This window comes from Spermophilus citellus (assembly GCF_964194105.1).
Source record: "Spermophilus citellus genome assembly, chromosome: 1".
Classification (NCBI taxonomy): domain Eukaryota; kingdom Metazoa; phylum Chordata; class Mammalia; order Rodentia; family Sciuridae; genus Spermophilus; species Spermophilus citellus.
Genome location: NC_138182.1, coordinates 271,723,045 through 271,867,223, shown reverse-complemented (window position 1 = coordinate 271,867,223; position 144,179 = coordinate 271,723,045). Strand labels below are relative to the sequence as shown.

Sequence of the window (144,179 nt, the reverse complement as noted above, 5' to 3'; positions counted from 1 at the left end):
ATGCACTTTCAGATGTAGATTGCTGGATTATTTTGTAAGGGAAACAGAATCCTTAAGCTGAGGAATGAGAACACTTGAAATAGAGACACATAGTATTTTACAACATATAGGTACAGATGGAGAGATTCCCCCCCCCCCCCAGTTACCCATGAATTATTTCCTTTTGAAGAACAAGATGGTGAATAGTCCAGTGTCTTATGAAAATCTCTTTATAAAGGAGTGACTAGGGCAGCTCATCTTTTACCCCCGAGTTTCCATGAGTTTAGCCTTCCTGTCTTATCTGAAATTCAAGTGCTAATACAAACTTGTAAACATGCAGAGTACTCAAGAGTGAAAACAAATCCTTGAGTAGCACTTCAAATAAACCCATTCAGCTCCTGTTCTCATCTGCACTAATGGGCAGACTGAAGAACTAAACCTGTGGGTTGATCAAGAAGAGAGAAGCATTTCACACTATGGAAACGTCTACCCCATGATTACCCCCTGAAGCAGTCTGCTTAGAAATATCAGCTAAACTGTTTAACACATCGACAGGTTACTCCATGCATAGAGTTAGGTTTCTGATTCTGGCACCAAATTCCTTGGGTTTAAAATCTAAGTTTTAGACTTTCTACCTGTGCTTCCTTGGCAAGTTACATAACATTTTATGCCTCAGTTTCTTGGCAAAATGGGAATATTGATATTACATGTCTCAGGATTTTTTGGGGCCTAGATGGAATAATGCATGTAATATGCATAGAAATTATTAATAAATGTTAGTTGTTTTTATAATGAAATTGAAGTAAAAGTTTTGGGGAACTTTGCAATACTATAGTAGTACACGCTTTCTCTGTCATCTAAAAGCCACCTCACTCAGGTAGGAACATAGATATTTATTATGTCCTAAGCCTGGTTTCTTTATTAATAAAAGAGAAATTAGATTTGTAGAAAATAAAAACAGTGTTTATACCTAGGTAAACTTAAATAGTCAAACTAAGCCAGAGTTTATCTTTTGGGGAACAGACTTTTCTTTTTATTTTATCTTCCCCTTGAAAGAATATTAGCACATATTAAAATTTCAGAGGGGTTCTTTTGTATCCCATTTCTATTTACTTATGAATGAAAAAAATCTTTTGTTCTATGTAAATGAGCCTGGGTTAGATATTCAGGTATAAAGACAATTTCTATGTGCTAAACCTCAATGACCTTGGAATTATTAGAAACAAGAACATCATAGAGTAGATAGTTTTCGGGGATCTCCTTAATCAATATATGGAACTAGTGCTTTTGGTGAAGAAGTACACAAGGAAATGATAGTGTGTGGTTTTTGCTTGTGGCACTAGAAGTGTTACTCTATGCTGTAGTTTGGATAATTGTCCCCCAAAGATCTATATGTTAAAGGTTGAGTCTCCAAGATGGCACTCTTGGGAGGTAGTGGAAACTTCAGGAGGTAGAGCCTAGCAGAAGAGCCTTAGGTCATTGTAGGGGTGGGTGGTGGTGGTCCCTTTAAGGGGACTGTGAGTCTCCAGTCTTCTCTGATTCTGATTTAAAAATGCGAGTGCTTGCCCTGACATGTGCTTCTGCCACTGCCATGCACTGTCCACATCAGAGGCCTAATCAGTGGGGCCACCTGATCTTGGGCTTGGAGCTCCAGAACCGTTGGCCCAAGTAAATCTCTTTTTACTTCACAAGTAGCCTGTGTCATTTGTGACAGAAAGTGGACTAATATACTCTAATTGTGTCCTTCAAGTCTATGCATAGTGTAAATGCAGGAACATCCAATTTAGCTGATGAAGTTTTCATAGAAAAAACATTGTTTAGTGTTTTCTTTTTTTTCTTTTTTTTTACAAAAGAAAGCATGGTTCATACTGAATTTAATCAAAATAAGTTTAATTCTAGTATTTCCAAATAAAAATTAGAAACAGTATTGTTTCTTTAGAAATATGTTAAGGGTAAACATTTCTTTATTTCTACCTTTCAGAGCAAGATAAAATATGAGTAGTATATGTATGAAATATACAAAATAGGAGTAAAACTAATACTGTTAAGTGAAACTGGGTTGAAAGTTGGGTTAGGTCATTGGGTGGGGTTGGTGTCAAGAGATTAGGTAAAGATTACTTCAATTTAGGCCTTGGATTCTGTGAGATTCCCTTACATTAGCTAGAATGCTTTCAGCAATAAGAAAAAGAAAACACTTAAAATTTTGAAAGCTTAGTCAAATAAGTATGAGTTTTGCTTTCAAAATGGTAGTTTGGAGGTAATTAATTGGCTGCTGGTATAGATTTAGGTGCTCAGAGATGTCAACATGGTACCTCTACCATTCTATTTTTCTTTAATTTGTGCCCCCATCATCAAAGGATGGGTGTTGTATCTTTTTTCTTAATTAACTTTTTAGTTGTACACAATACCTTTATTTTGGATATTAATTTTTATGTGGTGCTGAGGATCCAACCCAGGGCTTCACAGGTGCTAGGCGAGCGCTTTACTGCTAAACCACAACCCCAACCCAAGGGGTGTTGTTATCTTCAAACATCTTATCCTTTGCTATGGTTTAAATGTTTGTCCCCTCTAGAACCTGTGTGGAAATTTGATTGCCGTTGTGATGGTATTGGGAGGTGGGGCCTTTAAGAAATGAGAAATGATGAGGCCTTTGCTGGGATGAATGGATCAGTGCTATTACTGCAGGAGTGGCTCCATTATCAGGCCAGAGTGTTCACCCTCTCTTGCTTTCTTTCTCTTGCCCTTTTGACTTCTGCAATGAGCTAATGCAGCAAAAAAAGTCCTTTGAAGATGTTGGTCTCTCAGTCTTGAACTTCTTGGTGTCCAGAACTATGAAAAATAAATTTCTGTTTATCATAACTTACCAGTTTGTGGTATTCTGTAAGAACACAATAGTGGGCTAAGATATCCTAGTTCAGGGAAAAGAGATTGCACCAGCTTTATCTGCCCGTTTTTTTTTTTTTTTTTTTTTTTGGAAAGGAAAACATTCCATGAAGCTTCTTGAGTGTACTTTTCTTTATCTTTTATTGGGTAGAATTGAATCCCAGCACTAATTTGGACAGAAGCGGGAGGGATGTGCCTTGGCTATAACCAGTTAGGACCCATTTCCCAATTCTAGAAGAGCTGGGGGAATGACTGGGTGGGAAAGCACCAGAGTCTGTCCATGTGTTATAGCCATCCTGCCATTTTCTTTTGCATTGCCAAGCTCCAAGGAGTTTCCTGAAGTCATAAGTGTACATGGGTGAAAAACATTGACTCAGGGGTTGTGCTGCACGACCACTTAAACGAAAACTGAATATTACTGTCAACAATCTACGAAGTGCTTTCTGTTAGTTTGTTGTCTAAAGAAGGACTACATCAGAGTGGTGGAGTTTCCCCACCACCACTATACTATATAGTAGTACAATTTTGTGGTCCTCAAAGTCATGTGTGAAACTGTTCAGATGCTATGATATTATTAGTTTCTGGGACTGTGGAACTCTTTTTTGATCCATGGATTGGGCTAGGTAAAGTGCATTTCTTTTCTTGCTTTTTGGGAATGATGGGACTGAATGGCCTTCAGGCAGTGCTAAGTCTCCTTGCTTGCCAACTTTTCATACCAGAGACCTTGCAGAGTGGCAGAGATGGTGCCCAAAGGCCAAAGAGGGGATGCCTTGTGGCAAAGGGCTGGTGGCTATTTCATGGCCAGTGTATGTGTGGCACATCCCACACTCTGCTCCTGATTCTATTGTTTACCACATTGCATGGTAGTCTCACTACCCCTGGAGCACTCTTGTGACACAGGATTCATGTAACCCACAGCAAAGACTTGTTCCATATTCTCTAATGTTCTGAGTTATCTAGTTTTCATAACTGGATCATTACTCTAAGTTTCCATTAGATGCTAAGAAGAAATATTTTGTTTATTTTATTTTATTTTTTTAATATATTTTTTTTTTTTTTAGTTTTTGGTGGATACAACATCTTTGTATGTGGTGCTGAGGATCGAACCCGGGCTGCACACATGCCAGGCAAGTGCGCTACCACTTAAGCCACATCCCCAGCCCAAGAAGAAATATTTTAAATGTTTGTTTACATTGATTCATATCATGTCGGCAGGATTGAACAGTTTTAAACTCCTTATCAGTGCTTACATTTGCAAGCTTCACTTGAGCTTACATATTTTAGGTAAAATGGTGGAAGAGATAAGAGAGTAGGTCAGAGGGAGCCAAAGCCAAAGTATCTTGGCTCATAATGAAGGTGGAGACTATAAATTTGAAAGACATCCTGTTTCCTCTCTTGCTGTTTGCTATATTGTGCAAATCCTGGACTCCTTCTACAGCCTTCCAATTTCTCTCTACATCATTCCTTGGAAATATGGAATAGGATTTAGTCCTGGAAGGGCAACTAGAAATCATGTGATCCAAGTCCTTCATTTTCTAGATGAGAAACCCAAGGCTCAGATAGGTTTATTAACACTCCGAGGACACATAACAAAGTAGCAGAAGAAAGAGATTGGAATCTTTTGAACCTAGTTGCACTATATGTGACCTGAATTTTTTAAGAGCACTGAATCACTGTCCATGTGACCACACATTCAATTAGAGTCATACAAATCTTTGTGTAATTATAGGCAGGTAAAAATAGCAGTGTGGTTTGACTACTTCTCTCTTTCCCTGGAGATCCTCTCTTGATAGCAATGTTGTAGCTTTGTATTAACTATTTCATTAGACTTCAGTTTTTAAAGTGATTATGGCTTGGGTCTACTTAAGAGAAAGTTATAATGAAAGTCTATATAAATAAAATATGGGTGAGTTCAAGGAAGGATGAGGAGAGAACAGGGAGATGTAGGAAATCCCCGGTAACTTTGCAGACGTGTCAGGGCAGAAGCGAGAGCTGTGTGGGTATCATGAGCTTGGTGATGCCATGTCAAGGCTTAGAATGAGAAGTCAGGAGCTCTGGATTCACTGTTGGTGGGTTCACTTCTTTAAAACTTGGCAAGTCTTTCCATGTGGTTGGACTACGTGATTTTTAGCTGTTATCAGTGCCACTTATGACTTGAAGGGGCTAGGAAAGAAGGCACACTTGACCTGACCTTTTTCACCTGGAGCTATGGCAAAGATATAGATCATAAATCTCAGTTCCAGTTACACTGATCATTCACCCCATCAGCTGAGAGGCCACACAATGATTTCTGAACCTGCCCTGTAGCTCTCAGCAGAAAGTAGCAATGTCAGAGTCTGAGGGCAGGAGCTGTCCATCTGTATGTAAAGGAGAAGATGATGGTTTTCCCCCATAGACAGAGCAGAAAAGTTATTTATTGAATCCAACCTATATTAACTACAACAGTTTAAAAAATAGCACCTTTAGACAATTTGAAAATAATGCTATCCTCAGGTCAATGGCAAGTGCTCCATAAAGAGCATGAATATCCTAGTTTTTCCATCAGTTGTCTATCAGAATGACATCATTGACCACTCAATTGTAATTTGGTGATTGTGCAAAAATGACAGTCACTCCAGGGGATCTAAAGAAGACAGAGCTCTAAATTAGCTAATGCAAAAGGAATAAAATCAGTGACTGAATCAGTAATATATCTCAGTTGGGAGTCAAAAAAAAGTTGAACCATGGAATTGTTAAGTGAAATAGTATGACCTGAAATTTGAAGGATAGTATGAATTTAAAATATTTCATCTCATCGACAGCACATTTCCAGATATTTTTTTTTTTATAGAAAAGATGGGGTTATTTGTCCATGAAATTGAGCCTGTACCTAATAAATAGGTTTGAAAGGTATCAGGACAGGTCTGTGAGTTTGCCTCTTTGTTTTCTTTTGCTTGGCATCCTGGTGAACTCTGTCCAGGGCAGCCAAATATGCTTCCCCCCAGGTGGGTTTCCCCTTGGCCCAGGCTCCTCTCATTCTCCTTCCATTACCTGAGGGGAGATCAGGGAAAAGTCTTCTAATTTTAATTTTAATAACCTCATACGTTATTTGTTGGGAAGAGAAAGAAAACACGTGAGCTACAATATAGAGGAATTATTTGTTTCTACCAGAGACTGAGTTTCAGATTTGAGTTTCTTCTACTATGTGACTTTGGACAAGTCCCTAAATCTCTTTGGGATCAGATCCTCCCAATGTAAGCTGGAAGGGGTGAACTTTAACTCTGTGGAAACTCCAACGTCTTATATATGTCGGTGTATTCCAAAGTCCAATGTTTGTTAGATGTAAGTTAACCATTGGTAACATGGGCTGGCATGGTGAGGTTGGACCTCAGATACCTGTCTCTATTGATACAAAGACTTTAGAAAGCATGACCAGCAGCTTGGTCTTACACATTATGCTTGTCCAGGATATTATCATTTACTTTATTTTTCCTATTCTCCCCCATTACAATAATTTTTTTATACAGTGAGTTTTCAAATTTTGTCGCATACTTTCCGTTTTCTTTGCTCACCAGTCTGCCTTATATATTAGCTTTTCCTTTCAGAACATTTTCTCTCCTTTTCCTAAAACCTGCTCTTAATCAGTGACTATTAGGGAAAAATATTCAGTTTTATGTTTGCTTGAAAGTAACTCCTGTTTTTGAAGCATGCTTTGTCTGTTTATGAAATTCTAGGTTGTTATTTTCTTTCAGAAATTTGAAAATATAATTCCACAGTCTTTGGACTCATTTCTACTATTGAAAAACCAACTGTTAAATTTATTATTGTTTTCTTGTAGGTAACTTGTCTTTGCTTCCTGGCTGCTTTGAAATCTGTTTGTCTTTCCTGTTCTGTAGCATGTAGATGTAAATATCTTTGTATCTATCCTTTTTGTCATTGTAGTGTTATTCTTATTCTCTTGTTGTGTGCCAAATTGCCACAAATTTAGTAAGCTTAAAACAGTGTTCACTTATTGACTAGAAGTTCTGTCAGTCATAAATCTGGCATGGTATGGCTGGGTTCTTTGCTCAAGAGTCTGTTATAAGACTGAAACCTAGATGTCAAACAGACTTGAGTTCCCTTAAAGGTTCTTGGGGTAGGGGTTTACTTTTAAGCTCATTCAGTTTGTCAACAGAATTAAGTTCCTTGTGGTTGTAGGAATAAAGTCTTTATTTATTTGCTGGCTGGTGGCCAGTGATGTATATAGTCCCTAGAAGCCACCACAGGTCATGTCCTGCAGCTTCCTGTATCTTCAAACCAGGAACTCTGTGCCAAATGGCCTTCTTGCTCATATCTCTGACTTCCTCTATCTCTGACATTTGTACCCATATTTAAAGGACTCATGTGATTATGTCACATTAACTACCTGGGAAAATCTTACTTTTAAAAAGTCATTTGTGTCACATAATCTAACCTAATCCTGGGAGTAAAAATGATGATATTCATAGTCCCAGGGTAGGCAGTGTACATATACCAGAGGACAGGGAATCGCAGAGGACCCCTTGGAATTCTGCCTTTGAGAGCATTTTTTGAGATTCTTTAATCTGAGGACTTTTTTTCATGCTCAACTATTTAGAATGGCTGCATTCCTTTTTAAACTTCACAGTATCATAGTGTATGAATATTTATATAAATATAGATTTTAATATGACATAATCTATACATAATTTTAAAAACTAATTCACTAGAAATGAAAAATCTGAAATGTTTTGTTTCTTTTTTCTGTTATAAAATGGGACAATAAACATCCTTGTCTAGCACTTGAGTACTGTCTCATAATTTCTTATGAAAAATTTGTAGAACGGTTCTATGTATAAGTATTTATTCTAAGGCATACTTTTTGCCTTCAAAAACATGCTTTTATATAGCCACTGGCTGCATATTTACACTTTCATGTGCTTTCTGTTTTCATATGACATCACTATTAAATTGGTAAGAAATATATCAATGATGTTTAAATTTACATTTCAGTTAGTGATATTTCACATTTTCATATTATATTGGCCATTGGCATTTCTTCATTTGGAATTCTCTCTTTGTGGTTCTTTGTGTACATATATATATATATATATATATATATATATATATATATTATATTGTATTATATGATATATGGTATATGATTCTTTGATTTGTAGGATTTCTTTATCTATCACACACATTGATCCTTTTGTTGCCCTGATCATGTCTGAATATTTGTTGCTTATTTTGCTGTGTGTACACTTTGTATCTAGCAATTTTTCTGATAGAAATTTTATATTTTTATGTACGGTTGGAGAGCAGTCTCTAGGATCTGGAGTGAAATCCTGAATTTGACACATAACTAGCTTTGGGACACTGGGCAAGTAACAAGTTCTTCCCATCTGTGTTGTCTTGTCTGTAAAATGAGTGTGAAAATGTCTCACTTGTGAGGTGCTCATTGGAAGAGATAAGGCACCGCTCTGGCCCACAGTAAGCCCCTAGCTGAAGGGAGTCATTCATTCTGAGCTTGATCAAACTGAAACCTAATGAAAGTGGGCTCTTGTCTGTTAGGCAGAAACAATAGAATTTAGTGATACCATTTTTTCCAACATCTTCTTCCATCAATTTCCCTTAAACAATTTTACAGCTGATCCATTTATCCATACAGTAAATGCTGAGAATTTTAGAGTGGAGAGACATTCACAGCAGCTTACCAGTTCTTTCCAGGACCTCTGAGTCCAGTGCAGGGGGAAGACATGGGTGTGATGTGATGAAACCTCTTCCTCGGGCGATGGCACTGTTTTGATGTTGCAGTGTGTTTCTCTTTCAGTCTGTCCTTGAGGCTGGAATCGCCTCATCTACTAATCAGTATCAGAACAAGAGAAGTGCGTGGTATCGGCAACACTGGCTTCCGTGCCAAGGTGCCCATTAGCCTTACACCTCTGGTGACCTGTGGGTGGTGCTCGGATGGCCAAACTGAGTCATTCATGGAGTCACACTGAAAACCGTCACGACATCTATTTGGCAGCTCATCTTTTGCTGCTGCCCCAATGTGGCAGAGTTTCCTTATCATTTCTTTGCGATTTTCATCATGCTCTGGGAACTTCAAGGGAAGGGAGATCCCCGGGAAATTTCTCGTGGGTTCTGGTCTGCACTCACATGGACAATTCTCTTTTCAATAGCATGGTATGATAATTGTACTCGCAGGACTCGTCATAAAACCAAGCTGCGAATGTGACCTCCCTATTAAAAAGATTGAAAACCTTCCCAGTGCTGGCCACATCGACACTTGTGATCGCAGGATAACCTCCTGTTAGTGGCTTGTTGAACTGCGAGTGTGATTATCCAGGTAGTGAGAGGCATAGCTGTGTTCATGTGCATGCCCTCCAACTCCAATTCTAGCTATCTTTCCACTTCAGCCCCTGTTGGCTGAGAGCTCTCCCTGAATTTTGGTGATGTAATTGCTGTTAGATGAGAATGTTGTGGATCTTTGATTCCCAAACAATGTTATGTGAGACCCAGTCATTGATTTGGCTCATTTTCTCTTTCACTTGGTGTCACCTTTCATATGCTGCTGCCCCAATTTTTTCCATGGATATTTTGCAACTCTATATTAATTGTAATGGGTTTTTATCAAGTCTGTCTGGTTGAAAAGCTCATTTTGGCTCTGTAGAAGGGAGTCTGGAAACATGGAACTTTAGGAGTAACTTACAGGTGTGTGTGTGTGTGTGTGAGAGAGAAAGAGAGAGAGAGAGAGAGATTATGTAGAGCTCCTCAATCCTTTGGTATCAGTTTTCTCATTTGATCAATGATTTTTAGCATCTCATTTTTAATCATAAGATCTTTTCTTCCCCTCTCAAATGAAATCTGACATCAAAAAGACATATTCTGATTGAAGGAGGTGGAGCCTAGGGCCTTTCCTTTCTTTATTGTCTACTGAGCACCTAATGCTGAGTTTCTGAGCTGTTTAACATCTGCATGAGGATTGCAGCTCGGTAGGACCAAATGGTTGGGTGGCAAGGCTTCCCAGCTGGGATGCCTGAGATTGAATCCCCATCCTTCCTCCTATTGGCCAAGCCACCTCTGGAAAATCACTCAATCTCTGTATATTTGTTTCTGCATCTTCAAATAGGATTAATAATAGTACTTGCCTCAGAGGGCTGTTGTGAAGATTCAAATAGTTCATATATGCAAAGCATTTAAAATAGTGGCTAACACTATAAATGTTAGCTATTATTGTTATCATCTTAAGAATCTACTAGGGCTTAGTAGGGAGTGGAAGCTTAATGGTGACCATTAATTAACTGGCTTCTGCAAAACTGCAGATCTGGAATAGCATTCAGATGTCATGTGGCCCTATTCATGCCTATATGGAGATTTTTCTGGGTCACATGTTAAAATGTAGTTTCCTTGACCTCATTGATCCACTTAATGAACCAGCATCTCCAGGGGAGCTCTCTGGAAAACTGTGTTCATAGCAAATGTCCTACTTAAGATCAGGCAAGTTCAGGTTGGAAACTGTGGTATCAAACTATTGATTTCACAGATGAGAAAACTGGGCACCTGGGAGAAGTGGCTGCTCAAGGTTAGCTGTTAGTGGTGACAGGGACAAGAGCTGTGGTGCCTGTCTTTGGTCCCCTGTTATTCTCATTATGCTACTTTTTTTTTCTGTGATGCTTCTACTACTTTATTGCCAGTGCCTTAGGTTTGCTGAGGTAGAAGGAACAATTTCTGGACAACTTTACCAAAGTTGGGTTTGGCTATGGGCAGTACTTATCTGCCAGAGGGGAGCAAGAAGTCTCTTCTTTAGATGTACCTTGAGCTCCCATGTTTATTCTTGACTGTGTGTTTCTAGAAAAATGATCTCTGGGAATCTACATGTCCTGAAAGTTCTCAAAGTCTTGTAACTGTTGTTGCTGTCCAATTTGCATAGGAGCAGCAATACATTTCAAAATGCAGGCCGCTGCCAAGCTGGGGGAGCGGGCAGAGAGATTAAGTGAAAATGCCAAAACACTGAGTACATTTGGCCCGTTTGCATCATGTGAACCACTTTGGAGCCCGAGGACAGAAACCAAAAATATGCATCTGCTCAGAGGCGGCCAACAGCATCAATTACTAGTGCTATTATTGTTATTATCATCATCACCACCATCATTCTTCTCATAAATTTAAAGTCAGGTAGCTGGATTGTTTCTTGAAGCAATTTGAAGGAAGTTAAGAGCTATGATAATTTTAGACAAAAAAGTGTGGAGGCATGCACGGCCCCATAACTCAGCCTTGTCTGCTAGAACCACAGCTCTCAGCTCTGGTGTGCAGCCTTATCACTGGGAGGCAGATTTTCTACTCCCAGGGCTGATTGTCCTAACAGTAGAGAATAGAGAAAAGATATAAATGTGTGTATATGTAAGCATGTATATGTGAAGTATAAATATATATCCTCAAAGTAAATTGATGTTTAAGAACTATCCTACTGGGGAATTCAGAATTATTTTGAAGAGAGGAGAAAGGTGGCAGTCTCCAGAATTGAGGGGGTGGGGTGGAGGCAGGGGCTCTTTATTCCTGGAGAGTAGGTGGAGTCCTTGAACTTGAAGAGATTTCAAGATCAACAGATAAGATGTTAATTAGAGTCCAGGTCCTCAGGGGAAGTGCCCATTTAAACTCTGCAGATGGGATCCCTTATTTACTTACAGGTAGAAGAAGAAATTCAATCCAGGGCCTTAACACAACAACCACAACAAATCACCTTTTACATGTTTACTCCTTTATTCACTCTGCCTGGTTCTGCTGCTTTAGATGACAAATTCAACTCCTCTCTTCACAGGGGAAGATGTAGAAGTCTGGGTGGGAATTCATATCTTTCTTTTGAAGGCAAAGTCCTTGAGTCTAATTTCATTCTTCTTTATTTCCTTTTAAACATTGCTTCTTCTTTTTCTTTTCTTTTTTTTTTCAAATGATTCTTTTTAGTTATACATAACATTAGGATTTCTTTTGACGAAATTTTTAAAAAATGAAATATACTTTGTTTTATTGTGAGTCTTTTTTTTTATTGGTTGTTCACAACATTACAAAGCTCTTGACATATCATATTTCATACATTAGATTGAAGTGGGTTATGAACCCCCAATTTTACCCAAATGTAGATTGCAGAATCATGTCGGTTACACATCCACAATTTTACATAATGCCCTATTAGTAATTGTTGTATTCTGCTACCTTTCCTATCCCCTACTATCCCCCCTCCCCTCCCCTCCCATCTTCTCTCTCTACCCCATCTACTGTAATTCATTTCTCTCCTTATTTATTTTCCCATTCCCCTCACAACCTCTTATATGTAATTTTGTATAGCAATGAGGGTCTCCCTTCATTTCCATGCAATTTCCCTTTTCTCTCCCTTTCCCTCCCATCTCATGTCTCTGTTTAATGTTAATCTTTTCTTCCTGCTCTTCCTCCCTGCTCTGTTCATAGTTGCTCTCATTATATCAAAGAAGACATTTGGTATTTGTTTTTTAGGGATTGGCTAGCTTCACTAAGCATAATCTGCTCTAGTGCCATCCATTTCCATGCAAATTCCATGATTTTGTCATTTTTTAATGCAGAGTACTCCATTGTGTATAAATGCCACATTTTTTTATCCATTCATTTATTGAAGGGCATCTGGGTTGGTTCCACAGTCTAGCTATTGTGAATTGTGCTGCTATGAACATCGATGTGGCAGTATCCCTGTAGCATGCTCTTTTAAGGTCTTCAGGGAATAGTCCGAGAAGGGCAATAGCAGGGTCAAATGGTGGTTCCATTCCCATCTTTCCCAGGAATCTCCAAACTGCTTTCCAAATTGGCCGCACCAATCTGCAGTCCCACCAGCAATGTACAAGTGTACCCTTTTCTCCACATCCTCGCCAGCACTTGTTGTTGTTTGACTTCATAGTGGCTGCCAATCTTACTGGAGTGAGATGGTATCTTAGGGTGGTTTTGATTTGCATTTCTCTGACTGCTAGAGATGGTGAGCATTTTTTCATGTACTTGTTGATTGATTGTATATCCTCCTCTGAGAAGTGTCTGTTCAGGTCCTTGGCCCATTTGTCGATTGGGTTATTTGTTATCTTATTGTCTAATTTTTTGAGTTCTTTGTATACTCTGGATATTAGGGCTCTATCTGAAGTGTGAGGAGTAAAAAATTTGTTCCCAGGATGTAGGCTCCCTATTTACCTCTCTTATTGTTTCTCTTGCTGAGAAAAAACTTTTTAGTTTAAGTAAGTCCCATTTGTTGATTCTTGTCATTAACTCTTGTGCTATGGGTGTCCTATTAAGGAATTTGGAGCCCGACCCCACAATATGTAGATCGGAGCCAACTTTTTCTTCTATCAGACGCAGAGTCTCTGATTTGATATCAAGCTCCTTGATCCATTTTGACTTAACTTTTGTGCATGGCGAGAGAAAGAGATTCAGTTTCATTTTGTTGCATATGGATTTCCAGTTTTCCCAACACCATTTGCTGAAGATGCTATCCTTCCTCCATTGCATGCTTTTAGCCCCTTTATGAAATATAAGATAGTTGTAACTTTGTGGATTAGTCTCTGTGTCCTGTATTCTATACCATTGGTCCACCCGCCTGTTTTGGTACAAGTACCATGCTGTTTTTGTCACTATTGCTCTGTAATATAGTTTGAAATCTGGTATCGCTATACCGCCTGATTCACACTTCCTGTTTAGAATTGCTTTTGCTATTCTGGGTCTTTTATTTTTCCATATGAATTTCATGATTGCTTTATCTATTTCTACAAGAAATGCCGTTGGGATTTTGATTGGCATTGCATTAAACCTATAGAGAACTTTTGGTAATGTCGCCATTTTGATGATGTTAGTTCTGCCTATCCATGAACAGGGTATATTTTTCCATCTTCTAAGATCTTCTTCTACTTCTCTCTTTAGGGTTCTGTAGTTTTCATTGTATAAATCTTTCACCTCTTTTGTTAGGTTGATTCCCAAGTGTTTTATTTTTTTTGAGGATATTGTGAATGGAGTGTTTTTCCTCATTTCCGTTTCAGAAGTTTTGTCGCTGATATACAGAAATGCCTTTGATTTATACGTGTTGATTTTATATCCTGCCACTTTGCTGAATTCATTTATTAGTTCTAGTAGTTTCTTTGTAGACCCTTTTGGGTCTTCTAAGTATAGAATCATGTCATCTGCAAATAGTGATAATTTAAGTTCTTCTTTTCCAATTTTTATGCCTTTAATTTCTTTCATCTGTCTAATTGCTCTGGCCAGTGTTTCGAGAACTATATTGAATAGTAGTGGTGATAGAGGGCATCCTTGTCTTGTTCCGGATTTTAGAGGAATGCCTTCAACTTTTGTCCATTCAGAATGATGCTAGCCTGAGGCTTAGCATAGATAGCTTTTACAATGTCAAGGTAAGTTCCTGTTATCCCTAGTTTTTCTAATGTTTTGAACATAAAGGGATGCTGTACTTTGTCGAATGCTTTCTCTGCATCTATCGAGATGATCATATGGTTCTTATCTTTAAGTCTATTGATGTGGTGAATAACATTTATTGATTTCTGTATGTTGAACCATCCTTGCATCCCAGGGATGAATCCTACTTGATCATGGTGCACTATTTTTTTGATGTGTTTTTGTATTCGATTCGCCAGAATTTTATTGAGGATTTTTGCATCTACGTTCATTAGAGATATTGGTCTGTAGTTTTCTTTCTTTGAGGTGTCTTTGTCTGGTTTCGGAATCAGGGTGATGTTGGCCTCATAGAATGAATTTGGAAGAGCTCCCTCTTTTTCTATTTCCTGAAATAACTTGAAAAGTACTGGTATCAATTCTTCTTTAAAGGTTTTGTAAAACTCCGCTGTATACCCATCCGGTCCTGGGCTTTTCTTGGTTGGTAGTCTTTTGATGGCTTCTTCAATTTCATCCATTGATATTGGTCTGTTCAGATTGTGTGTATCCTCCTGACTCAGTCTGGGCAAATCATATGACTTAAGAAATTTATCGATGTCTTCACTATCTTCTATTTTATTGGAATATAGGTTTTCAAAATAATTTCTAATTGTCTTCTGTATTTCTGTAGCATCTGTTGTGATATTGCCTTTTTCATCCCGTATGCTAGTAATTTGAGTTCTCTCTCTTCTTCTCTTCGTTAGCATGGCTAAAGGTCTGTCGATCTTATTTATTTTTTCGAAGAACCAACTTTTAGTTTTGTTAATTTTTTCAATAGTTTCTTTTGTTTCAATTTCATTGATTTCCTCTCTGATTTTAATTATTTCTTGCCTTCTGCTACATTTGCTGTTGTTTTGCTCTTCCTTTTCCAAGGCTTTGAGATGAAGTGTGAGCTCATTTATTTGTTCGTTTTTTCTTTTTTTGAGGAAAGACCACCAGATGATGAATTTTCCTCTTAAAACTGCTTTCATTGTGTCCCATAGATTCCAATATGTTGTGTCTGTATTTTCATTTATCTCTAAGAATTTTTTGATTTCCTCCTTTATGTCTTCTGTAACCCATTGATCATTCAGTAACATATTGTTCATTTTCCATGTGATGTAGGATTTTTCCTTCCTTCTTTTATCATTGATTTCCAGTTTCTTTCCATTATGATCAGATAAAATGCAAGGTATTATCTCCACCCCTTTATATTTACTGAGGGTTGCCCTATGGCATAATATATGGTCTATTTTTGAGAAGGATCCATGTGCTGCTGAGAAAAAAGTATATCCATTTGATGATGGTTGATATATTCTATATATGTCAGTTAAGTCTAGGTTATTGATTGTGGTATTGAGTTCTATAGTTTCTTTATTCAACTTTTGTTTGGAGGATCTGTCCAATGGTGAGAGAGGTGTGTTGAAGTCACCCATAATTATTGTGTTGTGGTCTATTTGATTCTTGAACTTGAGGAGAATTTGTTTTATGAATGTCGCAGCACCATTATTTGGTGCATAAATACTGATAATTGTTATGTCTTGTTGGTGAATGGTTCCTTTTAACAGTATATAATGTCCTTCTTTATCGCTTTTGATTAACTTAGTCTTGAAGTCGATTTTATTCGATATGAGGATGGCCACCCCTGCTTGCTTATGAGGACCGTGTGCATGGTATATTTTTTCCCATCCTTTCACCTTCAGCCTGTGTATGTATTTTCCAATCAGATGTGTCTCCTGGAGGCAGCATATTGTTGGATTTGTTTTTTTAATCCATGATACCAGCCTATGTCGCTTTATTGGAGAGTTTAAGCCATTAACATTCAGAGTTACTATTGATATATGGTTTGTACTTCCATCCATGTTTGATTACTTATCCTTTTTTTAAAAATTTTAGTTTGTTTCTCCATGATTATCTTTCCCCTTGCCCTCTGTCTTTACCGAGGCACTTCCTACTGATGGTTTTGGTTATTGTTTTTCATTTCTTCCTCGTGTAGTGTTTTGCTCAAAATGCTTTGCAATGCTGGTTTTCTGGCTGCAAATTCTTTTAACTTTTGTTTATCATGAAAGATTTTTATTTCGTTGTCATACCTGAAGTTTAATTTTGCTGGATACAGAATTCTTGGTTGGCATCCACTGTCTTTCAGTGTTTGAAATACATTGTTCCATGACCTTCTTGCTTTCAGTGTCTGTGATAAAAAATCCGTTGTTAAACTTATTGGTTTACCCCTGAATGTAATCTGTCTCCTTTCTCTTGTAGCTTTTAATATTTTCTCTTTGTTCTATATATTGGATATCTTCATAACAATGTGTCTTGGTGTTGGTCTACTGTGATTTTGTGTGCTCGGTGTCCTGTATGCATCTTCAATTTGTATACCTGTTTCCTTTTTTATTTCTGGAACATTTTCTGTAATTATTTCATTCAGCAGGTTACTCATTCCCTTGGTTTGAATCTCTGTACCTTCTTCTATCCCGATGACTCGTAAGTTTGGTTTTTTTATGTTATCCCATAACTCTTGGATGTTTTTCTCGTGATTTTTTTACCAGCCTTTCTGAGTTGGCTAGACTCTTTTCAAGATGATATATTTTGTCTTCATTATCTGACGTTTTGGCTTCTACTTGCTCCACTCGGTTAGTGATACTCTCAATTGAGGTTTTAATTTGGTTTATCGTTTCCTTCATTTCTAGAAATATTGTTTGATTATTTTTTATAATCTCTATCTCCTGATAAAGATGCTTAACTTCTTCTTTTATCTGTTTATGAAATTCATTCTCAATGTGTTCTTTCGCTGCTTGAATTTTCTGTCTTGTATCCTCTTTAAGGTTCCATTCCATCTGTCTAAGGTGTTCCTTGAGTTCTTTATATGACCATTTTTCTGATGACTCTAGGTCCTCCTGAATATTAAGGCTGTCCTGCATTGTTTGTACTCCTTTTCTTCCTTGCTTTTTGAAGCTGCTCATGTTACTTCTTGTTCTGTTTGACTGCTGAGTTACTGTTTACTCCTATAAATTTATTAGATGCTTGGGAGGAAAGGTATTAGAAGGGAAGGGAAGAAGTCACTAAAGAGAATGAGGGTTAGCAGGTAGAATTCAAGGAAGGGGGGATAAGATAATTGAAAAGAAATGAAAAGACAAAAGAAGAAAAAAATAGAAAATAAAAAAAGAAAAAAATTAAAAAAATTAATAAAAAAATTAAAATTAAAATTAGAAGAAAAAAAATTTTAAAAAAATTGTAAAAAACAATTAGAAAAACAACAGGAAAGAAATATGAAAATGAAAGAAAAACCCAAATCAAAAAAAAAAGAGAAAAGAAAAAAAGAAAAAAAAACTAATAAATGCAGTCTTAGAGTTTGATTAACTTCTCTTCCAGTAGGTTGCGCTGTGCCCACCAGGCCAAGTTTCTCCTGTCAATACGCAGGAACCAATCACTGTGCAGCAGCTCCTCCAAGACTGGGCGAGTCTCCAATCCTGAGTGCCTAGGGCCTCCTCTTGTGTCTAGTCACTTCCCACTTTTCCTCTAGCCAGGCCCCTCTCACAGGTGCCGTTCACCACAATACTGGCTACACGCCAGGTCTGCTGTTCCTGGGAGCCCTGTTTTCATGAACGACTGGGCACACTCTTCCAGTTTGCCATTCCCTCAGACCCTAAGTTTGTAGAGCTTGGGGCTGAGAATCCTCAGCGAATTTTACTTGCCCTCCGGTAGCCACGCCCCCGGTAGCTGGTCCAAGAGACCTCAGCTGTCAGCACTGGTGGGAGCGGTAGTTCCGCACTGCGTGTCCCGCGCCACCTCTGATTCCCTCCATCTGGCTATCGCACTCACGGGAGAACTGGGATGGGCCCTTAAGGTTTTCCCGATGTGTGGAGAGGGAAGGCTAGGGAATTGGACACCTGTAGCCGCAGGTTTCAATGAAGTTATCTCCTCCGCCGCAGTCTGATGATGTCAGTTCTCTGCCATGGTGGTATCTCTTGCAAATGGCGACAGTTTGTTTCCCTTTGCCGGGCGACCAATGCAACGGGTGGGTCCTTACTGTCTCTCCCAAGCCCCGTTTCAAACCTGTGGCCACTACCTATGAAGGCTCGGTAGGCATTTACCTCTGTAGGATGAGAAGGGCTGACCAGTTTTTTCAGCCGGATGGATTAGTGCTGAGTCACAGCTGTTTGTCTGCCGGAAGCCGGCGAACGGGAGCTTGAATTCAGCGGATCCAGGCTCAGTGTGTGTTCTCTTATTGTGAGTCTTGTAGAACCTGAAACTCCTTTTCCAAGGCAGAGCTAAAGAGTGTAGGGTTGCTTCCCAGAGAGTAAAAAGGGGGAGATTTTGCATTTTCTAGTCAGCCTCTCTTCTTGCTCTCCAGCCAAAATTGGTTTTAAGCTTCTTTAAACACTTGCTTTATCCCTTCAATTGGGAAAACATTTGGCATCGCCTAAATTATAAAGAAAATTATCCATGGGGTATACAGTTAATAATACCTTTACAATGTTGTTCACATTGATGACACTGAGACGCTATAAGATTTCAAAATGTTTTCTTATTTATTAATCAATATTACATTATGTTCATTCTTACTTTATTATGAATTATAGATATTCAGAAATGAAATGGGATGTAAGAGATTCCATGGTAATTGCTGTATTTTTCAGATAAAGAAATGAGATACAAAGTAATTAAATGACTTACCCAAAGTCTTACCAACAGCTCTGTAGTAGAGATGGAATATGATTCATCTATATATTCTACTTACTAAATTCATTCCATTCATAGTGGTGTTTCTTCTCCAACAGCTTTGCTTACATTCCACTGTGTGCTCAGTTAGTACTGTATTTGGTATGATGTGTGTATTTGTGTTTGCATGTGTATTAGTCAGTTATTACTATAAGAAATACTTGAAATTTAAGAAAAATTTAAGGGTTTATTTTAGATCAGGGTTGTAGAGATTTCAGTCTCCATGATCAGTTGGCTGTGTTGCTTTTTGGGCCTGTGGTGAGGCAGCACATATTAGGGATTACATGTGGGAACAAAGCTACTCACCTAGTGGTTTACTTGTAAGAAAGAAAGAGAAAGAGACTGGGGTCCCACAATACCCTGGTAGGAAGTACTCCTGAAGATCCAAAACTTCCCACTTTTCCCCAACTCTTAAAGTGTCCACCACCTCTCAGGACTGCCAGGCTGGGTAATCCCATATCCTCCCAAGCCTTTAACACATGAGGACATTTAATATACAAACTATAGCAGTGTATTGGAGCAGAAGAAATTTTTAAAAATGGTACTAAATCTTTAAATACTTACAATCTAATCAGGGACATGCAATATACACAGGTGAATTGATAGAGTGAATAGTACAATTCAGTGGTACTATTCAAGTTTTATGTGCATAAGAATCACCTCCTATATTGTTAAGATGTAGACACTCATTCAGTAAGTCTGGAAGGTTCCTTGAGATTCTGCATTTCTTACAAATTCTCAGGTGAGGCACATGCTACTAGAAGAGACTTTTACTTTTAACTTCATTTCTTTTATTTTGATTTTTTTTCTACTGAACAGGTATCCTGATTTAATTACATATTCACTAAAGATATTTATTTATGTATTAATTTATCAAACTTTTATCTGTAAAGAAGGCATCAAATGCAGGTAAAATAAATTCCAATCACATGAACAATGAAGATCTAAAGAGAGTATGTGAGCTTCTTTTCAAACATGTTACAACCTTTGCAGATACCGGTAACTCAAACTACTAAAAAGTTGTGGGGAAAGAGAGAAATAGAGATAGAGATAGAAATAGAGATAGGTAGATAGATTGGGAGAGAAAGGGTAAAATGTGATGTTTTTCTTAAATTGTCTTATAGTGTGAACTATATACCATTTTACTTTTGACATTATTGTAATAAATAAGGACTTTAAAAAATTTGGTCAATTTTATCTCTGGGCTAATTTTCTTATTATTAACAAGTAAAACCTAAATGCTGTGTTCATTCTGAAGTGTACAATACTCTTCCACAGGAGGTTGACCAATATTATCCCAACTATATAAAGTATGCCATATTATTATCTAATTAAAAAAAAAGCTAAAGTGAGTAATGGGAACACTAATGAGAAGAGACATTTTTAATAATAAGGCAGGGCAGGAGATAATTAAGGGGTGAATTATGAGCATAATTACAAAACATGAAGGAGTTCAGAGGAATAAGGCATAGTCAGGGAAAGTTTCTTGGAAAACCTGAAATTTGAGCTCATCTCAAACCGTGGTCTGACTTTAGGTTGGTAAAAGAATAAGGGAAAGGAGCAAAGAATTATGAGTGAAATGTGTTTGTGAGGTGTTAGAGAAACCAGACCACCTGGGTCAAAAGGAGTCAGGTTCACTGGTAGGCAGCCTTTGTATGGTCCTCTTTGGTCCCTTTTGCAATGTCCTGCCTTTATGTGGGGCCTGAATCTAGTGACTTGCGTCCAAGGAATGGAATAAGCAAAAGTGATGGGATGCCATTTCCAGGATGAGCTTACAGAAAGTCTGGAATTCCCATCTTGCTCACTCGGTCCTACCTCACTTTGAGAAAAGCCGGTCCTACCTCACTTTTTTTTTTTTTAATTTTTATTGTTGGTTGTTCAAAACATTACATAGTTCTTGACATATCATATTTCACACATTTGATTCAAGTGGGTTATGAACTCCCATTTTTACCCCGTATACAGATTGCAGAATCACATCCGTTACACATCCACTATTTTACATATTGCCATACTAGTGTCTGTTGTATTCTGCTGCCCTTTCTATCTTCTACTATCCCCCCTCCCCTCCCTCCCCTCGCATCTTCTCTCTCTACCCCATCTCCTGTAATTCATTTCTCCCCCTTGTTTTTTTCCCTTTCCCCTCACTTCCTCTTGTATGTAATTTTGTATAACAATGAGGGTCTCCTTCCATTTCCATGCAATTACCCTTCTCTCTCCCTTTCCCTCCCACCTCTCGTTCCTGTTTAATGTTAATCTTCTTCTCATGCTCTTCCTCCCTACTCTGTTCTTAGTTGCTCTCCTTATATCAAAGAAGACATTTGGCATTTGTTTTTAGGGATTGGTTAGCTTCACTTAGCATAATCTGCTCTAGTGCCATCCATTTCCATGCAAATTCCATGATTTTGTCATTTTTTAATGCAGAGTACTCCATTGTGTATAAATGCCACATTTTTTTATCCATTCATTTATTGAAGGGCATCTGGGTTGGTTCCACAGTCTAGCTATTGTGAATTGTGCTGCTATGAACATCGATGTGGCAGTATCCCTGTAGCATGCTCTTTTAAGGTCTTCAGGGAATAGTCCGAGAAGGGCAATAGCAGGGTCAAATGGTGGTTCCATTCCCATCTTTCCCAGGAATCTCCAAACTGCTTTCCAAATTGGCCGCACCAATCTGCAGTCCCACCAGCAATGTACAAGTGTACCCTTTTCTCCACATCCTCGCCAGCACTTGTTGTTGTTTGACTTCATAGTGGCTGCCAATCTTACTGGAGTGAGATGGTATCTTAGGGTGGTTTTGATTTGCATTTCTCTGACTGCTAGAGATGGTGAGCATTTTTTCATGTACTTGTTGATTGATTGTATGTTCTCCTCTGAGAAGTGTCTGTTCAAGTCCTTGGCCCATTTGTTGATTGGGTTATTTGTTTTCTTATTGTTTATTTTTTTGAGTTCTTTGTATATTTTGGATATTAGGGCTCTATCTGAAGTGTGAGGAGTAAAAATTTGTTCCCAGGATGTAGGCTCCCTATTTACCTCTCTTATTATTTCTCTTGCTGAGAAAAAACTTTTTAGTTTGAGTAATTCCCATTTGTTGATTCTAGTTATTAATTCTTGTGCTATGGGTGTCCTATTGAGGAATTTGGAGCCCAACCCCACAATATGTAGATGGGAGCCAACTTTTTCTTCTATCAGACGCAGAGTCTCTGATTTGATATCAAGCTCCTTGATCCATTTTGAGTTAACTTTTGTGCATGGCGAGAGAAAGGGATTCAGTTTCATTTTGTTGCATATGGATTTCCAGTTTTCCCAGCACCGTTTGTTGAAGATGCTATCCTTCCTCCATTGCATGCTTCTAGCCCCTTTATCAAATATAAGATAGTTGTAATTTTGTGGATTGGTCTCTGTGTCCTCTATTCTATACCATTGGTCCACCCGCCTGTATTGGTACCAGTACCTTTGAGAAAAGCCGTCTGGCATGTTGTGAGCTGCTCTGCAGATAGAGCACAGTGAGAAATGGATGAGGTCACTAATGAACAGCCAATGAGGGTCTGAGGTGTCCAACAGTCATGTGAGTGAGCTCAGAAGTAGGTCTGATCTGAGTCAAACCTTGAGATGGTTACAGTCTTGGTAGAGGCTGACCCTGAGCTGTAAGACCCAGCTAAGTTACTTTGATTCCTGACCTGTAGAAACTGTGGTAGTATGCATTTGTTGTTTTAGGCTGATGAATTTGGGGGTGGTTTGTCACACAGCCATAGATAACGGATACAGTTGGAAACAATTCTGAAAGGAGAAAGAAGTAGTGTGAGATTCTGATTCTGGAGAAGGGAGGGGGCTGGCCAACAGGAAAAATAATCTGGATATGATTCAGAAGCCACTGAAAATTCTCTTTCACTTCTCTCAGACTTTATGGAGATATAACTCACACAAAATATAGGTTCAGTCATTTAAAGTGTAGAACTCATTGGTTTTTAGTTTGTTCAAAAGGTTGTGAAACGTTCACTTCAGTCTGTTCTCACATACTGTAATTTGCCACCAGACAAGTTTCATACCCAGTTGCAGTTACACTCCCTTCCCCATCTCCAAAGCATTCCAACCCAAGGCAGCCTCCATTAAACTTTCTCTGTCTGAACCTTCCTATTCTGCTCCTTTTAGGTAGCTAGAAAAATAAAACATGAGGTTTTTGTTTGTCTGTTTGTTTTTTTGCATGTGTCTGACTTATTTTACTTAGAATAATATTTTTAATATTTACTAGTATTGTGGCATATTTTTTTCCTTTCACTGCCAAATAATATCCTATTGCATGGATATATCATCTTTTGCTTATCCACTGTTAAAATTATGGATATTTGTATTATTTCCATCTTTTGGCTATTATAAACCATGTTGCTGGGTACACTCATCCACTATACTTTTTATATCTTTTGCGCATGTACCTAGGATTAGAATTGCAGAGTCACATTGTGACAGTATTGCTGGAATTTTGAGGAATTGTTTCTCACAGAGGCTGTATCATTTTGCATCACCATCAACAATATATGATGCTTCTAATTTCTCCACATTTTCACAAGCACTTATTAGTAGTATCTGTCTTTTTAATTATAGCCATCTTGTTATGAGATGATATTTTTTGTGATTTTTAATTTACATTTTCCCAATGACTAATGATGTTGAGTATCTTTACATGTACTTATTTACCATTTATATATTTTCTTTGAAGTAATGTTTATCCAAATTCTTTGTCAATTTTTAATTAGATTATTTTTTCTTTTTATTGTGTAGTAAGAAATACTATACATATTCTACATATAAGGTCTTACTGGATACATGTTTGGTAGATTTTTTTCTCACATTCTGTGGATCATCTTTACTTTTTTGAAGATGTCCTTCAAAACAAAAGTACTTTTAGTATTTTTAGGTGACAGAATGAATATTATTGAGAATAAAAAACTGAATAACAGCAGAGTGACAGGCATCATAAAATCCAGCATATTTTATTTTTGGTTAGCTTCTAGAAAGCCTTCTACAATATATTTCCCTTCATAGTTTTGTTGGAAAATTTGGAAAGCACCAAGTCTGCTTATCTATTTTTTTCCTTTAGTCACTTGCTTATGATATTAAATCTAAGAAAGCTTTACTTAACCCAAGGTCAATAAGATTTATTCCTATATGTTTTCTATGATTTTTATATTTTCAGCTCTTACATTTACATTTAGGTCTAATATTGATTTGGAGTTACATTTTTATGTATGAGATTAGACTTTTTTTCTTTTACTTGTAGATGTATGGTTGTTCCAATACCATTTATTGAAAAGACTATTTCTTTCCTTTAAATTATCTTGGCAACTTGTTGAAAATCAATGGGTCATAAATGGAACAATTTATTTTTAATAATTCCAATAAGACTAATTTAATACTTTATTTTTATTTTATTTTATATTTTCCCCTTTGATCTATATGTCTATGCCTATATCAGTATCATGCCATCTTGATTGCTATATCTTTGTAGTAAGTTTTGAGATCAGGAAATATGAATCCTCCTATTTAGCTATACTGGTTCCTTTGCATTTCCATATGAATTTGATTGTATGCTTGCTAATTTCTGCAAAAAGCCAGCTTGGAGGACTGGGATATAGCTCAATGGCACAGTGCTTGCCTAGTATGTGCAAGAAACTGAGTTAAGTCCCTAGCATTGAAGAAAAAGAAAAAAGAAAAAAAAAAAGCCAGCTGGGATTTTGACAAAAATTGGATTGATTCTTTAGATCAATTTGGGAAGTATTGCTATCTCAAAGATTTTTAAGTCTTTCCATTCATAAACACAGATATCTTTGCAGATTAAAAAAAATTTAACAGTGTTTTATAATTTTCAGAGTATAAGTTTTTCACTTTTTGTTATATTTTTTCTTAAGCATTTAAATCATTTTATTATTATGAGTTAAATTGTTTTTAATCTCCTTTTTAGATCATTCCTAGTATATAGAAAAACATTGATTTAAAAAATTTTAATCTTGTACCCTACAACATCATGGGCTCATTTATTAGCTATAATAGTTCTTAGGATTGTCTCTAGGTAAGGTCATTTCATTTGCAAATAGAGATTGTTTTACTTTTCCCTTTCCAATTTTGATGCCTTTTTTCCCCCTTTTCTTGCCTAATTGTCTTAATTAGAACCTCCAGTACTGCATGAACCACAAACATCAAGAGTAGACATTCTTCTCTTTTTTCTAATCTTAGGGGGAAACATTCAGTTTTTACATTAAAATATGTGTTAACTGTGTTTTTTTTTAAAATCAGGGTCACTGTGTTAAATTTTGTCAAATGATTTTTCTGCACCTTTTGAGATAGTGATATGGTTTTGTTCTTTATTTCATTGATATGAAGGATTACATAAATTGACATTTGAATGTTAACTCAATCCTGTATTCTTTGGGATACATTCTTTATAATACTTTTTATAATTTGCTAGATTTAGAATGATAGCACTCCATAATTTCTGAACCTATATAAATTGTATATATTAATCTGTGGTTTTCTTGTGAAATTTTCATGGTTTTGTTATCAGGAAAATACTGGCCTCATAGAAGTAATTGGGAATGTTTACTTTTCCAGTTTTGGAAGACTTTAAAAAGAATTGATATAATTCTTTAAAGTCTTGTTTTGAGTGATATTAGTATAACTCCTCCAATTTTCTTAAGTTTGTTGTTTGCAAATCTTTTTCCGTCCATTTACTTTCCACTCTTTGGCCTTTGAATCTGCAGATCTACAGTGTGTCTCCTGGAGAAGCTTACAATTAAGTCTTGTTTTTTTTTCCAGGCTGAGAGGCTGATAATTTCTGTTTTTGACTGAGTTATTTAATTTACATTTTGAACTATTAATACACTATGCTACTTTTTGTTTTCTTTTTTCTTTTTTTTTTTTTTTGGTTCTTCTGTTCTTGCTTTTCTGCTTCTCTCTCTTTTGCATTAAGTGAATTGTTTCTAGCATACCATCTTAATTATTTGAATGAGCTTTTCACTATTTTTTGAGTAATTTTCTAATAAAATAGGGAAAGAATTTACTTTTCCCTTTAGCATCAAGTGAGAAAAGGCATGAGTAAGTGTGTGTATGAGAGACAGAGATAGAGGGAGAGAGAGAGATGAGAGTTGGGAGGCAGATATATTTGACTTACAGAAACATTGAGAGAAGAATTAAAAGATTTGAGAGGAAAGTGTTGTTGGGCCGAAGGTGCTTCAAGTAATGAACTGTAATTTTATATCACAGCAGGTAGGGATCCTTCCAGCAAGCTCACATCTATACAACAGGGTTGCTTATTGATACCAGTAAGTAAAGCTAACCAGACTAAGTGTGCCCCTGAAACACTGATGATTAAGAAGAAAGAGCCCCCCCCCCAAAAAAAAAAGTAAAAAAAGTAAAAAAAGAAGAAAGAGCCTTCATGTGTGCCTTGAACTTTCAAACTTTCCTCTTCATCTCAAGTAAGGTTCATTTTGTCAGGGTTACTGCCATTTCAATATGTACATGTTTCCATGATTGACTCTGACATAGATCTACTGATAACTACTTCATTTACAAAGTTGGGTGTTTTTCCTCTGGGGAGACTGCCCAATCATGATTGTTCTCCATGTTTTTCTCCAGGGAAGGAAACTATATTTATATTAATGGCTTAAAGTGGTCATAAGTTAACCATCTGTTATTTGTAGCTATTTGCCCTTAGCTTTAAGTTTGTCACAAACATTCCTTGGCACATGGATGAGAACCTGTTTTCCAGATCCAGGGAGCTACTAGGTTTTTTCTTTCTTTTTTTTCTCTTTTTTTTTTTGCAGTGCTAGAGATCAAACCCAGGGCCTCATGCATGCTAAGTAAGTGCTCTACCACTGAGCCACAACTCAATGCCCAGCTACTGAGGTTTGGAGGTAGGAACTCTATCATCACTCATTTTCAGTGTGGATTATGTCTGGGGTGTGGGGAGTGTGTGTGGGGTGTAGTAAAGAAGATTTACACTTGAATGGAAGCTTATTGCTTGAAATAGCTCATTATTTACATCATCATTCATTTGTGCTTTCAAAGTTGGCTTCTGAAGCTCCTTATATCATATGCTCTGTTTTTCTTTCCCCATCATCTTAAATTCAGCTTTGGTTTCTGATAAGGTTCCACATTAAACACAAGGGCAGTATGCAAGACCTTCTAGAAAATTCAGCTGTTTTGATTTTGAAATCTCAAACTTTCATAATGGTAGTGAAAAGTCTTTGAATACATTACTCATTTCTTGTTAAAACATATCTGGGAAGTGAGTCAGTATTTTATTATTCTCTGTTGGATGTTATTAGCTAGAAACAATCAAAAGAAGTTGGGGAAAGGTTAAGTCACTTTTATAAACCCAGGTGACAAATCCAGGGTAAATCCAGGTCCTTGGATCCCTCTTGCTTTCTGCATCATGCTTCTTCTCTCAAATGGCGTTTTACTTCCCAATGCAAATGTTCAACATTGACCAGATTTTTGCTTCCATGAATTTTCTTCATGGCTGAAATAAAAGGGGAAATGGTTTGTCATAAAGTGGACTGATAATTTATTACATAAATGGGAGGAGGGGAAGATAAAGATTCTTAACCCCACATTATGAATCTGGCTTTGCCATGCTGGGCAGGGATGTAGCCCTCTTTGATTTTTTGCACCACCCTCCACTTGGGACATGAGACTCATCGTAAGCACATGGCTTTAAGGAGGTGTTGTCAGGAGTGTTCTTTGGTTGGCTGTGCTGGTGGCTCCCAAATCAAGACAAGGTGCTTTCCAAATATCCACAGAGTTTGCCATATTGTGATTATGCATGTCCTTACATTAGTAAATGCACTTAACCCAGACAATTCTTTGAACACTGTGAAATAAAAGATAAAGCCAAAGGCTCTCAATACTTCACTAAGCCTTACTTTTAATGAAATATCTATTATTAGAAAAATAAAGATAAGAATTTATCTATTTTGTGTATTTTTATTTGATGGCCTTTCCATTGAAAGATAAAGATTTCCATTAACTTTAAATAAAGAGATATTTTACCATCAATAATCGAAATAAGTCAATCCCAAAAAACCAAAGACTGAGTGTTTTCTCTCATATGCAAATACTAATTCACAATAAGTGGGGGGCACTAGGGAAGAATAGAGTTATCCTAGATGAGGTAGAGGGGAGTGAAGGGAAAGGATGGGAAATGGGGATAGGAAGGATAGTAGAATGAGACAGACATTTATTACTATATATATATATATATATATATATATATATATATATATATATATATATGTGACTGCATGACCAATGTGATTCTACAACATGTACTCTCAGAAAAATGAGAAATTATAGCCTATCTAGGTATGATATATCAAAGGCATTCTACTGTCATATATAACTAATTAAAACAAATAAAAAAATAAAAGAAATATTGTAACATCAAGAGATGATGCAAGAATCTATGGCATAGAAGGTCAAAGGTCAACATAGGCTAGAAACCTATAGTTTTTTTTTTTTTTTAACTGACTACTGATTATATTCTGTTCCCATGTGCTACATTGCTTAACTTGGATCACTTGCTTCTGGTTGAGATTTTTTTTTTCCACCAGTAACTTAAAATAAAACCCAAGCCATGTGTTTGGTGAGAACAGCAGGATGTGGGGAGGAGAGCTACTCTGTGCCTTGAAATGTCAAGCACAGTAGGTTAAAAAAATACATGGGTCCTGCAGTGTATTGTTGATTACAGAGGTCATTATGTGGTCTTCCAAAGCTGGTTTTCTGATTCTCATCTGAACTAAGGTGTGTATGGAGCTTTTTCCAACTGGACATACTATCTTCCCCCTCCATGGGTTCTGGTACATGATTGCAGAGAGATGTTTTAGGCAGCGAAGTCAGGCACAGGTTATAAGAAAAAGCTCAGTGAGTAATTTTGGTTCCCCTTCCTGTCTTGCCTTATTCTTGATTGAAAACAAATGATCTTGTGTTAGATGTAATTTCCCTAGTGAGGATTCTTGGTAAGAAACAAATGGGTATTTCACGACACCTCACATGCTGAGAACTGGAGTCCTATTCAGTTGTATGTATTTGGTTTTACCTGGTATTCCTAGCAGTCATTCCTGTAACAGCTCTCTTACCGACCTTACAACTTGATACTTTCTTTTGCTAGAATGAAGCCTATTTATTTCCCCCTAAATCAATTTTGCCATTCTCCCCTATACACTGGCTCCATGCCTGGTTTTACTAATCCCATTTTCTAGTCTGGATTATAAAATTTCTAAATTGTATCATAGTGAAAGGCCAGCTCTGGTCTGACTGCTTCCTTAAAACTTCCCTCACTTTTACTCATGGAGGTTTCTCACTGCTCTGAATCCTCTAGCGTGTTTTGTTTTCATCTCACACTTGACATTTAATCATTTACTGGCTTATATTGTTTTCCATCTGCTTGCTGTGTTTGTTCTGCATTTTCAATGCTCTTTCAAGCTCCTGGAGAGCAGATAAAATATGGCATATTGCTTTTATAAAATCTAAGGTACTTAGCATACTATTCAACAAATATAAATGGCCTCGTAATGGTGAGTTAAGTTGAACTGAGCCTTTCCCCCAAGATTTTGATTTTATGATGATGTTCTCACTGAAGTTGTACAACTAGGATAGAAAAGCATTAGCCTATAAAAATGTTCAAATACCACAAGCCAGCATCATTATAGTGTCATGTCTTATTGAATAATGTTAAGTACTTTGATATGCATGGAATTACACTTGGCATAAATTACTCAAAAGACAGAATTTCTGTTCCATAGAGATTATATTTACATCTGCATTGTATCTAATGAACATAACCACCTTTTAGAAAGGCCAAGGTTTATAATAAATTGTGATGTTTTCCTATAAAAGTTGTGTAGAAAGCCATAAAATGATCTTATCGGGCAGGCATAGTAAATGCATTCATGAAATCATTGGTGATATACTGTCTGTGGATACATACAATTTAGGAAATTCATGCTGAAAATGAGTTGAAACCACTGATTTATGAAAGTAAGCAAAATGTAAATAGAGAAGAGAAACCTTAAAATAAAAATTGGCTTTTGTAAAATATTCAGAAATTTGTAAATATTCAGAAATTCGTCATTACAAAATTATATTTATTAATTGAAAAGCCAATGTTTTTCTTTCTCTGATTGTAAGAATGACAAACTTTTGTATTGAATTTATTGCAATGTGAATTCATTTCAATAGTGACTCTATAGGATTAGTATTTGTCACTGCATTTATTGTGTTGCAATGCACACGCTCAATCTGTATTTAGTATTTGAGAACACACATGGGAATGTGATGAGAATATGGTTGGCATATTCTTTATGATACCAGTCACTTGGAAAATTAAAGTGTAAAAAACAACTCAATCACTTTCCATTTCCACCCTTGCCTCTGGGCACAGTCAAACAAAGATTGGTTTTGGAAGAAAAGGTTATCGCCTATTTTTAAATGTTTATGGGATTGAAAACATTCTAACTTGCTTTCTCAGTACTGTTGGAAAGGGAGGCTGTTTAATCTCAATATCATGATGTATTTTTTTTCAAGAGCGAGTGGTAAGGAAGGTGGAAGTAGTGAAGAGAAGTAATCTATCATAGTTTCCTCTAGAAAGCCTGTCAAGTGTTGGCAGTTTCTCACCCTGCTTCGGGGACATTAATGTTTTACTAATCAGATTTCATGATGGTCCCAACTGTTTTAGTCACTTAAGGGAGATACATTTCTGAGCAGTAACTCACCTGACCTTTTCTTGCTAATTTTCCCCGCTGTGTGTTAGAAATGATTTTAGGCTTCAGAGTTGTGCCTGTTCTCTCTCTTAGTGATTTTATTTCCAATTCATTTTCTTCAGTGTACTCATGTCTCTATAGTCTTTGGAGAGCTAATGGAAGATTAATCAATCTTTCCCACTAAGTCAGACTTAGTTACTTCACTCTCCTTTTCTATATAGTATAAAAAGGATAAAGAATAGTGTTCTAGGAAAGACTCAAGGATGAGCTTCTTTAACCATTTTTTTTATTCAGAGACCCTGAGGATATAACAAATGCTGTAAAGTGCCTCTCTATTTTCAGGACTCACAGAAAAAAAAAATTGACATATAACTTCATGTGCTGCCTAGACTCCTCATACTTCCCAACTCTGTCATTGTCCCCAGATTAAGAAACCCACATCATATGATCCTATAATTCCACTGCAGTTCATATATCTGAAGGAACTGAAGTTAGGATGTTGAAGAGATAACTGAACTTCCATGATCATGTCAGCCTCGTTCATGAAAACCAAGATAAAGAATCACCTAAACGTTCACCAGTAGATAAATGGATTAAGGAAATGTGTATACACAGCAGTCCCCCTTATCCATAGGGGCACAAGAGCTTTGTGGATACCTGAACTGCAGATAGTACTGAATCCTGTACGTGCTATGTGTTTTTCCTAGACACACTTCGGTGTTCCCATGTAGTATCACAGCTGATGTGTCTTCCCATGTTTTATACTTTGGTGTCTCCTTTGGATGATTACTCTTGTTCCATGAACAAGTAAAATAAAGGTTACCTGAACCTAGCACTGTAATACCACCACTGATCTGTGTTATAGTTAGCTTTTTTGCTGCTGTGATTAAAAGACCTGAGAAGAACAATTAGAGAAGGAAAAGTTTATTTTGGGGCTCAGCCTCAGTTCATAGGTGGTGGGCTCTATTCTTCTGCACTCTAGGTGAGGCAGAATATTATTGCAGAAGGGTGTGGAGGACGAAACAGCTAAGAATATGGCATCTAGAAGGTGAGAGAGGGGAGAGAGAGAGAGAGCGAGGGAGAGCGCAAAAGCTAGAGTTTCATTGTTGCAGACAAAATGCAAACTCCAAACTGGGGACCCACCTCATCCAGCCATACCCTAGCTGCCTAAGAGTAATCCCAATCAGTGGATTAATGCACTGATTAGGTTGAGGTTCTCATAGCCCAATCATTTCAAATCTAAATTTTCTTGTGTTGTCTCATGCATGAACTTTTGGGACACACCTAATATCTAAATCATAACAATTTGATAACCAAAAAGCTACGAAGTGGCTAATGGGTGGATAGCATATACAGTGTGTTCTAATTGGATGGCCAAAGATTTCATCTTGCTACTCAGAATGGCATTCAATTTAAAACTTATTAATGGCTTATCTCTGGAACTTTTCTTTTACTATTTTCAAACCACAGTTGACCATGTGTAATTGAAACCATGGAAAGTAAAACCACACATAAGTATATATACCATGGAATAATACTCAGCTTTAAAAAAGAAGAAACTCATATTCTTTGTGATAGCATGGATGAAGTTGAAGGACATTATAAAAAGTGAAATAAACCAGTGACAGAGAGGCATATACTAATCATCTCACTTATATGTGTAATCTAATAAATAATAATCTAATAAATAGATTAAATGAGCAGTAACTTACCTGACCTCTTCATGCTCTCATGCCCTCTCAGCCCTAAGTAACCATTAATTTGCTTTTATTTTCTACAGGCTGGCTTATTCTAGACATTTCTGGAAAATGATATAATATGTGGTCTTCTGTGACTATCTTTCTTTACTTAGCAGAATGTTTTGAAGGTTAATCCAAGTTGCAGCATGTATTAGTACTTCATTGATTTTTATGACTGAATAATATTCCATTTTATGGATATATCATATTTACTCATGCATTAATCTGTTAATTGCCTTTTTGATTGTTTCTATTTTGGCTATTAAGAATATATTAAGAGCCAGGCATGGTGGCACGTGCCTGTAATCCCAGCAGCTTGGGAGGCTGAGGGGGAGGATTGAGAGTTCAAAGCTAGTATCAGCAAAAGCAAGGCACTAAGCAACTCAGTGAGATCCTGTCTCTGAATAAAATACAAAATAGGCCGCAACTTCCTTAATAAGACTCCTATTGCGCAAGAATTAAAACCAAGAATCAATAAATGGGATGGAATCAAACTAAAAAATTTCTTCTCAGTAAAAGAAACAATCTGTGAGGTGAACAGAGAGCCCACATCCTGGGAGCAAATTTTTACCCATCACACATCAGATAGAGCACTAATCTCTAAGGTAGATAAAGAACTCAAAAAGTTAAACACCAAAATAAACAAATAACCCAATCAACAAGTGGGCCAAGGACCTGAACAGACACTTCTCAGAAGAAGATATACAATCAATTAACAAATATATGAAAAAATGTTCATCATCTCTAGCAATTAGAGAAATGCAAATCAAAACTACTCTAAGATATCATCTCACTCCAGTCAGAATGGCAGCTATTATGAAGACAAACAACAATAAGTGTTGGTGGGACTGCAAATTGGTGCAGCCAATATGGAAAGCAGTATGGAGTTTCCTTGGAAATATGGGAATGGAACCAGCATTTGACCCAGCTATTCCTCTCCTTGGACTATACCCAAAGGACTTAAAAACAGCATACTACAGGGAGACAGCCACATCAATGTTTATAGCAGTACAATTCACAATAGCTAAATTGTGGAGCCAAACTAGATGCCCTTCAATAGATGAATGGATAAAAAATGTGGCATATATATACAGTGGAATATTACTCAGCATTAAAAGAGAATAAAATCATGGCATTTGCAGGTAAATGGATGGAGTTGGAGAAGATAATGCTAATTGAAGTTAGCCAATCCCCCCAAAAACAAATGCCAAATGCTTTCTCTGATATAAGGAGGCTGACTCATAATGGGGTAGGAAGGGAGAGCATGGGAGGAATAGATGAATTATAGATAGAGAAGAGGGGTGGGAAGGAAAGGGAGGAGGCAGGGGATTAGCAATGATGGTGGAATTTGATGGACATCATTATCCAAAGTACATGTATGAAGACACGAATTGGGTGTCAACCTACTTTATATACAAACAGAGATATGAAAAATTGTGGTATATATGTGTAATAAGAATTGTAATGCAAAAAAGTACATGTATAAAGATAAAAAAGTGCATATATATTATATTATGACAATTTGAGAGAAATAATCATTATTTTCACAATGGTATGTTTTACAATTAACAGCATGATTAACAATACTATACAACATAAACCTTATTATTATTTTGAGAAAAAAAAATACAAAATAGGGCTAGGGATGTGGGTCAGTGGCCCAGTGCCTCTGAGTTAAATTCCTGGTACCCCCCTTGCCCCTGCCAAAAAAAGAATATTGAGAATAATGCTTCCATTTATCTATAAATTTTAGCATGTACATATGCTTTCATTTCTCTTGACTTTAGTTAGAATTCAGGTTGATATGGTAACTGTTTAACCATTTAAGGAACTCCCCAACTATATTTCAACATGGCTGCATAAACTTATATTTCCATATTAATATATATATGTATGAAGGTTCTGATTTTTTAAATATTTTTGTCAACATTTGATTTTGTCAACAAACTTTTAAATTATAGCCATCCTAGTAAGTGCAAAGTAGTATCTCATAATTTTTATGTGCACTTACTTTCCTGATAAGTAGTTTGTGGATAATTTTTCATGTTGTTATTGGACATTCACATATCTTCTTCAAGGAAATACCTATTTATGTTCCATGCCCATTTTTAAATTGAGTTGTTTGTATTAAGTTGTAGGAGTTCTTTATATCTTATAAACACAAATTGATTCTTCTATTTGTCTCCTGCCTCTTACCAATAGGAGGAAAGCATACAAAAGCCAATACCTACATTTGGTGTTTTGAGCTAGATGATTTTCTTTTTGTAATCATAAACTACAGGAAGGTATACTTGTTTTTTTTTTTTTTTGGAGAAAGGTCAGAGTTTTTAGTCACTCTTCTTTATATTTTATTTGTATGATGAGTTTTTACCTAAGTGTATATGGTTGAGCATGCTTGCATTTCTGAGCAACGTATTATCTTTGTAGACATTTTTCTTACTTCCTTTCTCTCTTAAGAGAGGGAAATATGGAATTAGGGGCTGGGAGTTTAAAAATGAGATAGTTCTGAAATCTTTTGACTGACTGAGTGTGAGGGAACTGGTTGGTAAATGTAGTGGATTTAACAGAATTGACTATCTGATCGAGTCTTTAAAGTGTCTATTTTTTTGGGGGGAGGGGAGGGTCCCAGGGTTGAACTCAGGGGCCCCTGACCACAGAATCATATCCCCAACTCTATTTTGTATTTTATTTAGAAACAGGGTTTCACTGAGTTGCTTAGCGCCTCGCTTTTGCTGAGGCTGGCTTTGAACTCGTGATCTTCCTGCCTCAGCCTCCCAAGCTGCTGGATTACAGGCATGCACCATCACACCTGGCTAAAATATAGATGTTTGAAAGAATTTCTTAGATATTTTTATAGTAGACAAGATGAGAGCATAAAAAATAATACATAAACCATAGGCAGATTTCTGGGTTCAAATGAATGGGTTGTTTTCTTAACAGTAACCGCAGTACACAGTGCTCTATTACAATTGCTAAGTTCTGGAATTCCTGCTTTGATAATGTCTTCTGAACTAAATTTCCAGGAAAATAACTCAAATTACTTATGGTTACACCTTGTGCTTGAACCTAAAACAAATCACTCAGAATAATTAATTTATTAGACCTAAAGAATTTTAGATATTTCCAAAATAAAACACATTCATGTTTCTCATATCAGATTAAAAAAAAAAGTAATAGTTTTCACTGAAAAACATTCTGAGCCTGAATGGCTGAAGTTTTACTTCAATATTCCAATGAGTAACTGCAAGCAGGGGCTGATGTAGAGCTGAATCATTATGCTGAAATTTTACAGCATTCTTCTTTCCAAGCATGATTATAATAAACACACTGTGTGCCAATGACGTTGGGCATCATTGGCTGGCTAAGGAATCTAACCACCATTCACAACACTGTTTCTATTGGAATTTGTATCTAGGTTCAAAATACCAATCTATGCACTTTTGAAACACACTTACCTCAAAAAAAACTTGAGGCTGCCTGGACTTTGAGTTCCTGCCAGATTAAATGTTATACTTTTGTGACTGGAGAGCTCATTAAATAACCAGGCTTTCTTGAAGCCCTTTCACAACCTCTACTACTGTACCTACTATGTATTGCAAAACAGTAGATGTTAGAGATGAAGTCAGAAACCCCACAGGGAAGGAGGATTCATGTCCTGATAGCAAACAAATAACAGTACATTTTAATCATATGAGGTTTTTTGACTCTCAGACTATAGATATTATTTGGTGTTTTATTGCTCTCTGTAATTACCTAAACAACACTTTCAAATGTCTATATTTTAAAGACTCAGCCAAGGGTTAAGGCTGAGGTCTTTCTCCATGGGCCAGAGTTGGGTAAACTTATTAGTAACTAATGCTAATTACCAAAAAATAGATGCCCACCTAACAGTCACTGGTTATTGCATTGGGTATTTGCTGAGGGCCATTACCAAGTAGGAATGACGCATCGAAATTCCCTTGCCAGAGTACCCCATGTTAATTTCGCTGTTGACCTTGCATGTGTGTTTGAGAAAGGTGACCCTACTCAAGGACGAGGGTGGATCCAGGATTAGGGTGTATCCTGCAGTTTGAGGAAGTATCCCGCTCCTTGGGTTTAGGGCGTTCCCAGTTTAAGACCTTGGGTTTTAGGGAAGTTCCATGTTGAGGATTATTGCTGCTGGAAATAGGGCGTTCCTGCTACCTGAGCTCCCTTTGAGTTCTCGTGAGATTCAGAGAGCATTTTGGGAAAAAAAAGCCTCGTGGAGTAGGTGAATTGGGTGGCAGCAGAACTGGGATTGCCCCAGAATGTGTGTGGAGGCCGGTGTGAGTTCGGGAATAAAGAATTGCTGTTTGAATCTACAAAGCTGTGTGGTGGCTCGTGATTCTGTGCCCAGCCAAGACTGTGGCAGGTATTGAATATGGATTTAAAGATTATGACAGATGAAAATTTTAATCAATAATAAAATTCATTTATATGTCATATTCAACTTGTCATGTTCTCTTAATCACAGCAGACCCATACATAGAAGGACTAGGTGTGAAGTACCTGACAAAGGGTGCCAGGAGGCAGGGGTCACATGGATATTGTTACTGTGCCAGCATGGACCTCTGTCTAACCTGCCTCCCAGGCCATCCTTATTATGTTACTTTTATGTTTTCTGGGTCTCCTTGGTAACAGCCAGCAAGGTTGGATGTGAACTGAGCGGGCAGGGTAATGTTTTGCTCTAAATTCTGTCAAGATCTAACTGGGTGCTGGAGGCAGAAGAAATTTGCTCTCTAGAAGGAGGTGGTGTGGTTGGAAATACGTAGGAGGGTATTAACATCTAGTTTATTTCCTGCCAGTTTCCCTGTGTCTTTCTTATAAGCCTTTCTTTTCCCAAGACAGCTCTGTGCCTCTATTAATACATTTTCCATTAGTAAGCCTTAAAGCAATTTAAAAATAATTTATACTTTCAATGAAGAACAGCTATAAGACCTAAATCATATTGCCCTCTAAGAACAATGAGGAGAAATCAGGTGCCTTCCATCTGACATACCTTTCTAGTAGTCCATAGTGGCCTGATTCATGCCTCTTTTCTGGAATCTACATCCTGTTTTGTAAAAGCTAGGAGGCCCCAGAATGATTTAAAAAATGTTCCAGTACATTCTCTTCCTTTTCCAAACACACACGCACACACACACACACACACACACACACACACACACACACACACATATGCATACTTTTTCTGGCCACTAAAATGTTATCATCTATGAGACCCACATTGTTCTGCCTCCTCCTTATTTTTGAAAAGTCTTCCCCCAAATAATCCTTTTCTTGTTGCCATGGACTTGTTGACTTGCAGATGCATCCCAGTGTCTCACCTGTGATACAGATCAAAGAGTGTTCTCCAAGTGGGACAATGAATTCTGGTGGCATGGAATCCAAATTTCTTGGCACTGATTTCACAATTTCACGTAGGGGTTTCCTTAGTTACATTCTATGGTTTGTTGTCTACAGCAAGATATATCTGAAGTACAGAGCTGTTGCATACTGAATACTTCCTGGGGCCATTGCAGTCCTGTCTACAGTAAATCTAGCAGTCTGAGCAACATAGTTTCTCTTTGAGAGCCAGAGATCTTTCTAGATCTGCACTTCACATCTTGTCTAGTCACCACTTACTGTTTAAAAATCGAGATATAATTTGTATAACATTATGGGTTAGTTTAATGGTAAATCAAATGCATTTACATAATATGTAATAATCAAATCAAGGAGATAAGCATTTCTGTTTCTTCAGTCATTAATTATTTTTATGTATTGGGATCTTTGTACTCTTCTATTAATTTTGAAATATATTATGGATTGTTTATTTATTTTAATTGATTTAAAAAAAATAAATCACAGTGGAATGCATTACAATTCTTATTACACATATACAGCATGATTTTTCATATCTCTGGTTGTATATAAAGTATGTTCACACCAATTTGTGTCTTCGTACATGTACTTTGGATAATGATATCCATCACATTTCAACATCCTTGCTAACCCCCTGCCTCTTCCCTTTCTCTCCCACCTCTCTGCCCTATCTAGAGTTCATCTATTCCTCCCAGGCTCCCCCTCCCTACCCCACTATGAGTCAGCCTCCTTATATGGAGAAAACATTTGGCATTTGTTTTTTGGTGACTGGCTAACTTCACTTAGCATTATCTTCTCCAACTCCATCCATTTACCTGCAAATGCCATGATTTTATTCTCTTTCGTTGCTGAGTAATATTCCATTGTGTATATATGCCACATTTTTTTATCCATTCATCTACTGAAAGGTGTCTAGGTTGGTTTATGGATTGTTTTAACTAATAGTTACCCTACTTTGCTAAAAAAAAAAAAGCTAGAAATAATTCCTTCACTCTGTGTTCTGGGACCTAATCTTGAGCTTCTTTCCATCACCTCTCCGTGCCCTTCCCAGGCTCTAATGAACACTGTTTCTGTGCTTCAACATGTTGAGTTATTTGCTTCCTCAAAAGGAGCAACTGCATATCACCAGTTGCTTTCTGTGGACATCTAGGTTCACCACAGCCCCACTCAGTTAAAATATGCATCACTGGAAATTCTCAATTCGGTCATGTTTTACCATGGTTAAGTGTGCAAGGAGACATTATTTTAAGGCATGCTATTATTGAGGGTGAATCCTCTCAGGTGAGGCTTGAAAATCATGACAATTCTTTTGATTCTTCCTCTGAGGTCACCAGGTGACAAGGGAACAAGCTCAAGCCAGTTGTGGGACTAGTTTCTGTTGGGAGTGCTTTCAGACAAGGCAGGGGAAAAGAAAACTTTGGGGATTACAAATAATTTACAAGTAATAAGAGAATCTCTACTGATAATTCCCCTAGACCTACTTAGCTGAAGCAAGCAGAAAAGGAATTTTAGTCAGAAAACAGAACAAAGCCAGATGGGATAGAAAGGCAGAGAGATGTTATATAGAAGACTACAATTTATATAAAAAAAGGGATCATAGAGAATAAAAGGATCATCTTTTATCTTTAGTTAACTTTAGTTTTGGAATTTTAGTTTATGCTGATCTCCACCAGGAGACTGAAATGATAAGAGTCAATATAGACCTACATTGTCCAAAAAAATAGCTACTACTTGTCACATGAAACACTTCATGTGTGGCTAGTCTAAATCGAGGCATGCAGTATGTATAAGATATTCACTGTAATTTGAAGATTTAGAATGAAAAATAGAACATAAACTAAGTCAATATTTTTTTGGGGTGTGTGTGTATGCCAGGGATTGAACTCAGGGGCACTTGACCACTGAGTCACATCCCCAGCTCTATTTTGTATTTTATTTAGAGACAGGGTCTCACTGAGTTGCTTAGCACCTCATTTTTGCTGAGGCTGACTTTGAACTCAACATCCTCCTGCCTCAGCCTCCGGAGCTGCTGGGATTATAGGTGTTCGTCATCATGCCCAGCTCAATAATTAAAAAAAAATGGACTGCACACTAAAATGACATTTTGAATATATTAGGCTAAATAAAGCATGTTACTGAAGCTGATTTTATTTTTTAAAGATTTTTTTTTTTTTTTTTTAACTAGGAAACGGAAAATTGTACCTGTGATTCCCAGTTGTGGTCTGCATTGCATTTCTATTGGACAGTACTGACTTGGGCATTTCAGAGCTGGGCCTCCTGGAACAGGGGTTTAACTGGGCTTCAGAATACACACTGTGTAAGGCAGGAGAAAAAGGTGACATGGCTGGACCTGCTCCTCTAGGCTTTGATTGTGCTTGCTTAATTTCTGAATTTCAATCCTTTCTCCAAAGGATGTTTAGCACTCAAAAAATACTATTTATTATGAACATCTATTTATGCTACTAAATCTGTGACACTTTGCCTCTAATGCTTCAGGTCTCACCAGTTTGCAAATAATCTCTACTCTTTTTCTATGACTGATAAAGAGAGGAGTGTACCCCAATATCTCGGGAAATCCATGGGTGGAGAGCGTAGGGCAAAGGTCACAGAATGAGTCAGGACCTGTGCTAGGATTAGCATCTCTGTGACTGACGGTTGATTCTAACCACTAGACGATTTTCCTCTTGAGAAATACTGAGGACGATGGCCCTTCCTCACCAGTGTGCTGAGGTTTGCTGAATCAGTGTCTGTTAAGTAGTGGAAGTGAGGTGGGCACTGTGCAGCTGGTGGGTTCTGGCCTGTGGCGCTGTGCTCTGTGTGAGCTACCATACGTAACAGACTTATCACTGGTTTGATCCAAGAAAGACTGTAAGGGGAACCCACTGATGTTATCTCTTAGGGGGACACAGAAGAAATCCCACTGCAGAAGTGAAAAATGTTACTTCCTGCTTTTAAAAGTTATTTCAAAATGGAAACATTATATTTAGAGAAATACTAAGAATAAGCTTACTCTCCTTTTACAAGGCTGAAACTTAGCCCATCTGGGTGGGAGTTATAAGAGTTTGCATAGATGCATTTGTGTGCCAAAAGGCATTTGTGTAGGTGTGTGGTCACCTGATTGAGACACTTACATCAATGTGGTAGATATATCTAAGTTTTCGAAGATCATATTTGACAGCACTTAGCTTTGTTTCCATAATACTTTATACACAGCTTTCGTGTGGCCATGACCACAGTGTTGACATTCATGTCTGCTGCTGCTCTTTACGTTTCTCAAGGGAAGTGCCTGTGTTTCTCCAACACCTCTGTTTTCCCAGTACTGAGCAATGAATGCCAAGTAGACAACGGTTAATAGCTTTGATGAATTGAAAAGGTCTTATTTATTTAGGCATATGTGACAGAAAGGGGAAAAGAGAACTCATAATTCAAAAATGTCAGTTTTCTCTGTCCAACAATTGAATAAAGTTTTGGGGATTTCCTAAGGAATCATTCAGTATTTTTTTTTTTTTTAAAGAGAGAGTGAGAGAGGAGGGAGGGAGGGAGAGAGAGAGAGAGAGAGAGAGAGAGAGAGAGAGAGAGAGAGAGAGAGAGAGAGAATTTTTAATATTTATTTATTTTAGTTCTCGGCGGACACAACATCTTTGTTGGTATGTGGTGCTGAGGATCGAACCCGGGCCGCACGCATGCCAGGCGAGCGCGCTACCGCTTGAGCCACATCCCCAGCCCCATCATTCAGTATTTTAAAAAAGAAGTCAGCTTCTCATTTTCACTATTTTCCTGGCTTTTTTTGAGGGAGGTGATAACAATACAATTCACAATTTAAGGCCTTGGTATTTGCAAAGGGTGCCATGTATCTCCAGGTTTAAGCTCATGGTCATGCTGTGTTCCTCCTGAGCTTGATCTCCACATGAGGCCTCCACCCTGCTGAACCATCTCAGTGGGCAAAGGTTCTGCTGGTATCTGGGGCTCTTATCTCCAGGTAATGACTTGGAGATTGTGGCTGTTGACATAATTGAAATGAAGGAAAATCATTTATCATTGAAATGAAGGGTGGTGCTAGACAATACAAAATTATTCCCCAGGTTTTGAAAATGAAGGTGCTTGACAAATGCTTCATTTTGTTTAGCTGTGGACACAGTGGGATATACCTGCCACAGTGTTTTCTTATCTAGTCTCTTCCCAAAGGCAACTAAGTTACTTTGGACAAAGACAACTATGTTTTGTTTTAAATATTATATAATGATAACAATGTAACTGGTGCAATTCTACCTTACTTTTTGTTCTCTCTCTCTCTCTCTCTCTCTCTCTCTCTCTCTCTCTCTCTCGATACTGAGACTTGAACCCAGGAGCACTTTACCACTGTGCTACAAGCCCAACCCTTTTTATGTTTTATGACACAGGGTATCACTAAGTTGTTTCCGGTCTCCCTAAATTGCTGAGGCTGGCCTTGAACTTGTGATCCTTCTACCTTGGCCTCCCGAGTGACTGGGATTGCAGGTGTGAACCATTGTGCTGTCTCCTTTGCTCTCTTTCTGTATCATTTAGGACTGGGTTTATATTAGAAGTTACATAAAACTCAACCAGGAGTGACTTACATATTACACACGTATATACATACACATGAACACATGTATACACAAGGAAAACTGGGGTAGATAATCCAGGGATGCTGCAGAACCCCAGGCTGATTCCATGATTCTAGTGCTTTCTCTCAATTTGTGAGATTTTGGCCCTTTGTTTGCCACCTTATGGTCACAAGTTGGCTGCTGTATCTTCAGGTTCATATACATGTTTCAGACATATAAAAATTGATAAATGGTGACAGCCACAAGGGAATGCCAGCCAAGTCTCTCTATCTTAAAAGACATTCCCCAAAGCTCCACTGAACAATTTCTATTTATATCTTATCATTTAGATCTCACATGGTGACTTCTAGAACATGCATATTACAACTTCCCCCAAAAGGAAGGAAGGAGATTCTGTATTGGGCAGGAAATTAGCCGTGTTTGCTACTCCTTCATCCTTCCTCCTCAAACATAAATGCACTTAGAATTGTAGAATATTTATAGTTTTAAACACTCTAGAGATGATACAGACTAATATTGCCTTCTTATTTTATAAATAAGGGTATTGAAAACAAGAAATATTTGTTGATTTATTATTATTATTTTTTTTTAATCTGGAGTCAGGGAAGAGACAAAGAGAAAGCTTGATCTTTACATCACTCAGAAGGAATTATACTTGGTGCTATACTATATAGGTTAGAGTGTAAATTACTTGAATTATTTGAGTATTTGTCTATTGTGTTTATTTCTTGAATTTATTACATTTTGTAATTTGTGTATTGCATTTCTTTCTTGAATTTATTGTGTGTTTATTTGTACATATATACATTTTCTTATTATGTGTACAGTTTTGTATTTCTTTATTGTTTAGTAGTACTCCCTTATCTGAAGTTTTGCTTTGAATGGTTTCAGTTACCAGTGGTTAATTAAGATCTGAAAAAATTAAATTAAAATTTCCAAAATTAAACAATTTGTAAATTTTAGAACCTGTGCCATTCTGAGTAGTATGATGAAATCTATGCCATTTCACTACATTCTACCCAGAAAATGAATTATTCTTTTATCCAGTGTATCCACATTGTATACACTACCTGCCCATTAGCCACTGAGTAGCCATCTTGGTTATCAGATTAACTGTCTTGAAATACATAGTATATGTCGGATTTGGTACTATCTATGATTTTAGGTGTTCACTCTGGTCCTAGAACATAGAAAGGAGATAATACTACCTGTTGTATTTTTTATTATATACTGAATTTATTACGTGAATCAATTGCATTTTGTAAAAAATATCTGTGTTTTATGTTTCTTGCATTTTTTACTTGGATTTATTGTGTAAGGCTTTATTTGTATGTTAGCGTGTAAACAACTTAAAGAACTGCCAAATTGATCTTTGTATCTCCTTCAGTACATGCCAAAAAATCCACTGGAGTGAACTTTTAAAATATCATTTGTGATTCTTATGTAATGAGCATCATCAACAAAATGACAGAACAGAGACAACTTATAGTTAAAAGGAATCAGTTTGAAAAGTAGAAAAAAATAACATCGTGCTCAAAATATTAATCAAACAGAAAACACACTTCAATATGCAGGATTATATTGATCATGGAACATAAATTCACCTTGTACCACAAACTGCTTCCTGAAAACCCTGATGAGAAGAAGGCAGCATGAGGAGGACAGATACGTGCAACACAGATTCTCTTGCTGCTTGCAGCTGCTGTTTGAGTGTCATTTTGGTAGATGGGTATGTCAATCAACTTCTTCCTAGTCTTTATATTTTGTTTTCTAAAACTTTAAAGTTCTATTAGTAGACTACTGCTGTAGGGAGGCCCAGAGCTTTCTTATAACATTCAGCAGAGGGGAGGATGAGAATTTCTCTTACAGCAATAATTTTTCTAACTTATCTTTTTCAAAATGAATTTAGTTTGTCAAGATCCCGTTACGCTAATGTCGTTTCTGATCTTCACCTTCTCATGGTTTTTTCTCCTCAGGTAACTTTCTAATGTGCATCACCGGGGCTCAGGTTTATAAATCAAACCCTCTCAGAAGGGCATCTTTGATTCTTCCTTTGTTGCTCAGGAGTCAAATGTTGTAAAGCTTTCTCAGAATGTCACTGTCCTTGAACATACATGTTGCATTATTGTGTTGATTTTATGCTACTTGAACTTAAAGCTTCTTAGCTAGACAAAGGTTATACATTTTTTATTCTAAAAAGTCATTTATATTATGTTGAAAGTTGTCAATAAAAATTAAAAAAGTCAAAAGTCAATAAAAATGATGACATTTCCTTCCTTCCTTTAGGGGAAAAAGTATGTCTTTCTTTTAATGTATAATCAAATATTTTATCATTTGAACACCATAGAAAAGGGAGTTTGGTAAACTGCTTTCCTGATAATTGCCCCAGGTGAGTCACTCAAAGGAGCTGAGGAAATTGACAGTCACCATACTGGGACAGGCGGAGCTTAATTAACTGGGTTCAAGATATGTCAATCATCTCCAATTTTGAGTGAAGGTAAGAGTTGAAGGTAAGTGAACAGCAGAAAAGGGAAAGTAGATTTCCAAATAGGGAAAGATTTGGCGAGTAGGCAGACTTTGGACAGGATAGGCTACCTAGCACCAGCTTGGAGCAGTAGATGAAGTAACCTACCTTTCCTAAGAGGTATAATCAGTCAGCACCTACCCTGGTACTCTACGCGTGAGAAGGTACTCCAGGGGTCCAGTAATAGTGATCTTCAAAGGAGATGAAAGCAGTCATTAGAGGGTATTCACAATTTAAAGTGAGAATCTTCCAGGGATAGAAGAACAGGATTTGCAGAGAGGAAAGTAAAACAGAGTCAGAAAGGATTAGTTTGGAAATGTTAAGAAGTAGAATTTAAGAGACATTGAGGCTTCAGCTGGACCTGTATATGTCATTTTTTTTAAAAGAATTAGACCAATTGCATTATACAAACATATCTCTTCTTATATTTCTGAGCTTTATTTCTCCTTCTCTTTTTCTGCTACACAATTTGCCAGAAAAGGTTCCTTTTGAAACTTATGTCAGAAGAAATCAAGCCATATGTATATTCAGAATGGTATGTGGACAGGAGTATATGGGCTCGTGTTTGTGGATTAGTATTTGAAATGGGAAGTAGGGAAATGTCAGTGGACAGGGAGAAATGGGATATGGAAGAAGAAAGCATCTGGGAACAGAAGGAAAAGAGGTAGAATCAAAACCAGCTTCCCTCTAGGGACCAGGAAATCACTTTGTTTCCAAAAATTGCATTCTACCTTTGGACAGCTCTGATAATTAGAAGATTTTCTTAGATTGAGTTGTTTAATCTCCAGGAACACTACAAACAAACAAAGAAGCTGACTTCTCAAACTTAAAGCTAAAATTATATTGTTCAAAAATTTGAGAAACCAAATACTTTATTCAAAATCCAAAATATGTGTATTGATATTATTGAGGATAATGGTAGGCATACAGTTAATAGTTAACACCAATCAAATGACGTAATGCAAACATTTCCGACGATGCCATTTAAGGGATTCTAATATCAAGCATTCAGTTTAATAGTGCATTCGTGACAGTTGTTAGTTTTGCTGAATTTCTCTTTTCTGGCTTTGAAACTCAAAGGATGAAACAGCTTTGCGTGGAAATTCTATAATTCTATACAGTGAAGTTCCTTGGTTTGTAACTTCAAGACTTCAGCTTTATTTCAGGCTTCCCCTCCTAAGAAGGACTCTTCCACTAGGAAATGGAGCAGAGATTGTAAATTAAATTCAACTCAGATGGGGAACAAACCATAATAAAAAATAGAAGGAAATATTTACCTCCCTGGGTGTGGACCCATGCAGAGCACTCACACATGCAAGCATGCACATCCATGCACATGCACACTCTGCTCATTGCTCTGTCCTGATGCACACTGGCAAGAAGGCTTTCACATATACTCTTGGAGGCTTTGCTCTTTAGTCCAGAGGTAGAAGCATCTGAACTTCCACATTACCTTTTTGATGTCTGCTAACTGAATAGGGATGAGTTGAATTGTTTTGAAAATAATTCATGTTCACTAATAATTATTAAAACTCCATTCATCTCCATCTAGTTGTGATGCAGCTAATTTAATTTCAAATATTTTGGCTTAGAACATATTATGCAATTCCTAGTTAGCTAGTGCTTTGACTCTAGGAGTAGTCACATGCCCTAATAGAGAATCTACACCTTATAGGTGGACATCAAGCATTACGTTTGAAAATCCACCTTCCAAAATGGTTTATTAGTTAGCATAGGGAAATTCCAGGTATATTTCTTTAATTGATGCATTTTTTTGGCTTGCTAGTTTGATGGACAGGAGCAACAGTTTCATATTGGTAAATGTAAAGGTTTTGAAGAAATGTAGATCCTAAAGTAATTTAAAGACACTTTTTATGGTTGCATCAGTAAATTCTAAGAGATCATGAATTCTATAGCCTATTCTTATGGTGTTCAGGCTTAATCCCTAAATAATCCTGGGTAGAGTCTTTAGCATTGGGAAAGAGGGGTGGTTGTTATTTTGGGGGATTTCTGGTAGCTTATCACTGAAGGCAGAGTACCAGAGTCCTGCCTTGAGAGTATTGCGCCTGTTTCCCAAAAAGCTTTCATCGAAAAGTTTAAGTGTGACACTAAGAATTGTAGAGAGGCTAGAACTTCTTCCAGCTAGCAGTAAAAGCTCACACTACTGTTGTTCTTAATTGCTAACACAATCAATCAGACAACATGTGTGGCAGAATTGGATATGGGGCTCATTTTCATTTTAATCTGGCAGAGGGGCTGTGGATGAGTAGCTGGTACATATGCTCACCAAAACTTTTTAGCAATTAATAGTATCCAGTAAAAAGAACCTGAGTTGCGCATGATTAAAATGGCTTACATTTGCTGCCAAATTATCAGTTTGCCATATATGCTAAGGACTTTTGTTTTTAACTCCCTATCCATGGTAGCATCTTATTTTATACATCTGCAGCTGATGGAGACAGTATGAATAGCTTCTCATCATTACTTTGGAATTCCCTGAAAACTCAGGTTGCTGTGCAACATCAAAGGAGGAAAGGTTGAGACCAGTTAGAGAAAGCATGGTTGGTCAGCTGTGGCTGTCCCTTGGCATTAGTGAAGGGCAAGAGTGAAACCTATTATTTACCTTCCCATTTCCCTTGGCTCAGCAGTATGTGTGGTCCTCTGGGCAGAGCCTTTAGCAGGAGCAGGGATGGTACAATGAGTTGTTCCAGCTAGATGGAGATGTGCAAGCAAGGAAATGCTCTTGGATAAATCAGTGACTGTGTAACCATAGTTTCTGTTTCTCCTTTGTGGAAAGTTGTCTCTCAGAGGAACTTTGAGATTGTCATATCACTGAGACAATCTGAGTAAATGCTTTTTCCTCATCAAGTTTTCTTTATGTTTCTTTGGTGATGTTATCTGATAGGTCACTTCCCATGTGCCTTTTGGGCTTTACCAAGGGTATGGTGACTTTTTTTTTTTTTTTTTTTTTTTTTTTTTTTTTTTTTTTTTTTTTAGTGAGAATCCTAGTGAAAGGAACTGGTTAAAATCTTTGAAGCTCTGCATGCATCCTGGTTTTGTCTCTCATTCTCTGTTGGCATTTTTGTGGCAGCCTCAGTGGAACCATTAGGTAGCAGTTGGAAGAGGGTCAGGACCAATCCCCCAGGAGGCAGACATATTGTCCTGGGCAGGTGAAGTGATGTCCATTTACTCTGTCTGCTCTAAGAGCCCTGCAAAGAGATGGGGACACCAAGTGTTCAGGACAAAGTCATGATGCCTGGGAAATGAAAACTAAGACACTTAAAAACTTTAATCTTTATAGCTATCCACAATTTATGATCCAGGTCAATTTATGTGGTTGATACAAGTTTCTTTGAAGATAAAAACAGGGTTTGGTATGTGCAGTTATCAGTAACTGTTAAAACATGTTCACAGGGCTGGGTTCTGTAGGTTCTTGAAACTACATTTTCTCTACCTGCCAGTCAGGTCATGAGTGGTTCTATTGATTGCATCTGTGTCTATTTCTGGAGTTATTCTAGATCTGAAGAAATGTGGGTGACTTGATAGAGTTATTTTTCTAACAGCAATGGATTTTTATCTTTTCTGTTGCAGAGTCAATATAGTCCTTAATTTTCAGTTGTAAAATCATGTATGAGATTATAGCATATTCTTTGATGTCTCCTTCTACTTAATGCTAGTATGCCTGAAAAGGCATTTTCAGCAGATTTCCATTATGTGTGTAAGTATGTGTGTGTGTGTGTGTGTGTGTGTGTGTGCGTGCGTGTGTTTGGCAAGCACTGCAACTGCAACATAGCTCTTTAGCATTTCAACTAAGTCATACTTTTGATATTGATTGATTTGCTGGCTATGTACCTGTTCTCTGTGATCACTGTTCACAATAGTGTCTGGAATTTGTTGGCTATTCAGCTGCTTATCAGTTATCTAAGGTAGGACCGTGTGGTGAGTCAGAGAAAGGGCCCCAGAGGGTGGCTGACTGCCTTTGAGATTCATCTTTGTCATAGGTAATAAGCTACTTAACTCTGCTGGGCCTCTGAATATGGGGCATAATATGAGAACTTCCTTATAAGGCTGTGTGAGGATAAAATGAGACAATGCATAGGAATCATTCCTGATGTAACTTAAATCTTCACTGGAAGTTAGCTCGTTATTTTTGTTTTGTCTACTTTCAACTATGGAATTTTGAATTTTACATATGATAAATTAGACACTTAGCTTCTTTCACAGAATTGGGAAGCCTGAATGAACAAACATATGAGTTTAGAATTTAGTGTCTGGGGAGGTAGCACCCAGTGTTGAGGTGACATGTGAACGTTGGATGACAGGTTGGAGCCAGGGGCTGGCATTGTTGAAGAAGGAGAGTCTCATCCTTGAGCAGGTTCTGTGGTCTGTTGGATATTGGAAGGATTTATAGTGATGGGTGAGGATTAGAGGTGTGAGGCAAAGGAAAATGAGCTGAATTAGAGAAAATATTGAAATAAATAGGCTGGAAATAGGTTGGGGGAACTCATGGCTACCAGCGGCTACATTTTTGTTTTGGAATTTGATTTTGACTTGCTGTTCCCTCAGTCTCTCTTTAACATAATTTTCAACTGAGATGTTGAAATATTTTCTTAAAGTAGGAAATTTCAAATGTGAGATTTTAAATAGAATTGGCCTGGGATATTTTTGTTTTTGATCAAATTTGTTTTATAAACATATAATATGTCTTTCAGGGTATTGCTTACCTTTGAAAATGCCTGTGATTTAAATAGTGACTTTAAGATAGAGTTTAGCTTAAATTCATCATTGAGCTGGGCCAAATGCACAATACTGTTACTTTTCTTAAGAGGCTATAATTTCTCTTCTTTATCCAAATTATATAAAAACATTTTGAATAATACAATTTATGAATAGAAGTAATAATTCTAAAAACATCCCTCACTGAAAGGGATAAGTCCTTTTTTTCTTAATGGATTTCTGATGGATTCTTCCAGCCAAGTGCTGCCACTCTGAAGTCATGGTTAGATTTAAAATCAGAATACTACAGGGACACAGTGACATCAATGTTTATAGCAGCACAATTCATAATAGCTAAACTGTGGATCCAACCTAGATGCCCTTCAGTAGATGAATGGATAAAAAAAGTGGCATATATACATAATGGAATTTTACTCAGCAATAAAGAGAATAAAATCATGGCATTTGCAGGTAAATGGATGGCTTTGGAGAAGATAATGTTAAATGAAGTTAGCTAATCCCCCCAAAACAAATGTCGAATGTTTTCTCTGATATAAGGAGGCTGATTCATAGTGGGGTATGGAGGGGGAGCATGGGAGGAATAGATGAATTCTAGATAGGGCAGAGGGGTGGGAGGGAAAGGGAAGAGGCAGGGGGTTAGCAAGGATGGTGGAATGTGATGGATATCATTATCCAAAGTACATATGTGAAGACATGAAGTGGTGTCAACATACTTTACATACAACTAGAGATATGAAAATTTGTGCTCTATATGTGTAATAAGAATTGTAATGCATTCCACTGTCATTTATTTTTTTAAAAAAATCAATAAAAAAGTGAATCTCTTTAATGATTTATAAATTTCTTAATCCTTTTGTGTGTGTGTTAGGGAAAACTTCCTCTTTGGGAATGAATTTAAGGCTCATTTCTTTCTTATATTTCCTTTTTCCCTTCCTCCCTCCTTTTTTTTTTTCTTCTTTGGTGACTTTCAAAGGAGGAACTCATGCTGAGGCCTGCTGCTGTGAGCTCAAGTCACCAAGTGACACTTGTTCGAAATCACCCACTCTCTTACCAGACTCTTGCATTGCTTCTTATTTTTGAGTACAGTGACCTTAACTGACACAGACTTTCAATGCATGTGATAGTTTGTACAGTGATAAATAAAATTTGCAGGAGGTCGTTGGTTTGGTCTGAACTCCTGTATTAGGCCCAAGAGACTGGATCAAAATGGAGTCACCCCACTAAATTCCATGCCCTAAATTGAAACAAAGCCATTTATCTGACTTCTTGACAAATCAGGAGAAGGAGAGATGACAGCCAATTTCCCAGAGGTATTCAGTACAGGCCAGTTTCAGCTGGCTTGATTGAAGTTCTAAAACCAATGTATTTTTTTTCCCCACCATTTTGTTTCTGTTTCAACCTTACAAAGAAAGTAACTTCAAAATGACCAATCTGCTTTTTCTCCTTATTTTTGCTTTCTTAATCCTTTGCTGTCTATAAAAACCAAACTTCTGTGTTCAGTTCACTGCAGCTTTCATTCAAGTTTATAGAATGAAGTGTGACCTAATTCTAGAACAGCAAATAAAGCTAATTAAAATCTTTAAGCTAAATTTCTTGTACTTCTGTTTTTTTGATAACAGAAACTAAGCTGAACAAATAAAGGTTAGAGAAGGAGGGATTAAAAAAATAGTTCAAAATGAACTTGGCACCAGGTATATGTTTCAAAAAATTTAAAAAAACCTAGCAGTAAGAATTTCATTCTGGATCTGATATAGTAGGCAGAAAAAATATATCAGAAAGCTAAAATGAATTAGGGAGTTTTGTTGAATAACTATTAGATTAAGAATTAACTAGCACATGGCTTATAAAAGGAAAGAAATGATTATATGTTATTTTTGAGATTTAGGAAAAGATCCCCTGAGCCTAATCACAACAAAGTTATCTGTGAGTGTTTATTCATTACTCATTCTGTGCTCAGTAGATCAACAAGGACTGTCAAGAATATAGCCATATTGTTCATGATCTCTGGGTTAATTGTAAGAAAGGAGATTCAACAAATTAACAAAGTTAGAAAAATCAAGATAATTCCCATAATTCCCATGAGACGATTGCTAAAGGATTGGAAAGATAATCCCACATAGACATATAGCAAAACTTATATTCTGTGACTTAGTGGGTATTTGAGGGGAGATTTTGAAATACTAAGCTTTCATTAAATAAATTTATTGGGCAAATGAGTAAATGAGGTAAAGAGAAAGTTTGGAACTTTCTTTTGGACATTCTTTTGCAAACTCTTAGGATGGTGACATTTTCATTATGAAATATGTAAAATATTTCAGATATAAGAGATCAGAAAGGTAAAATAATTTGCATGATGAATATTTTAGACAGTCTTAAGTGCATCTGAAGCACATCTGTAGGGGGCCAGCATATCAGTTCAAGTACTCATAGGTACCACCTTCACATTTCCTTTGGTACAAAGATCTGTGGGTGGAGAAAGTAAGAAGGCTACCAGCAATCTTGAGTGAGGCCACGAAAGACAAATCTTTAAGAGTGCTTCACTGGCACTTTCCTCTAAAGTCTATAACTTAATTTCAATAAAGAAAAATGAATCTAAACTCAACTCTAGGCCAATGAATGTATTACCAAAGACAGTATCAGGATAGAGAAGATAAAATGGGATTTAGAATTCTGATAGCCTTCAATTTGAACCTGCTCTATCACTAATAAGTTATGTGTGACCAAGCATGTTGTAAATATTGATAAGTCTGCCACATACACTGTATTAAGTCCCTTGAGGATAAAGATTTTGTCTTTTAAAAACGATTTTCTTTTATGATTGCAAAGATAATCAATATTCCTGGCAGAAAAATGGAAAAACTAGGTAGAAAATAGAAGTTATTCTTAATCCAAATATAGCTCTTAACATTTTTAAATGCAACTTTCCAAACTTTTCCTTCTCTGTGTATATATTTAATTAAAATTGATTTTACTTAGTGATGATGTCTTATTGATTCTTTTTATCCTTAGTGCTTTGTATATTTAGAGGTATTTAATATATGTATATTAAATGAATAAATGATACTAAACTTCTTGGTTCTTGTATTCTTCCTAAAACACAATATTAACTATGATGTCCAGAGTATTAAGGGATGAATGAGATACTGCATGTGTAGTGCTCATTGTGTTACACAACAGGCATCTTGTAATAGGAAACTATTACTATTATTTTCTTTCTTATTGAACAATTAGTTCAGACCATTCATAACAGCCTTGACTTCAAGGTGTTTGTAATGCTAAAACGAGGGCATATGTCATGATGTAGGAGTGGCATTATAGAGCACACAAGTCATCAAAGTCAAGGAAGGAGGGGAAAGTGGGTTGCAAAAGTTCTACTCTGACCATGATAACTTTCTTTCAAGATATTTCTTTAATAAGATACGACTTAGGGGGCTGTGGTTGTGGTTCAGTGGTAGAGCGCTTGCCTAGCATGTGTGAGACCCTGGGTTTGATCCTCAGCACCCCATATAAATAAATAAAATAAAGGTATTGTGTTCACCTAAATTAAAAAAAAAATTAAAAAAAGCATATGCCTTAAAAAAAGAAAGAAAGAAACTAAGGCCAACAGAGTTTACATGAACTTTTTAAAGTCACCCAGATAATTGGTGACAAAGTTAGACTTACAATCAAAGACTCCTGTGAAGCAAGAAAATGTGGTAAAAATAGCACAGTTTGTAGTCAGGCTGCTTTGGTTTGAATTCTGGTTAGATCACTTAGAGGATCTTAGAACATATTGAATTCATCTGTAAGATGAGAATAAATACTTAGTGTGTTGTTTCCTAAGGCTGCTAGAACAAATTAACACAAGCTCGGCGGCTTAAAATAACAAAAATGGAGTCTTTCACAGTTCTGGATGCTTGAAGTTTGAAATCAAGGTGTGTTGGCAGGTCCTTGAGCTCCCTTAATCTCTGAGGAAGAGTCTTTTTGTGCTTCTTTCTAGTTTCTGGTGATTGTCAGCAGCCTGGCTTATCCCCACTCCAGCCTCTGCCTCCACAGTTACAAGGTTATCTTTCCTATGAAATGACTGTGTTCATGTCTTCACATGACCTTTGAAGAAGGACATTAGTCAGTGGATTGGATTTAAGGACCATCGTAATCCAGCATGGCCTCAAGTTAACTAATTACCTTCTGTGAAGATCTTATTTCCAAGCAAGGTCACATTTGAAAGTTCTAAGTGGACATGAAATTTTGGGAGGGTTACTAGTTAGCCCAATAGACTAGTGTACAGGATTATTGCAAGGTTTAAATGACATAATGCATGTTGATTACCTAGTGTGGTTATTAGTGCATAGCAAATGATTGTTTTCCTCCTTCCCCTCCAATCCCAGCCTGTGTCCTTCTCACTTGGAGATTGTAAAACTCCTCCAGAGCCTTGTGCCTACTCTGTTTTCACTGAGTCGAATCTTCCTCCTTCTGCTTTCTTCTGGCATGTCCCAGGCTTTCTTCAATGGTGGTTGCAATTGTTTTGTGCATCCTTCGTTCATTTGGATTCTGCTTGTTTCCACTTCCCTGGTTCCAGCTTTCCAGAAGCTTTATTGGGATGTAGTTAGGGAATGAGGAAGGACAGCCTATCCCAGAAACAGAGAAAGCACTTCTTTTTACTTACCTAAGTGACAAAAGTGAAGCAGTGCATCTAATTTTGACAGGAATGCCCTGAAAAAGTAAATTATGATTACCTTTGTTAGGGCTCTACAAACTGGTATGATCTTTACCAAAAATTTAAAAAGTTATACATTTGTTTCACTAATCTCGGCACAAGCAATCTGTTCTAACACAATCATCCAACTAGAAAAATTCCCACAAATACTCATCAAAAAATGATTTTTAATAGTAAAAGTCAAAATCCACAGAAATGCCTAACAGTAGGAGTCGTTTTGGTAAACTATAATTGGTCTGTTTTAAGGAACACAATATGGTTGTTAAAATAAATATAGATATCGGGAAAGCTGGGAATGGAACCACCATTTGACCCAGCTATTGCCCTTCTCGGACTATTCCCTGAAGACCTTAAAAGAGCATACTACAGGGATATTGCCACATCGATGTTCATAGCAGCACAATTCACAATAGCTAGACTGTGGAACCAACCCAGATGCCCTTCAATAGATGAATAGATAAAAAAAGTGGCATTTATACACCATGGAATATTACGCAGCACTAAAAAATGACAAAATCATGGAATTTGCATGGAAATGGATGGCACTAGAGCAGATTATGCTTAGTGAAGCTAGCCAATCCCTAAAAAACAAATACCAAATGTCTTCTTTGATATAATGAGAGCAACTATGAATAGAGCAGGGAGGAAGAGCAGGAAGAAAAGATTAACATTAAACAGAGACATGAGATGGGAGGGAAAGGGAGAGAAAAGGGAAATTGCATGGAAATGAAGGGAGACCCTCATTGCTAAAATTACATATAAGAGGTTGTGAGGGGAATGGGAAAATAAACAAGGAGAGAAATGAATTACAGTAGATGGGGTAGAGAGAGAAGATGGGAGGGAAGGGGAGGGGGGATAGTAGAGGATAGGAAAGGTAGCAGAATACAACAGTTCCTAATAGGGCATTATGTAAAATTGTGGATGTGTAACCGACGTGATTCTGCAATCTGCATTTGGGGTAAAAATTGGGAGTTCATAACCCATTTGAATCTAATATATGAAATATGATATGTCAAGAGCTTTGTAATGTTGTGAACAACCAATAAATAAATAAATAAATAAATATAGATATCAAAAACAATTAGCATATTTTTGTATGAAAAAGGAGATCACTAATTACAAATTAACTCATACACAGTTGGAAAAAGTGCATTGGATAATGCCAAATGATTTTAAAAGTTTTTAACATTGTAAATTCTTTTCATAATTTTATTTTATTTATTTATTTTTTTTCAGAGAGAGAGAGAGAGAGAGAGAAATAATTTTTTAATATTTTATTTTTTAGTTTTCGGCAGACACAACACCTTTGTTTGTATGTGGTGCTGAGGATTGAACCTGGGCTGCACGCATGCCAGGTGAGCGCGCTACCGCCTGAGCCACATCCCCAGCCCCTCTTTTCATAATTTTAATTAGGGAACTGATAATGACGGGAGATAATCCATAGATTCAGTTGAATTAATATAAGTGAGAGGTACTGTAGATAGCCCAGCTTTCCTGTTGGGTGCTGGGTAGAGCCTGTGATACTTGTACCATTGTTTTTGGTTCTAGATAGAGGCAAATTGTATTTCTCAAAAGTACTAGGATGAATCTGGGTCATGAGAAGAGTAGCCAGTGAGAGGATCACTACCTGCATTGTCAGTGAACTAAATTCATAACGTGTGGGCTAGCAGAACCCCTGACCCACATAGACCATCCTCTTCATGAAGACCTCACACAGAAGGATGCTAATACTTGGGTGGTATTACTTGTTTGGTGAAAAGTCTTTGGAGTCAAAACAAACATAGCACAACAACAGCAACAAATTAAAACACTTTTTAGTTTGTTTAACATTTTATTCATGTTTCTGGTGAGTAAATAATAGGCTGTTTCCCATCCACCCCTTTGGTCCACTGACAAGTAAGAAAAGAATAAAGGAGTATCCACAGGAAATATAGGTTTAAAAATTACTCTAGGCTCTTTTAGCCTGCAAGTACAGCTTTAGTAAAGATGATATAGCCTTAGTGATTTATCATTCTGATATTCATAAAGTCAAATAATTCATAGCTTATTGCCTTAGTTTTATTTCCTTCTATATTAACTAATTTATTTAGTAATTTTCCTTCTGTGTTAACTAATTAATTGACTTCTTAATACACTCATAGATTTGATTCCTTATAAAGTGAAATACCTAATGAAATATTTTTTTGGATTTTTGTTTATTGAATTCACCATTAAATACTTCAAAAACAACAATAGCAACAAAACCACAAAACCCATCAAGTTTAGATTTCATTGTATGTTCTCAAAGAAGCAGCTCTCAAAATTATATCTGTGTAGAAATCACTGGGGAGACTTGAGAAAAACATGGGTTTCTTGGCATTGACCTCAAAAGTTTCGGGTATGGTCTGGATTTATTTGGTGGGCCACTGCTCATGCTTTGAAAAAGAGAACACCCACTTGAATAGATATGTGCCAATAGTATTTTTCTTAAATTTTGTAGGTAGTTTAGCACAATAAAAAACCCAAACAAACAAAAACAACCAATAAAAGTGAAAAAGTATTAAGAAATATTTGGCATTGCATGTTAAAACGTGGTTTTACTTTTCCTTTTTTGGAGGTATGTAAGGAAAACTCATCACCACACCATAGATGATGTCACCTCTTCTATTCCTGGCACATTTTTTGACACGTAATCCCTTCGTTTCACAACATACATGGTGAGGCAATGCTCTTTTCATTTTATGAGCTGATGATTGTCCGTTAATTATATCAGTTAAAGTTAAAAGACAATTAATAAGGAATGCATTCAGCTATAACTGCAGTATTTTAACGTTATTATCACATGTGGTTGCTTTTCAAACACTTTAGTACTAGAATCAAGGTTATGATAATAGTGTCCACTGTGAAAAGCATGTGCACGTGTGTTGCTAAGACTGCATTATAAAATTCACTTATCTTACACTGATATGAACGCACACAGTGGTGTCTGTGTTATAAAGAACTAATACATGCTTTGCTCTTTGAAGGAATCACTTTTTTTTTCAGTTTTCCCAGCCTTTCTATTTCTCTTTCTTGAGAAAACATGTGGGTGTTTTGTTTTAGAAATCTTAGGAGGAAAATCTTCTGTACAAAGAAGGAAATGATTAAGAGCATGGGGAAAGAACCTCAGAATGGGAGAAAACCTCTGCTCGTTACTCCTCTGAAAGGGGATTGATATTCAGAATATATAAAGAATTCCAGAACTTAACACTCCCAAACAAATAACCCAGTCGATAAATGGGCAGAACATTTCTCAAAAGAATAAACATAAATGACCAACAAATACATGAAAAATTGTTCAACATCCATATCAATCAGTGAAATGCAAATCAAAACTACACTAAGGCTTCATCTCACTTCAGTCAGAATGGCAATTTTCAAGAATCCAAATAACAATAAATGCTGGGGAGAATGTTGGGGAAAAGGTATACACTGCTGATTGGACTTAGATTAGTGCAACCACTATGGAAAGCAGTACGGAGAATCCTCAAAAAACTAGGAATGGAACCACCATATGACTCAGCTATCCCACTCTCTGTATTTATCCAAATAGAATTAAAATCAACACACCAGGGATACAGCAGCATTGATGTTTCTAGCAGCACAATTCACAATAGCCAAATAAATTATGGAGCCAGCCCAGATGCCCATCAATAGATGAATGGCTTAATAAATGTGGTATATATACACAATGGAGTTTTACTCTACCCTAAAAAAGAATGAAATTACGGGACTTGCCAGTAAAAAGACAGAACTGGAGACTATCATGCTAAATGAAGCCAGACTCAGAAAACCAAGGGTTGGATGATGATGTTTTTTCTCATTTGTGCAAGGTAGAGAAAAATAAGAAGAAAAAAAAGGTGTGTATGTGTGGGGGATGGATATCACTAAGATATAAGCAAGATCAGTGGAGTAGGAGATCTAGAGAGACAAAGGAGGGACAGGAAAGTGGAAGAAATGTGGAATGAATCTGAAAATAAAATTACGTTATGTGTAAAAATGTTTAAATCTAACACAGTGAATTCCACCTTTATGTATATCTACAAAGCTCCAATCAAAAATAAATGAATAGGGTTCTGGGTGAATTTGGGCATCTGCCGTGGTAGCTTAGGTACAGAGGCTGCTTGGTCTTGGGCCTTGTTGATTTGTTCTGATCTCTTTTTGGGCCAGAGGCCTCTGTTGCAAACATGCTCCTCCAGATCATCCGTCAGGCCAAGAGGCATCCAAGCTCGTTCCCCAGCTTCATATTTATTGGAGCAGGAAGTACTGGAGCAGCGCTGTATGTGACGTGTCTGGCATTGTTCAACATGGATATCAGGTGGGACAGGAAGAATAACCTAGAACCCTGAAACAAACTGGGTCCCAATCATCCATACAAGTTCTACTCAATGAATGTGGGTTACAGCAAACTAAAGAAAGAAGGTCCAGACTTCTAAATGAAACGTGTCACTATAAGGCTGCTTAGAAGGAAGGTCCTTGAGAAGTCATCTGCACCGTTTTCCACTTAATAAAATGCAAGAAATCATGTTGATTTGTTGGAGTTTATTATATTGGTTAATAAATCTCTTAAACTTGAATAGACAAATAAACAAGTGAGTTAGTGAAAGGAAGACCAGTAGAGTAGAGGAAGAAGAATAGGGGAAGGGAAGAGGACAGGGAAAGTGGGGGCAGCAGGGAATGAAATGAAGTAAATTAAATTCCATGCACGTGTGATTTTGTCAAAATGAACCCAGCTGTACTGTGGATAACGATAGTGCAATAATAAAAGAAAAACGTAGAAGAAAATTACAGCTCAGTCTGATTAACGAGAAGCTACTGTTTAGCGCTGAAGTTCAGTGGGCTTCCCCCCCCCCCATCAGCGTTATGTAATCACAGTGGAAAATGTTGATCTCATGTATTTTTCTATATTGTTTATTTTCCCAAGGGAAAGGCAAGGTGAAAATAAATTGTGAGCTACCAAAAAATTTTAAAAAGTCTGAGGAGAGAATGATCTACAAGTCAGCGAACATTGTCCTTTCCTCCTGCTTGTTTTTACCTGCTGAATTTTATAGCATCAAAAACTGAGGGTAGGTTCTAAACTAAAGTAGTTTTGTTAAGACAATGGATCTTAAGTTTTACATGCATGTGAATCACATGCAAGTTTGCTAATACTAAGATTCATGGGTCTCCATTCTGATTCACTATATCCTAAGAAAGGCCTACATTTTAATTTACATTTAAACAAATACCCCAGGTATTTTTTTTTTACATTTTAACAAATACCCCAGGTATTTTTGATGCTGATGATCTTCTTTTCATGCTTTGAGGAATTATTTCCTCTACAGAAAATAGCTTAGTAGCATCAATTTTGAGTCACCTATGCTTTAACTTGTTTTGAATCTTAAGTCAGAGGCAATATAAAAAGAATCATCGCAAAGTTTTCCAAATATGGATTTCATATTTGGATGGCCATGTGGAACAAGTACATCATCTAATTTCCTTTTGGACTGTCATGTGTTTAAAAGTCTGGTGTTTGGCAAGACCATATGTTTTAAGGATATCTAAGACCGTGATGATGGGAGAATCAAAGACACAGTTACAATAATAATTGGCTTAAGTTTAACAGTTATCAATGATACTTGCTCTATGCCTGGTAGTATTCGAGGGTTTATATGTAGACTAGCTGCTTATTTACTTTACAATCATCCTATGAAGTAGATATTATTATTTTTCTCATTTTAGACCCAAGAAAACAGAAACAGTGACGTTAAGTAACTTTTTTCCTTCTACAGCTTGTGAGAAAGAGAGTTGGGATTGTTCTGTATCTGAGCAGTGTGACTTGGGGCCTGGGCCATCACCATTGCACCATACCACCAACGAAGGGCTAATCCTCTACAAAACTCATTTGTATTTTAGTTAAACAAAGGCTTTGAATGTTAAGACAAGTTTCTATAGAAAGAAAGCCACGACATGCATGCTAGAAAAAGCCTTTTGATCTATAATTTTTTTAGATTTCTCAACACCAACACGAGAGAAAAATGATAGTAAAGGCAAAAACCTTTCCTTAAGTAGGTATTTTCTTCAATATTAGCTCTCAAGAAGTAATAACTATAATCTTTTCACTTGTATGGAAATTTACTTTGGAGTCTTAGAGTTTACAAGGGACTTAAGCATCATTTGTCTCAACGATACTTATTTATGAAACAAGTGAATAAAGAGTTGATTCTGCGTACTTAGAAGGCACCTGGAATGTACTGGCATGCAACAATGTGTATAAAAATCCTTCAGACTGTGGCAAGAATTATAGGAGTAAAAGTGTAGTCTAGAGACTTTAGGCAGTACGGCTGCTGCCGGTGTTAACTTCCAGGAGCAGACAAGGGGAAGACAGGGTCCATATGCCCACATGAGATCAACTGTGAGCCTGGGCTTCAACCTGAGAGTTTAGCTGGAATGCCTGCCTTGGCCTGAACCAGTGGTTTCTGTCTTAATTTGTAATTTTAATTATTGCTATAACAACTAACAGCAGCACCAATTTATAATCTTGCAGTTCTATATGTTAGGTCTCATTGGGCTAAAATGAAGGTGTCAGCAAAGTTGTGTTCCTTTCTAGTGACTCAAGCGGAGAATTCTCTCTCTTGCTTTTTCCAATTTTGTTGGCTGCCCATATTCCTTGGCTCATGGACTCCCTTTCTCCTGTTCAAAACCAGAAATGGCAGGTTGATCTCTTTTTGCATGATATCCCTAATCTCCTCTGTTTCACTCTTCTACTTTTGAAAATCCTTGTGATGACATTGAGCCCACTCAGATAATGAAGGTCCTTACTTAAGATCAGGGACCTTATTTCTTCTGTCTGCAATCTTAATTCCCCCCTTTTCCCCCATGTAACCCAACATATTCAGTTTCCAGGGAGTAGGACATGGATATGAGTATTTTGGAAGGGTCTCTCTCTCCTCTTTTTCTCTCACCCTCCTCTTTTTCGCTCTCCCTGCTCTATCTCAGCTTCCTAAAGAGTAAGGTGACTGGGATAAGGGGCAGATTTCCAGCATGTAGGATTCAGTCATCCAAGGCTGGAGATTGACCAAGGCTGGAGATTGACTGGGAAGGAAAGCTTCCTTCTCCTTGGCCAGCAAGGTGTGCAGGGCACTCTCAGATGCTCACAGAACAGGAATGGTGGTGGAACTGCGACCTGGCTGGCAGATGGAGAGGGGAGAGGCTTTGTCACACTTGGAAAGGTCAAAGGATATTTATTGGCCGATGTCTGTGCACCTCTACACAATTGCATCGTTGCTAATGTTCCTCGAGAAGGGAGGTGCCGAGGGATTTCCTTTAGTAGGGGAAGAGCCAAGTTGCTCATCAGGGCCAGCATAGAGAACAGTGGGGAGGAACACTTGTAGAGCTAGGGTCCCTGTTAAAGGTGGGTGTATGAGTTCATTGTTTTTGTTTAAAACTGAGTCTTTCTTCCTTTTTATTACCCCACTTCCTTCCTTCCTGCCTGCCTGCCTGCCTGCCTGACTTCAAATTGGTGGGGTTGATGTGTTTGGGGAAGCTCTGGTTACGGAAGCACTGCTCTTATCTGAACAGGTTCTGTATCTGCAGAGTCAAGCTGGGCTTATTCTAAGACAAAAACAACATTCATAATAAGAGCAAACCTTCATCCACATTCACATTTTACAACTTTTATGTAGTAAAAGTGCTTTTTAAGTTATATTCTGCTAAAACTGTAACAAGAGTATAGATGGGGGATGGGGGGAGGGATTACAGAATCTACTTTAAAAAAATTGATACTATTATTAGGGAGGCAAAAATGGGAGGATCATCAGATAGACCCAGGAGTTACTGGTCAGCCTGGGCACATAGAAAGACCTTCTCTCTTAATAATAATAATAATAATAATAATAATAATAATAATAATAAATCATACTGCTAACTGTTGATAAAAGGTTTCTTTTCTTTTCTTTTTTAATTTTTTAATGCAAGCAAAGCAGAAACAGCTAATTGAGACCCAAGAGAAGATGCATGTGACCTACTGAGTGGAAAGAAACCCACAAGCCATTAGTCATCTAGCAGATATCATAAAAGTCACGCAAAATACTGCCTGTATATTGTAAGGACTTTCTATTTTTCCCCCAGAGCAGAACTAGACCTATTTTCGGTCAGTTGACATGCTTATCTAATTTCTGTTGTTTGGGTGTCTGCGTGCACAGAATATGAGGAACATCTGGGACCCTGTCGAGGTGAAGTCATCAGCTGTTGGAAGGCAGACTGTGACCATGGCTATCCTGGGTCCCTGGAATGGAAGAGGAAGCCACAAAGTACATTAGAACGTGAAAATGTAGGTCACAGCTGCTACCCCGTGAACAGAGAGCACACCTTCATGCCACTGAAAGCATGAGAAAGTTGCAGGAAGAAGACACATCATACCTGAATCCTAAGGGTAGACACATGTGTCTTTGAGGCTCCCAACAGAGATGCTCTTTGACACAGTCATACGTGGGGGATGGTGTGTGAGCTAGGGCAAACAAACTTCCTGTGCAGATCTACTGCATAGATTTTAAATGTTTGCAACAGTTTTGAAGGCTCTTTATGTGACAGCCATTACAAAACTTTAATATGCAAAGGCACTGGAAGTTTAAATTGGGGGGAAATTTTTCTTAATTATTGGAACTCTGTTGTTTACCCACTAAGTCTTATTTTTGCCACAAGGGCTTTTTGTTTCTTGCTTTCACTTTGGCTGCCTTTACTGATGAGCCCTCCTGTTCTTTTCTCTGTGGTTCCTCCTCCTCCTCGCTAGAGCTCCTCCTGGTGAATACCCAAACCTGCTCTCACCACCTGTAGCTTATGTCCAAATGTATGGAAGAAACCAGAAAAGAGAAGGCAGATGATTATTTGTAGCTAAGGCAATCTAAAACATTAAATTCATCAGAAACTGCTAACTTTATTTATTTATTTTTGTGTATATATTTAAGTTCTACCTTCTGTAGGCCTAACTGATCAAAACTAAACTAATAAGGTGACCAACTACTGTCTGAGGGACAAGTTTAGCCCACTTCCGTTTCTATACAGCCTGTGTGCTAAGGACCAGTTTTACATTTTCAAAAGGTTGAAAACAATTAAAAAGAATCGAGAATAAAAATATGTCCAAGTACATGAAAGTCATATGAAAAACAAACGTTGTGCCCACCGTAAGGTTGTACTGGAACTCAGTTGCTCTTATTGTTTGTGTATTGCCTAAAGTTGCTTTCAACTTTGGCCTATGAAGTGGAAAGATTTACTATCTGGCCTTTGATGGGAAAAAATTGCCAATCCCTCGTTTAAACCAGTTTTAAAATTACATATTAATTAACCAATATCCCACTAGAGAGCAAGGCATTTTGGGACAGAAATTATATATTGCCATTATTATAACCTTGGTGGCTAACAAAATGACTAATATGTAGTGGATATTCAATAGGTATTTTTTGAGAAGATTTAGAATAAACCAGATTACATACTACTTTTAGAAGAAGACCTGTTACATAACACCTGTTTTAGAAAGTCTTTCTAACAGAAAAGAGATTTTCACCATATATATATATATATATATATATATATATATATATATATATATATTGCTAAGGTGAAAATTACTATATATATATATATATTACTATATATATATATCTACTTTTTAACTAGTCACTAACATTTTGAGTGCATCAAGTGTTTCTAATTGAGGATTTTGTTTTTAAAATTATATACTCTTTTCAGAGGTTATAAACAGGTTATCTTCATGTAAACTACATCCCAAAACCTGGTGATTAAAAACAATATATCATATGATATGGTTTTGTTGGTTAGGGACTTGGACAGAGCTTCACTGGGTGAGTCTTCTGTCCCACATGGCATCTATTGGAGTTTCATTGTGCTGTTCAGCTTGTGTCCAAGCTGCATTGGTGAGTCCCATGCTGTCTGCCTTCAGGCTACTGGATGGCTGGGTTCAGCTGGCTTTCCATGTCATCTCAGGACCCCTCCATATGGTCTCTGCAGCAGGTCAATGAGACTTCTAAAATGGCAGCTCAGAGCTCCCAGAGAGAAGGTAGAAACTACCAGTTTTATTAGAGTTGAGACCTAGAGCTGACAGAGTGTCATTTCTGCCGTACTCTATCCATCAGAGAGGTTACCAGCTAGCAAGAGAGGGAAATAGATTTCATGGCTCCAAAGAAGAATATCGGAGAATTTGCGGCCATCTTTCGTCTGCCATTGACTGCTTCTAACTTGATTTCTGACACGTTAATTATAGGTAAGTAGAACTTCCTTCCCATAGTCCTCCTAACATATTGTCTTTCTTTAACTGTCTCAATTCTGACAGTTTCTGGAAGAGTCTGGTGTCTAGGCAAGAGGAGGACCACCGCAGGCCAGGTAGAATCATAGGGAATGGCTGAAGTGTGCTAGGTAGTTTTTTCACCAGGTGATTCACTTCTGAATTGTCCATTCCAATCTCTAAAGGACTTTGAAGATGAGCTAGGTCTACTCTAAACCCAAGCTGTCTGGGAGGGGAGTCCTAAGTTACGTTCCCATTGTCTTGTCCACTGTCCAGTTGTGCCAGGGTGGTGAGGTAGGTTCTGGAGAGGCAAAAGGAAGAGATAGCTTGGCAGATGTGATTTACTGAGGAAAGCTTGCTGAGAAGAGTTTGGTGGTGACAGGCTGACAGGTAGCATCTCTGTCCCTCAAGGCGCTTTGCCATGTAGTGCCTACTCTCTCAGTGTTTTGTCCAGTGGCAGCCAGCTGAACAAATGACATATGTTCTTTCTACAGTGGCCTTAGTTCTGCACCTGTCCCTACTCAAAGAGAAGTCTTATATGTTAGATTGCAGAAGTAGTGACATCATCAGCTTTAACTTGCATAGTTTGCTTATATAGCCAGCATCCCAAGGAATGACTGTCCTGGATACATGCAAGACAACAGTTCTCTACAGATGACACTAACTTGCTCCAGTTTCCTGTGTGCATAAAAGAAAGCCAATGTCTGTTAAGATCATATGTATTTAGACTTTCTGGCCCAGATTTGGTCTCATGTTTCTTCTAAGTTGGCTAGGTTTGTGGGAACAGGGATTCAGTAATATGGTATTTTACTTTCCTCCTTTTCTTTAGAGACAGTGCAGCCATATAACTAATGGCATCCTAAATAATAAAATTTGAAAAACATACTATTTGCTTATTAATTGGAAAGAGAAATCAGTGTTGTCTCTCACTGGATAGAAATCGATAGCTAAAGAATACACAAACCTAGATAATATCAGTTTAGGTCCTGTTTTTTCTCTTCTATGACATTTTCTATCTTGATAAGCACGTGATAAGCATGTAGGATATAAATATCATTTAAACACATCAAAAATGTATGGAAATAGAAGCATTCTAGATTCTGTTATTGTATTTCTTCATCAACCAGGACAGTCTGTCTGCTGTGTTTTGATGACCAGTGAGGTCAACAGGGTAATGTCTGTATATGGATTCAGGAAGGAGAATTCTAGACCTTCCTCTGCCTTAATTCTATTTTGATAAGTGTATTTCCTTTCCTCTTAGCTCTAGACCACAGCTTGCCAAAGCGGTTATTCTTCGCTGTGCCATGCTGGGTACTGTTTTCTCCTTCCACGGCTGACAGCTGCTAGTCTCTTTGCACATTTCCTCTGGTGGTCAGGGGTGTTAGCAACTGAAGCTTCTGTGGCTAACACTGAGCAGCCTGAGCACATTGTCACTGTGGGAGAGAGGCCTCAGCACTTCCTTGTTCTCTTAAACACATAAGATTGTGGGACTTAGTTATAAATTTTATGTGGGTAGCCAGAAACCCCAGAAGTTGTCATAGAGAGAAAGGAAAGGGTCTGCCCCAGTGATACAACCAGGACCATACATTTTTCTTGTTTTCCTTTTCTTTCTGGTGCAGAGATGCATTTAGAAAGAGGACTCTTCATAAAGTTATAAAGTTACTCAAAACTGAGGCCAGTACTAGGGGACTATCTTCCGGGTTCTTGGTGATGCGTGTGTTGTTTTGAGAACTTTGAACATGCAGTTGAGTCTGTACTTTCTGTGGTTTGTCTGGGCTCAGACCAATTCACCGTCTCAAAGAGTCCTTTTATTGGCTAAAACCGAACTTTGCCCCCACAGCTATCAGAAACTGTAAATGGAGATAGCACAGACCTTTGGAAGAAACTTGCTAATATAGTGGAGAGCTAAACCTTTAATAACTCCTCTTCAGAGATCTGAAAATCATCTGCGGTAAGACTTTGACAGGAGAGAAGTTTGGCATTTGTTGTGACATGGTTTTTCTGTGAAGTTTTCCCATTTTCCCTTCACAGGAAAATGATAGTTCCAGGAGATCTTCTTAACAGTTGTTTTTTTATACTTGCAAAGTTCTCCTTCCCTTAAAAAACATTACATTTCTTGAAAATGGTGGATTCCCTTCACTTACCCACTGTTATTGTTGCCCATCAGTTAGGAGATTTTGGAAATCCCCCTTACATCCTTTCTTGCCAAATCCATTTCTGCTTGTCTGCCTACGATTCTTCTTCCTACACTGACTAGTGCACATGCCACATTTTATAGTCTGACATGGTAGTTCATTGCACAGTTTGAAAAGAAGATTGCCAGGGGGACAGTGGCCACAAGTGGCTTCAAATAAGAAAAATCAAAGTTCTTTTCAATATGGGAAGAAGGTTCTGGAGAACTACAGTTTCTTCCCTGGAGTGTAAGTGATTTGGAAATGAATTAGTAGCACTTTAACATCACTAGGGATTTTCATCCAAACTTTTCCTGCATCTTCAGGATTCACTAACAGTGTGGTTTTAAGATCTCAGTCCTCTAAAGAAGCAAATATCATTGTGATTCTTTTCAAATTCTATGTGCATAATATTGCCCTTGGTTCTCCTTCAGCCTCCTGTGGTGTCTACTTCCCATGAGGAATGAAACTCCTTAATGCCCAGTCCCTCAGAACTTTGCTATCTGCTAGTGGCCAAGAAAGTTCAGAGAAGACCTAAGATGACAAACCTGACCAGGTGTTTGTAGTTTAATCAAACGACTCCTTCAGACTCAGGCACTGGGTCGAAGGTTGATCTTGTAGTTGCACTTCCCTATCCTATTTCAGGACTGTATCTCCTTGAAACACAGGCAGACACCCAGGCCTGGGTCTTAACTCAGAGCTCTTCAGAAGATTAAAACAAACAAACAAACAAGACACACACATAAAAAAAAAAAAAGAAAAAAAAACTTTTTTTGTTGTTGTTGTTTTATGTTTATGGAAATGCTTTCCCTGATCTGCCCAGTGGGCACATGTAGCAGCTCATGATAAAATGCAGGGAATAGTTTATGGCAAAGTTTACCTAAAAACGTCAACACAATTCAAACTGCTCATGTCTAGCCTACTGAACTCTTTCTATGGCCAAAGGTCAGTCACAGCCTTTTGGCTTTAAGAACATGGTGTCCAGTTGTGGGGAAGGTTTAGAAATTCCACTTTTTTAAGTGGACAGAATGGTCACCACTCCTTTTCAAGTCCAAGGATGGAAACAGATTTGAATACTTTTCCTTGCTATTGTGGCATGTTTACCTTTCACAATTCTATATTATTAAAAAGAAAAAAAAACCACCCCAAACCAGATTGTTCATTTTAATTTACTCAATGTCAAAAGGAATCTAAAGAAGTGTACAAAAGTATTATCAGTGCAATACCTCATACTGTACTGTTCCTGCTGTCCTGAGATCTTCCTTGCAAAGTGTGGATTTTGTCCAGAAAATTTCTTTTTCTACCCATACTTGAGGAATAATGAATAATTTCTTCTTACATGAAATTTTGTCAAGTACTTTCCACCAAGGTTGGAAAGCCAGTTTTCCCTACTTTACACTGCCTCTTTAACTATATGTATTCAAACATGTGCATCTCAGTCTTCATAAATGAGAGCTCTTACACTTTGCTTTTATCTAAGATGCACAGAGCCCTACAGACTCTTTCTCAACAGATCACTGGCTTCAGTTATCAGCTCTCCTTTTGGTCATTTAACCTATTTTTCATGCAGTTTTGTTTGTTAACTTTTTCTTCACCACTCACTTTAAAGATCTCCATATAATATAAGGAGAGATTTAGGTTGAATTTTAAACTTCTAACATCTTTCCAAAGTGGTGGCGAGATGGCAAATGTGAATTGCTGTTCCCTGGCCTTATTGTTCATTAACCCAAGAGGTGTCCTCCTGTGTCCACTATTTCATTGACCTACAACCATAGAACAAGAAGTTGCCTTTAGGGGTTTCATCAGTTGCTCAAATGTTATAGAACTTGACCTGAGGTTCAGGGTCTTTGCCATCTCTAAGAAAGTGCACTGAATAAAGGAATTTCACATCAGAGGTCTACTAAAATTGTCATTTTTTAAAATGTAAATTGATTCTATTAGGTCTGTAATTCAGTTGCTCTAACAGACAAAAACACAAAAGAGCAAAAAACTCCTTTGCTTCATTGACAGACACATTTATGAAATCTGGTCTGGCGCCTACAGGTGGCACTGTTTGGAACAATTATTTTTTACTACTTTATTGCTAAACATAATTAATTTTATTTTCAAGAATATAAAATGAAGCTATATGTATATGTGTACAAATGTATTATAAATATATAACAAATACATATATGTTATAAATGTGCTTATTCCAATTATAAATGTACAATATATGTACATATTATATATGTGCACATATTTTTCCCACAGTATAATTTGAAAAACTGATTCTGTCCATGAATTATCATCATCCTTATTAAATAATTGTGAAATATCTACTTATGCAGTATAATAGGCTTTTGGGCATGATGGAGAATGCAAAGTATTATATAAATATGATATAAGATCTTGGGCCTTGAATGAGGCTTGTGCTGACAGATGCATTATACACAAAGAAGTGAACCACTATTCAGATAGCTAGCGCTTTATGAGTGGCCAGTGTGTGGAGGAGACCAAGTACTCCTGGGGTTCATGCCATGTCCACAGGATGTGACGCTCTGAAGGGGCTTTATAAAGAAGCTAGTCTGCACTTCTATGAAATGGAGTGACTGGAGGGTGGATAGAGAGATTGCAGGAGAAAAATTCTCAAGCAGAGGGCCCTGAGCCAGGTGGCTGGATGGGGAGATGACGGTCTGAGATATTCTATTCTTTTCAGAGAAGGAAGACAGATGACAAGTAGCCAAGGAAGAGGAGCTCTGTCCTTGGTCATGAGTTGTGTGACCTCAGGCAAGTCGCTGAATACCTTGGGATCTTAGTTGTTCAGTTTGAAAAATGAGGTTGATTTACTCTTTGGAATAGTGACAAGTTGAGAACAAAGGTTAGCAGGAAACGTCTAAGCAATTAGTTTATGAGACAGAAACTACATAGACTGCTTCCTGCTCAGAGATTAAAAAAAAAAAAAACAAATACTTGGAAAAGAGGTGGGGTAAAAGGCTGTAACATACATGCTGAGAAATACAGGAAAGGGAATGCATAAAACTCTAAGATTAATAACAACAAGTTTTAGGCAGTTGGAGAATCATTTGAGTGTTTAATCAATGAAGCAGTAGAGTCTAAAGTTTGAATTTATGATTTAGTTATCTTCTGAATGTTCTTATGATCCAGTGGGCCTGCCGGGTTGTAGCTTTTAGTCTAAGCGTTGTCATGAGTTTTAAGTTGCACAAGGGATTTGAGCGTGTTAAATTTCAGTAATGATGGCCCTGAGAGCTCCATTAAACATCCCTGCTTTCCCCACAAGGGAGCTGGAATCCAATAGGAAATAGACATCAGTGAGTGAGGCTTGAAGGAAATAGAAACAGCAGCGGTTGCTGCAGGAGTGAGATGAGGCAGGGCATGCTCACAATGGCAGGCAGGCTCACAGGGAGCGAGGAGGCATTTGAAAACATGCCTGGGAGGAAATGGGCTGAGAAGAGCCCTGCAGGACAGACACGCATGAATCACGGCCATAAGTCGACTCAGTGGGAACCTGAAGACCACAATGTGCAAGAGTCAAGGACCTCAGTTCTGCCTTTAAGGTACAGGGAAGTGCAACAAGGATAGAGGCCCCTGGATCACTATGATTAAATCTCATCCATGTGCACCTTTGGTTCACATAAGAGTTCACTCTGCTGCCCACATCCCTCCCTAATGCACACAAATTTTAGGTAAATAGAATCAATTTAATTCTTCTATTATGAAAGTCAGTTGTCCAAGGACAAGAAAATAACCTTCTCTAGAACTCAAGTTTTAATGTTCAAAAACTCAAATGTCAAAAAGGGACTCAAATAAGAAATTAGGTCCAAATTCCCTGTTGTTAGGTAATGCAAATAAAAACAATATCAAGATAGCATCCTTTTGTTGATCAGATTGGGGGAAAATAATCATGTGTTAGATTGTGTTGGTGCCTTACCTGCATCTCCTTGGCTAACCTCAGAGCTTGCCTGTGGGCATTTCCTGGCATGTCAACAACTTTCTGGGTCATTCTTCCAGAAGGTTTTCTCTCTTGTCTCTGCATAGGTCAGATGGGAAGTAACTGAAAGGTAATGCCTTGGAGTGAGGCCCACAATTGAGAGTTAGTGATTAAATACCCCACTTCCTTGCCTTTCATTGGGGGTAATTCTAAGTTGTATTCCGTCTGCCTTGGGTTTCTAGAATGCTTGAGCTGAGATTCAGTTTCTCCTAGAGTAAGGTAACAAACTTATCTCAATATTTGAAGCCATCCCCTTTTTAGCATTGGAAATTTGTGTTCTGGAACCCTCCCTTAATCCTCTACCCTAAACTGAGATAGTTGATCACCTTAAAGCAGAAGTGAACTGGCTACCCCTGTGCTCTTCCTTGGTTTTCCTTCTCTCTTCCTGTCTCACTTCCCCGTCTCCTCACAGTGATTTCTGGGATTATCTTCTAAATAAACTACTAACATTCATGTTTTTGTTTGGGACCTGCTTTCAGGGAAATCCAAGCAAAGTGAATTCATACTGTCCATGCTTGTGAGGGTGCAGGGAAGTGTGCAGATTCAGATGTTGTGGGAGGAGGACATGGATTTCCACAGTCCATTGAAGGAAGCTTCCTTTTTTTGTTTTATTCTCTGGGCAGCACTGGGATGGAACCCAGTGCCTTGTACATGTTAGCCAGCACTCTACCACAGAGCTACACCCTCAGCCCAGTCCTCTGAATGAAACTTCAATAAGCCAGCAATATTTTAAAAATGCATATAACTTTGAACCAGGAATTCCTCTTCTAACCCCCTTTTCAGTAGTAATGCACAAAGGGTCAAGGAGATATAAAATGAGGATGTTCCTTGTGGAATGCTAAATGAGAGAGCATCTGTCCATATAGCTGTCAAAATATCTGTCAATAGGGGAATGATTAAACAAATTATTTTTAATTTTAATATTATTACTATTACTATTTTTGGAGATGGTATCTTGCTAAATTACCCAGGCTGATCTCAAACTTGTGGCTCTCCTGTCTCCTTCCTGAGTTGTTGAAATGACAAGAGGGTACCACCATACCCAAGTATGGCCAAGCATTCCATAAAACACTATGCAGATACTATAAAAATATGATGTTCATATATATTTACTGACTAAGGAAGTAATTTATAACAGCAAGCAAAGAAAATAAGATTAGAAAGACATGTGTATTGTATTCTACTTCTACTGTTTTTCTCTCTCTTCCTGGAAACATACAAATACACTCCTACAAACACACAAACTGCTAACATAGGAGAGGAAGAAGACTTAGGGGTGGAGGTGGAGCAGAAGAGCTTAAGAAAGGAATTGCCTCTATATTATTATTATACACAATAATAACTACTTTTCCAGTGCTTGAATAGTACTTTTTGCTTCATGGTCTCCTTCTATGTCACAGATACCAGAAAAAAAGTGTGTTGTAACTAAATTTAAGCATGTAAATCATCTAAAAAGTAAGCCATGAGACAGATTATCTGTGACATCATTGTTCTATATATGATTGTTCTTTGAAGAAGATGAGAAAGGCCACGTGGACACAAAATGTATTTCAGACACTCATTATAGTTTTCCTAAAACCATAACTACAAGGGCAAGCAGGAAATTAAAATCAGCTATAAATGTGAACCTAAACCCCCTGTATTTTTTTAATTTCTTTGTTCAGGAAATTAAATGATGTTGTGTGACAAAGATCTGTAGTCTCTCAAGGGTTTCCGAAGAAGGGTAGCATCGACTGAGGAGAAGACGATGGCAACAGATGCTGTCATCAGGAGAATTGGAAAGGTTTTCAAAAACTGCAGTGGAAAACTAATAACAACCCATTGTTGCTTACGCTTCTTGTCATCTGTGTGTTTTTCATAGAATTTTGTGAGGGTGGATGGCATGAGAGATGGCCTTCTGGCTAGTTACAATGAGTCCGATGACATAGAAAGACGTGGGGTTGATGGTGAGGAACTTGGACCCTGCTTGGCTGTGCTCTGAGAAGAAAAGTATCCTAAACCTTAACGCTCTAATGACCGGGAACAATTTGGCCAGGTGCAGTGGCATTCGCCTATAATCCCAGTGGCTCAGGAGGTTGAGGCAGGAGGATCATGAGTTCAAAGCCAGCGACAAAAGTGAGGTACTAAGTAACTCAGTGAACCCCTGTCTCTAAATAAAAACACAAAGTAGGACTGTGAATGTGGCTCAGTAGCTGAGTGCCCCTGAGTTCAATCCCTGGTAACAACAACAACAACAACAAAAGACTGGGAATAATTTAAAACTGCAATTGCTCTGAGGAAATGTATACCAAATCGTTTATTCTAGATAATACCACTCCCATGTTGATTTTTGTTACTATTCTATGTATATGTTTTAAAACTCTTGTATTGGGATGAATAATATGAAGATAATCCAATAATGGAAAAGATTTCATTCAATAATATCTAATTTCTGGAAAACTTCTAACGACCTCTAAACTGGTCAATATGTCTGTCAAATATCTGTGGAAACTCAAGAGGAGCAAGGTGCTGGCATTGATAAGCAGTACCAAATGGTGTCTATTAAGTCTTCTTGATTAACAACATAGGATCCACTCATTTAGCTGGTATTTATGAATTATGAACTATGCTTCATGTTCTGTTTTAGATGATATGACCCAGTGCTGAGCAAAACAAGGTTTCTTAAAACAGGTGAAAGACTTTGAAAGGAATTCCTAATTCCAAGTAGAATACCAATAGTTGGAATGTATCATTTCTTTTTCCCACTAAAATGCCTTTTACTGTACCTTTAAAACATAGAATTTATTGAAACCAAAAAATTTGTAGAAACTTTAAAGTTCTATGAGTGATCACCTTCAACTTTGGGTTGTCAGGGAAGCATTCACAGAAAATGTCTTCTGAGTTGATCTGGTAAAAATTTTCAGAGAAGGAAGAGCATGACATTTTCAGGCTGTGGAAAATATGCAATTTCTTTGGCAAATACTCAAGCGTGGAAGGATGAAAGATGGGTTGAAACTAGAAGTTCACAATCACTTATTTTTTTCTGGAGGGGCAGTACCAGGGATTGAACTCAGGGGCACTTGACCACTGAGCCACATCCCTAGCCCTATTTTGTATTTTATTTGGAGACAGGGTCTCACTGAGTTGCTTAGTGCCTTCCTTTTGCTGAGGTTGCCTTGAACTCATGATCCTCCTGCCTCAGCTTCCCAAGTCACTGGGATTACATGTACCTGGTCCACAATCACTTCTTATCACTGGCCAAGTCCTCTGCCCCAGCCTATCTTTCTCTCTCTTCCCCCAGCACTGAACTGAAATTGGAGATATTGGAAAAGCTGATTTTGTCTATTCTTAGGTGGTGTCTTGTGAAGTAGTGTGAATGAAGGACAACAGGAAGATCCTTGAAACCTCAAATAGTAGGCTCAAATCTGCTGCTGCAATATCTGAGATTCTCCTTACTGAGATTATGACTTCAGATGAAGATATGGAGGGAACGCTTTTAAAGACATTGATATAATTGGTGATAGTGGTTGGATAGTGACCAAGATGATAATATTTTACTATGAAATAACTCACTAAAGTTAGAAGAGTGTAGGGATTTCATAGATGTGAAAGAAAGGGGGAATATGCTTGAGCAGTGGTCTTTGGCTTAGAATTCCCAAACTCATTGAGGTCTTAGAACTTTAGGATCCATTGGTGTAATAATAATGATGATAATAATAAATAATGCCAATGATTACTAATAGTAGCTAAAGTAACAAATTAGGATTTACTGAATCCTTGTACTTGTATTTTCTTTTTCTTTTTTTTATACATGATGTCCAATGTTTATTTAACAATTATAGGAAATGGAATAGGCAAGAGAATGTTATCCGTCATCAAGAGATTAACATATTCAAAGACATTAACATTAGATTAATTGGACATGATTATTTTTATTTCTTACATGTATTTTCCATAACTAATTGATTTAACCATACTTTATGGGTTAACTTTATTATTCTTACTTTATATAGATGAAAGAACAGAGACTTAAAGAGGTTAGGTAAGTTGTCAAAAGATCACAGAACTACTAAGGGGCAGAACTGAGTAGATTTTGAACTTAGTGTGTCTCCAAAGCCCATGACTTGAAGATACCAGGTGGCTAAGGTGACAGTCAAAACAAACATTGCTTTCATCATATTTTGTGTACATGCAGGCCTGGGTACAAACGAGTATCAGTTTAAATAAAGGGTTAGTAGTGATAAAGCCATGACTCCAGTTATGGGGTTCTGTGGTTACCCTCAGTTGTACAGAAGCTAGGATGTTAGGAGCCCCTTGGCTCAGTTCCCGGGTTTTCTTGCTTTGGAGTTGCTTATGGAGTACAGTTAACAGTGGCTTTCTTCTGGTCATGCATATCCTCCTCATGATTGCTGCTGATACCCAAATTTGCCAATGCAATGTGGTATTTAAACAGACAGAAAAGCAACTAAAAAATGGTATAATTAGGGCATTCTGGGAACAGGTAAATTCCAGTCTATATTGGGCTGCTTTCAGCAATTCAGGTAATGAGATCAGCACTCTGAAGCTTACTCTCTAGTACAGTGATTCTCGACCAGGGACAAATTAACCCCACCTCCTTGACTGGGAAAAAAAAAAATCTGCATTTTTTTTTATCACAGTTATGGATGGGGGATTCCTCTGGCATCTAGTGTGTAGAAACTAAAGGTGCTGTCAAACATCTTAAAATACACAGATCAGCTCCCCAAACAATTATCTGGCTCCAAATAGTGATAGTGCCAAGATAACCCATGTGCTAATGTGCTAATAAGACACACGGAGAAACAATGTAATTTTTACAAGTTTTTTTTCCTGTATAGCAATCAGAGAAAAATGAAAAATTAAAAAAAAAATTTTAGTTGTAGGTGGACACAATGTCTTTTTAAAAATTTTATTTATTCTAATTTGTTATATATGACAGCAGAATGCATTTCAATTCATAGTACACATATAGAGCACAATTTTTCATGTATTTGGTTGTATACAAAGTAGAGTCACACCATCATGTCTTCATACAAGTACTTAGGGTAATGATGTCCATCTCATCTCACTGCCTTTCTTACCCCCCTGATCCCACCCTTCCCTTCCCTTCCTTTGCCTTATCTAAAGTTCCTCCATTCCTCCCATGCTCCCTCCCGCCCATCCCCATTATGGATCAGCATTGTTATATCAGAGAAAACATTCAGCATCTGTTTTTTTTTTGGGGGGGATTGGCTTACTTCAGTGAGCATAATATTCTCCAACTCCATTTATTTGCCTGCAAATGCCATGATTTTATTCTCTTTTTATGCTGAGTAATATTCTATTGTGTATATATACCACAGTTTCTTTATTCATTCATCTACTGAAGGGCACAAAGCTTTTATTTATTTATTTATTTATTTTTATGTGATGCTGAGGATTGAACCCAGTGCCTTACCTGCACTAGGCGAGCACTCTACCACTGAGCCACAACTCCAGTCACCCAAATGAAAATATTTTATACTCCTCCAAGTTATTATCATTCTTATACAAGAGTCACCCCGGTCATGTGTAAAAATGCAGTTTATTCACGATGTAGGTATTTTTGTAGTAATAGCTGTAGAGATAATAGCACTAGATGTTGTAGTAATTTCCCTTCTCTTTTCCTGTCGCCTCCAAAAAATCATGGGATGCATGTATTTTCTGCAAGTGAAGGTAGGGTATTCTGGATTCCTCCAGCTGGGGTTTAAGAATAACAGAATTATACTGAAAAACCAGCTTTTCCTCTGATAATATCTAGGTAAAAGAAACCCTGTCTCTTCAAACCTAATTTGCTATTGACTCTTTTGTACCTTGTTTACCTGTTAAAAAACATAAACAATGGTTGTAAAAAAAGGACAAATTGATGTAAGCAATGTTGGAGAATGTGGCCAACATTCAGAGCTACAGTGTCATCACCAATCCTTGAAAATATGCCTTTTATAAGATAATACCAGAATCAAATGATAAAGCTTTCTGGCAGTCTTTCTGTCTTTCATGTTGCTAAAGAGTTCTACTCTTAAAAATCTCAGAAAGAACTCTTGATGTGGGGATGGGGTTGTGGCTCAGAGGTAGATCGCTCACCTAGCATGTGTGAGGCATTGGTTTTGATCTTCAGCATCACATAAAAATAAAATATTGTGTCTACCTATAACTAAAAAATAAATATTTTTAAAAAAGAACTCTTAATGCTTTATCACAGATAAAATGTCTGTAACTCACATTTTAAAAAATTATAATTAGCCAAGTAACATAAATTTCAGTTAATCTGATTTGTTCAGTGTCTTCTGTTGCAATTCTAAGTTGTCCAGTTTGGTGGAAATAGAGGATTGTTCCTTTATTATTTATCTATCTTTATCTACAATCTACTTATGTAGTGCTTGAGAAAAAAATAAAAGAAATCCCATTTCTCTTTAGTCTGGAAATGGATACCCTTTGGTCCTTACATGAAGTTCCTATTTTTAACCCTTTAGTCATGTATCAGTCATATTTCTGAAATGTTTATTATCAATGAACCCAGATCTTAGTGCTCAGGCTCCTAAATCTGAATGTCAAGGGAGTGGGTCTCTGAGAATCTGGAGCTTTTAGCATATTCCTAAGTGATTTTTATGCACAACAAGTTTTGAGAACCACCAGCATAAAGCATGCTTGTCTTTCTCTCAGATTATTTTCCTGCTGGTCTGGAAAGTAGTTTTGCTTTCCACATCAAGTGGTTGTTTTATCTAAACAACCCTCTGTTTTCCTTGGTTTCTGGTTATCCACAAATAAAATATAAATGGTAATCTTGTCAACATATAACTCATAGGAGCATTTGTCTTATGTTATTAGCAAAAATACATTACTAATATTAAGTTTATGGTGTTTAGGTAGTTACACCTGTGCTTTAGTTTAATCATTACTCAGATAATTCTTAAAAGGAAGCTTAATGTAAAAGATGTTCATTTGCACAGCATTGATTTCATGCTGGTTCTCTTTTGGCCAAGATGTTCTTTATATCAACTTCCTGCATCACTAGGACTAAAAATGGAAGATTCAGACAGTTGGGTTTTGTGGAAGAAACAGGAAAGGTCTGTAGACCACCAAATACTCCTGAAGCCCTGTGAATAAGAGGGAATCAAGAGAGGCACAATTGGCCCAATTTGACCTCAATTTTTAAAATGCCACCCAGACTTAATTTAAAGGGACTCAGGATTTAGTGGCCTCTAATTCTGTATTCTAAGCACCAGCAATTCAAGGTAGAATAATGCTTCTGGAATATTTACCCAAACTTGGTACAAGGTTTCAAGATTATTGGTGTTTCCAAGCTAAACAGATTAAAGATTTTGAAAATGGTAGCAAAGAGTTCAGGAAAAGTGTCTATATTCTTCTTTGTTTTATCTTCACTTGGAAAGACTTTTAGGGGGATCATTTTAATTTTGATAGCCATCTTTGGCTTGATATTTTTGAAGATCTAATTAATTTTTATAGACTTGACTATAATGTATGCATTCTGAGCAGTACACAAGCAATCATTAAAATCCCTCACAGGAATGTGTCTTCTATTGATTCAGGAATAGTCTGTTGCCCATTGATCCTTACAGAAGAAAGCCAAGTTAACTCTGGCCAGCAGGATCCACAGGGCATAGAAGACTTTGCTGTGTTTGAAGCTATTCTCAGAATCGTTTACCTACCTGTTGCTTCTCTCTGCCCTCAGCCAGATGGTGCAGAGCCGAGCCATGAGGACACAAATTACCTACATTGCTACCGATGATGCTGGAGGTAGAGCCTCAGTCTAATAAGTGCTAGAATAGGAACCGACTTAGAGCTTAACTTATAAAGACTGTGGAGGCATGATACTTTCAGATGTTAGTAATGGGGAAAGGGGACATTCCGAGAGACCCCACAGGAATGTGGGGCTGAGTAGTATACATCAATCAATATCTCAGGAAGCAGTCTAGTAAGAATGACAATGGTGTATTGAAAAGACTATACTGACAGCATGCTGTTTTGAGGTCAATAGTGGCCTCTGGTACCACATTTCATCAGTGCTAAGGACCTGTGCAGTGATGGCCAAAGATGTTGCACTTTTAACATGTAGTAGTTTTTAAAGCTTCAGAAACAATCCCTGTGGTAGTTTCCTATTAGTGTCTCTCACTTTTACAGATAAGAAAACTAAAACTTAGCAGTATTAATTCTTCTAAGATCATGCAATTGGCAGAATCTGACCCAGCATGTCCAGTTTTGGAGTTTGTGCTCTAATCCATCTCCTTAGGGAGAAAAACTGTAGCATGTGCAGGTAGATAAATGTGAGTGAGCTGGTCTGCTTTTTTTTTTTTTTTTTTTGTGTGTGTGTGTGTGTGTGTTTGATTTTTAAAGAAATGGTTGACTGCTGTGATTTAAGAGTTAGGAGCTGCGAGTTCAGGGCTCTAAAAGGTAAACAAAACAAAACCCTTTCAAAATCTTTTATTTGCAGTTAAAGAAGGTAAGTTGCATTGTCAAATACTCCTCAGTGATTCACTCTTCCAGATCTGAACAATGTATATTAATTTGATTCACCAAAACCAGAATGACTCAAGACCTCTTGTTATTTCAGATTCTATATCATTTGGCATTTTGACATATTCCACCAAAGCCATTGTTTATTTCTGTGTTGGCCCTGTCTGGATACTCTCTGTTGGGGTACGAATTGAAGTGACAATAAATGTCCCTTCAGATGAGGGTGCTCCTCTGCTGTGCAAGCTGTGTCTAGTGTTCTCACTATGCCCCAACACAACTGAGATTCACGCTGCCATTTGTAACATTTCATGTTTTACCTGCTTGTCATTGGTTCTAGGCAGGTGTTTGCCTTTCTGTGATCACGTATTTCCTGCTTAGCTCTGATGAGATTATTTCTTGTATTTCCTTTTCAGCCCCTGAAACTTAGATTTAGTCTGTTAGAACAATGTTTACATTTCCTGTTTATTTTTTTCCTCCTAAATCAGTCCTGTATAATTATACATTCAGCTTTGGTCTAACAATGAAGGCTTTGTGACATCTACCCTGGCTAAACTTGGATGTTTTTATTTTCATATCCTTATCTACCCATTGCTTTCAAAACAAAGTGGTCTGGACTTTCTTTCCTAAGTTCCTCGCTAGAAAATGTATGAAAATGTCATTTATCTTTGCACTCCTGATGCTTCAAACACCACTTGGCAGGCACTCAATAAATATTTGTTGAATAATGTGAATGAATTTAAAATGGATTAAGAGATCAGATTCTTAAGCTAAAAACTTCATAATCAGCTACCTACCAGTGGGACTTTCCTATGATCCAGTACTTTGCACTGTACGGAGGTCTGTTATTGGCTCCATTCCATATATTGTTTTACGATGTTGATATGCACGGGCTTGTACTCTGCAGTGGAGTCTGAGTGGTAATGTTTGGCAAATGGGAGGGATCTTAATTTGCTTTGAGTGATTCAAATATGTTTCCATAACAACTATTTTGTTTGGTTCCTTGGTTTATTTTTAGTAATTTTTTTAGGCTTAATCAGAGACCAGACAATTCCTTCTTGGATTCTTGAATTTTTATACAGCTTCTCTCTCAGTGCATATCATTTGATCACTTGCCTGGACAAGTGGAGAAGTCAACATTATTATTACTTACACATAAGTATGTTGGCCCATTTTAAATAGATATTTAGGACGTGTTAATAATAATAGTAAAACTCAATCCTATGCAATGTTACTATTTCTGATACCTTTGAGCAATATTCAGGGAAAAAATTCTGCTAAAATGTTGACCAGATTGGTCAATAAATTTTGATTCAAATATGTAACTTAGAGTACAGTCTAAGAGATATAAAATTATAGGTTAAAAAAATTCTTCAGTAATGATTTGACTAACATATCTTTCCTTGACTAGACTCTTCCACATGGTTATATGATAGAACTTTGTGTTCTTTCAGTGATAAGCAGAATTTATTTGTCTGTTGTTTATTCTTGTGCAAACCATTAATTATGAGTTATAAAGATAATTGGCATGTTTCATCCACGGCTTCTGAGCTAGAGAGACATCCTGATCCATCCCAGACAATATCTCCATGACTTCTTGTTTCTTTGTCCTAGATTTGTACAGAGTGAAAAGTTTGGGATTTTTTTTTTTTTTTTTTTTTTTTTTTTTTTTTTTTTTTTTTTACAGTAACAGTTTCCATGCTGCATGGAGTGGAAAGAATGTTGGCTTAGGAGTTTAGAAAGCACATTTCAGGTCCTATTCTATACTAACAAGCTATGTGACTTTTAGTAAAGCTTCTTACCTCAGGCCTTCATTTCCTTACCTGTTAAGATAAAATAAAGGTTCAACCAGATGACCTCTCCTGATGCTTCTGGCACAGACATGCTATGAATTAAATGTGTTTTATTCATGCCCCTGAGTTTGGAAAGATTTTATCTTCTCATATGGTGGAAAATTGACCTCTCTTTATGTAGCCAAAGTGAACCTGGGGCTACCGATTGCTTTCAATCCAAACATAAAACCCTGGATACCAGCTGCTGGAGGCAGGAAAGATAATGTCTAATGATAATGTCTAATGATCATTCAGGCAGCCCTGAATGATCAATTACAAAGGGCCAGGTGATATGCACTGTTCAGGTGATATCTTATTTATTCTCAGCACAACCCTGTGAGGCAGATTTTACTCAGAGTTTAACAACTTGTCAAAGGTCATGAACCTGGTGATTGACCATCTAGGTTCTGCTTAAATTAACAGCAGATCTCTTGAATCCAATGCCTTCATCTGCAAAGTCACTTGCCTTCATCTAACAAATATTTCTGTCTATATATCACGTTTTAGGCATTGCTCCAGGATAGATGCTTGGGTTAAACTAGAGAATAAACAAAGGCCTTCCCTCATGGGGCTAACATTCCAGCGAGGGGGGATATTATCAATAGACATAGAAAACACATAGGTTTGTATTGTCAACCTTAGTCACAGTGACATAAAACATCTGATCTAAACAACTAAAAAGGAGGACAAGATTGATTTTGACTCATGGTTTCAGAGACTTCATTTATGTGAGGCTGGCTCCCTTGCTTTGGACCCAGGCAGAAGTTCATGGCAGAGAAGAGCTGCTTACCTCATGGTAGATAGGAAAAGAGGGAGAGAAAGAGACAAGACGTACCCTCCCAGGGCATACCCGCCAATGACATAATTCCTCCAGTGAGGCCCTACTCTGTAAAGCTTCCATCCCCTGATACCAAGGGTCACCGGTGAGGAGTCCTGCTCCCTCACATTAGGGAAGCACACAGAGGCAAGCATACAAAGCAGGGTTGATTTAAAAATGGGTAACATCGACCACTCCCAGGAGGGAGAAGGGGGCCATCGTATCCTGGTAACCCAAGAAGTGAGGGTGTTTTGCCTTTTTGTATGTCCTAGGCTTCCTATGTTCTCTTGCTCCATTCCCCCTTATCTCTCTCTTTCCTGCTTACCTGAGGAGGCCCAGGGAATGCTCAGTGGGATGGCCAAAAGGTGGGAAACAGGTGGGCTGCAGGGGCCTGAGAATAGTGATCCAGGCAGGAAGGGGGCCCTGGGAAAATTAATTAGCAACTTTTACTACTTCCCCTGGGGAGAGACAATTCCTGAGACAGGTTACCTCAGCCACAGGTTGGAGCGGGTTCTTGATAAGGATGCAGGAAGGGCCCTGAAGGAATTAACATTTCAATCCCTGCATTCTCTGGATTACCCTTGCCCATCTGCTGTCTAATTCTGGCGTTGCTCCCACTAATATTACCAAATTCTGACTCAGAGCTGTGTCTCTTGTGGATATTGGTTGAGGGGAGTGGGAGCCAGCAGCTCAGGACTTTTATGATTGGGTGGGGCTTTCATCATTCACTCCAGAACCGAGGTTCTCCACATCACAACTTGTGAGCAGCCAGTGCCATGGACTCTGTACCAAAGAATCTAATTTAATTATTCTGTGGCTGGGCCAAGGAACTCTCCTTAGGTGATTCTAATGGGCAGGATTACTGCAATACAATATATATTTTTTCAACCTCAGGAGTGTTGATACTTTGGACCAATAATTATTTGTTGTGCGGGTCTGTCCTGTGCATTATGAGATGTTTAGCAGTATCCTTGATCTTTACTAATAGATGCCAAAAGAACTCTTGTCCAGAAATGTCTCCAGATATTACCAAATGTCTGTTGAGGAACAAAATTGCCCAGATGAGAACTGGTGGCTCCACAGCAGTGCTTCTGAGTTTAGTGCACTACTTAGCCAGTAGAAACATAATGCTAAACACATGGGTAATTTTAATGTTTTTTAGTAGCTACATTAAAATAAGCAAACTAGAACAGATGAAATCAATCTTAATAATGTAATCAATTTAACCCAATAGAGCCAAGGTAGTAGTTCAATTTGTGTTCAATACAAAGAAAATTATTAATAAGTTATTTAATAGCCTTTATTCAAGTCGTTCAAGTCTAATGTGTAATTAATACAGCATATTTGAATTCAGACTAGCTATATTTTGAATGCTCAGTAGCACTTATGGCTAGCCACTTCTGCATTAGACAGATTAATTCTGGTGGGGTGGTGACCATAAAATGTTTCACTGACTAGTTTTAGAGAGAAGTTATGACCTACCTACTCTGTGCCCAGCATCATTTTCAGCCTGGGGTTTAGCAGGTGTCAGAGTCAAGTTCAAGGTCATTAACACACAGATTTCTGGCAACCCCCAACACCACCCCCTTCCCACCAAGCTTCTTATTCAGGGGATCAGGAAAGAAGCTTGAGAATGTGCAGTTCTAACAAGTGTTCAGAAAATGCTGTTGCTGCTACTGATCTGGTGACCACGCTTTGAGAGCCACTGATGTAGAGAAATACTAGTGCCCTCTTCAAATATATGGCTGTGGACCACCACCAGCAGCAGCAGTAGCAACACCTTAAAGCCTGGAACGTATATGCTTAGCCCCAGCCCCAGGTACACTAAATCTGCATTTACTCCTGAATTTTGCCTTTTTTTTTTTTTTTACAAGATCTTCAAGAGATCTGAACATACATTAACAATAGAACAGGAGACTTCCCTGAGGAAAACATTTCCTGTTAGTCTCTTCACACATATTTTCCTTTTAGAACGTGAGTCTCAGAATGTTTGGCTGTTTTCTTTTCTGTTAGCCATTCGCCAATAGAGGCCTAGTAAGTATGGTATTTTCACATTTAGGCACTTAAATGTCTCTGGCATTAAAAATACTATAAAAGGAGAAATAATGTTGAGGAAAATGACGAGGTATAATCTTTGACTTCAGAGATTGAAAGGAGTTGAGTATGACGTCAGGAGCCCTTTGGGTGGCTCCTGCTGGCTTGAAAATTTGAATGGCATTTCCTGCTACCTTCACCTGTTCCCAGGGAGAATAAGTGACTCACCTTGAAAGGAACTGCCTGGTGGGTGCTTCTCCTCAGCTGCTTGCCAGGTTCCTCTCTGGCAAGGTGGAATGGCATTCTCATTCTCCCACTCTCTTTCCTTTAGGGGAGGGGAAAGGCTCTGCCTCTTGGTGACATCAACCCACCCACCCAGGAGGTGTACCTGGGATGGCCTTCCCTCAGGACTGCCAGCGCTAGTGACTGCAGAGGCTTCTTGGCTCTTCTGAAGCCAGTTGGCATTCTAAAGTCATTACATTCAAACTGACTCAGTCCTAAATAATGAAACACCATGATGGGGTGGAAATTTGGTTCCCACAGGGAATTACTGATGTTATAAATCCTGGCTACCACATATTTTTCTTCACATTTAAAAATAGTCTCTGGACTCTTGGATCAGTTTTATATTTTTATTATGTTTTTAACAATGGAAAATAGTTTCTTCATACTTTATTGGGGAAAAGACAATAAACTTTTTCTTCTCCTCTGTTGAGATTTAGTGTTAATTAAGGGTGAATTAGCCAACGAATTTGTAGACTCAGTATATCTTCATGTGCATAAACAACTTGTACGTAGATAGATGGAAAGAAGAGGTAATTCAGTGCTCACTTTCAGAGAACAGCAAAAGTGAAAAATAAAGGCAGAAATGAGCAACATTTCATCATATTCTTTGCAACCTATTTCTTTGTTCTCTTACTAAGCTCCCTTTCCCTCATAGCAGGCTTTTGAAATAAAAAAAAAATAAAAAAAAAAACAAAAAAAAAAGGAGGGGGGGAGGGAAAACTGACACCATGTAAGAAAGAAATGGTGATTTTGTTTTATAGAACGGCTTAAATGAAAAACAATGACTCTGACTAAACTAATGAACTTGATCATGGTTGCCCAGAGGGCAGGGCTGACACAGCTAGCTGATAGGATGTCCTGTTCTTGTTAGCCTCGCTGTCTTAGACATGTCTACCAAATTTTTTAGTTGAAAAGTGTATCACTTTAAGTGTATGTAACTTGTTATTTGTTTTCAATTTTAAGGTATTTCTCTTAATTTGAGTGAAGTATTATCAGGGAGAAGTTGGTGCCATATGATCCCAGACACATATTGACTGAATGCTTCAGAGATGAATCTTGTGTATGATTATGATGAAAAAAAGCTATCTATGAAAAGCTATCTAATCTATGAAACATATATCAGGAGGTGAGATGTTGTAGAGGAAGGAGGTTTGACGCCTATCATATTATTTGCTAATTTGATTCACTCAATGAATCTAGCAGGTCTGGATGTCTAGCAGAGGTCCTCATGGTGCAGTGGGAATATCTTTGCTTATGAAGCTTCCCACAGAAGTTGTCTGATGCATCTCTAGCAATCAGAAGATAAATAATTCTTCTCCATGACTTTTGTTCTGACAACCATAATTTAGCTACTCCTATGAGGAAACGCCTTGTTCTGATTCCTTGGCAAGCCCACCTCTTTCCTTACTGGTACTTAATTGGTGAGTAGTAATGGGGTAACTGCTAGGGTGTGGTTCTGTACTAAAGTAAAGGATGCTGGTTATGTAGGGGAAATAGAAAATGAAAATAAAAATGATGTAAACGCTGTATCCAAAGTAGAAAGGTCACCATAGTAGTTACAAAGGAAGTGAGGATAGGAGAAATATGAAACTAAATTGGAACAAGGGCTAAAATTTCAAATGATGGTAGTATTTAGCAGGAAAAAAAAATTATGGTAAAGGAAACAGTATCTGAAATTATGCTGCCTCTGTACATTACTTCATTCATCTCCTTGGTAACCCCAAAGACACATCAAAGAGACATTCTCTCCATTGAATCAATGAGGAAGCTGAGGTATGACACAGTTAGTTATATAACTCATTCTCTGGCTCACTTAGGGTTGGAGATAAAATGATAACCAGAACTGTGGTTCTGATATTTGTTTGAGAGCTTTCCTAGGACCCTTTTTAGTTATATAATTGCTTTGTGTCTCGTTTAGAATTTGTGAGCATCTCATAACCCAAGAAAATGCTTTATAAGGAGAATTACATTAATCAGCTGTAGCTGTTCTAACAGAATACCATAGACTGGGTGGCTTAAGCAACAGTTTATTCCTTATAGTTCTGGAGATTGGAAAGTCCAAGATTCAACAGCTGGTAAATCTAGTGCCTTCTGGGGGCACTTTTCCTGGTTTGCAGATGACTATGTTCACCTTGCATCAGATGGTAGATATAGACACACTACAACTCATGTCTTTTGTGGTAAATGCATTAATCTGAAGGCTCTATCTCTTTTGCTCCTATTTTCCAAAGTTATACCTCAAAAGTGCCATCATATTGGGGATAAAAAATTAGCATGAATATTTTTTGGGGGGTGGGACACGAAATTCAGTTTTCTTAGCAAAGAGTAACCATATCTTTCAATTGTGATATACAACATCTATCTCTATAATTTAATAAAGGGACAATAGATAAAATTTCTTCTTAAAATTTTTTTTTAGTTGTCGATGGACCTTTATTTTATTTATTTATTTATATGTGCTGCAAAGTATTGAACCCAGCATCTCATACATGCCAGGCAAGTACCCTACCACTGAGCCACAAAACCAGCCCAAGAGTTTTTGGTCTAGGTCTTAGTTGTCTTTCATTTAAAATTGTCAGTCCTAATTTTCATGATGGAGTAAAATATACACATACCTTGCAATTTAACTGTTTTGTGAATTTGTCCTCTGTATCTATAGATGTCTTTTAATGATTAAGAGTCTAGCAATCATTTACTTAAAAACATACTTATTTTATTATTAAGGTTGTTACCATTACTTATCTTCAATTTTCAAATTATTTTTTAATTGATAATGAACCTTCATACTTTCTTGTTGAGACAGTAAAAGTGGGAAAAAGGTCAAGTCAGTTTGAGCTGATATTAACCTACAGTCAACCTTCGAGCAAAAAGAACAAATTTTCATGCAATTGTTTGAAAGATATGGTTACTCTTTGCTAAGAAAACATTAAAACATTAATGTAGCCAGGTTTGGTGGACCATGCCTGCAATCCCAGCACCTTGGGAGCCAAGAGGATCAAGAGTTCAAAGCCAGCCTCAGCAATTTAGTGAGGCCCTAAGCAACTCAGTGAGACTGTGTCTCTAATAAAATACAAAAAGGGCTGGGGATGTGGCTCACTGATTAAATGCCTCTGGATTCAATCTCTGATTGAATCAGGAATTGAATAAGTATTGATTCAATCAATACTTATGCTCTCTGCCTTTGGTTCCTATGTGGCTATTGTAATTAGGTACATAGATGGTCTGGTCAAGTTGTTTTAGTCATGGATACTTTATATAAACAGAAGTGTAACACTGGATATTTAATTTTGTAAAGTAATATTCTTCATGGGCACATGAAAATTTAAAAAAAAAGAAGAAAGAAAGAAAAGAAAAGAAAACATTAATGTTTTTGAAACTTCTGTAAATTTCTAAGGAACACTGTATCTCCAAGTAGGTAGCTAGGGAGAAAAGACAGGAGAAATATGAGGCTAAATTCAAACAAGGGTGACAAATTTGCATATTTTGTTACAGTTTTTTTTTTTTTTTGCTCTGGATTTTGGAAATTGGGGAGATATTTGTTAGTATAAACCCACTGAGTTTCAATCACACTAGAAAAATTACCAGAACAAATAGCAGTAGTTTTTCAGCATAAGCTTACTAGCTTGGACACCAAATCCAGCCAATCTACTTGTGACCCTGTTGCTATGGTCATCCTGCACATATCTGTTTATCATATCATATCTGTTTATTGTCCTTTACTCAACCTGTATGTAAAGGCGATGTCCTGAAAGACCTAATTTTTCTCATTTGTGATCAATCAGCACAGATTTATCTTAAATTAACTGATGTTTTCAGCCTGTATTATAGAGATAATAAAATCTGGAAGTTTTCTACCTTCTGACTAAAGCAATCTTTTATAATTGGATTGACAGGTTTATTTGATTGGATTATCAAGGCAATTCAGTATGATTCTTACCTGGTTACAGAGCTCGTGAGTCTGAGCCTTTGAGGGAGGTATAAGAGAATCCATTCAGCTGGTTGTGACTCCAGATAAGAAGTTAGCTTAAGTAATCCACTGTGTGTGTACTTATGCTCCCTGCCTGTGGTTCCTATGTGGCTACTGTAATTAGGTACATAGATGGTCTGGTCAAGTTGTTTTAGTCATGGATACTTTACATAAACAGAAGTGTAACACTGGATATTTAATTTTGTAAAGCAATATTCTTTTTCATGGCCACACCTTCCAGGAATCTAATATAGCATAATTTGAGAATGAAGTAGTAGACAGATTATATCTTTAAGTGACTCATTCTTTCTTGCTGATCTTGGGGATAAAATTTTAAGCAAATGTATTATAAAGTAGCTTTCCAGTAGGAGTGATTTCTTGATGGTAAAGCAATTTAGAAAAACAATTCATCAGATTTGAAGTTTCAAATTTTGACTTCTCATGCATTTTTGTAGATTGCATTACATATAGTTCCAATGTTACACACCAACTCTCAGGAAGAAGGGGATCTACGTGACTGGAAAACATTTGCCATGAGTCATTTGTTGTAGTGGAAACCAAATATATGCAGTTTGACAAGATGAAATTGGTGATGGGAGGGAGTTTGAAGCCATGAAGGTAAAGCTGAAGCTGGAATGGAAACTCCAGGAATTAAGAAATGTGGACTGTCTGCCAAGAAAAGCTGCTGGCTGCAAAGGGAGCAGGTTAAAAGAAAGCCCACGGGCACAGCAACCCGCAGGTCCATAGAGACAGGACTGCCCAAGCCCTTTGTAGAGCACGTCTCACACTCATGAGTCCTAGATGCTGTACATGGAGTTATGGGACCTGTTTGCCTGGCTGGCTTCAGTATTGTTTGGGTCCCATCCCTTCCTTCTATGTCCCTGTTCCACCATATTGCAATGGGAATGTTTTCTCTGTGCTACTGTATGTTGGATTTACGTAACTTGTTTTCATTTATTTTTTTATTTTTATAGTTGTAAATCAAAGAAGACTTTGTTTTGTTTATTTTTATATAGTGCTAAGGATTGAACCCAGTGCCTCACACATGCTAGGCAAGTTCTCTGCCACTGAGCTACAGCCCTAGCCTCATAACTTGCTTTTGATCTTTACAAAAGCACACAGTCAGGAGTTTGCTTTGAGTCTCAGTTTGCTTTGGGGTAGTGCTGGAATTATTAAGGTTATGGGACATCTAGAGATGGCTTAAAAGCATTTTGTTGTTGCTGTTGTGAGATGGACTTGAGTTTTTGTGGACTAGAGACGGAATGTTCTGCTTCTGATGTGAGGTATCCCCCCAAAGCTTCCGTGTTAATGGAGAAACATTCAGAGGTAAAATGATTAGACTATGAGAACTGTAAGCTAATCACTGCATCCTCTTTTGAATAAACTCTCTGGGTGGTAACTGTAGGCAGTTGGGCCATGAATGGAGGAGATATGTCACTGGGGACGTGCCCTGGAAGGTTTTCTCCTTCTCTCCCTCTATCTGCTCCCTGGCCATCTTGAGGTGAGCTGTTATTCTCCACCTTGCCCTTCTTCCATCATGTGATGCCTCACTGTGAGTCCAGAGCAATGGATTCTGTCATCTGTGGATTGAGAACTCAGAAACTGTGAGCCCCAAATAAACTTTTCTTCCTCTAAGTTGTTCTTTTCAGATATTTTGGTCACAGTGATGAAACACTGACTAACCAGAGACTAAGGTCAGATGCTACCTGTAAGGAATTCAGGCTTCAGGTCTCAGTAGTTTCTTACACTCTGTTAAGGCAAAGGTGGAACATGTCTCTAAAATGTTTTGGTCATTTTGTATGTCTTGAATGTTATTTATTTCACCAGTCAGGAGCACCATTCCAGCATTCTTCATTCTAATCATCAGAGAAACCATTTATGATTTTCAAAATATGCTGTTTCTCAGCCTGATCACCCTTATCGTATTCCACAGGATAAGATCTTTTCATTCTTTAGGATATCAACTCAAGCACCATCTCTTCTTGGAAGTTTTATTCTTCCTTATTCTTGTAGGACCTTGTCACTCAAAGTCCATTCCAAGAACCAGCACCATCAGCATCATCTGGGAGCTTGTTGGGAAGGCACATTTTCAGCCCCATGTACCTACTCACCCAGAATCTTCATTTTCTCAAGATTACTGGTGATTTAGAAGCACAATGAAGTTTGGTAAACACTATTGCAGAAGTTAGGTACCCCTCATTTCTGCCTCCTCAAATGCCATAAAACTGTGATCTTAATTAGAAGAGTACTTACTACACTGAATTAAGTAACTAATACCTTTTGCCCATTCTTCTAAGTCAGGCATCATATCTTACTCATTTCCTTGCACTAGGCATGTATTGGATGCTCAATTCATGCTGTACTAATAAATAAGCATATTTGCCCATGGCCAAATTAATTGTTCAGATCTAAATGCAGTTTCTCAGACTCCAACTGACTTTTGTATCCAAAAACACTTTTAGTAAGATTATGAGTATAGACAGGGTAGTGGCCAATGCTCCAGAGTACCAGTGAGAAAGAGGTGAGTGTTAGACCTAGGAGCCCAGCAATAGTAGCATCAAGGATAGACCTGGGCTTGAGATAAGTGGATGGTCTTAGGGAGAGAGGGTAGAATCACCCAAGGGGACTGCTATGGATTGCATATTTTTGTCCCTCCAAAATTCATGTCCTCCTTACAGCCCAAGGTGATGGCTCTTAAGAGATGGGGACTTTGGAAGGTGATCAAACCTTCAGGGCTTGATTTTAATAACTGGAATTGTGCCCTTATAAAAGATGCTTCAGAGAACTGCCTTGCTCTTCCATCTCTTTGTCCTACAGGGATACAACATTTGTTTTTTTCTGTCTTTTCTGTCATGTGAGGAAGTTGCAAGAAAATTCCGTCTGTGAAATAAGTCCTCTTCTGGCATTGCAATCTTGGACTTCCCGGTACCCAGATCAGAGCTTTATAAATTACCCAATTTATGGTATTTTGCTATCAAAGCAAGAATGGACTAAGACAGGCCTAAATACACCAGTGATTCTGAATGTTTTCTATCCAAGAGGTTTCCAGCAATGAGTGGGTAACCTAACAGTTTTCACTGGGATTACTCCCTCAACCTTACAATCTACTACCACCCACACCAAATCTTTCTTAAACTCAGTGAGATAAGTGGTAGTCTCCATGTTTGGTGTTTGAATGGGGAAGAAGAGCAGAGAAGTAAAAGGTAGCAAGAGCAAATTCCGAGTTTGGAATTAAGTGTTTGGAATGTGTGGATAGATTCAGATATCTAATTGGCAGTTTAAATGCCTAGGGCAATAAGCCTAGGGTAGTCAAGAACAGGTAACAAGCTGGGTGTGATGGTGCATGCCGGTAATACCAGTGGCTCTGGAGGCTGAGACAGGAGGATTGTGAGTTCCAAGGCAGCCTCATCAAAAGTGAGGTGCTAAGCAACTCAGTGAGACCTTGTGGCTAAATAAAATACAAAATAGGGCTGGGGTTATGGCTCAGTGTGTGAGTGTCCCTGAATTCAATCCCTGCCTGGTACCCCCCTGCACCCCAAAAGAACAGGTAACAAGAATTTCCATCGGGGGTGGGAGGGCTGGCTCAAATCTAAGGGCTCCTGGCAGAGAATACCTGGACAGTACTTGTTCTACCTCTTCCTCTCTTCCACAAAATCCCTTAGGCATTAAGTTCTCAATGATGGCTGAAGGTGGAGAGAGGGTTTGGGACATCATGAAAGTGTGAGATAAATTTGGCACATACCCAGTGTATAGTAGGTAGAGACAGAATAAAATCTATCGTAAATTAACAAGAAGACATTTTCCCTCCTTTCCTTCAGTTGATCCTTAGTGGCAGTTATTGCACACCTGTGATGGGGCAGGGAGAAATTTAGAAATCTTATAGAGCTAGTCAAAGCTTTGATATAAAATAAGGGGTTTAAAATAGAATGTTCAGGGTAGTCAGGCAGGTGATGCACAAAATTGAAACCGTCAACTCCAAATGATGGCACCATGTGGGAATCTGCTGGACTTGTGTTTCTCAAGTACAGAAATCAAACATACATATTTTTAAATGAAGCATCTCCACTTTTGAACCTTGAAACTAATTCTTAAGGTCCATAAAAAGTGTATGATGCTGTGAAAGCTGGGTTAAGTTTGATAGTTTCTAGTTTGTGATGTCTGGCTTCAGGAAACTTTTTGGATGTAAGAATTCAAGGAATTCTGGTTCCAGGGAGCCTTGGGGTTTCTTTTTGTGCTTGTAAGAACTACAGTGGATAGAAATAAAAATAAAAGGAAACAAGAATCTGGTTAGTTAGTGCTTGTTTCAGTTTAAGTGAAATCAATCATCTCACTATAATCAGCTTCTAATTCACTTGGTTTCACCTCTGTTTTATTGCTTTATGTTTACAAAAACAAAACTAACCAAACCCACCAACCAAAGACAGCCAAAATCAATAGCGAAGAACCTCATGTTCTCCCTCATTTTCCCAGGATGGTGCTGATCACTGAATTTGTTATCCATCTTTTAAATCTGGTAATATTTTCCCTCCTCAATCTTCACATTCAATAACTATTTAGGCCCCCCCCCAAAACCCTCTGAACAATCGTAATTCATCCTCTTTTTCATTCCTATCATATTTTATTTGAATTAGTCCAATATTCTCTTTATTGGCATCTCTGACTTTGGGAGGGGACAACACAAACAGAATTCGAACATTTTCTTCCAGGACTAGGTCTGTGGCTGAATTTGCAGCAGGAGCTAAGCAAGTCCTTCTAGCCTGGGGTGAGTGAGATAGGAGACCAGAATATTTTTAGTAGTTAGTGGGTTTGCTGGAGTAATTTCCAATTCCAAAATTAGAAGAGAAGATAGCACACAAGTCAATGCTTTTTGGGAATTCTGTTTTTCTCCTTCTAAGTCCCCTGGGCTATCACTGGAGATATTTAGAAAACAGGGTCATGAATTAGGTGAAAAATGTACTGGAAATGTACAATAATGAGGTTAACTGGAGAAAACAATGATTGTTTCAAACCATATGCCTCACGGATTCCAATGGAATTAGAAATTTAAATGGAATTAGACATTTTAATGCCCATTGGTTAGGTGACTTTGAGGCCCATAGATCAAATAATTAAGTTTAGGTCAAACATAAAGCATAAAACATGGAGAGAAAGAGGTTTTCCCATCGTTAGGCCATCTTCTTCCTGAAGGGTCATCCTGGAGAGCATCTTTTTGGGGCGTACATCTTGCAGGTCTGTTTCAGACACATCCTAGCAGGGCCAGAGTCAGGGGCAGCAGCTTTCCTAATACCAACTTGAAGGCAATGAATGACAGCAGTTCAGACTGGGGGATGTCTGCATTCCCAATGAAAAATGTCTACTAACTTCATTGTAGCTTCAAAGTCTTACAGGTATATCACTGTTGAGCAGCAGTAGCAGTCTTACCAGTTATTTACCAGGGATGAGAACTCAGATAAGTTACTTATCTATGATAAGCATTATTTATCTCATTTTTATAAGGTGGAAAATATTGAACCTATCTTATAGGTGATAAGGATTAAAGAAAATGCTCAAATTTCTCCATAAAACAGTTAGCTTCTAATAAGTAGCTGACACTTGTACTAGTCATCAATGAAAATCAATCCTTTATCTGGGTCAAAATAAAATAATTTTCAGTAAGGTCCTAAAAATCAAAACCCAGATATTTGAAAGACAACACATTTTTTTAATGACCACTGTTTACATAGGATATTCTCATGATTCAACATTTGGAAAATAAATAAATAAGTCTGAAAGTGAATGTATCACCAATCTTTCTTAGTCACAAAGCTTTCTTCCCACCAGTAACCAATGTTACCAGTTTCTTGAATATATATTAGCAAAAATTGATGTATCTATAAGCACAGAAAAATGCCCTTTTAGAAAATGCATTTAAAAGTGTTTTTAAAATGTGATTCTTCCATTTATCTTGGTATGAAGAATTATTATTTTGCACAAGGTCCTGAAACTCTGCCACTTTGATACATATATGTCTATTACTATTTTTCTAATTTCATACCTAAAAGCCATCTTAGATCTGGGCTATAACTCTGTGGGACATATTTTATGGCTCTGATACTTCTGCCAAACTTTGCTTTGCTGTATATTGAGTTTATATGGCAGTTTAATATGGTTAAACTCAGATGATAAGAAACTTTCTGTGCTTAATTAAATTGGCTGTGTAAGTGTCCTGATGCAAATAAGTTTGCCTTTTAAAGACTATGTTGTCCCTTATAAGGCATAGAAATTCTGAAATTAACTCTGGTTCTTTCAATGAATTTCACAAAGTGGACCCTGAGACAAAAGAGCAAAACCCTGTCATAGAGCTGTTGTTTTGAAAGGAGATTTAAGAACAGCCTTATTTTTTCTCTATTCACTCCCTCCAGAGTAAGAATAATGTTTTCAAACTATAAAAAGAGAAGTTAACAGTAAACCTTATCTAGGAAAAATTTACAAAAAAAGAAAAGAAAAGTTAGGACATCTGGAAAGCCCAGTTATTTCTTTTAATATACCATTCACAGAAGGCAGGGTTAATGTGTACAGACTTTGCTATAGGAAAACGAAGCCTGGACATTGTAGTGAATTCCACAGGTTACCATCTAGTCCCCCATTACCAGCTAGTGTATTTCTCATTTCCACCCATGTATATAGGAACCATATCATGGGAAGTTATAACCTTTGCCCCAGGGAGTAGTTGGTGGCTTGAAGCTGATTAACTAGATTTGTAAAGCTAATCCCCGTAGCTCACAGTAAAATAGTCTTTGAACAATTCAGTCTTCAGTGCTCCCAGTGGGATCAGATTGAAGCTAAACTTCATCTAAGACAAAGTCATTGTTTATATGTGAAGGAAAAATAACAGGAGAGTAGGGATGTGTGATGGTGAGCTTTCTGTCATAACAAAATACCTGAGATCATTTACTTATAAAGAGAAAAAGTTTATTTTGACTCATGGGTTTAGAGATTCTAAGAAAAGATTGGGTGGACACATTGCTTTGGGCCTTTGATAGTCACAATTTATAGCGATGGTGGAGAGTTTATGGTTAAGTAAACTGCTCACCTCATGGTCAGGAAAGTGGAAGAGGCCGGAGTCCCCTCATACCTCCAATGACCGTTTAAGAACCTCCCACTTGGTCACACATCCTAAAGGTTCCATTGCCACTCCAAAGTGCCACCCTGTAGACTATTTTTAATAAGTGGATTTTGAGGGGACTCTTATCTGAACCATAGCAGGACCACATTTAGAATGGGATGGCTCTCCAATGAATGGTTCTCCAAAGGCTTAGTTCTCTGAGCAAGAGGGAAAGGAATGCTCCCTGTGCCTTCTGCTTCCACCTCAACCTTCTTAATTTTAACATCGTGAACCAGTTCTCCAGCTTGTTCCCACTATAGCCCTCTTTATAGCAATGTTCCCACACTGCCCATAAAATTGCTCAAGTTGCTCTGAGCGCCATTAGAATCCTACTATTTTCTGTTTATATGTGACTCAAGATCAATGGTAGAGCAAAACTACTGGGGGTTTCTCTTGCTTTGTTGCTGTCATTTAAAATTCAACAAGGGAAATGAAAAGAAGTGGCTGTCAGCCTCAGGAGGAAGACAACAGCTTTTCTGCTGTTATTCTACCTTTAATTTAATTTATTTATTTTTAATATTTTTTTAATTTTTTTTAGTTTTGGGTGCTGAGGATCGAACCCAGTGCCTCATGCATGGTAGGCGAGCACTCTACCACTGAGCTACAATCCTAGCTCCTACCTTTTCTTTTTAAGTGCTCACTTCCTATGCACAAGCAGACTCGATTTCCAAGTTGATCTAGTGTTATTTATTGCATTCTTAGGGCAGTGACTTCCACAACAGAGGGAAGGAGGTAAAGGTAAACAGGCTTTAAGCCTCTTGGTCAAATTCACATAACTTGGCAGAAGCTCAGGAACAAGAGTGTTTCCTGACTCCCCAAATGTGCAGTCAACTGTAGATCCTTAAAAGGTTGGGGGATTATTTTTAGCATTTAGTAAAATTTTAGAAAACAAAACGAAAAGGATGTTCTATATAATTCTGCAGAGTGGTCTATCTGTTTAAAATGAGTATCAGTGAAATGGTTATATGTTACAGAAACCCAGAGCTGTGCCAGGTCACCTTCTTCAGGTTTAAAATTTTGAAAATGAGACTCTTAAGAGAGAGCAAGTGACCTGTGTGTACTCCCACAGTTAGATAGGGAGAAAGCCAGATCTGGAGCACACATCTCATGACCACGCCACTTGCTGTCTGGGAATACCACCATCTAGATATCCTGGAAACCTCCCCACTTCAAACACCCAGAAATGCTGGCTTGAATAAAATAAACACTCCTTGGAATGCATGACTGAGCCTGTAAGAAGATAGAATCTGAAGAAATTATGAAAAACATGAAACCCGGAGACAAAGAGTTTAGCAATATGATGCTTCCTCCAGTTTCCTCAGAAAGGGAAGTTAAGAAATACTTGGAAAGAAGAAAAGAAGGAAAAGGTCTAATGCTCTCATATCAGGTGATCAGAAAAGATGTGATATTTGAAGAGATAGGCAGAGGAAACAAGAAAAGTTGAAATAATTAATACACAGAATAAAATGGTAGAAATAATTCCAATTATATTAAAAATCATAATAAAAACATAGTGTTAAAATTTAACACTTATCAAACAGTGATTGTCAGGCTGGATTTTTTTTTAACCAAAGGTCTGTGTAATTAAAAGAAGCATACACATGACATAAACTTAAAGAAGCATTAAAATTAGAAGATGCAAAATATATACCAAATATTAAATTAAAAAGCTAGTGTCAGTTATAAATTTGTAGCATTTTTAGACAAAAGAAACTTTAAGGAAAATATATGTACAGGGATTACAGTGATTAGTTCACAATGAAAAAAACATTTCAACAGCAATGTAACAGTTCTAAGTTGTAAGCATCTAACAGCATAGCATCAAAACATAAAATAAAAATTGACAAAATTGTGAGCAATCATTGATAAGATATTCACAAATCTTTTTCCCATCTGATAGATCAGGCACAAAAATTTGAAAGCACATGAAAATTGGAATATCTAATCTTATGAGTTCAATAAGACTTGGATACAAAATGAAACAAAGTATGAAAGTACAATTTATGTACTACACTCATGAACATAGATTTTAAATCCTGGAAAAATAATAAAGATAGGAGTGTTCATGTCATGTATTATGTACATATTATGTATATTCATACACATACATAATATGTAGAAATATAAAATAATAGGTGCATGTATAAACAAACATATCTTGACTAAGTTGTATTTATCCCATTTTTTTAACATTATTGGTATAGGTTTCCAAGTCAAAATATCAAAATGATTCCTTTAAATTGTTGATATGATCAGTATACTAGTAGGATAAAGAAAAAAGGACTATGAATATTTTCAATAGATGTAGAAGGAAAATGTATTCACATTCAATAGACTTCATCAGAAAAACTCAGTAGCATAAGATTAAAGGGTGACTTTCTTTTTCTATTTAAGGGAATCTACTGAAAACCTAGGTATAAACATTCTTCTTCTGGTGTTACATTAGAAGAATGCCCTTGAAGGTTAAGAATAAGGTAATAATGTTTGGTATCAGTGAGTTGAGTGCATGTATAATGCACATTTATGTGTGTGTGTGTTTTAATGCATAAGTATACCCTGTGTCTTAGAAGAAAGAGATAAGGTACTTAAGGACTGGAAATAAAAAATTGCATTCAATATGATGATAGAAAAATCAAGAGTATCCTTAAGAATATACTTGCTGGTTTAATGTAAGAAATCAGTTGCCTTCCTATACAATAAGAATAAAATGATGGCTTGAGCTTATCATTATTAACTCTCTGAAGCTGGGGAGAGGCATCCTCTACCCCAGATCGAAGGAACTCTTTTTGCCACCTGAACATAATACCAGGCCTTCCTGGTAGAAAAGAAGATGGATATTGTGCTGGGGAGCCAGGAGACAGTGTTTTCCATATTTACCAGAATTGTCTGGGTGGATGGCTAAGTTTTACGTGTTCTCCGTGCATTTGAAAAGGATGCTTGTTGTCTAATTGATGGGTACGAATTTCCCAGAGAATGGATCCTACGTATGTATTAGATCAGATTTCTAAATTGTAGTATCAAATCATCTGCAATTTTATTAACTTTTTAAGTGCTTCTGCGCACTTTCTAAAAGTTTAGTTTCTAACGTTAATGTATACTCACTAAGTTTGTGGGTTTGTCACTTGACTTGTCTGTGTTTATTGTGTACAGATGTATTTGGTAGCCCACCATCAGTTTTTCCTCTATGGTCATACATTTTTATTGCTTTATTTATTCCTCCTTTTTTGTTTCTTCTGGAATAAAATTTTTATCCTGTATACTATGGGAAATTCCATAGTTTATGACATCAGTAAGCTCTTAAAATTATTTTGGCATGTGCATGTGTATCCAAAGTTTGAAGTTTATCAGTATTGCCTTCTTTCAAAATAACACAAAATTTTAGAAGGACTATTTTTCTACTCTGTACAGTCTGTCATACTTATCAAATACTTTATTTCAGAGTTAACCCTTTAAAGTCCTTTTCTTCCATATTAATCATTTTGACCATCAGTTTTAATTTAGACATATCTTTTTCTGTATCAGTTTGTTATTAAACTATTGTTTCTTATTCTCTCATTAGAGTTTTAATTTTCTTTTTACAGAAATGAATCTTCCACTGATAAGATTCTGAAACAGGTCAATTTTCTTTGTTTCTCAACTTTTGAATGATTATTTAACTTGGAATAGACTTTCTTTCGGATTGACAGTTATTTTTTCTAGTGTACATTTGTAGATATCTCTTTGATTTCTCACTGATGCAAAGTCTCTTGTACACCTAATTATTCCCCCCTCCCTTTCTTTTGTTTTCTTTAGGACTTCTTCAATTGTAGTTACTTTAATTATTTGATATTTGCTGTGGTCTAAATATTTCTTAAAAATTCACAGGTTAAAAACTTGTTTTCCAGTATGGCAGTTATAGAAGGTGGGGAGTCTTTGGGGAATTATTTAGACTACAAGGGCTTTGCTCACATGAATTGATTAATGCTGCTATGTAAAGGGATTGTGGAAACAGCCACTTTCTATTTTGCTCTTCTGCCATGTGAGGTTGCAGCAAAAAGACCCTCACCAGATGCTGATGCCATGATCTTTGACTTCCCAGTCTCTAGAACTACAAGAAGTAAATTTCTATTCTTTATGATAATCTAGTTTCTGGGTTATATATCTGTTATAGCAGCATCAAAAGAACTAAGACAAAAAATTAGCGCTGGAGAACCAGGGCTTTGATACAATTGTCTAAAAATGGGGAAGTGGCTTTGGAACTGGGTAATGGGCAGAGGCTGCAATAGTTTGGAAGTGAATACAAGCCTGTATTGTCTTGAACAGAACATTAATGGTAACTCTGATGAGGATTAAGAAGAAAATAGGTATAGGAAAAATCTCACTCTCCTTGGAGATACTTAAGTGGTCACTAACAGAATGCCAGTATAAATGTGAGTTATAAAGGCCATTAGAATGTATCCTCACGTAGAAAGGGGGAACCGGGGACTGGAAATTGGAAGAAAGGTCATCTTTGTTATACAGTGATAAAGACCTTGGCCAAATTGTGTCCATGTGGTAGGACTTGATGGAAGGCAGAAGTTAAGAGCAAGGAACCAGGATATTTGATAGAAAAAAATCTTGGCGTGCTGAAGCACTAGGTCCTGCCTGGATTCTCTTATTGCTTGTAGTAAAATGTGATAAGAAAGAAATGTTTTAAAGATGGAATTTATAAACAAAAGAGATGCAGATATAAAGATTAGGAAAATTCTCAGCCTGGTCATGTAAAGAATAAGAAAATGTGTTTAGGAGAGAAAATCAAGGGTAAGGTCAAAAAACCATTTAATAAGAAGATTAGTGTGGCTAGAAGAAAGTCAGGTGCTATTCACTAAGGCTACTGGGGAGTGACTCTAAAAGATTTTGGAGATCCCTGAGGCTGCCCTCCCCAGAATGCAAGGTGTCACAAGCCATCCATGGGATGTGTGTGTGAACTATGTGCATAGTAGCCATATGAAGGGATATGCCTGGCATTGCCTCCGGATTGGGCTGCAAGCTGCAAGTGTGCCTGCCCTTTAGCTCTGCCACATAGCACCTGATATGGATGTGACTTGCCAAGATGTCAATAAATCTGCTGACCACAAGACATCACCAAGCAAGACTCCATCCTTGAAACCTAATCTCCTGCTTATTTGGTGAAGAACATTCTATTGAAAGTCTTTTGTGAATTCTGTAAAAATAAAGAGTTTCCGGGTGCCCGCTCTCTTTTCCAGCATAGAAGCTGACCTTTAAGGTCACAGAGCAGTCCTGCCCTTGATATGAAAATTACTTCTGTGTCCTGTGCTTTTTTGCCTTTTTTTTTTTTTTAACTTAGTGTTTTGTTAGGAAACATCATCCGGTGAACAAATATATGTAAGAATTTGAGAGTCTATGTTTCCATTCTACTCTCATATTAGGAAAATTTTCTCTAGAGGTTGGGAATGTACATGTGATGTTAGTGTTGCAGCCAACTCTTTTAAACCCAGTCCATCTTGTCTGCATGGGTCGCTGGAAAGAGCAAGGGTCATGGATTTATGACTACCTCTACCAAGATTTTGAAGAATGTCTCAGACAGCTTTGGACCCCAGGTAGAAATTTGCTGCAGAGGTGGATCTGCTATAGAGAATCCCTACCAGGACAATGCCTACTGGAGCCAGGGAAGCAGGGCCACCCCTGGGACCTGAGAACTGTAGAAGCAGTGTGCAGTGCCAATCTGGGAAAACCACAAACAAGAGATCCTAATAGTGAAGTGGACCCATATTAATAAATTTGACCTGATCCAATTTTATATTTTTTTTCACTATTATCCCACATTCTTAATATCCTCTCTCATACAGGGTTCCTGGATTTCTGTGAATTCTATGAATTCAAAACATAAGGTCAAGTAGTGCTTTTGGAGTGTCATGTATCTCCTAATGGGACACAATGGAAACCAAAATACAAAATCATTTTCATCAAGCTGAAATCAAGATGTTGGTAGGGCCACGTAACTCTGTCGAGGCTCTCAGGAAGGACATGTCCCTCACCTTTTGTGGCTTCTGGTGGTTTCCAGCATTCTGTGGCTTGTGGTGGCATCCCTCCCATCTTCAAGGTCAACATCGTCCCTCTCTCTGCCTTCTCTCTGTGTGTAAAATATCTGTGTCCCTCCCTCTTACAAGAACACATGTGGTTGCATTTAGGGACTACCCAAGTAAACCAGGATAAAACACCTCAAGATCCCTAATCAAACATGCAAAGATGCTTTTCCATATAAAATGAGTCCAGAGTTTATAAAGTGAGTGTCCATTTGTGACAGAGGGCATTTTTCAGTCTACCACCCCATAGCTTCCTTTTTCTTGATAGTCTCTCTCTTATTTCAGTGTCTTTTTGTTAGGAAACATCATCCAATAGCTCCGGTGAACAAATATATGTAAGAATTTGAGATTCTGTGTTTCCATTCTACTCTCCTATTTAAATGTACAGGTGATGTTAGGAGGGAATGTCTCTCTTCATGCTGGTCTTCATAAATTCCATTTCAAAAGTATTTGAGCATTGGAGTATGAATGTATCACTTATCCTACATGTCCTGCAATAATGCCAGCTCTTTTGAAAATCTGTTATTTAGCTTGTGCTTGCGTTTACACAAAGTCTGTGAGTTTTTTTATCAAAGAATTTAATGAATGGAGAATGAAAACTTAGCTTTAGAATATTTCAATTGCAATTACTAAAACAAAGCCTGCAAATAGGAAGGCAGTGGTATTTATTCTATCACAGCCAAGTGAGGTATTGAACAAAATGAAAGATGAGAGTGTAAATGTTCTTTTAATTTTTAAAATCTATAATTTTGATTTTGTTATCTTGATTCATAGGGAAAATCTTTTGATAGGACTGCTAATTTTAATTGGATGAATTAATCATATGTTGAGAATGAATACATTGAAAAGGATTTTAATTTTTCATGTTTAAATGCTAGTAATCATAGAGACAACTTAATTGATGAATTTTATCTTATAAAATCATTTATGAAATAAGGTACTTTGAAAATATTTGGGCTGAAGTAATCATGCAATTTGATAAGGAAAAATTAAAATTGATCTGAAGTTACCCAGCACTTTAGAATCTGTACAAAAAATAATGTGCCAATGCAGAATATGGCCTATAGAGAAAGTCAAGAGTGTCAAACCTCTCCAATTTATTAACTACTATATGTGGAATGTTGAATGAAATTCCAGAGAAAGACCATATAACCATATGACCATGATCAAAAGAAAATCTTCAGGAATATAGAAATGAGATCTTATTATTAATAGAAATAACTAAAAATGTACACAGAAACAGCTAAAATGATTAATGTAATTTAATATGTGTCAAAGCAATTATTCTGCTTGTTATTATTTAATATTTTATATTTTAGTTTAACATATTAAAGTTAGGGTGGTAGATTATATGGTCACTTTATTTACATCACATATTCCTTGTTTTTTCTATTAAGTGCTTAATAGAATCTTATTTTTGTTCCTTGTGCTCTGAATTGTTGCAATGATGAGTTTGGGTTAAAATCTAATATCTCCCATTGTGCTGAACATTCATGAAACTCATTTCAATATGGGAAATTTATTCCTCTTTTGGGAGGAATATTCCTTATTTCATCAAAGATTCAATTCTTTCAGTGTTCATACTTTCTCTCTTTATTTCCTATTCTTTGATCATAGAACATTCTGGGGTGGCCTTTGAAATTTCTTATCTTTTCATCTCCTTTTGATTTATTTTTTGGAAGATTTCCTTAACTTTGTCTTCCAACTCTTCTGCTGAGTGTTTCATTTTTGCTATAATCAAAGAAAAGATTTCCCAAAACTTCTCCTTTCCTCTCTGCCTACATTTCTTCCCCTTTCTTTCTGAATTTTATTTTTATTTTATAGCTTCTTTTTTGTGGATCAAAAATATTCTTATTTCTCTGGCAATATGAATGTTATCTCATTCTTTTATTCATTCATTTTTTTTAGGTTTTCCTCTCTCTTTACAGTGTTGATTCTTCTGAAGAAATATTTTTGTGTGGCCCTCTGATCTCTGTTGATGCTTATTCATGATCAAAATGTGGAGACTCAAAAGCTGATTAAAAGATCTGAGTGCATATGGGAGGGTCATCAAATCTGAATGTCTCTGTAGGGTGCTGAGAATCTGCAGGCTTTTCCTCACGGGAGGGTTACACACTCAGAAATGTCCGATTTTTATTCTGGATGTCAAGGTCTGCTTTGTTCTGACAGCCAAGCCCTTTGCCATTCAGTATTCACATGATCACTTAAGCTTCCTCTTCTTGGTACACTTCACTTACACACCCTGCACTCTGGCCATCACCAGTCCATATAATTATCATTTTAAACTTTCTAGGAAAAAAATCATTCAAACTTCCAGGGCAGAGGTAATTGTTGTCCAAAGTATGGACTGAGAAGGAGGGGAAATCTTGTGTGTTAGAAAGCTTTTCCTGATCGTCTTGCTTGAGTACTTTCCCGTCACTTACAGTCCTAGCGTTACTCCACGTTGCCATTTGCAGAATATGTTGAGGATTCTCTAGTAGAATGGACTTGGTCACTAGTTCTCCTGCTGATTTGCATTAATCTTTCCCATGTCTACTGTGTCACTTATCTTAGTTAGCTGCATTTCAGCTTTCAAAGTTCTGTCACTGCTACCTTCCTGGATGCTCTCTTCTTCCTGGATTAGATTTTCTTTTTCTTGTCATTTTGCCAGGGTTGCAGGAATGAGTAAAAAAAATGATAGGTATGTGTTAAATCTGCCATTATAACTTTATAGATGTTTTATTATATTCTTTGATATATCTGTCTGCTAGTGTTTATAGGATATTTTCTTTTGTTATGGTTCTGAGTCTTCATTATTTTTTTCATTTTTTTATTTGTTCTTTTTAGATATACATGACAGTAGAGTGTATTTTGACATCATACATGCATGGAGTATAACTTATTCTAATTAGAATCCAATTCTTGTGTTTGTACATGAATGCGGAGTTTCACTCTTTGTGTATTCATTTAAGAACAAAGGAAAGTTATGTCTGATTCATTCTACTGTCCTCATTATTTTCTTCAATCATCTTAAACATGCTAATTTTTTTTTTCAGATCAGGAATCCTCCATTTGCTGAAATGAGACTTTATCAAGGTGAAACTATTTCATTGCATGGTGTATAATTTTTTTAGACTATGGTCTTCTCTCATCATTCAACATATCCTCTCTCCAGCTCATCCCTGTGGGAGCTGCTTGTCTTTTCATGCAAAAATGTTTGCTTAGAGTAGATTTGCATTTCTGTCTGCATCCTGTTCAAAACTGTTTTTAGGTTAGTTTCTTAGCTTGAGGATTCCTATTCTAATAAGTAATAAAAATTCTGATTCCACATATATGTGTTTTGGAGGCTGAGTCCCAACTTATAGTGATGGAATTTTCTTTTCCTTTTTTTCCATTTGAAGAGCTTCCTCACAGTCTCCCTGACACTCGAGGGCCTTCTTGCAGGTAGAGTGTCTTTTAAGGCTCCAGGCTTTAGGCAGAATAACCAATTCCAACTCTTACCTTGTGAGAACTCAACATCGTTTGTCTTAGGTTGACATCTTCAGAAGCAGACCCCAAGGTGATGACTTATGTGGAAATAATTTATTAGTAAGTGCATCCAGGAAAAATAGGAGTATGGAGAAATGGGACTGGAAATGGAATTTGTCCAAATAAGGGCCTGATATCAAGCAAATTCCCACTGAGGAAACTTGGACTCATTTCTGAAATGCAAGGTTGAAGGTCACACTGTGGATCTCTCCTCATCAGAATGAAGAAAATTTTAATAGTTATAGACCAATCAGTTAAAGGCCTCCCCAAGACTGATGTAAAACTCAAAGGGGTTTTAGCAACCTGAGGAATCCTCCTAGACAAAGAGAGCAGGGAAAGTACACAGGGAGGTTGAGCAAAGGAACTGCTTAAAAAAAGAATCCAGAGGAAAGTGGGTGGAGAAAGGCCACCACCTGCTCATCCTACTTTCTACCTGTCCCTGTGACTAAGCCCAGCCTTAGCCTGTCTGGGTCTGTCCTCTCACTACTGCTACCCTGGCAGTATATCTTGTCTCTGTCTTTACATCTTTTGCTGGGCATAACTTTTCATTCTTATGCCAAACAGTTAAAACAGTGTTTTCCCCATTTGTATGAGATTGAAGGTATGTCTACTTCAGTGCAATCTGCCATGGTACAAGAATATGTCATGGTCTAGTACATATCACTTAAAAGAAAAAATGGCCACACATTTTCCTGAGCGTAAAGTGATGACATGGGTAGAGAAAATAAGTAGTTTGTACTCTCTCAGAAATTATATGATAGAAAGTCCAAGAAAGAATTGTGAAATATAGTGACTTGGTCTTTAGGCAATGTGTTTATTCTCTTCAGTTTAGCATAAACTAATTTGAAATGGAGTGCTGGTCTTATAAAATTGTAAACTGCAGTTTTTGGTGAGAATGGTCTCTCTGGACTCCACATTTCACTTTATTAGTAATATTTTAAGGACAACCAATTAAAATAATGCTTTCCCAAATATGGTTTTCTTTTTAAACAGTGCAACTTTTTAAGTATATGAGAATACATCTTGGGTGATAACAGATTTACTTTTCCGTATTATTTATTACTTTACTTCCTACATGTCATAGTGATTTGAGAGGCATGGGCGTGTTACACAAGGAACATAAAAATGAAATCCAGAATCATCATATTATAGCATGACTGTTTTTTTTTTTCAGGAGTTGACCTGATTTGCAAAGATGCGCAGAAAGAGAAGTGTGTGTGTGTGTGTGTGTGTGTGTGTGTGTGTGTGAATTAAATCTGAATGAATAAGGTGGTCCTCATAAATCTGTCTCTGCAGTGTAGGATACAAAACAAAGGAAGCACTTTTAAACGTGGTTGTGTATCTTTGCCTAGAGTAACAAAAAGAAATCATGAGAGAAGTGAAATGAGCAAAATAAATGGCCAAGCATGTAATGGCCATTGAGCTCTGGAGTCTGACCTGAGTGGGCTGCTGGCCTTTAAGCTGCAGCCTCCTCGTCCGTAAAATGTGTGTCATCATCATATCCACCTGCAGTGTGATGAGGACCCGATGACATAGTGAAGAATAGTGCACACTGCAGTACCCAGCTGCCCAGTTCCTGGTCGGAACTCAATAAATGGCAGTGACTATGATTAATATTGCAACATTGGTGTCAGACTTAAAGTAATGGCCTACAGAGCTTATAATCTTGTAAAGTCATCAACTTCCCACTCACATAGTGTTATAAAAATAAATTTGAACAATTTAGTTTGTCTTCTCTTTGATTCCCTTCCTCCTCTTTCCCTCTCTCCTTCCTACCTACCTTGTTTCTACTTTCCATCCTTTGTTCTTTCCTTCCTTCCCTCCTCCCACAGCACTATGTGTTAGATTCAGATTCCAAATAATATCGAAATATCCCCCTTATTGCAATCATATGCATTATTAAATTGAGAAACACAATCTTTCTAAAATTCCAAATGAAAATATATAGAAATTCATAGAAGCCACTTGAGGTTAAGAGTCAGTTTCAGCTTGACCTCTTTGAAAAAAAAAAAAAAAGAACCACTGTACTTGCATTTTAAAGCAAAACTACTTCCTCTTTTTCAAGAAAGGCAAAGGAAAATTATGTTCTGATTCCAGACACCATGGCGCTCTGTGAACTTAGCCTATTAATTTACTATAAATCTAAGCTAAAGCACATACTTACTTTGGCATCATAAAATGAATCATAGATTTAAATCAAGCAGAGCAACACACAAACAAACCTAATCAGAGAATTTGCATTACCAAGTAAAATTACTGAATTTCTGATATAAACTGGGTTAACAGCCTGTTCATCATTAAAATCATGGACAGTCCTGCATGGGTTGGGTTAATAATCCCAGTTGATTTTATTATGTAAAGGTTAACAATAGACAGACCAGTGCTAATGCTTGTGTTTTAAATCATGTTCCAAAAAAAAAAAAAAAAAAACCTTAACAGTCACATAGCCACCAGACACTTTTCCTTGCACATGGATATCTGTTGATGATTTCACTATGAAAATTAGCTGTAGAAATTTCTTACAATACCTCAAATTTGTATCCTGATGCTAGTTTTCTTAAAAGTCCCCTCAAGGTATTAATATTTATCTTTCTTAAATCTCTCAGGATCAGTATTTGTAAGAAAGAACATAAAACTGATTAAGAAGGTCAAACTGTCCTTTGGATCAGTCAGTACTCTTTAGGGACTGTACCTACTCTTCTGTGACCTGGCAGAAGACATATGAGTGCTATCAACAGGATTTGAAAACTTCCACAATGTGCGACCATCCTGGAAAAGAATCCAAACCTCTGTTCGCTAGAAATTTGTAAACTTGGTTTCCTGTTGAGCAGGGGCCATTCCCAACTACTTCTGTAAGCTAGAGACATCGAGCTCAGGGGCTTTTGTGAAAATTAAGTAAAAGAATGTATTTAAAATTTGCATACATTGTTTTCAGTTGAATATTTTCTCCATAATAGAGTTCCCATTCTCCTTGATTTCAATTCAAATCAAGGTTGGGAATTTCAATAAAGTGATACATAGATAATATAAGGTAGAAATTGATGAAATGACAAATATCAATAAGAGCCATGGGAACCCTGAGAAGGCAGAAGTCACTGGGGAATGTGATGCTTAATATATAATGAGGCATGACCTGAAATTTTGGTGGGGCTAATGCTGAGAGGGAAGATATTTATTATAGCTTTTATATTTGGTGTATTTTATAGCACTTTGAAAAATTCTAGCTTATAAATAATGAATAATACAAATCTTATGGTTCTAGAATATTTGAAATTTTATTATACTTTGTGCATTCTATTGCTAAATTGGCAAGATATGACAGATTATATATCACATCAATAGATGTATTCCAAATTGCTTTCCAAACACATCAATAGATGTATTCCAAATTGAAGTTTTTTGCTGGGCTGGATTTATCTTTGGCGAGCGTAGAATTTAGCAAACTGAATGTGGCATGATAAATGATAGTGGTTTTACTTAAGATGATGTGCTAGGTTTGCATTGCTGTGGCCAAAATACCTAAAAAGAGTAACTTAAAAAGAGGGAATTTTTATTTTGGCTCATGTTTTCAGAGGTTCACTCCATGGTCATCCAACTCTACAGCTCTGAGTCCAAGATGAGGCAGAACATCATGATTCAAGGACATGGCAGAAGAGAACTGCTCCATTAATGGCTGGCCAGGGAGCAGAGAGAGAAAGTTAAAGGTGCTGCAGGCAGAGGAACCCTTCCAGGGTATGTTCCCAGTGACTCACCCCTCCCAGTCATGCCCCACCTGCCTACAGTTACCACTCAGTCCATTCAAACTAGGATAGAGTGATTAGGTGACAGCTCTCACAATCCAATCATTTTACCTCTGAATATTCCTACATTAACAAAGGAGTTTTGGGGGGACACCTCATATCTAAACCATAATAGGCCCACAGCAATGAACTTGGCTGATTTTGGACTAATATGATGAAACTTTTTCTCCTCTTGTTGGGTATTTTGGTCATAGCATCGAAACGCTGATTAACACAGCTGGATTTCCCTCTAACTTAAACCCATTAATTTTCTTTTAATTTTTTTAATTTGTTCCTTTTACTTATACATGACAGTAGAATGTGTTTTGACATATCATCCATACATAGAAACACAAAATTTAACAGGTGAGGAAACAATACAAATGTGACTCATTAATTTTTAAAACAATTAATTCTGAGTCTTTGACAAATGGATTCTGTATTCATGATAATTGGGATTTTAAATGAACTGTTTTTCAAGTTATGAAAAAGTATTTTACTGTAAGTGCCACTGGAAAGGACCAATAAAAGAAACATGGTTCTCAGGAGTAAAATTTTTAAAAATGTTTTTAATGTAAATTACATACTTCATTCCATGTGTCATCTTTAGAAACTTTCTATGAATTGAAATTGGTGATCATACAGCAAAATCCAGCTAGAAATCATGAGAGAGACACACTCAACTTTGAATTAACCTATGAAGTCATTTGATGCATGCATCTGATTGGAAATTTGCTAAATTTCGGAGGCATTGTGGCACAGTTGAAAAAGCATCAACTCAGGAGTTGAGGAGAGATGGATCCAAATATTGGCCCACTAGGGAAGGCAGTCATCTTTGTATGAATTACTTAAGCTTTGAGATTTAGATTTATCATTAATAAGACACAAACACAATAACAGCAACAACAACCTGAACAACTGAATTTATTGCGTATGGTTGTCATAAAGCTACATTAAGAGGTGGCTACTGAATATTATGGTGTAATGTGAGGTATCCCCCAAATGCATGTATGTTAGATGATGTAATAAAGCTTAGAGATGAAATGATTGGGTTATGAGAAACTTATTCTAATCAGCATTAATCTAGGTGAATGGATTAACTGAGTAGTGACTATACGTAGATAGAGTGTGGCTGGAAGATGTGAGTAATTGGGGGAAATGTCTTTGGGGTATATATTTTGTCCCTGGTGAGTGGAACTGTCTCTCTCTGCTTCCTGGTAGTCACGTCCTAAGCTGCTCTCTTTCAGCACACTCTTCTGTTATGAAGTTCTGTCTCTTTTGGGCCCAGAACAATCGAGCTGGCCATATATGGACTAAGACCTCTGAAATCATGAGCATCAAAAAAACTTTTCCTCCTCTAAAATTATTCTTGTCAGGTCTTTTGGTTATAGCAATGAAAAATATGTCTAAAACACTGAATATCAGGCACCATACTGAATAATAGCTATATGCCAGGGTCTATGCTTCACAAAGCTTGAGTTACAGATATACATACAAACACACACACACACACACACACACACATACACACACACCACATAGATCACTTCTGGGGGAGGTACTACAAAGGAGGAAAATATGTTTCTGTGGCTACACGTAGTAGGAGACTGACTTGTCAGGTTTGCTAAGGCTACACTGAAGAGATGGATTTTGAGCTTTAATTTAAAGCTGAGTAGAGTTGGGGACAAATAACAAATAAAGGTCTCAGGAGAGGGAACAACATAGACAAAGACCACATAGAGATATGACTGAAAGAAGAGCATTGAGGACACAGCAAAAAGAGTGAAGAACAATTTACTGTTGATTGAGACTTGGAAAAAGAAATATTGTAGGCAATATGAAAGGTTTGGGTTTCCTATCCTCAAGCAATAAAAACTCACTAAAAATTTTAAGCTGTGGGATTTTGTCATCAGGTTTGTGGCAACTGATTGGAAGAGCAGTACATGAATGATAAAAAACTAAAAAAAAACCAACAACAAAACAAAACTAACAAACAAAAAACAATTAGGAGGCTATTGTGTATATATATATATATTTTTTTGTGTGTGGGTAGACACAATACCTTTATTTTATCCATTTTTTTTTTAACGTGAACTGAGGATGGAACCAGGGCCTTCTGTGCTCGGCGTGCTCCACCACTGAGTCCAGCCCGGGGTGCAACTGGCTCCTCTAAGGACACAGCGCCCAGAGGGCAGGAGTGGAGGGACAAGTCCTCTGTAAGGCACAGCTCGGCCCTCGGGGGGCCATTCTGGAGCTCCACCTCTGCCTGCCCACAGTCCCCCAGGTGAGAGAATGATTGCTTTGGCTGGGGTGTTGAGGGGTTATGGAGAGATGTGAAATGACTGGAGAGATTCATGATGGATTAGGTAAGAGTGTGGCTGAGGGTTTGGCTGAGAGGGGTCTCAGGTCTGAGTCTTCTGTCCTCTTGTACCTAAATGTTTGGACGGCACTGCTTTTTAATTTATTTTTCATTTTTTTATTTTTTGTCTTTTTTTATTGTTGGTTGTTCAAAACATTACATAGTTCTTGACATATCATATTTCACATTTTCATTCAAGTGGGTTATGAACTCCCATTTTTACCCCGTATACAGATTGCAGAATCACATCAGTTACACTTCCATTGATTTACATATTGCCATACTAGTGTCTGTTGTATTCTGCTGCCTTTCCTATCCTCTACTATCCCCCCTCCCCTCCCCTCCCCTCTTCTCTCTCTACCCCCTCTACTGTAATTCATTTCTCCCCCTTGTATTATTTTTCCCTTTCCCCTCACTTCCTCTTGTATGTAATTTTGTATAACCATGAGGGTCTCCTTACATTTCCATGCAATTTCCCTTCCCTCTCGCTTTCCTTCCCACCTCTTATCCCTGTTTAATGTTAATCTTCTTCTCATGCTCTTCGTCCCTACTCTGTTCTTAGTTACTCTCCTTATATCAAAGAAGACATTTGGCATTTGTTTTTTAGGGATTGGCTGGCTTCACTTAGCATAATCTGCTCTAATGCCATCCATTTCCCTCCAAATTCTATGATTTTGTCATTTTTTAATGCAGAGTAATACTCCATTGTGTATAGATGCCACATTTTTTTTATCCATTCATCTATTGAAGGGCATCTAGGTTGGTTCCACAGTCTTGCTATTGTAAATTGTGCTGCTATGAACATCGATGTAGCAGTGTCCCTGTAGCGTGCTCTTTTTAGGTCTTTAGGGAATAGACCGAGAAGAGGAATAGCTGGGTCAAATGGTGGTGCCAGTCCCAGCTTTCCAAGAAATCTCCATACTGCTTTCCAAATTGGCTGCACCAATTTGCAGTCCCACCAACAATGAGCAAGTGTACCCTTTTCCCCACATCCTCGCCAGCACTTGTTGTTGTTTGACTTCCTAATGGCTGCCAATCTTACTGGAGTGGGATGGTATCTTAGGGTGGTTTTGATTTGCATTTCTCTGACTGCTAGCGATGGTGAGCATTTTTTCATGTACTTGTTGATTGATAGAATGTCCTCCTCTGAGAATTGTCTGTTCAGGTCCTTGGCCCATCTGTTGATTGGGTTATTTGTTATCTTATTGTCTAATTTTTTGAGTTCTTTGTATACTCTGGATATTAGGGCTCTATCTGAAGTGTGAGGAGTAAAGATTTGTTCCCAGGACGTAGGCTCCCTATTTACCTCTCTTATTGTTTCTTTTGCTGAGAAAAAACTTTTTAGTTTGAGTAAGTCCCATTTGTTGATTCTAGTTATTAACCCTTGTGCTATGGGTGTCCTATTGAGGAATTTGGGGCCCGACCCCACAGTATGTAGATCATAGCCAACTTTTTCTTCTATCAGACGCTGTGTCTCTGATTTGATATCAAGCTCCTTGATCCATTTTGAGTTAACTTTTGTGCATGGCGAGAGAAAGAGATTCAGTTTCATTTTGATGCATATGGATTTCCAGTTTTCCCAGCACCATTTGTTGAAGATGCTATCCTTACTCCATTGCATGCTTTTAGCCCCTTTATCAAATATAAGATAGTTGTAGTTTTGTGGATTGGTTTCTGTGTCCTCTATTCTGTACCATTGGTCCACCCACCTGTTTTGGTACCAGTACCATGCTATTTTTGTTACTATTGCTCTGTAGTATAGTTTGAAGTCTGGTATTGCTATACCGCCTGATTCACACTTCCTGCTTAGCATTGTTTTTGCTATTCTGGGTCTTTTGTTTTTCCAAATGAATTTCATGATTGCTGTATCTATTTCTACAAGAAATGCCGTTGGGATTTTGATTGGCATTGCATTAAACCTATAGAGAACTTTTGGTAATATCGCCATTTTGATGATGTTAGTTCTGCCTATCCATGAACAGGGTATATTTTTCCATCTTCTAAGATCTTCTATTTCTCTCTTTAGGGTTCTGTAGTTTTCATTGTATAAGTCTTTCACCTCTTTTGTTAGGTTGATTCCCAAGTATTTTATTTTTTTTGAGGATATTGTGAATGGAGTGTTTTTCCTCATTTCCATTTCAGAGGATTTGTCGCTGATATACAGGAATGCCTTTGATTTATGCGTGTTGATATTATATCCTGCCACTTGCTAAATTCATTTATTAGCTCTAATAGTTTCTCTGTAGATCCTTTTGGGTCTGCTAGGTATAGAATCATGTTGTCTGCAAATAGTGATAATTTAAGTTCTTCTTTTCCAATTTTTATGCCTTTAATTTCTTTTGTCTGTCTAGTTGCTCTGGCCAGTGTTTCGAGAACTATGTTGAACAGAAGTGGTGAGAGAGGGCATCCCTGTCTTGTTCCAGATTTTAGAGGGAATGCCTTCAATTTTTCTCCATTCAGAATGATGCTAGCCTGAGGCTTAGCATAGATTGCTTTTACAATGTTGAGGTATGTTCCTGTTATCCCTAGTTTTTCTAATGCTTTGAACATAAAGGGATGCTGTACTTTTTCAAATGCTTTTTCTGCATCTATCAAGATGATCATATGGTTCTTAATTTTAAGTCTATTGATGTGGTGAATAACATTTATTGATTTCTATATATTGAACCATCCTTGCATCCCAGGGATGAATCCTACTTGATCATGATGCACAATTTTTTTGATATGTTTTTGAATCCGATTCGCCAGAATTTTATTGAGGATTTTTGCATCTAGGTTCATTAGAGATATTGGTCTGTAGTTTTCTTTCTTTGAAGTGTCTTTGTCTGGTTTAGGAATCAGGGTGATGTTGGCCTCGTAGAATGAATTTGGAAGTTCTCCCTCTTTTTCTATTTCCTGAAATAGCTTGAAAAGTATTGGTATTAGTTCCTCTTTAAAGGTTTTGTAAAACTCTGCTGTATACCCATCCGGTCCTGGGCTTTTCTTAGTTGGTAGTCTTTTGATGGTTTCTTCTATTTCTTCAATTGATATTGGTCTGTTTAGGTTGTCTATATCCTCCTGACTCAATCTGGGCAGATCATATGACTTAAGAAATTTATCAATGCCTTCACTATCTTCTATTTTATTGGAGTATAAGGATTCAAAATAATTTCTGATTATCTTCTGTATTTCTGAAGTGTCTGTTGTGATTTTGCCTTTTTCATCCCATATGCTAGTAATTTGAGTTCTCTCTCTCTTCTTCTCTTTGTTAGCATGGCTAAGGGTCTGTCAATTTTATTTATTTTTTCAAAGAACCAACTTTTAGTTTTGTCAATTTTTCAATTGTTTCTTTTGTTTCGATTTCATTAATTTCAGCTCTGATTTTAATTATTTCTTGCCTTCTACTTCTTTTGTTGTTGTTTTGCTCTTCTCTTTCTAGGATTTTGAGATGAAGTATGAGATCATTTATTTGTTGTTTTTTTCTTTTTTTAAGGAATGAACTCCAAGCAATGAATTTTCCTCTTAGAACTGCTTTCAATGTGTCCCATAGATTCCGATATGTTGTGTCTGTGTTTTCATTTATCTCTAAGAATTTTTTAATTTCCTCCTTGATGTCTTCTATAACCCATTGATCATTCAGAAACCTATTGTTCATTCTCCAAGTGATGCATGATTTTTCTTTCCTTCTTTTATCGTTCATTTTCAGTTTCATTCCATTATGATCAGATAAGATGCATGGTATTATCTCTACTCCTTTATATTGTCTAAGAGTTGCCCTGTGACATAATATATGATCTATTTTTGAGAAGGATCCATGTGCTGCTGAGAAAAAAGTGTAACTACTTGATGTTGGGTGGTATATTCTATATATGTCAATTAAGTCTAGGTTGTTAATTGTGTTATTGAGTTCTATAGTTTCCTTATTTAACTTTTGTTTGGAAGATCTGTCCAGTGGTGAGAGAGGTGTGTTGAAGTCTCCCATGATTATTGTATGGTGGTCTATTAGACTCTTGAACTTGAGAAGAGTTTGCTTGATGAACATAGCTGCACCATTGTTTGGGGCATATATATTTATGATTGTTATGTCTTGTTGGTGTATGGTTCCCTTGAGCAGTATGTAGTGTCCCTCTTTAACCCTTTTGATTAACTTTGGCTTGAAATATATTTTATTTGATATGAGTATGGACACTCCTGCTTGTTTCCAAAGTCCATATGAGTGGAATGATTTTTCCCAGCCTTTCACCTTCAGTCTATGTATATCTTTTCCTATCAAATGCGTCTCCTGTAGGCAGCATATTGTTGGGTCTTGTTTTGTGATCCATTCTACTAGCCTGTGTCTCTTAATTGGTGAGTTTAAGCCATTAACATTTAAGGTTATTATTGAGATATGGTTTGTTCTTCCAGCCATATTTGTTTATTTATGTTACTAAACATGGTTTGTTTTCCTCTTTGATTATTTTCCCCCCTTTACTGTCCTACCTCCCACTGTTGGTTTCAATTGTTGTTTTCCATTTCTTCTTCCTGAAATGTTTTGCCAAGAATGTTTTGAAGAGATGGTTTTCTAGCTGCAAATTCTTTTAACTTTTGTTTATCGTGGAAGGTTTTAATTTCATCTTCCATCCTGAAGCTTAATTTCGCTGGATACACGATTCTTGGTTGGAACCCATTTTCTTTCAGAGTTTGAAATATGTTATTCCAGGATCTTCTAGCTTTCAAAGTCTGTGTTGAAAGATCAGCTGTTATCCTGATTGGTTTACCCCTAAATGTAACATGCTTCCTTTCTCTTGTAGCTTTTAAAATTCTCTCCTTATTCTGTATGTTGGGCATCTTCATTATAATGTGTCTAGGTGTGGATCTCTTATGATTTTGCACTTTCGGCGTCCTGTAGGCTTCTAGGATTTGGGATTCTGTCTCATTCTTCAAGTCTGGGAAGTTTTCTCGTATTATTTCATTGAATAGATTGTTTATTCCTTTGGTTTGGAGCTCTGTGCCTTCCTGTATCCCAATGACTCTTAAGTTTGGTCTTTTAATGTTATCCCATATTTCTTGGATGTTCTGTTCATGGTTTCTTAGCAGACTTGCTGAGCTGTCTATGTTCTTTTCAAGTTGAAATACTTTTCTTCATTGTCTGATGTTCTATCTTCTAAGTGATCTACTCTGCTGGTAGTATTGTCAATTGAGGTTTTAAGTTGGTTTATTGCCTCCTGCATTTCTAGGATTTCTATTTGTTTGTTTTTTATTACCTCTATCTCCCTGTGAAATTGGTCTTTTACTTCCTGGATTTGTTTATGTAGTTCCTTGTCAAAGTGATCTTTCATTGACTGATTTTGCTGTCTAATGTCTTCCTTGAGACTCCACATCATCTGAAGCGTGTATATCCTGAATTCTTTGTCTGACATTCCATCTGCTGCAGCTATTACCTCTTCTAAATTTGAGGTGACCTGCATTGCTTGTGGTCCTTTCTTTCCTTGTCGTTTTATACTGCTCGCGTTTCTTTCTGCTTGGTGAAACTGTTGTGTTTTTGAAATTTTCCCCCTATATATTTATATTGCTCTTGTATAGTTGAAAAGTCTCCCTTGCAGGGCGGGCAGCGGCTGTGCTCCTCCTCCAGTTGGTGTGATGTGTCTACCACGCCCGCGGACCCCTGGGGCTGTTCTGCGGGTCAGTCGCAGGTCTGCCTACCTTGCAGGCGCGGGCAGCAGCTCTGCTCTGCCCTTACACCAATTGGGGTGACGTGTCTACCACGCCGGGGGGTCGCTGGGCCTGTTCCGGGCACGGGAGGCAGCTTTGCTCTGCCCCTACTCCAATTGGTGTGACGTGTCTACCACTCCGGTGGGTCGCTGGGCCTGTTCCGGGCGTGGGCGGCGGCTCTGCTCTACCCCTACTCCAATTGGTGTGACATAACTACCACGCCGGCGGGCCACTGGGCCTGTTCAGGGTGCGGGCGGCAGCTCTTCTCTGCCCCTCCTCCAATTGGTGTGACGTGTCTACCACGCCTGCGGACTGCTGGGCCTGTTGTGCCGGTCGGTTGCAGGTCTGCCTACCTTGCGGGCGCGGGTGGCGGCTCTGCTCTGCCCCTTCTCCAATTAGGGTGACGTGACTACCACGCCCACGGGTCGTTGGGTCTGTTCCGGATGCAGGCGGCGGCTCTGCTCTGCCCCTACTCCAATTGGTGTGACGTGTATACCATGCCAGCAGGCCGCTGGGCCTGTCCCGCCGGTCGGTCGCAGGTCTGCCTACCTTGCGGGCTCGGGTGGCGGCTCTGCTCGGCCCCTACTGCAGTTGGGGTGAAGTGATACCACGCTGGCGGGTCCCTAGGCCTGTTCCGGGCGTGGGCGGCGGCTCTGCTCTGCCCCTACTACAATTGGTGTGACATGTCTACCACGCCGGCAGGCCGCTGGGCCTGTTCCGCTGGTCGGTCGCAGGTCTGCCTATCTTGCGGGCTCGGGCGGCGGCTCTGCTCGGCCCCTACTGCAGTTGGGATGAAGTGATACCACGCTGGCGGGTCACTAGGCCAGTTCCGGGCGCGGGCTGCAGCTCTGCTCTGCCCCTACTCCAATTGGTGTGACGTGTCTACCACGCCGGCAGGCCACTGGGCCTGTCCCGCTGGTCGGTCGCAGGTCTGCCTACCTTGCGGGCTCGGGCGGCGGCTCTGCTTGGCCCCCACTGCAGTTGGGGTGAAGCGATACCATGCCGGCGGGTCACTAGGCCCACTCCGGGCAAGGGCGGCGGCCCTGCTCTGACCCTACTCCCATTGGTGTGACGTGTCTACCACGCTGGCAGGCCGCTGGGCCCGTTCCGCTGATCAGCCGGTGGTCTGCCTACCTTGCAGGCTCGGGCGGCAGCTCTGCTCAGCCCCCACTGCAGTTGGGGTGAAGTGATACCACGCCGGCGAGTCGCTGGGGCTGTTCCAGACGCGGGCTGCAGCTCTGCTCTGCCCATCTGGCCCCCAGAGCACTCAGCAGGATCCGGACCGAGAAGCAGTCTCCGCGGGTTCCTCAGCCCTGGGTCAGAGCAGCTCCGGGAGCCAGAACTCGGCTGCTCTGGGCTCCGTGCATGCTCTGATAGGAGCAGGCTCCATGAAGCAGCCTCCGCGGGCTCCTTAGCCCTGGGCCAGAGCAGTTCCGGGAGTCAGAATTTGGCCGCCCCGGGCTCCGTGTATGTTCTGATAGGAGCAGGCCCCAAGAAGCAGTTTCAGCGGGTTCTTCAGCCCTGGGCCAGAGCAGTTCCGGGAGCCAGAACCCGGCCGCTCTGGGCTCTGTGCATGCTCTGATAGGAGCAGGCTCCAAGAAGCAGCCTCCGCGGGCTCCTTAGCCCTGGGCCAGAGCAGTTCCAGGAGCCAGAATTCGGCCGCCCCGGGCTCTGTGTATGTTCTGATAGGAGCAGGCCCCAAGAAGCAGTTTCCGCGGGTTCTTTAGCACTGCGCCTGATTAATTTGTCTGCGAGACGCAGGCGAATGGCAGCCTGAAATTACCTGTTCTATGGTTGAATGAACTGCGATCAGTCGAAAACAGGGATGATGACGTAAACTCTCCAAGATGGTGGCCGCTGGCTTCCTCTGTGGTCTGACCGGTGGAGAACCGAACTGGACCGCTTTGTTCCCCGTCTCAAACCCAGAATTCAGCACTGTGTACAGTGATTGCACAGCTGGCAGGAGCCCACAGAATCCGCAGCACTGTATCTTTGCATTGCTATCTCTTGCTTCCCAGCACGTGCCACAGATTCTAGCCACGGGGCGATTTGCTGAATAAGCGGCATGACCCTCTGTGCAGACAAATTGCTCGCGTTTGAGCCCCTGTAGCTGATCCTCGTGGGATGAAAATCCTTCCACTAGGTTTTGGAGTACCCCAGTTTTGCTAGAAATTCCTAACAAGATAGTTTTTAGCTGTTCTAACTCATCATTCTTCCGAACAGTGACGCGGTACACAGGAGTGATGCACTCCCTTCGCCGCCATCTTCCCCCTTCTCGGCACTGCTTTTTTAAAAAAATTAATTATTTTTATTTATATATGACGGCAGAATGCATTACAATTCTTATTACCCATATAGAGCACAATCTTTCATATCTCCAGTTGTATACACAGTATATTCACACCAATTTGTGTCTTCATACGTGTACTTTGGATGTTAATGTCCATCACATTCCACTATCATTTATAATCCTATGTTTCCACCCTTTCCCTCCCACCCCTCTGCCCTATCTAGAATTTGTCTATTCCTCCCATGCTTCTTTTCCCTACCCCACTATGAATCAGCCTCCTTATATCAAAGAAAACGTTTGGCATTTGTTTTTTGGGGGGGGATTGGCTAACTTCTCTTAGCATTATCTTCTCTAACTCCATCCATTTACCTGCAAATGCCATGATTTTATTCTCTTTATTGCTGAGTAATACTCCATTGTGTTTATATGCCTTATTTTTTAAATCCATTCATCTATTGCAGGGCATTTAGGTTGGATCCACAGTTTAGCTATTGTGAATTGTGCTGCTATAAACTTTGATGTGGCTGTGTCCCTGCAGTATGCTATTTTTAAGTCCTTTGGGTATAGTCAGCCTGAGGAGAGGGATAGCTGGGTCAAATGATGGTTCCATTCCCTGATTTCCAAGGAATCTCCATACTGCTTTCCATATTGGCTGCACCAATTTGCAGTCCCATCAACAGTGTATGAGTGTATCTTTTCCCCACATCCTCACCAACACTTGTGGTTTGTATTCATAAAAGCTGCCATTCTGAGTGGAGTGAAATGAAATCTTAGAGTAGATTTCATTTGCATTTCTCTGATTGCTAGCAATGATGAACATTTTTTCATATATTTGTTGATTGATTGTATATCCTCTTCTGAGAAGTGTCTGTTCAGGTCCTTGGCCCATTTATTGATTGGGTTATTTGGTTTTTTTTTTTTTGGTGATTAATTTTTTGAGTTCTTTATGTACCCTAGAGATTAGTGCTCTGTCTGCTGTGTGAGACGTAAAGATTTGCTCCCAAGATGTAGGCTCTCTTTCCACCTCACAGATTGTTTCTTTTGCTGAGAAGAAACTTTTTACTTTGAATCCATCCCATTTATTGATTCTTGATTTTAATAATTGTGCCAAATATTTTAATTATTAAGGAAGTTGGGGCCTAATCCCACATGATGGAGATGAGGGCCTACTTTTTCTTCTATTAGATGCAGGGTCTCTGGTTTTATTCCTAGGTCCATTTTGAGTTGAGTTTTGTGCATGGCGTTTAATTTCATTTTGTTGAATATAATTTTGCAAGCACTATTTGTTGAAGAGGCTATATTTACTTTAATGTATGTTTTTGGTGCCTTTGTCTATTATAAAATAATTGTAATTTTGTGGCTTAATCTCTGTGTCCTCTATTCTGTACCATTGGTCTACCAGTCTGTTTTGGTGCCAATACCATGCTGTTTTTGTTATTATTGCTCTGTAGTATAGTTTAAGGTCTTTTGACAAAGGAATATGTGGTCAATGTTTTTGAGACATCAAAATGCAGATGTCAAGAAGAATTTAGATTTTAGAGACAATTAATCTTGTTATTTTGTTATTCCTTCCTGTATTTGTCTTCAATATTCTTTCTCTTGGATCTCTCTCATCTGCCTCTTCAACATTCCCAAGATTTTCCCAGTTTACAAACACCACTGCCCAGAACTCCTTCAGCATCATTGTTGCCCCAGCTCACAGTCAGGTTCTGGGAGCAATTATATAGAGTGCTCTCAGGTTCTTACCTCTCGGTCGCAGCTCCATTTACTCCACTCTTCTTATCTTACTTCCAATGATCTCCTTTGCTAAATGGCACACTTTCCATCTTATTAGACTTGTCTACAGCATACTCAGCAGACTGCTTTGAAATTCAAGTCAATCCATATGATATACTGCTTAACTTGATGTTCTTAAAGGCATCTCACAACCCATTAATCTAAAAGCAAATTTTCATCTTCTGCCTTCAAACATGAAGGGTCTTCAGTGAATGGCTCACGATTTATCCCCTTACACAGGTCAAAAACCCTAGGTTGATTCTTGACTTTTGAATTCCCTTAGCCATTTTCATCATGTCTTCAGTCATTGTAGGCGTGTCATTTATGCTTTCTATGTCTCTATCTTTAATTTTTATTGCTATCACTCTGGTCCAAAGTTCTCCACCTGGTTACTATTGTCATTTGGGGAGTGGGCACTTCTTTGCTGTGGGGAAGCTTTCCTGTGCATTGAGGAGTATTTTAATATTTCAGTAATACCATTATTTTGTGGGCAGCAACCATGCCTCCAGACACTGTCGAAAGTTCTCTGGAGTACACAACTGTCTTCCCTTGAGAACCACTGCTTTCGCCCAAGCCCATTTCCCTAACTATAAAAGACTGACCTCCTAAACTCCGAACGTGATGCCTTTAAACCCATCACCAAAGTGATTTTTTAAAAAGCACAATATGTTTATGTCACCTTTGCCACTTCCCCCAAATTAAAATGCTTTCACATTGCTCTTAGAGAAAGAGACAAATCCCATGACCTACAGGGTGCACCTTGGTCCACCTCTGCTTCTGCACCAGCCTCATTTGACCTCATTGTGCCTTCACCCTCTGTGTGTTCTGGCCAGGTTTTACCATCCTTCACTTGACTCTTTCTGCCTCAGCCTTTTCATGTGCTGCTCCCTTATTTGAAGTGTTCTTTGATCCCTTTCCACCCCTAGCTCTTTATTCTCCATTTGACATTACTAATGTTTATTTGTCCTCCATACTTTTGCATATTTGCTCCTCTCCCCACCCCCAGAAGCCTTTCAGAGGAGGGATAGCCAACTCTATCATTCATACGAAAATGTAGTTGAATGCAGAAGAAATGCTATGCCAGTAATTTGTCCTTGTTTTCCTGGGTCATGTGGGAAGCATAATTATTTGATGGGATGCTTCAGTAAATAAATGCCAATGTACCAGCACCTTCCTTTCTTTTTTCCATTGTAAAAGTGTAACATAGTTAAATATTGCCTCCCAATCCTTCTGTTTCATATTACCAACACACCCTAGAGTTGTTCTTAACAACATGTATTGAAAGGTATGATTGTGAAATTGGTTGCTTAATGTTGGTATTCACCTTGATGAAGATAAAAACCAACTTCTTCTGATCCAGCAATATATTCCTAGTGCCTAGCAGAGTGTTTCACCCATAGTCAGCCCCAATAAACAGTGGTTAATGAACAAAGTAGTAAATAATTAATCATGAGTATGCATTATATAGATATCAAATTGCCCTGATAGGAAGGTTTTATTCTTACACTTGAATTTAAAGAACTGGAGGCATTATACTGGTCATTAAATTTATTCAGATTAAATTTCTGTACACTTTGTGCTGTGAAAAATAAAATCTGTTTTAACATGCTTGGGATTTTAGGCTCAGGTGTGTTGTACAACATGTCCTCCTTTGTGTCAAGTCTAGAAGTGAACTCTAACCTGGATGGGGAGGGATGTATAAACTTGGCAAATATGTCAAAGCTAGATGAAAATAATGAGAGCAACAACAACAACAAAAAGGTGAGTGGTGGTGGGAAGATCCCATAAAAATAGAAGGGAGGTCACTGTAGAGAAGGGAAGGGAGGAATGACCAGAAAAGAGAGGAATGATGGAAGGAAATTGATTGAATTATGTTATGTAGTACATATATGGGTAGGCCACAGTGAATTTTACCTTCATGTATGTCTATAAAGTACAAATTAAGAGAAAACTATAAATAAATAAAAGGAAGATCAGTAGAATAGAAGAAGAGGAATGGGGGAGGGAGGAAAGGAGAGAAAGGGGAAGCACTGAGGACTAGAGTAGAATCGATATATGTATTTGATTATGACAAAATGGACCCCAATATTTTGAATAACTATACTGCACTAATAAAAAACATTAAAAATTAACATAATGAACTATGTTGATAATGAGATAATTATCTATGATAATGAGATAATTACAGGGGCTTGTCCAGAAATTGCATATATTGCTACTTATATTAATGCAATAAATCACCTCACATCTGGGCTCTTGCTAAGAAAACCATTAGGAATGAATGAAAGATTGGCATCATAAATAATATTTTCCAAATAAGAAAATACAACTTTAGGAGGGACTGATGTAGACCACTATTCCTTGCTGTTGGAGACCATTGGAATTTCACTGAAAGATACTTTTAATTACGTAAGGCTATCAGGAGTATGGTCAATGAAAAGGGATATAATATGCAGTTTGGATAATTTTATGAATTAACATGTTTTTAGATAAAAATACAACAATCAACACTTACTCACCTATTAAACTATTTAAAAAGAGTCCAAGCATATTCCCCCCACCCCATTTCATGAAAGTAGAAGGAAAGCCATAGATAAAGAGAAAAGAGGTGTTTAATTTTTGTTAAAAACAGCAGTAATACAGAATTGGTTTGCTTTGTGACTACTTTCTAAATAAAACATTTTCCAGGAAAACTTATCCATACTCTTGTTTGGGGAATTCTAAGACTATGTTGTGATAACCCTATATTATCTGGCTGCTACTGGCTTCTGTCTTTGCCACAATCTAGGGGTCACTGGGCTATCTACATCATCCTTGCAGTTGAATGCAGAAGCAATGCTCCTGCAATAATTAATTACTCTTTCATATTTTCTCTGTAGTGTATGAAACAAAATGCTTTGGTATGGTGAATCAGTAGATAAATGCCAATGTATCAGAACGTTGTTTTCCTTTTCCACTGTAAAAATGATATCACTTAATTAAATAATATTGTATTTCAAATAACATCCATAATCTTAATATCCAAATGAAAGTAATTTCCTGTTTTCACTTAAAATTATGTTCTATGTTTATAAATGTAGTTGAAACATATTTTGAAGAGGCTGCATTCTATGTGAAGAGACATCCCCCAAATGGTAATAACTATTTGCAAACTATACATCTGATAAGAGGTTAATATCCAGAATATATAAGGAACTCCAAAATCTCAATAGCTAACAACAACAACAGCAGCAATAACCTGATTCAAATATGGGCAATAGATCTAAATAGACATTGACATTTCTCAAAAGAAGATACACAAATGACTAATTCTTACATAAAAACATGTTCAACATCATCTGGTAAATACAAATCACTTCAGTAGGAAAGACTATATCAACAAGATAAATAATAACGAATTAGGATGCAATAACTTATTTCTCATTTATTTTATAGGTTTTTTGCCCTAGTTTTGCTGGTGTGGGTATAATGACTTTTTGCTGGTGTGGGTATAATAATAAATTCCTAAGGTAATAAACATCTGCAATAACTTATTTGTACTCATGTTTGACATTTGATATACTGTGCCTTCATATATAGTGGTTATTTCTATAGATGCCCTATCTGTGCTTCATTGTTATAGTCTCTGGAGGGCAGAAACTTCTTATTCATCTTTGCATCCCTCACTATGCCTACGACAGCCTTCAGTGCAGTACTTGTTTACTGAACATTTGTGAAATAATTAAAAAGAGTTAACAAGCCAGGTGTGGTGGCACACACCTGTAATCCCAGCAGCTTGGGAGGCTGAGGCAGGAGGATCACGAAAAGCCAGCCTCAGCAAAAGTGAGGTGCTAAGCAACTCAGTGAGACCCTGTCTCTAAATAAAATACAAAACAGGACTTGGGATGTGGCTCAGTGGTTAAGTTCCCCTGAGTTCAATCTCCAGTACCTACCCCACCAAAAAAAAAAAAAAAAAAAAAAAAAAAAAAAAAGAGTTAATGGTAATTGTCCTCCCAAAAGTTATATATTTTTAACTACTAACAATATATTTTAGTTTAAATGTATCTATTTATTGTAATGATATACATTTATGTTTTGTCAAATTTCATATATATTCTACTGGAAAATATTTTGGGAGCTTATGAAGTATTTACTTAATACTTGGAGAAATGATGAACTATCATGTTTTTATCTGATGTGATGCTTTCTAGTATATCAACGCTAATATTTTTAAGGTCAGTGTATATAGTTTGTCAAAATAGTTTTTATGTAATTGCTTTTAAATTAAAAGGTTTTTATTCACTGGGACATGGCTAATATTTAATTTTTATTTTATAAAAGTTTATGTGACAGTAAGAAAATAGATAATACACTGCTAAACATGCCACTGGGATAGCTCAAGGTGTAGGATTTTGACAGATTTCTGAGAAAAGAACAGTGCCTACTGTTTCACATGAACTAGTAATGCTATGTCATGTATTAGGATATGAGGTAGAGCTTATGGGCCTGGTCTGGCCACAGAGAATTATTGATCATGGTATTACATGAATAAGTAAGAAAAAATAATAGGGCAAATTCAGTTAACTTGTATTATTAGCTATATAACACACTGAATTCCCAAATGGTACAATTTAAATTATAAATATGGATAATTTGGAGACCATTTCTAGCTATAGTTTTATCCCCCTTGCATTTTACTAGTAGACCCCTTTGTGCCCTTTAATGGTTAAATTCTATATAATAGAATTTTACCCTAATGACCTGACCTTCTGAAGTTACTTCCTTTTTGTAAGAGTTATGGCATCTCTAAAATTAAAACTACTGAGAAATCACCGAAATAAAATCTATTAGCTGTGATTAAAATGAGATAATAGGGACCTCATTTCACATTTAGGGAAGTAATACTTTGAACATTATAGAATAACAGACATAAAAGTTCAGGAAATAATATTGATTTTCCCCCCAAGAATAATAAGTCATACTACAGAAAAAGAAAACAAAACAAGAAAAATGATTAAAATGATGGGGAAATAAATTAGGAGAAAAATAAATTATATACATGCCAGTCTAATAACGTCATTACTTGTCATTAATCTGTAATTTAAGAACCAGCCATCACTCCATTTTTCTTCCCTGCCAACCAGGCCAATAAAATACTAGTGAATTTCCTTTCTGGTAGGTTCGCAGAGAGGACATTAACTTCCTCATGTTCCCTTATTCTCTTCCTTAGACACATTTTGATTTAAGACTTAAGAATGATAGCTGCTACTTTCTTAGGTATGGGAAGAGTTTATCAAACTTTTCCAAATAATAAAGATTTATTAATTAGGTCATGCCCTCACTCCTCTTGGTATTGCTATGAAATATTGACTTAACACAGTAAAAAATCATTTTTGACTTATTCAACAAATATTGAATGAGCACCTTCTGGATATCAGTCACTGCACAGGGACCCGGGGTACATAGGTAAACCAAGAAAACACTATATGTGATATACTTGCCCTTAATGACCTTATAGTTTTAATAAAACAATAAAGAGAATGAATGTATAAATTACTTTGTAAAGTATTATTATATAAATAAGTTGTCTGGAAGATGAAATTGTGATGGGAAAAAAAAAGAAAATAGTAGAATAGGTAAAGAGCTTTTGGAGGCAGTGAAGGCAGAAAAATTGTCAGTATTAAATAGAGTGGTCAGGGTGGGTTTCATTGAGAAACAGAGATTTTAGCAAATAATTGAAGGTGTTGAATCAAGGATTATCTCATCTTAGGTTCAAGTATTGGTCATGGTATAAGTCTAAAATTTTAAGGAAAATTTAAAATAAGAAAAAGTCCTCTATGGATTGTTCCCCCTCAAGTTAGGAAGAAACTAGTTGCTTTGATTTCCCATTGTTACACCTGGGGCTGGCTTTGGCATAGCAATGGTTCTGCACAGGACAGTGAGACCTGTTCCCTCTAGTGTTTTCTCTGTCTTAATGAATGCCACCAATCTTGTTCATGCCATCTAATTTGACACTTTCCCCCATTCACCACTCCAAAATATTGCCAAATTCTGTAGACTTTGTCTCCAAAATGCTCCTGGGATACACATATTCTATTACTGTGGTTCAATCTTACAGCAAGCCATGACCATTATCATCTCTTACCTTGACCACAGCCTTGAAATATATACCCCTTACTTCCCTCTAACCCATCACCAGAAGATCACTGGAGTAATCCCAAAGTGCGAATAATCCAGATGTGTCATTCCCATTCCTAAAGCCCTACAGTACACTTCTGATCGCTCTGGGATCAACTTTAGAATCCTTACAGTGGCTCCAAAAGTCTGAGAAGAACTGGTTCCTGTTTATCACTGTCCTGCAGGGCCTCTCTGTGTCCATCATGCCATAGATCCAGTCATAATTTTCTTTTATTTTCTTTCCCCCTAATTTCTTTCCCTATGCTTGTGAAGCTCTATTGTAACCCCATCAACTAGTTAATGCCTAGTCATCTCAATCTCATGTTTAATATTATTTCTTTGAACAAATCCCTGAATCCCAAGAAAAAGAGCAACAGTTTTTCTTCCTAAGAAATTTTTTTCAAATTAATAATTTCCATACAGCACACTGTTTTTTAGGCATGCAATTATATAAGATTTAGCACATGGACAGATTCATGTAACTATGGCTATGGTCAGGTTCATACCATTTCCATTAACCTCTCAGTTGTCTTGTATTGTCCCTGTAGGTTTGTTCTCTGCAGTGTTCCTGTATAGTTTTGCTTTTTCTAGAGAAGTGTGTAAATGGAATCATTCAGTATATAACATTTCTTTCACCCAGCATAATGCTTTTGAGAATCACCCACATTGTCATGTGCATTAATAGAGTCCCCCGACCTCTTTTCTTCACACTGAATAGTATTCTCTTGTCTGGATGTACTTCAGTTTTTTTTCACTCACATATTCAAAAACATTTGGATTACTCCCAGTGTTTGGTAGTAATAACAGACAATCCATTGTTATAAAGAAAATTTATTGGGAAATAGATTTTAATCTCTGTAAGGGAAAAACCTAGAAGTAGATTACTTCTGGCAAGTATATGGTAAATATATGTTTAACTGTATAAGAAACTGCCAAAACATTTTCCAGAATGGTTGCACAATTTTCTATTCCCATGAACAATATGCGAGAGTTCCAGTTGCTACACATTCACAGTAGCACTTAGCTGTGTCAGGATTTATTTTATTTTATTTTATTTTTATTTTTTCAGTTTTTTTATTGGTTGTTCAAAACATTACAAAGCTCTTGACATATCATATTTCATGCATTAGCTTCAAGTGAGTTATGAACTCCCATTTTTACCCCAAATACAGATTGCAGAATCACATCGGTTACACATCCACATTTTTACATAATGCCATACTAGTAACTGTTGTATTCTGCTACCTTTCCTATCCTCTACTATCCCCCCTCCCCTCCCCTCCCATCTTCTCTTTCTATCCCATCTACTGTAATTCATTTCTCTCCTTGTTTATTTTCCAATTCCCCTCACAACCTCTTATATATAATTTTGTATAAAATGAGGGTCTCTCTCCATTTCCATGCAATTCCCCTTTTCTCTCCCTTTCCCTCCCACCTCATGTCTCTGTTTAATGTTAATCTTTTCTTCCTGCTCTTCCTCCCTGCTCTATTCTTAGTTGCTCTCATTATATCAAAGAAGACATTTGGTATTTGTTTTTTAGGGATTGGCTAGCTTTACTAAGAATAATCTGCTCTAGTGCCATCCATTTCCCTGCAAATTCCATGATTTTGTCATTTTTTAGTGCTGTGTAATACTCCATGGTGTATAGATGCCACATTTTTTTAATCCATTCATCCATTGAAGGGCATCTGGGTTGGTTCCACAGTCTAGCTATTGTGAATTGTGCTGCTGTGAACATCGATGTGGCAGTATCCCTGTAGAACGCTCTTTTAAGGTCTTCAGGGAATAGTCTGAGAAGGGCAATAGCTTGGTCAAATGGTGGTTCCATTCCCAGCTTTCCCAGGAATCTCCATACTGCTTTCCAAATTGGCCGAACCAATTTGCAGTCCCACCAGCAATGTACAAGAGTACCCTTTTCCCCACATCCTCGCCAGCACTTGTTGTTGTTTGACTTCCTAATGGCTGCCAATCTTACTGGAGTGAGATGGTATCTTAGGGTGGTTTTGATTTGCATTTCTCTGACTGCTGGAGATGGTGAGCATTTTTTCATGTACTTGTTGATTGATTGTATGTCCTCCTCTGAGAAGTGTCTGTTCAGGTCCTTGGCCCATTTGTTGATTGGGTTATTTGTTGTCTTATTGTCTAATTTTTTGAGTTCTTTGTATACTCTGGATATTAGGGCTCTATCTGAAGTGTGAGGAATAAAAATTTGTTCCCATGATTTAGGCTCCCTATTTACCTCTCTTAATATTTCTTTTGCTGAGAAAAAAACTTTTTTAGTTTGAGTAAGTCCCATTTGTTGATTCTTGCTATTAACTCTTGTGCTATGGGTGTCCTATTAAGGAATTTGGAGCCCGACCCCACAATATGTAGATCGGAGCCAACTTTTTCTTCTATCATACACAGAGTCTCTGATTTGATATCAAGGTCTTTGATCCATTTTGAGTTAACTTTTGTGCATGGTGAGAGAAGGGGATTCAGTTTCATTTTGTTGCATATGGATTTCAAGTTTTCCCAACACCATTTGTTGAAGATGCTATCCTTCCTCCATTGCATGCTTTTAGCCCCTTTATCAAATATAAGATAGTTGTAACTTTGTGGATTAGTCTCTGTATCTTCTATTCTGTACCATTGGTCCACCTGCCTGTTTTGGTACCAGTACCATGCTGTTTTTGTTACTATTGCTCTGTAATATAGTTTGAAATCTGGTATCGCTATACCACCTGATTCACACTTCCTGCTTAGAATTGCTTTTGCTATTCTGGGTCTTTTATTTTTCCATATGAATTTCATGATTGCTTTATCTATTTCTACAAGCAATGCCATTGGGATTTTGATTGGCATTGCATTAAACCTATAGAGAACTTTTGGTAATATCGCCATTTTGATGATGTTAGTTTTGCCTATCCATGAACAGGGTATATTTTTCCATCTTCTAAGATCTTCTACTTCTCTCTTTAGGGTTCTGTAGTTTTCGTTGTATAAATCTTTCACCTCTTTTGTTAGGTTGATTCCCAAGTATTTTATTTTTTTTTTGAGGATATTGTGAATGGAGTGTTTTTCCTCATTTACGTTTCAGAAGTTTTGTTGCTGATATACAGAAATGCCTTTGATTTATGCGTGTTGATTTTATATCCTGCCACTTCGCTGAATTCATTTATTAGTTCTAGTAGTTTCTCTGTAGACCCTTTTGGGTCTTCTAGGTATAGAATCATGTTGTCTGCAAATAGTGATAATTTAAGTTCTTCTTTTCCAATTTTTATGCCTTTAATTTCTTTCATCTGTCTAAATGCTCTGGCCAGTGTTTCGAGAACTATATTGAATAGAAGTGGTGATAGAGGGCATCCCTGTCTTGTTCCATATTTTAGAGGGAATGCCTTCAATTTTTCTCCATTCAGAATGATGCTAGCCTGAGGCTTAGCATAGATTGCTTTTACAATGTTGAGGTATGTTCCTGTTATCCCTAGATTTTCTAATGTTTTGAACATAAAGGGATGCTGTACTTTGTCGAATGCTTTTTCTGCGTCTATCGAGAAGATCATATGGTTCTTATCTTTAAGTCTATTGATGTGGTGAATAACATTTATTGATTTCTATATATTGAACCATCCTTGCATCCCAGGGATGAATCCTACTTGATCATGGTGCACAATTTTTTTGATGTGCCTTTGTATCCGATTCGCCAGAATTTTATTGAGGATTTTTGCATCTAGGTTCATCAGAGATATTGGTCTGTAGTTTTCTTTCTTTGAGGTGCCTTTGTCTGGTTTCGGAATCAGGGTGATGTTGGCCTCATAGAATGAATTTGGAAGAGCTCCCTCTTTTTCTATTTCCTGAAATAACTTGAAAAGTATTGGTATTAATTCTTCTTTAAAGGTTTTGTAAAACTCCGCTGTATACCCATCCGGTCCTGGGCTTTTCTTTGTTTCTAGTCTTTTGATTGCTTCTTCAATTTCATCCATTGATATTGGTCTGTTCAAATTCTGTGTATCCTCCTGACTCAGTCTGGGCAAATCATATGTCTTAAGAAATTTATCGATATCTTCACTATCTTCTATTTTATTGGAATATAGGTTTTCAAAATAATTTCTAATTGTCTTCTGTATTTCTGTAGCATCTGTTGTGATATTGCCTTTTTCATCCCGTATGTTAGTAATTTGAGTTCTCTCTCTTCTTCTCTTCATTAGCATGGCTAAGGGTCTGTCGATCTTATTTATTTTTTCAAAGAACCAACTTTTAGTTTTGTTAATTTTTTCAATAGTTTCTTTTGTTGCAATTTCGTTGATTTCTGCTCTGATTTTAATTATTTCTTGCCTTCTACTGCATTTGCTGTTGTTTTGCTCTTCCTTTTCTAGGGCTTTGAGATGAAGTGTGAGCTCATTTATTTGTTGGTTTTTCCTTTTTTTGAGGAATGACCTCCAGGCGATGAATTTTCCTCTTAAAACTGCTTTCATTGTGTCCCATAGCTTCCGATATGTTGTGTCTGTATTTTCATTTATCTCTAAGAATTTTTTGATTTCCTCCTTTTTGTCTTCTGTAACCCATTGATCATTCAGTAACATATTGTTCAATTTCCATGTGATGTAGGATTTTTTCTTCCTTCTTTTATCATTGATTTCCAGTTTCATTCCATTATGATCAGATAAAATGCATGGTATTATCTCCACCCCTTTATATTTACTGAGGGTTGCCCTATGGCATAATATATGGTCTATTTTTGAGAAGGATCCATGTGCTGCTGAGAAAAAAGTATATCCATTTGATGATGGTTGATATATTCTATATATGTCAGTTAAGTCTAGGTTATTGATTGTGATATTGAGTTCTATACTTTCTTTATTCAACTTTTGTTTGGAAGATCTCTCCAATGGTGAGAGAGGTGTGTTGAAGGCACCCATAATGATTGTGTTGTGGTCTATTTGATTCTTGAACTTGAGGAGAATTTGTTTTATGAACGTCGCAGCACCATTATTTGGTGCATAAATATTGATAATTGTTATATCTTGTTGTTTAATGGTTCCTTTTAACATTATATAATGTCCTTCCTTATCCCTTTTGATTAACTTAGTCTTGAAGTCGATTTTATTCGATATGAGGATGGCCACCCCTGCTTGCTTACGAGGAACGTATGTGTGGTATATTTTTTCCCAACCTTTCACCTTCAGCCTGTGTATGTCTTTTCCATTCAGATGTGTCTCCTGGAGGCAGCATATTGTTGGATTTGGTTTTTTAATCCATGTTACCAGGCTATGTCACTTTATTGGAGTGTTTAAACCATTAACGTTTAGAGTTACTATTGATTTATGGTTCCCCTCCGTCTGTCTTTACTAAGGTACTTCCCACTGTTGGCTTTGGTTATTGTTTTTCATTTCTTCCTCGTGTAGTGTTTTGCTGAAGATGCTTTGCAATGCTGGTTTTCTGGCTGCAAATTCTTTTAGCTTTTGTTTATTGTGAAAGATTTTTATTTCGTTGTTGTACCTGAAGCTTAATTTTGCTGGATACAGAATTCTTGGTTGGCATCCATTGTCTTTCAGTGTTTGAAATATGTTGTTCCAGGATCTTCTCGCTTTCAGCGTCTGTGATGAAAAATCTGTTGTTAACCTTATTGGTTTACCCTTGAATGTAATCTGCCTCTTTTCTCTTGTAGCTTTTTATATTTTCTCTTTGTTCTGTATGTTGGATATCTTCATAACAATGTGTCTTGGCGTTGGTCTACTGTGATTTTGTGTGCTCGGTGTCCTGTATGCATCTACAATTTGTATATCTGTTTCCTTTTTTATTTCTGGAAAGTTTTCTGTAATTATTTCATTTAGTAGGTTACTCATTCCCTTGGTTTGAATCTCTATCCCTTCCTCTATCCTGATGACTCTTAAATTTGTTTTTTTTTTATGTTATCACATATCTCTTGGATGTTTCTCTCATGATTTTTAACCAGCCTATCTGAGTTGGCTAGACTCTTTTCAAGATGATATATTTTGTCTTCATTATCTGACGTTCTGGCTTCTACTTGCTCCACTCTATTAGTGATACTCTCATTTGAGATTTTAATTTGGTTTATAATTTCCTTCATTTCTAAGATTATTGTTTGATTCTTTTTTATAATCTCTATCTCCTGATAAAGATGCTTAACTTCTTCTTTTATCTGTTTATGTAATTCATTTTCAATGTGTTCTTTCACTGCTTGAATTTGCTGTCTCGTATCCTCTTTAAGGTTCCATTCCATCTGTCTAAGGTATTCCTTGAGTTCTTTATATGACCATTTTTCTGATGACTCTATATCCTCCTGAATATTTAGGCTGTTCTGCATTGTTTGTACTCCTTTTCTTCCTTGCTTTTTCATGCTGCTCATTTTGCTTCTTGTTCTGTTTGACTGCTGAGTTACTGTTTACTCCTATAAATTTATTTGATGTGGGATGTTTTCTCTAGATTTGGCATGTTTTTTCTTCAGTTTTTTTCTTTCACGAATTAGATCATTGTGGGTCTTAAGTAATTCTTCAAAGCGAATTTTGGTTTTTGCTTTGGCTTCCCTCTCAACAGTGGGCATAGCTCAGCTTTATGGCAAGCATTGAGAAATAATGTAACGCACTGACTCAATCAGGATCGGAGAGGAGAGCGCTCATTGATCGGTTCCCAATGAACCGACAGCTGGAGCAGTGAGAAGCAGGCCCAGTGCCAAGCTGGGCGGGCTGGAGGGCGGCAGCAGCACAGCCAGACCGGCCGCCAATGTCCCAAATTGTGTCAGGATTTATTGTTGTTGTTTGCACATTTGATTGGTATTCCCCCTCCCAACCAACTCCATTTTAGCAGATATGAAATATGTAATAACATCTCATTGTGGCTTTATGTTGATGCTAATTATGTTGAAAATCCTTTAAAGTGTGTATTTGCCATTAGGACATTTTCTGAAGTAACTGTTCAAATTTGTTTTCCATTTGAAAAATGGGTTAATATTTCTTAATCTAAGTACTCAGTCTTTAAATTTATTTTCCACATTCATATTTCAAAAATATTAGATGAAATTCAATACGTTGGCAACGTTAAAGTGTACCATCCAGTGGTTTTTAGTGTTTTCAAAATATCACACAATATCAACATTATCTGATGATTTTTTAGTGTTTTCACAATGTTGTGCAATCATCAGCACAATCGTCGTCAACCCTGAAAGAAACCCCTTTCCTATTAAGCACCAATTTTTCTATTCCCCTTTCTCCCTGCCCTTGTCAAACACTAAGTATTTTCCATATTTATGCTTTTGCTTGTTCTGGAATTTTCATACAAAGGGATCCTACAATATGAGGTCTTCTGTGCCTTGCTTCTATCACTTAGTAGAATATTTTCAAGGTCTTCCATATTGTAGCACATATCAGTAAGAATCAGTAGTTCATTCATATTTCCCGCCAAATAAAATTTTATTTCACGAATATATCATATTTCATTTATCTATAAATAAGTTAATAGGCATTTGAGTCAATAAAGAAAAGGGAAACAGTAAAACACCGTGTCCCTGAGTTCCCCCTCTGTGTTCTCAAAATATCTGGACAATTTAAGGAAATAGTGAGAGCAAGTGTGGGCCAGAAGTTCTGGATACATATTATCTTGAAGGACACTGGCTTTCTCTTATACACACTGGGAACTAGAGGAGGTTAAGGTTATCTGTAGAAGCTACGTTTCTTGCATTTTGGCAGGACAGTTTCTACCTGGGGTGGCTATAGAAGCAATCACAGCAAGCTAATGCTGGGGATGTCACTGCTTCAGCAGCCTATCAAACCCCTCTCTGAGTGGGAACAGGCACAAAACTGAAGACATGGTTGAAAGGATATGTGTCAGTCCCCCAGCTGGCTGCCACTGGACAAAATGCCAGGAGAGGAGATACTACCTGGCAAAACACTTTGAGAGATGGAGGTACTGCCAGTCTGTTGCCACTGACCTCCTCTTGCACTCACTGACCTCTTGCAAGCTTTCCTCAATACACCATGTTTCCTATGCTGTCTCCAGGCATGGATTTTGGCTTCCTCATGACCTTTCCCACTGCTTTGGAACAACTGGGCTGTGGACGTGACAGGTGTTGATAGTTTAGGGCTACTATGGATAATGCTGCTATGAACATGTATGTGCAGGATTTTTGTGTGGACCTAGGTATTTTTCCTGAATTGCCCTGTCTGGAACTTTTAGTATAATGCTAAATAGAAATGGTTGCCGCAGTCTTGGCTGGGCACGGAATCACGAGCCACCACATAGCTTTGTAGATTCAAACAGCAATTCTTTATTCCCGAACTCACACCGGCCTCCACACACGTTCTGGGGCAATCCCAGTTCTGCTGCCACCCAATTCACCTACTCCACGAGGCTTTTTTCCCAAAATGCTCTCTGAATCTCACGAGAACTCAACGGGAGCTCAGGCAGCAGGAACGCCCTAATTCCAGCAGCAATAATCCTCAACATCGAACTTCCCTAAAATCCAAGGTCTTAAACTGGGAACGCCCTTAACCCAAGGAGCGGGATACTTCCTCAAACTGCAGGACACACCCTAATCCTGGATCCTCCCTGGTCGTTGAGCAGGGTCACCTTTCTCAAACACACATGCAAGGTCAACAGCGAATTTAACATGGGGTATGCTGGCAAGGAAATTTCGATGCGTCATTCCTACTTGGTAATGGCCCTCAGCAAATGGTGAGACTGGTAACCCTGCTTTTTCCTGATCTTATGGAGAAAGTATATAATCTTTTAAATTAAGTATGATAGTAACTGTCGATTTTTCATAGATATCGCTTTTTAATGTTGAGGAAGTTCTCCTTTATTTGAGGTCTTCATCATAACTTCTGGGTTTTTTCAAATGTTTTTTCTTCTATAGTTCATATGATATTTTCCCCCTTTATTCACTAATATAGGGCATTGCATTGGCTGATTTTAGTTTGTTGAATCAACCTTATGTTTCTGGATAAATTGTGTTTAGTCATAGTGTATTATTCACTTGGTAAGCAGCTGGATTTGGTTCTGTAGCATTTTGTTGAGAGTTTTTGCATCTACATTCATAAGGAATATATATCTCTTTGTAGTTTTCACTTTATTATGTCAGTCTGGTTTTGCTTGCCGGTTAATATCCCCATTGAATGAATTAGAAAGTATTTAATCCCTTTCAATTTTTTTGAGAAGAGTTTGATAAGGATTGGTATTAATTTCTCTGTAAATATTTACTAGAATATTTACAACTGAGCACATTAGTGCATGCCTGTAATCTCAGTAGCTAGGGAGCCCGAGGCAGGGGAATCAGCAGTTCAAAGCCAGCTTCAACAACTTAGCAAGGTCCTAAGCAACTTAGTGAGACCTATCTCAAGTAAAATATAAAAATGGCTGAAGAAGCTCAACTCAAAGTGGATCAAAGACTTAGGCACTAGAACAGATACCCTGTGACTAATAGAAGAAAAAGTAGGCTCAACTCTTCACCATGTCAGCCTAGGATCTAACTTCGTTAACAAGACTCCTAAAGCATAAGAAGTAAAATCAGGAATCAATAAATAAGAGGGATTCAAACTCAAAAATTTTCTTCTCAGAAAAGGAAACAATCAATAACATGAAGAGAGTACCTAAGAATGGGAGAAAATCTTTATCACATGCACCTCAGATAGAGAATTAATCTCCAGGATATATAAAGAACTCAAAGAACTTAACACCGACAAAACAAATAACCCAAATGAAAAATGGGCTAAGGAATTAAACAGACATTTCACAGAAGATATAATTGATCAACAAATATATGAAAAAATGTTCAGTGTCTCTAGCAATTAGAGGAATGCAAACCAAAGCTACTCTAAGATTTAATCTCACTCCAGTTGGAATGACAGCTATCAAGAACATAAACAACAATAAATGTTGACAAGGATGTGAGCAAAAAGGTCCATTCGTACACTGCTGGTGGGACTGCAAATTGGTTGCAATCATTATAAAAAGTTGTATGGAGATTCCTCAGAAAACTTAACATGAAACCACCCTTTGACCCAGCTATCCCATTCCTTTGTTTATACCCAAAGAACTTAAAATTAGCATACTACAGGGATGCAGCCACATCAATGTTTATAGCAGCTCAATTTACAATAGCTAAACTATGGAACTAAGCTAAGTGTCCTTCAACAGATGAATGGATAAAGAATATGTGGTATATATACACAATAGAGTATTACTCAGACTTAAAGAAGAACGAAATTATGGCATTTGTAGGTAAATGGATGGAATTGCAGAATATCATGCTATAAGAAATAAGCCAATCCGAAAGAATCAAAGGCAGAATGTTTTCTCTGATATGCAGATGCTAATTCACAAAAGAGGGGGACAGCTAGGGAAGAATAGAGTTACTTTGGATTAGGTAAAGGAGAGTGAAGGGAGGGGAGGGAAGAGGAGGGGAGGGAAAGATAGTAGAATTAATCTGACATTATTACCTATGTACATATATGACTTCACCACTAGTATTATTCTACATCATGTACAAACAGAAGAAATGAGAAATTATAGTCCATTTATGTATAATATGTCAAAGTGCAGTCTACTTTCATGTATAACTAATCAGAAAAAATTAAAAAAAGGGCTGGAGATGTGTCTCAGTGGTTGACCACCCTTGGGTTCATTCCCAGGTATGAAAAATAAAAAAAAAAAAAGCCATACAGTCCTGTCCTTGATTTGATTAATTTTGCTGAGGATTTTGTGTGTATATGTGTGCAGTGCTAAGGATTAAACCTAAGGCCTAGTACATTCTACTTAGGCCCAATGAACTACACCCCAGCTCTTGTTGAGGATATTTGCTTCAATCTCCTTGATTGATATTAGTCTGTGTCCCCCCACCCCCATTCTAATACTGTCTTCATTTGTTGTTGGTATCAAACTTTTGGTCTCAAAAACTGAATTGAAAAAATTTCCCTCTACTTTCTGAGAGACATGTATAGAATTGGTGTTATTCATTCTTTAAATGATTGGAAGAATTTTCCTGTAATGCAATCTAGGCTTGTAGTTTTCATTTTTGTGAAGGTTATAAACTATAAATCATTTTTAAATAGATATGAGAACATACAAGTTATATATTTTCCCTTGGGTAAATTTTAATAGTTTGTAAATTTCAAGGAATTGGTCCACTTTTTATTTATTTATTTATTTATTTATGGTATCTAGGATTGAACTCAGGGGTACTCGACCACTGAGCCACATCCGGGCCCTATTTTGTATTTATTTAGAGGCGGGGTCTTACTGAGTTACTCAGCTCCTCAGTAAAAGGTTGGCTTTGATCTCATGATCCTTCTGCCTCAGCCTCCCAAACTTCTGGAATTACAAGGGTGTACCACCATGCCTGCTGGTCCCTTTTATTTAAGTTGTCAAATTTGCATACATTGTCTGGTTTGAAATGTTTTCTTATTATCTTTTTAAGGTTGGTGGTCTGAAGTAATATACCCTCTTTATTCTTTATATAGCTAATTTGTCTGTTTCTGCCTCTCCAACTTTATGGGCAGTGGCTGGCTTTGTGGCTTAAATTCCCTGATGGGTATAAGAAGAATTGTTGATTTTTGGTTTTTGGTTTTTAGTTTGTTTATGTTGTCAGAATGGCAGTGATGACTTACAATCTCCTTACAAACTGGACTAAAAACCAGAAGTCCTAAAATCTTATAGTTTTTACATATAATGTTAGACATTTTGAAGAACCTTAGAGATTAAAAAAACATTCTATTTTATTCACTCAGATGCTATTTCTGTTGCCATCTATTCAGTCCTTAACTTCTAAGCTGCACTTGGTCGTATTTCCCTTCTGCCAAAAATTGGATTCAGAATTTCTTTTAGATTACATCTGCTAGCAATAAATTATCTTGGATTTTCTTCATCTGAGAATGTTTTTTTATTTCACTTACAACCTTGAAGGACAATTTCTAGGTAGGGAATTCTGGAAATTCCACAATATCTTAAATAGTTTTTCCTACTTTTTGGCAAATCATTCTGATGAGAAACCTTCAGTCACAAATCACTGTTTCCCAGTAAGTACCACATCATTCTTTTTTCAGCTGTTTTCAGGATTTCTTCTTTTGTTCTCTTGCTAGTGGTTTGATTGTTCATCTCTGTGCACAGATTTTCTTAAGTTTATCTTGTTTGAAGTTTACTGAACATTTTAACTCTTTAGGATTTTGTCTCTTGCCCAATTTTGGAAGCATTTATCTATTATCTCTTTAAATGTTTTTATGCATCCAACTACCTTTTTCTTCTGGGACTCTAATCCTGTGAATATGAGCCACTTGGACATTTCCTGGCAGATCTCTGAGATTCTGTTCATTTAAAGCAATTTAAAACTCTCTGTTGTGAAGATAAGATAATCTGGAGCTTACTGTTTCTTTTCTTTGACATTGACATTCACTACTGAGTTCATATAGTGAGTCTTAATATACTCTCTAATGATACTGAGTTCATATAGTGAGTGGTTCCTGTAATTTTTAATTCTAATTTTTTTCATTTGGTTCTTTTTTAATGTTTAAAATTTCTGCAAGCTTAAGGTCTAATAAATTACACACTCAAATTTATTCAAATCCTGTTCTGTTTTTGTCTATAAGATTTATGGATTTAAATAAAGTTGTGAGCTATAATGAGTCATTCCTGGATACAGAATTTAGTTTTGTTTCCAATAGCAGAAACTCTTCTTGTCGTAATTTGAAAATATAAATAAGATTCCTGAAAGTTAGAATTGTGAAAGGATCAGAGGAGATTTGTGGATTTACTTTCCAATAACCCTGGAGAATTCTCATTAGTCTCCCTTTGCTATGAAAACAAATTGAAGAAAGAATAAAAAATAAAAATTTAACAAAACTTTTATGGGAAATGGTTATGATAGACTAAATTTTCTAGAATGTGTTGATTATAATTTGTTAGTCTTTAGGTGTCCATGAGAGAATTTTTAAAAAATAAGGTATCTTAAATTGAGACACCTACAATACTTTATTTTGTTCAGTTAATGATTCACAAATTTTGTTGAAGATGTGTTTGGAGAAATGATTTTTTTCTTCTCATTTATTAAGGCATATTCTAATTTTTAAAACAAAAATATAGTGTAATCAGCAAAGGAAACAGTTAAAAGCATGAAGAGAAAGCCTACTAGAGAGAAAGCTTTGCAGAATAGTAGCTACTATTCTGACAAGAGAGATTAATATCCAGATAGTATATAGAACTGAACATGTGTGTGCGCGCGCACACACACACACACACACGCACAATGTAACCCAATCAATCAATAAATGGACAAAAGAACTAAACACACATTTCTCAAAAGTAAGCAAATGGCTAACAAATGTATGAAGAAATTTTTAACATTCTTAGTAAACCTGACAATGCAAAGCAAAAGTACAATGAAATTTCATCTCACTCCAGTTGGAATGGCAGCCAAGAAGAATACAAATAATCATAAATACTGGTGAGGATGTGGGCAAAAAGATACAATCATGCATTCTTGGGGGACTGAAAATTAGTACAATCATTTTGGAAAGAAGTATGGACATTTTCAAAGACTAAGAATGGGCTCACCATATGACCCAACTATTCCACGGCTTGGTATTTATTCAAAAGAACTAAAATCAGCATACTGTAGTGATAAAGGCATAGCAATGTCTATAGTAGCACAACTCACAATAGCCAAGTCATGCAACTAGCCTAGGTATCTCTCAATAAATGATTGGACAAAGAAAATGGGGCATATGTACACAATAGGGTTTTACTCAGCCCTAAAGAAGAAGAAAAGTATGTCATTTGCTGATAAATTGATGGAACTAGAGAACAACATGCTGAGTAAACTAAGCCAGAATCAGAAGGTCAAGGGTTAAATATTTTGTTGTGTGCAGAAATTAGGGAGAAATAAGATTTTTTTAAAGGGGGGGATGTCATGAATAACAGAAGAACTGTTGAGTAGAGGAAGGAGATTGAAGAGGAATGGGAAAGTAGAGAAACTTTGGGATGAAACTGACCAAAAGGGGCTGGGGATGTGGCTCAAGCGGTGGCGCGCTCGCCTGGCATGCGTGCGGCCCGGGTTCGATCCTCAGCACCACATACCAACAAAGATGTTGTGTCCGCCGAGAACTAAAAAATAAACATTAAAAATTCTCTCTCTCTCTCTCTCCTCTCTCACTCTCTCTTTTAAAAAAAAAAAAAAAGAAACTGACCAAAATATGCTATGTCTGTGTATGAATATAGCACAATGAGTTTCACTTTTTTGTATAACTATAATGTGCCAATTAAAAAATAAATTAATAGAAGGATGATCAGTAGAGTAGAATAAGGGGATTGGGGGAAGGAGGAAGAGTAAAGGTGATGGTACTGAAGATTGAAACAAAGCGACTTATATGTGTTTATGACTATGTCAAAATGAACCCTAAAATTATGCATAACTATAATGCACTAATAAAAATAAGTCAATAAAAATAGAGTGCACTTCCATGTCTATTAAAATAAGTTAACTTTTACTAACAGTTGAGGTAAACATTTACTGCACAATTAATTTTCAAATATCAAAAATGCATTATTTGAGTATTCTACAGATGTACTTCAAAATGTGTAAAAGAACAGATGCTGTTTACTGCAGAAGAATGAAAATAATAGAAGACACACACAAAAAAAGGGGGGGGGAAGGGGAGGAAATTGAGAGAGAAAAACTCAAATGTCAATGCATAGAATGTTGGTTAAATAAATTATAGTACATCTATAAAAATGCATTATTTGAATTAAAGGTAAAATAATTAATATGTTAGAGGAATGAAAAAAATACTCTTATTTTGCCAATTTCAAGAATTAGGATACTGAGACACAGAGAACTTTTCAGTTACAACAAGTCAACAAAATGGAGAGGGTAGAAGCTTGGACATAGCCCAGTTGTTCTGATTTCAGATGCTTGCTTTTCTCCTCTTCTCTTACCAGTGCTGTTGAGGACCTGCTGTACATAGGACAGCCACAAGGAATAAGCAGACTAAAAGGACCAAAGCCTTTCTGCAGCTGTGTTTGGAAAAATGACATGCAGGCAAGGAAAGGGAAGGCAGTGTAAAAACTAGTAGAGCAAAGTTCTGTGCATGTATGCTGCGGGGTGAGGATGAGAAGGTACAGGATGTGCTTGAGAAAGTAGGCAAGGCTTAGCAGAGAAGGTGACAAGTGCTTGTCTCTCAAGCACACATGGGCACTGCTTTCTTCCCTTCCTCCTTCCCTCCCTTCCTCTCTCCTACTCTCTCTTTTTCTTTCTGGTACTGGAGCAATATCCATTTATGAATCCATTGAGAAATATCCCTTTTATGTTTTATTTTGAGAAAGGGTCTCACCAAGATGCCCATGTTGTTCTGGAACTTGTGATCTTTTTGCTTCAGATTCCTCTGAGTCCCTGAGATTATACACTTCCACCAGCATGCTTGGCTCGATTTTCGATGATGAGGTTATTTCCTGAAAAAACCCACCATAAATTGAAAATATCTTGAGTCAAAAAAGTATATAATACACTGAACCTACAAAACACTATAGCTTAGGAAATAGTACAGTATAGACAATATGGTGCTTTATCCTCATGATTGCCTGACTGAGTGGGAGCTGTGATTTGCTGCTGCTGCCCAGGATCAGTCCATCCATCCATCCACCCTTCTGTCTATTTATCTGTCAATCAATCTTAATAATTCATCAACTTAAGTTTCAAATTTATGGCTATTTGTAGCATAGTGGATGCTATTGATGGGTACATACTATAGAATATAGACTTTTGTTATTTAAATGGAACTACTAAAAATAATAAAGTAAATAAAACAAGGAATTTATGCAAGATCCTTATCCTTACAGTATGAAGGAAAATGTACATCTTGACTCTGCCAGCAAAAGGGAAGATAACTAAATATTATTAGTGGGGATGATGAAATTGACTCTACATATTTCTGTCACTTGTTCAATGGAGATATTGATTAGGGTTATCTAGTTTCCTAAACAATTTAATTTGCTTTCTTAAGTGCTAATATAAAATAGAAGGATGGAAAAGGTAACGTTTCTATCCACTTCTCATTTCATGAACTGAAAACTGAGCTCTAATCAATGTGGAGTGGTTTTCTGATTATTTCTGCAGTGATATGTTTATAGATGCCTGCCCAGAGTACCTCTGATTCTATATATCTGAAGCCACACGGTCCAGTCCTGGAATTTATGATCACTCAGTTCCCAGCACTGAAGGATGCAAACACCATAGGGCCTTAGGTCAGTGTCATAATACTAGCAAACATTTGTAGTGGTCCAACATTTTGTTCATGTCAGGTTGGTGTTATGCATTTACTCCTCACAGCAACTCACAAAGTTGGTACAATTGTATACATTTTATAGATGTGGAAACTGAAAAAGAAATAGTGTATATAAGTTGCCCACAGTCCTATAGCTGTCAAATCACAGCTGGGATTCAAATCTAGACACACAGTTTCAAAATTTAGACTCCTAACTACTGTACCATATGCCTCTTCTAGCTTATGTTACTTCTCCATTAAGTTATTTCATTGGTTTTATTTTTAACTTTTATCCACAGCTACTGCATTTCTTAGTTACTACTACAGGTTTTTAACTACTTTGTAATTTAAATATATTATTATTTGTAATTTAAATATATTATTATTAATTATTAATTGGTCCTCACAATATTCACACAGAGAGGTCAAAGTATTTTTATCCTACTCTGTACAGATGAGAAACTGTGACTCAGAGGCACTGTGCTTTATTAAAGGTCATAAGGATAGGAACTTGTAAAGCCAAGATTTGAACTCAGGTCTTCTGATTACAATACAGGGTTCATTGACCACAATGCACCTTCTCCCTGAAGCATGGCTTTCCTAGTGCAGATTCTCTCTCTGAGGACAGGCCACTGCCTTCAGTCAGCTAGGCAGGGATGGCTTACTCCTTCATGGTGTATCTGCCTTCTCCTGTGACAAGACTAGCTAAAATCACCAACTCAGAATTCAAGCAAGGTTCACACAGGAAACAGGCCTATATGGCAGCATGGGGACATTTTGTGCCACCTACTGTTCATTCTTGTAATCTGGGCCACTCTCTCTGTCTTCTTCCTGGTTATTCTGGGCTTTTTCTGGCCTTCCCATTGTCTATGAGGATTTGATTGATGACTTGCAATTAGTGTT

General features: G+C 37.5%; 1 pseudogene across 1 annotated transcript; it reads left to right on the top strand.

Moving 5' to 3' along the window:
• Positions 1-58,609: 58,609 nt before the first annotated feature.
• LOC308655506 (cytochrome c oxidase subunit NDUFA4-like) lies at positions 58,610-58,858 on the top strand (annotated as a pseudogene). Its single transcript has one exon. The product of its transcript is annotated as a cytochrome c oxidase subunit NDUFA4-like (transcript).
• Positions 58,859-144,179: the final 85,321 nt, after the last annotated feature.